The sequence below is a fragment of the Carassius gibelio genome, chromosome A4, assembly GCF_023724105.1.
Source record: "Carassius gibelio isolate Cgi1373 ecotype wild population from Czech Republic chromosome A4, carGib1.2-hapl.c, whole genome shotgun sequence".
Taxonomy (NCBI): Eukaryota; Metazoa; Chordata; class Actinopteri; order Cypriniformes; family Cyprinidae; genus Carassius; species Carassius gibelio.
The window spans coordinates 7810054-7954232 of NC_068374.1; the positions used below are offsets into that span (position 1 = coordinate 7810054).

At 37.9% G+C, this 144179-nt stretch overlaps 4 protein-coding genes and 1 pseudogene across 4 annotated transcripts in view; 4 read left to right on the forward strand and 1 right to left on the reverse strand.

The window, feature by feature from the left end:
• Nucleotides 1–38029: 38029 nt before the first annotated feature.
• Nucleotides 38030–38602, forward strand: LOC127981536 (4-galactosyl-N-acetylglucosaminide 3-alpha-L-fucosyltransferase 9-like; annotated as a pseudogene).
• Nucleotides 38603–50527: 11925 nt separating this feature from the next.
• Nucleotides 50528–66269, forward strand: LOC127968359 (C-type lectin domain family 10 member A-like). The gene is made up of 4 exons (XM_052569528.1): nt 50528–50823; nt 54192–54319; nt 65552–65664; nt 65773–66269. The coding sequence occupies exons 1-4, from the start codon at nt 50568–50570 to the stop codon at nt 65912–65914; spliced, it is 639 nt and encodes a 212-aa protein (XP_052425488.1). The 5' UTR covers nt 50528–50567; the 3' UTR covers nt 65915–66269.
• A 12076-nt stretch (nt 66270–78345) lies between these two features.
• Nucleotides 78346–81585, reverse strand: LOC127968042 (uncharacterized). The gene is made up of 4 exons (XM_052568909.1): nt 81431–81585; nt 81105–81260; nt 78981–79990; nt 78346–78864 (listed from the first exon to the last, which is right to left on the reverse strand). The coding sequence occupies exons 3-4, from the start codon at nt 79903–79905 to the stop codon at nt 78617–78619; spliced, it is 1173 nt and encodes a 390-aa protein (XP_052424869.1). The 5' UTR covers nt 79906–79990; nt 81105–81260; nt 81431–81585; the 3' UTR covers nt 78346–78616.
• Nucleotides 81586–86970: 5385 nt separating this feature from the next.
• Nucleotides 86971–114059, forward strand: LOC127967986 (oocyte zinc finger protein XlCOF20-like). The gene is made up of 2 exons (XM_052568769.1): nt 86971–87291; nt 107879–114059. The coding sequence occupies exons 1-2, from the start codon at nt 87207–87209 to the stop codon at nt 109141–109143; spliced, it is 1350 nt and encodes a 449-aa protein (XP_052424729.1). The 5' UTR covers nt 86971–87206; the 3' UTR covers nt 109144–114059.
• Nucleotides 114060–143263: 29204 nt separating this feature from the next.
• The window catches only part of LOC127981552 (uncharacterized), a 5248-nt gene continuing 4332 nt past the window's right edge, over nt 143264–144179 (forward strand). Inside the window, exons 1-2 of the mRNA XM_052585505.1 lie at nt 143264–143651; nt 144038–144139. Coding sequence (XP_052441465.1) covers nt 143546–143651; nt 144038–144139 — 208 coding nt within the window. The 5' untranslated portion in view covers nt 143264–143545. The remainder of the gene's footprint in view (nt 143652–144037; nt 144140–144179) is intronic.

Consider the following 144179-nt stretch of genomic DNA (forward strand, 5'->3'; position numbering starts at 1 on the left):
GTCTCCCTCTATGTCTCCTACAGCCGCAGCAGCGCGCCAAGCGCCGCGTGCAGGCACTCTTCTGGTGTGTAAAGACACAGAAAACGCGAAGCAGCCACCACGTTTCTGGCACGCAGCAGAGACGCCACGCAGCCAGTGTGTCACCGGCCTTAAGTTACCCTCCTGCCATCCGCCTGTAGTGATCCCGCTTTCCAGAAAGCCACATTGCTACATTATTTCTCTCAACTGTGTTATTTTTACAAAGAAGGACAAAATGGTCACAGAAAAAAAAACAAATATTGTTTAATCAAATTATATAATGAATACAGACACAGACTGACTGTCTCAACATTAAACACCCCCCCCCCCCCCCAAAAAAAAAAATGTCTGACAGAATGCATTCAACTTATATGGCATTTCAACCAGCTTTCTTCCCCTGGCACATACACACTTTTGGATGAAATTTTCCTGGACAGTCAGTCGGCTCTTGTGTGTATGCCGTCCTTAACTAAAAAAAACTTCGACTAGTATGTATTTTACCCTGCATTAAAACGCACCATCCAGGGAAATTAGCATTAGATTATCCGTTGCTGTTACAGAAAGTGATGAAATGGTAACTTTTGTCAGTCCCCACTTCCTCTGCACAATTAGAGAGTGTTTTTAGTCGGGGTGGATTGATCATGAGACCACATCGTGCTTGGTTGGGTAGCTGGATGGTCTCCTCACTTATTTAAAAAAAAAAAAGTAATTATGCCCATCTGTAATCTTCACAACATCTAAAGTGCACATATTCCAAGACATTGTAAGGATATTAGCAGTCATTAGTTAAGCTTCAAGGTTAAAAGTTATGTAAAAGCTGTTACAGTTGAACATTTACAGGTATAGTGGTACAGTAATGTTACTTGTACTAGAAGTGTTATGTAGAATTACAATATAGAGTCGTACAGTAATGTTATGTGTACTAGAAAGGTTATATGGATGTGTATAGTGGTACAACGATGTTATGTGAAAATGAGCACTTAATATTGACAAGTAATAATTCATAATACTAATAAAATTACCTTTACACCACATACTATGTGGCCCTTTTAACCTTTATTGTTTCCACCAAACATTTGACATACTCTTGAAGATTTCTTTAGGTCTTGTCTCAGACCCAATCTCTCTGGTCTCCGTCTTGACTCGGACTCGACCCTTTCTGAACTCGGTCTTGACTCGGACTCGACCCTCTCTGGACTCGATCTGGACTCGGACTCGAATGAGCTGGTCTCGACTACAACACTGCCAAATGGATTCGATGTGATATGTAATAGAGCCACATGTCTTGATGTTGTGAGCGTTCCTTTCTCCAGAAGCGCACCTCCAAGCAGTACAAGGCTGAGTGTAGCCGATGTTAAAGCTCTGGGGCCCAGACAAAATGTAAATAGCCTATACTATATCTTGTTTTAAATTAATATAGGCTGTTGACAAAAAGACCTATGTTATGTTATGTGACAAATACGCATTCACCCAACGATCTGGAGTCCATTGAGGAACATTTCCTTAATTGTTCTGATTTCTAAATGACCATCAACGACGTCTCCCTGGTGACTTGCATAATCCACCTGACTACAGCTCAGCAGAATGAAGATTGGGAAGATGATCTTGCGTTGATTGAAATGGATGGTGAAGGTGGCGTGGTTGTTGAGGGTGTTGCTGACGCTGGTGCTGAAGGTAGCGTGGATGATGAGGTCACTGGTGGCAGTGCTGAAGGTGGCTTGGCGTGTTCAGGACTCAAGCTAATTAAGTCGAGTATCTAATGTAAAAAAAAAAATACGGCTAGTTAAAATGCACATTTATAGTAAAATTACATTGTTATGGTGATTGTATTTTTTATATTGCTACTCACCCTAGTGCATGTAGCCTATGTTCACTGCACTTGATTGTTCTGTGTTCTTTTTTTTGTTCTATGGTTTATCCCTGTATTTTAATGTGGTTCTAAAATTTAAAACAAGGTTAGTGATTGTGATTCACTTTGTCATTAGTTGGCTAGGCATATTTTTATTATAATTATTATTTTTAATAATTATTATTGCCAATTAGTTGTTTGGTCTTGTTAATAAATGACTTTCTGTGTAATGAATTGTTTTTCTATTATTATTCTGTAGCAGGCTAGCCTTTCAGTTTAATTTCACAGATTTGATACTTTAAATTTGCTACCTATTAATTTACCACAAATGTTTTAAGTCAATTAAAAAAACAGTGGTTTTATCCAAATTATTTCAATTATTAGCCTATTTTAAATGTATATAAAGTTTACCTAAAGCAGTGATCCTCAAATCTGGCTCGCGAGATCCACTTTCCTGCGAAGTTTAGCTCTAACCCTAATCAAACACGCATGAGTTTGCTAATCAGTGTCTTCACGATCATTAGAAAATCACAGGCAGGTGTGTTTAATTTGAGTCGGAGCTAAACTCTGCAGGAAACTTGATCTCGTGAGCCAGATTTGAGGATCACTGACCTAAAGTATTGCTGAGCAATTAAAGTAGCCTAGCCTTAATTGAAAATATGAATAAATATTAACTTGGTAAATGTAGGCTACAATAAACATTTTTTCCAAAAGATATCAAGGTTGGCCACATGGCTATAGTAGGCTAAAATAGGGTTTTAGGCCTACAGCCTACATTATGCTTTTTAACGTTATCCATTCAACTTATTTTATTTGTTTTATCAACCAAAGAAAACATTATGGAGGTTATTATATTTTTCTGAATGGGTCTTACTGTTTTGTGTCGAGGAAATCTTGCTGCATATACAAGTGTCCTGCTTCATCAAGTGATGTCACTCCAAATTGACAGCTGCAATGTCTGACCTGTGACGTCACTTGCAATGGCCCCTAAAGCGGATCAACTGTAGGGTCGATAATGTAATTAATGATTAATGTAATATGAGATTACTTGGCTTCTAACTGATAGACACAGCAGGGTCGATAACTTAATGTAATATGAGATTACTTGGCTTCGAACTGATAGACACCAAACAAAACAGGTAACGTTAATTTACAAGAGCTGTGTCACAACAATTATCAAGAGCTCCCTTATCGGTTCTGCTTTCAGTACCTGAGAATTAGGGCTGCAACAAACGATTATTTTGATAGTCAATTATTCTAACGATTACTAGAACGATTAATCGACTAATAGCTGATTATTTCACTGATTAATCAATAGAATTTGATCGATTATTCAGCTCTTGCAATTAATTATAATACTGTTTTACATAACAAATAAATAAAAGATAGTCTAATCACTTCAGCTTTGGGAAATAATATTATGTAATTACAATTATTATACAATTCATTTATGCAAATAAATATAAATATAACCTTCTTATTTACCATGTAATTACTATATTAAAATTAACTGAAGGACACATTCTGCATAACATCTCCTTTCGTAAGTGTGTAACATGGATAAGAGACAAAATCAAGTTGAGTGATTAGATGTTTTCATAAACCATTTTATTCACAATATACACTACCACTTTTTTAACAGTAACATTGTTTTTAAAGAAGTATCTTCTGCTCTTCAAGCATGTATTTGATCGAAAGTACAGCAATAACAGTAACATTTTGAAAGATTTTTTACTATTTATTTAAAACAACTGTTTTTTATTTTAATATATTTTAAAATGTAATTTATTCCTGTGATTTCAAGGCTAAATTTTTAGCATCATTACTCTAGTCACATGATCCTTCAGAAATCATTTCATTCTAATATAGTGATTTGCTGTTTCAAAAAACATAATTATCATTATTATTATTATATAAAAAATTTTAGGTGTCTGATGTTCCAATCACCAAAGACAACTGAAAAAATTATATTCAGCTGTTTCAATAATAATAATGATAATTATGTTTTTTGGGGCAGTAAATCAGTTCAGAAGATCAGCATTTATCTGAAATATAGCATTATAAATGTCTGTCAATTTAAAGCATCCATGCTTTAAATAACTCCCCACCCCAATAAATTAAAAAAAAAAAAATTATATTGACTCCAAGCTTTTGAATGGTATTGCATATGTTACAAAAGCTTTTATTTCTGATAAATTCTGATATCTGGATCTTTATATTCAAAGAATCCTGAAAAAAAAAAACTCAACTGTTCTGAATATTGATAATGGAATAATAATAAATATAGCTGCAAGCAGCGAAACCGGGGCTGTAGCCCAGAGCAATGCGGGAAGAAAAAAAGCAGAAATGGAACATACATCAGGACAACAGATCAACTTTACCCACAAATCGGGATCAGTGCCTTAGCCAAGTGCACCACATTAGTAGACACACAATTGGAAGGCCACAGAAGTGAGGTTAAGGTGTGAGATTGATCTCTCAAAAGAATTAGCATGCTACGCAAAAAAATGCTAACGTTGCTCAAAGTTAACCAGATAGCTCAAGAGACCCATTAGAGTGAATAGAAACTTGTTAGCATTTTAGCTGATTACCATGCTAAGTTAATTAGCATAAATCAGCTAGCACAGGCACGGTCAACTTCCAAGAGGTACGTGTCAGGAATGGGAGTGAATATCAAAAATCTGGTCTGAAGATCTGATAAAATTTTACTAAATTGAACAAGATTTCAAAAAACAGTTTATTCAATTCAATATGGTGGACAGACGTCATGTTGGAAAATGACGAGTGAGACCGAGCCGGCATAACCTACAGAGTCCATAACTCCTGAACAGTCAGTCAGAAAATTATGTTCTTGGTGTCTAAGCAAATGTGCATTTTTGATATCTCAACACCCATAGGTGCATTGTTCCCATTGGACCCTCAGATAATGGTGTAGATGAAGTGTACCAAGTTTGGTTCCAATTGATCAAAGTTTGGACTATACAGCCTCTGAACCATTTGAGGTCGACGTTGTTAAGTTCACAATTTAATAACTTTTGGTTAATGGTCATGCATTTTGCAATTAACGTGAAGTCAAACATAGGCATGCTCAAATCCAGCAGTTATTTATTAGAAATTAAAGGGGTTTCAAATAGGTCAACTTCTGCAATAAACTTGAAAAGTGTCAAACTATAGAGGGCATAGTATGTAGTCTTTCAGGACATGCTCTTGTTGACATGTGCCTCTTGTTCAGCCATGTTAAGTTTAAAAGATATTGGAATGGACTTCCAAATATAGTGTAAAAGTGGCTTTAACAAGTCTGACAAAATTCTTATCTTTGTCTCAAGAAGTCGAGACACATGAACAGATTAAAGGTTAAACAAAATGAAATTTCTCCCATTGTGTAAAGACATCTAAAACCAATTTTGTAGCAATTTAATAAAGCAAACAAGAGTAAAGCATTGAAGTGAGGGTTCTTTAACAGTCAGAAATAACACGTCCCCATAGTCAAAGATAGAAAAAAAAACCTGGAAATGCATACAACATCTTGCATCTTCAATATTTACAGAGTCAATTTAAATCAGGGAGGATAAAAAAGAGCTACTTCAAGTGCTCACTGGACTGAAATTTAAACAAAAGCACATTTCCATAAAAAAAAAAAAAAAAAAAAAAAACCCAAGTTGCAATTTAAAACTAACAATACATTACTTATTTGGGGGTATCTGCAATAGAAGTGGGAGATTGGGAAGTTGGCTGGTTTACTTTCGGCTGACTGTCTATTGGAGATTTCACCATAAAAAGGTCAAGTTCGGCTGGGTCATCACTTGGAGCTGCAGATTGTGTAGGTGGTGAGAAGTGCATGGGTGGACTGCTGGGTTGTGGGGTGTCTGTATGTGATTTTTCCGGATATGCCAGGTGGGTGATGTAGTTGTGTATTGTCATATTCATAGTGGGGAGGTCTAAAAGAGAGTCCATTGTGTCGGTTGTGGAGTTTTTTGTAACTTGGATTGTGGATCGGAGAATGTGGTTCTCTATGTTAACGGATTTGATGTCATCAGAGGTCGTGGTTGTTATTTTAAGTCTGGCGTGTGTGTAGTGTAATGTAGTGGCGTCGGCTCTGTAAAAGATATCGCATTTGTCACAGAGGACTCTTGTGCAGGAAAGTGCCATGTGATTTAACTTGTGCTTAAGTGGACAAATGTAGATGATGTTGACTTTGGCGCCAATGATGTTTCCAGTTACGTGTTCAGATGTGCTGGGCTGTAGTGGAAATGTGGGGTCAGTGCATGTGGTGGGTGTAAATTTTGTCTTTTGTCGTGGACAGGAATTTTGTACCTCTGAACATCGGTAACGAAACATTGGTTATGTAAAACCAGGAGTCCAGCTGAAGGTTTTGTTGTACGCCCCAGACAGTAAGCTCCATGATGCCATGATGCCATGATGCATGTCCTTCACTTTCCATCTGGATTATCTTTGCAGTGATGTTAACCTGCAGAACATTAACAATACGAATTAGTGTCTTATGGTTTATTTCTAGTTTCATTACCTTCATATCCCACTTTATGTAGTCTACTGTAGTAACAGTAACTTTGCAACAAAATGTCAACCAACTCTTAGAGAAGGAGACTTGATCAGGGATAGAGTAACACGTTGACTTGTAAAGTTACCTGAAGGAGCATAAACAGGATATTGGGTCAACAGTCTAATACGGTTACTAGTACCTGATATTTAATAATGAATTCAGTTCCTGGATCTGTGGAATGAGCAGAGGTGTAAAGGGCATAGTAAACCTGCATTTGTTAACCAAGCTACCAACATTTTCTTGAAGGGTTTAGAATAGATTGAATGATAAAACTGTTTTACCCTACATTCAAACCTACATTGTTTTAGAAGATATTGCTTGCAGACAAGAGGTTGTATCAAGCTTTCTTTTTTTTTTTTTTTACTTCAGTGTCATTTTAAGTCTGCATTATGGTATCACAATTGTAAAATTCTCTAGACAGTACCTTTTTCTAGTACAGGTTCAAAATATTAGAAGTAGAGACAAAAACCCCACAGGTATTTGTAAGAATGAAACTAAAGTTTACCGGTCTTTCTCAATCTTCAGAAACTTAGAATGGAGCTCCACCTTGAACACCACAAGCTTACAGACTTTCTGGCGTTGTTGTAGGACTCCTTCGAAGTACTGTCGTTTAACCCCATGACGCAGAGGTGTGATGTTGTGATTGTAGCCAGTAACTGACTGGTTAAGACTGGCAGTTGAAGTATTTGCCATATCTAGAAAAAAACTTAAGATAGGATATAGAATTAGTACATGTAGTGTTTAAGAAACTGAAAACATTTTACACACATAAAAACAAATTTTTACCGTTTTCTCTTCTTCAGCCGATTTTACTACGGTTGATGCACAATGTGGTCAAGCTTGAACCAGATAAAATAGCTTATTTAAATGTTTTTTTGTAATTGGGCAGCTTAATTGAGTAATGAGAAAATTGTTAAACACAAACACATATCTACATCAGTGAAGTGAAACATGTGTTGGTGGTTATGATATCAAATGTAACAAAACAATACAGTACAGCAAATATAATGGCTTTCAATAACTATGAATATATAAAGAATATAAAATAGCTGCAACCAGCAATATGGGTAGGACGTGTAATGCAGAGCAGAGCATATCCATGTCGATAATAAAAAAGATGCATTGGGATCAGCATTTATAGACATTCTGAACTCTATTGGTATTAGACAACACTTTTCAGGACCTACTCATTGTCTAAATCATACTCTAGATTTAATACTGTCACATGGAATTGATGTTGATAGTGTTGAAATTTATTCAGCCAAGTGATGATATCTCAGATCATTATTTAGTTCTGTGCAAACTTCATATAGCCAAAATTGTAAATTCTACTTCTTGTTGCAACCCAGCAAACATTCGGATGTCTTTTGACCGTTGAAAAGACGTCCATCCGAGACATCCCGTCATGGTTGAAAATTACAAATAAAAATTACATCAATAAAAGTAACTTTTAGCCTTCTAACGTTAACTAATTTTATCCACTCAGTGAATTTCAGTTGACAATGTAGGCATCATTTCTCTTGGTTCCTTTGTGTCAAACAAGTAAAACCCAAGCACGTTAATCAAATAATACAAAATGTACTTAGACAACAGTAGATTTTAAATAATTTTTATCTATACATTTCAGTCCTCTTCGAGTCCTCTCCTCCTCGTGGTTGCCTGCTCAATATACCGGAACGAAAGCGAGATCTCGCGAGATAATCTATCCTATCACGGGATTTTGTAATATCACGAAATATATTAGTATGTTTTGTGTCTGCATCTTGGCAGCACCATTTTGCAATTACATCCAACTCAGACCGAAATTGTGACCGGGTATATATCTGTTTTACATGTATATGCATAGATTCAATAAAAAATAATAACAAATACATAAAAGGTTGAAATAATGACTAAATTGCAGCTTTGCTTTGCAATCACTTAACCACACTGTGCTCTTTATGATTATAATTTTTTTAACAGGATAAAGTATATAAATATATATGTAAATATATTTTCTAGTCTTGCTTGGACATCTTTTCACAAACCATGACGAGACGTATAAAAGACGTCAGTGGACGTCTATTCACAACCTCTTTAAAACCTCTTAAAAACTACTTGGTGCACTTAAATTAATTATTGTAGTATTAATCAAGGTGTACGTACAGCTTTTGCATATTCCACAAGGATTTCACAGAGGGTCATGATGGACGTGTAACGCACGTGTTAATGATGTCACTAGGAGACGTCCTCTCACAACCGATTCACAACGCGCGTAAATATTGAACTACACGTATCTAAAAGTCAAAGAAACAATTATACATGAAACCCCATAGAACTATAAACGTGTACAAACATATCTGAATGCATTTTTAGGAAATGTTCTGTGTTACATATTTCTACCGATTTATGCCGTCCTACCTTATTACGTCGCCGTCGGACCAATGTTTGCTGGGAAATTATCTGCTCTTATCATCTGATTGTGGGTGTATCTCTCTATTAGTTTTTTTGGATCATAGTGCCGCGTTTGACACAATTGACCACAGCATTCTTTTGCATAGACTTGAACACTTTGTTGGCATCAGTGGAAGTGCATTAGCATGGTTTAAATCGTACTTATATGACCGCCATCAGTTCGTAGCAGTGAATGAAGATGTCACAGTGTCTGGGTTGTGTTCCCTGGGTTTCCACTAGGTTTCCTCCTTTCCCACGGTGTCTGTCACCTTATCACTTCCTGTTCCCTTATTTGGTCACCTTCCTCCTTGTTTGAGTTAATTGATTGTTCCCCACCTGTCTCCAGTTCCCTCATCATCCTTCTGTGTATTTATACCCGGTCTGTCTGAGTCTGTTTCACGGAGTCCTTGTCTTATGTGTGATGCTAATCTGTAGTCTTGATCCTGCCGTGTGTTTTGTCTATTCATGTTTATTGGATATTCTGGTTTTGACCCTGCCTGGACTGTTTACCCCTTTTGGATTACCCCTGAATAAATACCATACCTGCAATTGGTTCTCTCTCTGTGTTTCCTGTATCACCGTACGTGACAGAAGATGTATCATATCGATCACAAGTGCAGTATGGAGTACCTCAAGGCTCAGTACTAGGGCCGCTACTCTTCTCGCTTTATATGTTACCCTTGGGAGATATCATCAGGAAACATGGTGTTAGCTTTCACTGTTATGCTGATGATACTCAGCTCTATATTTCTTCACGGCTCGGTAAACACACCAATTTGAGGAAATAATGGAATGCATAGTTGATATGAAAAACTGGATGACGAGTAATTTCTTACTGCTAAATTCAGAAAAAACAGAGGTTATAGGACCTAAAAACTCTGCTTGTAATAACCTAAAACACTGTCTAAGACTTGGTTGCTCTGTCAATTCTTCGTCATCAGTTAGGAACCTAGGTGTGCTATTTGATCGCAATCTTTCCTTAGAAAGCCACGTTTCAAGCATTTGTAAAACTGCATTTTTCCATCTCAAAAATATACCTAAATTACGGCCTATGCTCTCAATGTGAAATGCAGAAATGTTAATCCATGCATTTATGACCTCAAGGTTAGATTATTGTAATGCTTTATTGGGTGGTTGTTCTGCACGCTTGGTAAACAAACTACAGCTAGTCCAAAATGCAGCAGCAAGAGCTCTTACTAGAACCAGGAAGTATGACCATATTAGCCCGGTCCTGTCCACACTGCACTGGCTCCCTATCAAACATCGTATAGATTTTAAAATATTGCTTAATACTTATAAAGCCCTGAAAGGTTTAGCACTTCAGTATTTGAATGAGCTCCTTTTACATTATACTCCTCTACGTCCGCTACGTTCTCAAAACTCAGGCAATTTGATAATACCTAGAATATCAAAATCAACTGCGAGCGGCAGATCCTTTTCCTATTTGGCGCCTTAACTCTGGAATAACCTACCTAACATTGTTCGGGAGGCAGACACACTCTTGCAGTTGTAATCTAAATCTAGATTAAAGACCCATCTCTTTAACCTGGCATACACATAACATACTAATATGCTTTTAATATCCAAATCCGTTAAAGGATTTTTAGGCTGCATTAATTAGGTAAACCGGAACCGGAAACACTTCACATAACACCCTATGTACTTGCTACATCATTAGAAGAATGGCATCTACGCTAATATTTGTCTGTTTCTCTCTTGTTCCGAGGTCACCGTGGCCACCAGATCCAGTCTGAACCCCAGATACAGATCCCCCAGATTCAACTAGAGCCCCAGATACAGATCCCCTGTAAAGACCTTGTCTCAGAGGACCACCAGGACAAGACCACAGGAAACAGATGATTCTTCTGCACAATCTGACTTTGCTGCAGCCTGGAATTGAACTACTGGTTTTGTCTGGTCAGAGGAGAACTGGCCCCCCAACTGAGCCTGGTTTCTCCCAAGGTTTTTTTCTCCATTCTGTCACCGATGGAGTTTCGGTTCCTTGCCGCTGTCGCCTCTGGCTTGCTTAGTTGGGGTCACTTCATCAACAGCGATATCATTGACTTGATTGCAAATAAAAACAGACACTATTTAAACTGAACAGAGATGGCATAACTGAATTCAGTGATGAACTGCCTTTAACTATCATTTTGCATATTGACACTGTTTTCAAAATGAATGTTGTTCAGTTGCTTTGACGCAATGTATTTTGTTTAAAGCGCTATATAAATAAAGGTGACTTTTTCCACGTTTCCACCTAAATTACCCAGAACATTTGTACCAGGAACTTTTTTTCCCAGTAAAGTACAGGGTAGATTAGGCAAATAGACTGGTGACGTAGGTCTGCACATTTCTCAATACAATGTACCGCTGATTTAAAAAAAAAATAAAATAAAAAAAAAAGGGTACGCTGATTTTGGACGTGCATCATCGGTAGTTAGTTCTGACTTTGTGCATTCGACTGGGGAGTGTGATGTCAGCGACGATGTGAATCCTGTAATTTTCCTCTCTGTATATTTACAATAAAACCAAATAGGATATAAAATACCACTGCCTCCTTTGGTTTTCATTTAAGCATAATAACAGCTGCAGAAATGTACTTAGTTCAGGGATATGTGTATATGCAGCCATTACAATGAAACAAAATATTATATAAATTTGCCTATTTTATTTTCATTTTAACATATAGATAAATTGAATACAGACCAAAGAAAACCTGTTAGATTTACCCCGCAGCTGAATTATGTTATGTTTAACCACTGAAGAGACATCAGAGCGGCACATATCAGAAGATCTATCCGAGATGAGGCTGCTCTCTGTGGATACATGAGGACTGAGCTCCTGCTGATCGAGTGGAGCTCACCGTCTCCGAGATCGGCGAAACACTTTTTTAAATAGGCGCTGTCTTTATAAATAAACCACAGATTTGAGTTTTAAACAACTACATTCTCACCTGAAATACTTTTAAAATTACATTTCATGACACAATAACAGTAATATTTTGAAAATGTTGATCCAAATAAATGGTGGTTGAACTCAACCAATGCTGCGTGAACTCAACCAATCAGAATGTTTAGTGCCAAATTCCCGTTCCCCGAAAGTTCCGGAACTCTGTTAAAAGTACCACCTCGCCAGCAGGGACTTTCTGAGGTGCATTTTTTTTTTACCCAGAACTTTATTTAGTTCCTGGTTCCTGCGGTGGAAACACACCAAGTACCAGGCCAAAGTCCCTAGTTCCTGGGTAAAGTTCCTGCGGTGGAAACGCGGCTTTTGACTTTTGACAAGTTAAAAAATGAACAGCAATTCAGATGAGATTGACCAAAAAACAAATTTATGCTACAATACACACAGAAAATCCAATATCTGGAGCGGAAGCAACATTCACTTCAGTCCACAAGAGCAATTTGGTGCATGTCCACCATGGATTCAAATGGACAACCTTAAAGTTCCAGAACCAGCAGCTCAGCAGATTGTGCCACTCAGTCGATGCATATTCAAAGGGCTTCAGAGGAGAGGTTGACCCCTGTGCTGCTCACGCTCAATTAAAGTGAAAGCACACTTTTGATGGACAAAGCATGTCAAGAGTTTTAACAACAACGACAATGTCTAGTGTTTTAACAATTATGCCAGAAAAGAAAATGAAGTATAACAAATATGTATTTACCCATTTAAACTTTTTAATTAATCGGTTTGGGTGAAAGTATGGTGTATTGTTATAAAAACAAATGTTGAAAGAATTATACCCACTGCTGTGAGCCCTGTTTCACACCGCAAGCGTGAGCAGCGCGAGTATTCACACTGGAAGCGTATAAGTACAGCATCACAGCAGCAGCTGCAAAGCGTGTTCGGCAGACAGTATAACCATTTCAAACAATTGATATAATTCTTTCAACATTTGAAAAACTTGAAGAACAGTGCTGCTTTTTCTTCTGTGTCGGCGTATTCAAGCCGGATTTTTTTCGGCGTCCATGTTAATCAATGAGTGCATTCACACCGGGACCAGGAGCAGCGCGTGAGCATCAATCAGGAGCGTCGCGTCAACAGCAGTGCAGCAGGGGTTTCAGCGTCCAGTCTATTTTTGCTGTGCTGCTCACACTCAAATAAAGTGAAAGCACACTTTTGATGGAAAAATAAATATGATTTTACACAAAACTTGTTCAAAATGCACAGAATAAGCATGTCAAGAGTTTTAACATGTATTGCTCTTATCTGTACGATTAAAACTGAAAGTGTAATTTAAGTTCTTTTTGGGGTTATGAGGAGAAAATTTACTCAAAACGCGTATCCGCATTAATCGACTCCAGAGGGTTAATTAGGTAAACCGGAACTGGGAACACTTCCCATAACACCCAATGTACTTGCTACATCATTAGAATAATGCCTCTACACTAATATTAGTCTGTTTCCTTTCAAGGGAAATTCGGACTGCATCCTCAAAGGGTCGCTATGGGGAACACCTCGTCGTGACCCGTGTCTGAAGCAGCCCTATGACGTCACTGACGGCACGACTATAAACAGGCAACGGGAGAACACGTCATTCTCTTATTCATCTTCACTGACTGTTTTGTTTGAAGTGTGCATCTGAAAGAACTGGTAAGAGTGATTTTCAGAAAACCACATTCTATCAAATGCTCTTCCATGTCTTGAGCTCATGCAGCAGATGAGTGAGGTCACAGTTCAGGAAATACCTGTGCAGCACAGAATTGTTAATACACACATTAAGTTCTCCAGAATTACAGAGTACAGTCACATTAGCGATGGCACTGGCCGTGTACATTCCCTTCTTCTGTAACATGTTGTACTTCATGCATCTATGAAACTTCTTCCTCGGATCAAACTCCATTTGAGTACACCTGCAGATCCCACACGTACGGGACACCTCCTCTCTGGTTATTTTAGCATACACAGAAATAACTGGATCTTCTCAGACGTCACTGGGAACAATTGCACCAAGACCTGACAAAGGTCTAACCTCCTCAATACTTGTTTAACGTGTGGTGGCTACAAAAAACCCATCATGAAACTCCTGGGTCTTTCCAAATAAACCACACCAACTTGAGATTCCCACATTTGCAGCCGAATTGTTCCACTAGCGTCCTCGAATATCACCCTCTGTGTCTCCAGCTGTCTGCTCTGGAACTCCACATTGTCCCAGCCCTAAAATCACCAAGTGACTTCACCAATCTGACAAAATATTAACAAAAACTAGACAAAAAGGTTCGTCAAGACAAACTTTAGGATTCATCTGTTAACAAATCCAAATTAAGCAAGCTACTTAAACTATGGTGAGCTACAAATTATTATTTACTTATTTGTAGTAATGTATTTTATGTTACACTCAATTACCCTGCTCCCTCCAAAATCATCAGAAATGCATATTCAAGACAAGGGGGTAAGACACAATCTTAATAAATCTAATACGACTGTTACTTTTGAAGTGAAATATGAAAATAAATAAAACATGTTGAGGCAGTTGCTCACGTGGCGTATAAGATTACTTTATTAATTTATTCTCAACGTTGAGCTTTACAACGAATCACACACGTCTCTGTTGAGGTAATGATGACATAACCAATCAGATGAGTTTAAAATAGTTACTGGTGAAGGAAACAATCGGCTGAAATCAGACGAGTTTAAAATAGTTACTGGTGAAGGAAACAATCGGCTGAAATCAGACGAGTTTAAAATAGTTACTGGTGAAGGAAACAATCGGCTGAAATCAGACGAGTTTAAAATAGTTACTGGTGAAGGAAACAATCAGCTGAAATCAGACGAGTTTAAAATAGTTACTGGTGAAGGAAACAATCGGCTGAAATCAGACGAGTTTAAAATAGTTACTGGTGAAGGAAACAATCAGCTGAAATCAGACGAGTTTAAAATAGTTACTGGTGAAGGAAACGATCGGCTGAGATCAGACGAGTTTAAAATAGTTACTGGTGAAGGAAACGATCGGCTGACATCAGACGAGTTTAAAATAGTTACTGGTGAAGGAAACGATCGGCTGAAATCAGACGAGTTTAAAATAGTTACTGGTGAAGGAAACAATCGGCTGAAATCAGACGAGTTTAAAATAGTTACTGGTGAAGGAAACAATCGGCTGAAATCAGACGAGTTTAAAATAGTTACTGGTGAAGGAAACAATCGGCTGACATCAGACGAGTTTAAAATAGTTACCGGTGAAGGAAACAATCGGCTGAAATCAGACGAGTTTAAAATAGTTACTGGTGAAGGAAACAATCGGCTGACATCAGACGAGTTTAAAATAGTTACTGGTGAAGGAAACAATCAGCTGAAATCGAGGGTGTTTTTTTTCTGAATCCACACCATGTGCTCGGGCACACTGTCTCTCTCTCAGACTGAATACAGTTAAGTTCTCGAGGAAACCTGAAGATATGATGCAAGTAAGATTCATATATAATTGTTTTTTGTTTTCCATGCTACTAAAATAACAATGTTTTGATCTTCTAATGCAATAAAAAGCAATACATTAATTCATAAACGGCTTTCTGTGGTATACAAGAATGCCCCCCCCCCCCCCCACATACACAAAAATGGAAGCTTTAGCCTAAGTTCTGCCAGGAAGATTCAATCACTTCGTCACTAATTACCTTCATCATTATCCAATCACGTCTTTATACTCCTGTATAAAAGATCGTACTTACACATGTTTGAGTTCGCAGATGCCGACGTGACAACAGCTGCCGACTCGATTGTTCCTTGCTCAAGCTGTTGCGTTTATTCATTTACTTGCTATAGTTAAGTTCGTGTCCCACAAACTATCTAGAGTTTGACGTTCCTCTAAGATGCACACGGGATCGTTGGCTTAGCTCCGTGTCGCGGTGATTATCTGCAGTCGTTCGTGTTAGATGATATTCAAGCTTTTCTCGGCAGAGGATGTGAAACATTGGCGGAGTTCCGTGTGCTTTCCAGGGTTGCCAGGTTTTCTCAAAACCGCCAGTTACTACTAAAAAATAGCCCAATCGCGTTCAAAAAAGGTATTCTATCAGTAGAATTCACATTCTAGGGGCTATATATTGTAGCGGTGGCGGGCCTCCAGTTAGACCTAACTAGGTTCCCCCCCAGTTAGTTAAAATTAAATATCATTTTTTCGGGCGCCAGACAAGACCAAAATTTGTCAAGTCAATCTATAACTATTTTCGTTTTTAGGTTCCCAGATAGCTCAAGATAGAGCCCAAACTAAAACCCACCAGATACACAATGTACCTGCCACACAAAAACACATACTTACATACATACTTAAATAACACTCACAACCAGATTCAGTTTTTTCTCAAGTCAAAAGATGTTATTCAAAATAAAAAACACAAAACAAAATTACAATGTTTCACTTCCCTTCAGTTTGACACTTTTTGTTTAGAAGGAAAATAACGAAAAAAGAAAAAAGTACAATAAAGGAAAATAAGGAAATAACAGTCCTTCAATTCTTAAACCAAACAAAAAACAAAGAAAAGACAAAAAAAAATGTCTCAGTCCAAGTTTACACAAAACCCATATTAATCCCGTTGATTGAGCGGGTGGGTGTGTGTGTGTGCGTGCGTCTGCGAGCATGCGCGTGAAATCAGCGGCACGAATCAGTCTGCGTTAGGGGCGTCCAGCCAGCTGCTGAATAAACAATGTTACGGGGAAGCAAAAGTTAGGACGTTTGAATGTCCGATGTGACTTTACGTAAGGTGCTAAAATCTTAAAGTACCTGCAGCAAGTGAACTGGGTTCATCTGTCGCGCCGATATGCAGATAGGTTGCGACCGGCCGTCATGCAAAACCAATCTTCTTCGGATCGCACCCGGTCTATGCTTACCCACAAATCCCGCACAATAAGCTGCAGCAACCGCAGTCATGGAGCCGTCAGGTAATACTCAGATTTCCTTTTTGTTTTTTCACACGCCCCCTGCTTCCGTTTTGTCCTCCTTATATATCCGTTTTTCCATACCTCCTCCTAATTAAGGGTAGGGTAAAAGACTTTTTCCATATTGCCACAATATGACACTATTGGGGTCACCTCAAACCCCGGACAGAAATAGCAACCCTCAGAAAAGAAGAAAAAAAAAAAACTGTCTTGGCAACGCCGGTGTTACAGTTTAACTGGTTACCGTGTTATCTGGTGACCAACTTCCTGTTTAGGTCTCCGCTGCAGATGTGCTGGAACGACGGCAGCAGATTCGCCGATTCTGAAAGCACAAACTGACATGATGTTAAGTGTCTAATAAACGCAGACTTGCTCATTGCATGATTCTGATGTTCTTGCAGAGATAACAAGGTATAGGTATGATCGCCCGTAGCGGCTGAAGCAAGTAGGATAAACAAAAAAATAAAATAAAGTAAATCTGTGTTGGCACGGGTTTCGAACACGCGCTAAAAGACGACGCGCCGCGAGACGACACTCACGAACCACCGAGCCACCGATCTTTACATTAGCTGCTCCAGATCTCTGGATTCAACACAGGACTCTCGGCGTCACATTTTGAAACGGGCTGAATCAAGGAACTGTGACCGTGTTAACTTGTGACCTCTGTTTGCAAGCCAAATTCCAATTTTACTGTTGCTATAAGTTAATAATTCAATCCAAAACGCTTCTAATGCTGGTAAATGATTTGATACGATTTGAAAATTACTCATTGTCAAAAATTACGAATCCCATTAATGTAAACATGCATAACAACAGCCCAACGTTTAAGTAGCTTAGTTCCATTGGTTCAATGGCAAAACACATTCTTACAGTGGCAGGCTGCCCACATACACTTCTTATTTTACAACATAAAAAAAGATATATATCACCTGTCATCTATCCAAGACAACATTTAAAGTGTTACTAAATGGCAACAACTTTTATAGAGTGTCAAAAACACTAGTAAAAATCAGGATTTTGAAATGGATCCATATCTGATGCAACCTTTCAGCCACAATGTCAAAATATGTAAATGACACATCACAATCCCTTTTATTGTAAGATACAATGGATTTACAGGTACAAGGAATTTATCTTGGTGTACTAGACATTTGTCAAAAATACAAAGAAAACAAAATGAATCAAAGAAATGTTAATGCTCAAATCAATCATGCTACAAAAGACGGTGTACACAGAAGTGGTTAATTTCACTGGTTCACAATCACTAAGCTCATTGGTTTGACGATGCCATCACTAAATCAATGAACTGACTTTAGCTGGAAAATGACGGTTGTTCTCCGTTTTCCTGTTGACTCTGTAAAGCTGCTTTGACACGATCAGTTATGTATAAAGCACTATAAACAAAGGTAAAAAACAAATTGATATAACACTTTTCACTGCTTTACCACACACACACTTAAACACAAGCAGGACAAATCAAATCTTCCTCAATAGGAGGCTGACCAACACAGTTCCAGTGAAACCATAGGTCACATGTGATATTAATCTGTGAAGAATGCATGTTGCACTTTAAAGACAATGTGCCTGTGTTAACTTGTTTATCATCTATTTTGTTTAATAAAGATTATGTGAAATATTATCTATTATAGTATCTAAATGCTGCTGAAAAACCTGAATAAAAACAACACAGAACATTTTCACGAGCTTTAATGGTTGTAACGGAAATGGCCATTTGGGTTCAATCAAAACTTTGATGGTCTTTGCATGAAGAAATAAAATACACGTAAACATGGCTATTTTGTCACGTTCTTATAACCCTATGTATAGAAGCCATAGAGCGATAAATGCCTGCTTTTGAAGCTGCGGGGAAATGGACTGGACAGTCAGGACTCACGTGACCTGACTGAACTAACGCGATGCTTGATTTTCACAATATTGAAATTTAGTATAAAAAAATGGTTATAATGCAGTATAACAGGTTTAATAACTTTTTTCATTAAAAAAAAAAAACAAAACAGAATATTTAAATAAAAATACAATAAGGGTTCAAAATGAGGGGGGTCTGGGGGGGTCCAGGACCCTCCATAAGTCATTAGGGACCCCCCATAAGAATTCATTTTTGGATTTTGGGGGGCCCCAACAAATATATTTTAACATTAAAATTATTGTGAAAATTATGTTTTAGTGACGTTTTGTATTTCTAATGATAATTAATTTATTTCCTAGCGTGAGGCAGCAATTAGGGCAGCTATTAGCGGAGTGAGTTCCTATACAGCGTCACAGATAGTTGTGGTGTTCCCGCAGACACATACTAGATGAACACGGCAAAACGAGACATCACAAAGAGTGAAATCCTGAATGAAAATCCTATAAGTCCTTCGATTGTGTTTATATCTCCATAATTGCTTATAGTAAAATATTAGGAGTTCGAGTTCCTATATCAAAAGTTGCATTAACTACAGTGCTGGGAGTAACGCATTACAAAAGTAATGCATTACAGTAACATATTACTTTTTGCTGTAACGCAGTAGGGCAAGGCATTACTAATCAATTTTCAGTAATATTTTACTCGGTACATGTTCAGTAATGTTTGCGTTACAATGCACTTTTAGCCCAAAATTTAATTTTTCAAAGAAAAGAAGAAAAAAAAACTAAAGACCGCAAGACACTCGCAGCTCGCGCTCACCCCGTTAGAAGCTCTGACAGAAAGGCTGCGTGTGAGGATGACAGAGACTGAGAGACTTGTTTGAGATGTGCTGTTTTCCTTAATGCATAACTTACATTGCACAGGTATATTCTCCATCTGTAAATGTTAAAAAACCAATGGAAATATTTCCATTTTGCTTTCAGAAGTGCATGAGCTTTTGCTTCAGCGATTCTCCGGTAGTCGAGCACCGCCGCGCATGCGCTCCAAACAGATGAGCTCAATGAAACAGGAGCGCAATAATTCTAATTTTGCTGAAATATTTAAATGTGACATAAAGAATTATTTTCTACATGTATTTGTATGATCGCACTAACTGTACAGTGTAATGGGGTAATCAAAATAGCCTTTTACTCAGTCTGTGCTTTTTAATAATTTTCATTTTTAACATCTGCTTATACACACACACATTAGATTGCAATGTTATGTTACAATGTAATGAGATTTTAACCCTAATATATGCCTATATGCTTACATTCACTTTATTTGTTTAATCCAAATCCAAAATACCAAGATATAGACTACCTTATACCGCAAATCAGACAAAAAATAGAGCGATATAAATTTTTCCTCAGTTCGCCCAGCACTATACAGAAGTGTGGAGTTTTATTTCAAGTATATCTTTTTCCCTTTTTTAAAATAGCATAAAAACAAATAAATAGCAAAAATAAATAAATAATTAAATAAATAGGTACAGTAAACTGCAAACCGTTAACTTTTTACTCCAAACACCCCATGAGACATGAGAGCTTAATTGGTAAAGAAGGTAATATTATTTTTCTTAATTTGGAATCCTGCACATGGAGAGAAAAAGAGGAAAAGGAAAGATTACCGATTTTTTACAAATATAAATTGTGCTTATGTGATAACACGGCTGTTGTTGGGGGAAATTGGAGATATCAGAGATGCAAAAACAGCGTGCTTTTCGGCGCCTCCCGCCTAGTGTTTATTTTAATCTCTATGGTTTCTGCAACTGCATCAAATTCTCATCAAATTCTGCTTAACCCCTTTGCGTGCAAACATCGCTGACGGCCCCAGTTTATTATTGTTTCACTTTCACAGCACATTAAACATCACTGTCTTACTTCATCTGGACAAACTGTGCATCAATGGAAAGTTTAAAGACTCAAGCTTCGATATTTGACCAATATTTTGATAAAACATTGTTGCAGTGACAGATATTTAGTGATTTATGTCAGGAGTGCAAAATAATAAATCCGTATTATGCCACATTTTGAATAGAAATTCACCTCTCATTAATATTCAGTCACGTCAGCAGCGGTTTATTTGTGTTCACATAGACTCACTGAACAGCGTCAATAAGGATTTACAGACCAAAGATGCATATCTGCGGAGATATATGGATATATTTACTGATGTTTACTTCATATTTCTTCAGACAGAATCGTCATTTCTATTCATTTTCCACGGATTTACGCGATCAGATGATAAACAGCCTCTCCCAGCGATCTGTGTGTGCGTGCAGTAGTCACAGCTCGTGCGGTGTGTGACTCAGACTCTGATTGGGTCTTTCAAACGTCAATCTTAGAGTTTCATATCTGGACACCGCCCCATCGTGTCACATGCTTCCTGCACACTTCCTGGTAGTTATCTGGCCAAAACAACACTGAAACACCTCTGTACACAAAAAATATCCGAATAATAAACCCGCGATTACGATAGTAAAGCTTGGTATGAGAATTTCTTGAGATCTGGGGCGTTTTTATAAAAAAAATCGAAAATGTACATCGGAAATGCTAACTTGTGCAGCGATGAAAAAGGCTACAAATAACATATTTTTACAACAGTAAACGACCAAATTCCACCCCTGATCGCTAAAGGAAGTTATTATAAACACTCGATCGGGGTTTAAAGTGAGTTTTGAGTAAAAGTGTACTAATAATTTCATAAATTGTCAGATGTAGCTTGATGCTAACGTTAGCACCAATGCTACTAATAGCAGGTGCTTTTCTTCTTCATAATGCATTTTTGTCTCAATTCACGTAAGGTCGTAAGAAAATGTTTTGTTGTATTTTTATAGTAAGACTTTTGATAAATAAGGGCTAAATGCAAAGAGAGACTGAAGTGAGATCGCTGCTTTGTTGCTTTGTAAAGCCTGAAAAACCACAATCAAGGCTAATAAAGGTGGAATAAAAACAAAAGAATAATGATAAAAGAATAATGCGGATAATGTGTCATACCTGGCGGAGGTGTGAAAGACTCGTTTGGTGAGAACAATACAATCATGAAACGGGCAGTTTTCACAGCCAAACACACATATAAAACACACATCAGTGTTTACATGTGAGATCTTACAGAGATGACAAGGGCCATAAATCAATCTGATTAGCCTTCTCTAAAAACACACATGACATGGCCTTAGAAAATATTTCATAAAATTCACAGTTTTACAGATTCGATTATGAAATTTTTTATGAAGTCTTGGAAGACTTGTGGCCTTAGCTACACTGTGTTTTCAAACTCATTTCCTACATCAAATTTTTTTAAATACATTTAAAACATATGTTTTTAATATTTTTATTTTTGTTTTTATGTTTGAGCTTATATATCTCTATTATCATAACAGTCTGAGTGATTCTGATTCCTGAACAGTAAACTTTAAAGTGTCAGCTTTGTGAACAAAGGTTGATTATGTATCTAGTCAGAAAGAATCATGAGCAGAAACCTTCTTATTTTTGGGTATGTAATTTCGGTCTCCATGCCAAAAAAGGGGGGTTACTAGTAAGGGGTTAAATAAACTCCGTCAATACAGAACAAAATATGCTGTAGCCTATTTTGCCGTCAATACTGCCGACGTTGTCTTTACTGTATCAGTAGGCTATATGTTAAACATCCAAATGTAGACTGGTCTGTCGGCACACAGAGCCACACAGTCGCAGACAGAAGTTCGTGAATACCGAATTCCCTTGTCTTTTTCATCGGTGTTTGAACGAAAAAAAATAACGATGTGCTCTAAAAAATAAGTCAGTGTCCGTTTCAACAAGTTTCCCCGTAAATGCAGTCAGAGAAAGAAAACAGATGCGTGCCATTACCAGTGTATGCATTCATCTCAAAGGGACAGCAACCCAATATACCTGCAACTGTTTGGGTCACCAAAGTTAATCAAAAAACAAAAGAGAAAGAGAAAGAGAAAAAACATTTTTGTAGCTAAAGGTAAACTGTATTAATGTATTAATACAGTGAAGGCAGTGTTATTTTACATTTGATTATTCAATGTCTGTAACTTAATACAGTTAATTTACCTGAGGAACCAAAAGCACTGCTTTATTTCACATGTATTTTTGTTCTATTGCTTTTATAAATGCTTGTACTTTGTTTATTATTTTCTACGCAGAGGCACTAGGCCTACCCTACAAAATTACCCCAATCATCCTAGAACTTTACAAAAAGAGCTACTCAAATCATCAGGTGAAATTGTTTTCAGAAAGAAGAGTAAGTCATAGGTTTTCAGAATTTCATTTTACTCTATGTGCCTATAGGGGTGGGATGGCAGGGGTTGTTGGCAATGTAAGTATATTTGCAGCGGGGCAAGGGAAAACATCCCAAGACCATTATCCCACCTCAACACTGGTCCATATCATTTTGCCTACAGTATATTGTGTAGAAAGGTAGTCTTCAGAACGTTTAATAATTACATTTTAGGGGACCCCCCCAAGAGTCCTAAGTCATTTCGAACCCTGAATAAAGCAATACAGAAAAATATATAAAGTTAAGGTTTTACACAGATTAAAGTGCAAAAGAACTATAAAGACCAATAGGTATAACGGTTGCACTTATTTTACAGTACGTGTGCTAACATGTACTTATAGTGTACTTACAGTGTGTTTATCTAAGAAAGTTCTGGTAATACAAGGTAACTACATGGGGTAGGGTTAGGTTTAGGGGTAGGTTCAGGATTAGTACCTAGTTATTACATAGTTATTGTAATTACTATAATAAGTACATAGTATTTACATGAGGAACAGGACTGTAAAATAAAGTGCTACCGGTATTACTTTACAATAAGACCTCATTAGTTAACCTTAGTTACTGCATTAACATTCACAATAAGCAATAGCTACATTTGCTACAAGTTATTAATCTTTGTTAAAAAGTACAAGTCTTAGTTCATGTTAGCTCATTAAATAACACAGTTGTTTTACCTTTAGATTTTAACAGTGTGTTATTAAATATTGGAATACCTAAGATCAATGAATGTTCAGAAGAAATTTTCATTGGCAGTTTGTTAACTAATGTAGCCTTAATGTAAAGTGTAAACAAACAACAAAGAATCAAAACACTTTCAAACAATATCTAGGGCATGTTGCAGTCCAGATTAAAATGTAAAAAAAAGTTTTAAAATGAATGGCCTATTAAAGGGACAATAAGTAACTTTTTAGGTATTTCATTATCTAAAATCAATATTTTTATTCATAAATATGCCCTCAATGGTGTACAAATACCTATGCCAATGTTTAAACTAATCCTTGTAAATGAAGAATTTATTATCTTTATATACATGGGACGGGTAGGTCGACGGAGGCTTCCATGTAGTTCCGCCATCTTGCAAAACTATAATAGCAGAGAGGGACAAAAAGTACTAAGCCAACGCGTTTCCACAGCGCGTTTTCGGTCAGAGCCAGAAACGCAGGTGCAGAGCAGTGAGAGACGCTTGAAACTGCACCGGCAAGTTTAAAAGTCTGGATTGCATTCTTATTATGGACCATACATATGCCGCGCCACAGGAGAAGAAAACATCGTCGCCAAAACAGTCAAAAATAGAACGTAAAAGGAAACGTGACCGTAGATTACAGAAAACAAGAGTTAATGTCGGGGAAGCTTTTTCTAGGTGGAAAGAGCTAATGCTTGATAAAGATTTCAAAAGAGACGCTGAAGTGGCCAGTTTTCTTCTCGACAGGTAAGTCAGTGTTACAATCTATATTATAATATTTTTTTTATATCTAACAATGCATATAATTCAGAAAATATAACGAATAAATTAGACATAACTACTAATTACAATATTTCATGTTTTCCACAGTCAGTAATTCATACTGTAACATTCGTTTGTTAGTTGTCATGTTGCAGTTTGTTTGAAATAACACACCTGTTCACCTGAAGGAAAACTCGACGAAGTGCTATTAGAAGACATCCTGTCAAAGCTTTTTGGTACATATCGCCTACCGTAGATGCAACGCGCATTTGAAAAAGCGAGGCGCTGGAGAGCAAAATTAGTTTGAATGCAAAATACAATTTCACCACTAGATGGGAGTAATTCCTACTCAGTGTCCCTTTAAGTCTAAATATTTAAGTATTTGGTGCTGTGTTGAGCACCACAGCGAATACACAAATATAAATAGTTACTGAAATCAACTTAAATAGTAGTGCTGCCGCTTTATTTTTGGGGTTTCCAGGGTGTAAGTGCTGCATTTTCTGCAGTTTAGCGCTATCTGCTGTCAGAATGAATGTGCTTTCATTCAGCGCATCTCTCGAGTGTTCCTCATGTGCTTCTCATGTGTGCTTGTTTACATCAGAGCACACACATACAGTGGTGGTGTGCATTTAAGCAGTTGATGGGAAAAGTATTCTTAAAATGCATCCCAAATTCTGAGTAATTTGTAATATAATTATTAACAGTATTAAGAAGTGCCCATGATAACAATATTGTGCATATTAATTACCGTGATATATCGCATTACCGAATACTGGCACATGTCTAGTCATGAGACAGTGAGTGTCATCGGAACAAATTTTTAAGATTGACCCAGAATAATAGTATATAATCTTTTATAGTTATTTATATACAAAATTGTTTTTGCTACCAAGATATGATGGTTTAAGTGGTGGAGTTTGAATCCAGTGGTGCCTTGTTCATTTGTTTTTCTTTAATCATCCAAAGGACTTATAACAATAAATAGAAACAGGATAAAAACTACTTTAAAACAATTAACAAATATTTGTAAAAAAAAATCTAGCCATAATATATTTGTATCATTGACTAAAAAAATAAAGGAGGGGCCGTTTCGGTCCATGAATGTTCTTTCTCCATCTATTGCCTAAACTGACTATAAAAAGATGATTATGGGAAAAGCAGATCTCATTCATATTAATCAACTCAATAGCATACCTCCTCTTAGTTAAAATACTATTTAAAATACCAGTAATTCTATTTTCACTAGTTGCATGGGCAATTCCTGATATCAACTTCAATGCAACTGTAATGTTCCCAGGTCCAGAAACGTAGTAAGGACAACAATAAAACAGTCCATGTGACATCAGTGGCTCAACTTCAGTTTTACAAAGGTACGAGAATACTTTTTGAGCACAAAGAAAACAAAAATAACAATTTATTTCAGCTGCTATTCTTCCCGAGTTACATCTTCTGTCATTTTGGAGAGTACCCAAAAACGTAATCGATGTAATCAGCACATGAACACTCACAATGCACGCAGATCGCCCCCTCAAGGACATCGTGCTTGTGCTCTTCACGCAAAGATTGTGTGTGTCATCAGGTGTCAAATAATGCCGACACGGATGTACGCACTGTTTAAATGCCTTGCTAGTGGATGCCATGATAAACAAAGAAAGATCGCTCTTACCGTGGTCATTTCTCAGATGCACGACGAAGAAGATGAAGAAGATAAATGACGTGCTCTCCGGGCACTTATTTATAGTCCCAACGGTAGTAAGATTGTTATGTGAACTTGCAAGCACGATGTCAGACACTGTAATATGCCCTGGTCCCCTCCCTGCTTACCGTGGTGACGAGATGCATAGCAGATTGTCATCACTCAATGGCTGGATGTCGAAGTGGTGCCCACAGAATAACATAGGTTTCATAGACAATTTGGACAAGTTTTAATATAAAGACTGTCACTTTAAGAGAATGCACTGATCCAGTGTTCGTATTAGTATTGAACAAGAGTGAATAGACCCCTTAAAAGTTTGTAAACATTGCAACGTCTCCGGGTGGGCGGGGCTTAGCTGGAGGCAAAAAGAGGCGTGGACGCAATGTTGACAAGCGTGAGCTAGCACGTTTTAGGAGGGATTTATTAAACATGGATGCAGAAGAAGTTTCGGAACTGTCCGAATATGTACAGTCCCTGACTGGCCCATGACAGCTATTTTTTTAAAAGGAATGTCTGCCGGGATGCGGTAAAACTTTAGTTTTGAAACAAAAGTGCTGTTCCTTCTATTCTGGCAGCCAAAAACACAACAAGAAGACATTTTAAAGTCAAAACCTCAAACTTTTAGTGCACCTGCTATGAGTTCTGCCTTATGTTTTGCCTCCAGCTAGAGCGGTGACGTCACAGTGACGTAGGTGATTAAGGGGTGTATAGGTTGTCCACTGTTTTTTTTCATCGCTGTTTTTGTAATGTCTGGGAACCCAGAATGCTCATCCATCAACAGAAACAAATATTACCTGAACCCCATTTGTTTTACGTGTTATTTATAGTAAACCATATTACAGATGCTTTGTCAGATTTAAGCTGAACAGCGGTCCCAGCGCGTGCCGAACCGTGTGTGGTGAACCGAAGGCTTCAGCTTTTTCAATTGATCGTCCCACCCCTGGTAAATATAATGTAAATGTAATTCTGACCTACCTGTCCCTACTGGCGAACATGGCTGGGATTTTGCAGCAACTTGCTGCGTCTGTGGCCAGGACTTTTCTCCTTTTATAAGTTCCCTCTCTGCTCTTGCTTTGCGTTTATGCTCCATTTTGTTGCACGAATTTCTGAGATAAAGCCTGCCAATTAGGCAGTACTTTGCTAATGTTGGGCATGTGGTGGTTTCATTTTCACCCGCGATCGCCTGATTCTATATTCATAAATCCATCAATTAGTTTGCAGTTGCATACCAGCGGCAGCCGGCAGGCCAAAATGACCATCAGGCCACCGGGAAATGTCCCGGTGCTCCCGATGGCCAATACGCCCCTGCTCAGTGCTGCACGAGACACACAATTGGGCTTACTTTGGCCTTGTTAAAAACTTTTCCTTGGCGAAACCGAAATAGACAGCATTGTGACTAATGTAACACACTTAATACTAGCATCTTTTTAGTTGAGCTATTTTATGAAAGCGATCGTGCTGACATTCAGGAAAGAAACACTCTTGATATAGTTAGACAATACTTAACGATCATGACCTAAATATTAAAAATAATACAGGGCATTTTTGACTCATAACTTGAATTATATTGTAATCTGATAGCCTTCATCCGACACTGGAAAGACTCTCACAATGTTTTTTTTTTTTTTTTGCAAAGTTACAAAATGTCAGTTCGCACATGATTAAAACAACAGTTAGAATATTAGTACACGTACATATTAGGCGTTGAGATAATAATACCTTTTTTCCATTTCTCCTTAAATAACCTGTCCGTCGTTCCAGGCCAAATGTCTTCTTTTGGACATGTTTAAAATCACAAGAAAATCTTGTGTTAAGTGTCCAGACTCTCGAGTCGTAATATCAACATAAATAAATTCATAATTTGTTCCTCTTTAAATTAAAAATAAAATGTTATAGCGAACACATTTTATTTAATATTCAAACTGATGTTTAATTTATTTTATATTATTGTTTAAATCCTCCTGCGGGCCGGATTGGCCATATGTTTGACACCCCCGTTTTATAGTATCTGAAGACCTTGATTGCATGTAAGCATAAAACTAACAATAATATTTGACATTTAAAAAAAAAAAAAGAACAATTCCTGTATAAAATGTGACCGCAACCTGTATATCAAACATTTTCAAATCATCCACAGCTGAGCAGCGCATGCGGAGTGAATGTGATTGTGTTAACCCACAATAACACATTTTAACTGATTAATCGCCTATTTTTGTTTGCTGGTAGGTTTATTTTTTTTTTAACACAAAAAAATAAATTAAGTTCGTGAGAGTTGCATTTTATTACATTCAGAATTAATAACAGCAGACCTAATAATACTATAGGCTAATGTACCAACCAGATATTTTTAGTTCCCTTCACTTTACAGAAAATGCTTTACATTTAACAAATTTATCAGAACAGAACAAGAATTAAAAATATATAATTCTAATGGATAAATATAATTGCAGTATATAATAATAATATAGGCTTATAAACAACAAAAATTATAATTAAAATAATTTAAAGCGATACATAAGGTAAGGTTGGGCTCATCTCTCTCATTCGGGCCAAATCCAAACATGTTGCTCATTTGAAGCTAAACTCTTATTCATTAAGTAAAATTGGCTTTGTATTTCACTCGTGTTTCAGTATCGAGGGAAAAAAAAATCATAAGGAGCAAAACTATGCCTGTGGACCGCTGCTTACGTGAATGACATGGTGAACTATTGCTGTTTCCAGGTAATATGTGCGCGTGAGGCATCAGCGCGATCAAAGTCAGTGTCAAAGTGTTTTTGATTTGGGCATGTCAAACATGCTACATGCTTATTGGCTCACTGATGATGACAAGATTAAACCCTTAGGTATCGAAATTTGGTACCGAATGGAAAGACATTTTTTCGATACTCAATAGTATCAAGGCAATTTGGTCGGTGCCTAAAAAGTATCGAACTCGATACCCAGCCCAACTCAAACTTATCTTAAATAACAAAAGGGCCATTTGGAATTCCTAAAGGTACAGAAGTGCCGAGTAACGTCTTTTCCACTTTCGGGCAAATGTGTGCCAGGGCTAACAACGAGCCGTGGGCCCATAGCCTCGACCCAAGACACGGGCCCAAAATCAAGCTGTATTTTCACTGTTGGCCCAGCGCTACTTTTAAGAGCCACACAGATGGGAAATCAAAAATTACCTGTATTACAGTGTATGATGTAGCTGTCCATCAGTGTAAACAATGTGCAAAGTAATTAAACCAAAAGGTACACGATTTATAAAGTTATTGGCTAAGTAAGGAGTCGACTCTGAATCGCTGAAACGAGTCGTTACAGATTACAAATCTTTTGCCCATCTCTATGTACGTCACTAGGAACAGTTTGCATAATAATCTCCGCCTACCGTCTTGGGAGAAACAAAACTCTGACCTACCCCACCCCCACACAGACTCAACAAGCATCTCCGAATCACAACCTTTAAGTATGATTATGAAGTTATGTGTTTGTTTTCTCCCGAGCGTCTTATCAGTATGTCGCGCTGGCACTGGAGTCGATTAACGCGTATACGTATTATGAGTCATTTTCCCCTGATAACCCCGAAAAAGAACTTAAATTACACTTTCAGTTTTAATCGTAGAGATAAGAGCAATACATCAATTGAATCTGTAAAGGGTCTATTTTTTTTTTAGATAAAGACATAATAACAACAAAACTTTGTGCACTTATAAAATAAAGATAACAAACAAGGTGCGCTGTTTACAGCCTTTGTGTGCTCTGATCTTCATTTACAAACAAGTCATTAAAATGAAGTTTAACTCCGTGAATACTCAACGAAGAGACATGAGAGAGATATCTATAGAAAGCTTGACATGTCTATTTTAAAACTAAACAAGTGCTGCTGAAAACAGATATTCTGTGATAAAGTAATCCATATGAAAACAACACGATGTCTGTTTTTCATGTCTCCCTTCATTATATCTAATGTGACCACGCCCCCGTGCTGAACGCGCTATTCAGATTCAAACTGAAGCGCGCGAAGCAGCGAGACTGTTCTTTAAGTTTTTTTATTTTACTGTTTGCTTCGCGATGAGAGGAATAAGACATAATTCACCCCAAAAAACGCATTGTTTACCGTGAAGTTGTGTGCAGAACAACCAATCAAACCTGACTATGTTAGTTGACCAAACAGAACACAGTATGCTACCGAAAGGTGGGGTTTAAGGAAACTGAATCTTTTGAACAGCTTCGCGCGAACCGTTTAGAGATCTCTGAGAATTGAGGTAATTTTAAAATGATATTTTGACAAAATGACAATGTTTTTTAACCTTGCATGGATTTAAACCTAATGTACAGGACTTATAAACAGTGATAGGAAGCTTAGAATTTTCATCTTACTGGCTCTTTAAAACCTTCCCTTAATACTCCTCTTTGAAGCAAACGTCACACAACCACAGCATGTCACTTGTGAGGGTAAAATTTATGAAAACTATACCGTAAAACAAACTTAACAGCAACTGATGTTTGTTTCCTTACATAAAAACTTAAGTCTTAAACAGATATTTTATATGATTTACGATTAAAATAAATATGTTTACATAAATGTATTAATTTGTGTGAGCATGCTAAATCAAACTATCATAATTTCACATTAAAAGAGAAAACACATACTTGCTCAGTCACAGCTGCTCGGTTTGTTTGTCAAGTCAAGTCACCTTTATGTGGAGACAGTGGCAAGGAACCAAAACTCCATCGGTGACAGAATGGAGAAAAAAAACCTTGGGAGAAACCAGGCTCAGTTGGGGGGCCAGTTCTCCTCTGACCAGACGAAACCAGTAGTTCAATTCCAGGCTGCAGCAAAGTCAGATTGTGCAGAAGAATCATCTGTTTCCTATGGTCTTGTCCTGGTGGTCCTCTGAGACGAGGTCTTTACAGGGGATCTGTATCTGGGGCTCCAGTTGTCCTGGTCTCCGCTGTCTTTCAGGGCAGTAGAGGTCCTTTCTAGGTGCTGATCCACCATCTGGTCTGGATACGTACTGGATCCGGGTGACTGCAGTGACCCTCTGATCTGGACACAGACTGGATCTAATTAATGCAGCCTAAAAATCCTTTAACGGATTTGGATATTAAAAGCATATTAGTATGTTATGTGTAAGCCAGGTTAAAGAGATGGCTCTTTTAATCTAGATTTAGGCGCCAAATAGGAAAAGGATCTGCTGCCCGCAGTTGATTTTGATATTCTAGGTATTATTTGTGACTACAGGAATCAGATTTTTTCTGTCGCTTGTGTGGTTTTTCTGGAGTTTGTGGTGCTTGTCTAATTGGACATCAGTGGGATTTGAAGTGGATGGCATGAAAACCATAGTTGGGACAAAGCTTAAAAGATATTTTAATATAGTATTGGAAGGGTATAGAGATGATTTTCAGCTTGCTCAAGCTTTCAATTAATTTTTTGTAAGGTTTGATACTCATGATTTTGAGAATATTTTCTGTGAGCAAAAACATAAATTAATTGGTAATAGACCTATCCCATTTGAAAAACAGGATGGTATTAACACGTTTAAACATCTAAAAGCTAGGAAAAGCTCTGGCCCTAATAATATTGAAGGTCAGTTGCTTATTTCTTGTGCAGAGCAATTGGGATCTATTTTTTATTATACTCAACAGAAGGTGCCGAGATTATGGAAATCCTCTACAGTTATCCCAGTGGCTAAAAAGAATCATCCAGCAGAGCTAAATTTTGCTTACAGGGCCAGTTTGCTTACAGGGCCAGGCGTGGGGTTGAGGATGCTACGGCCACCTTGTTGAATTTGGTACTTTAACATTTAGAGGGAACTAATATATGTATACTAGAATGAAGAATGTTATGGTTTATTACCTCATTTGAGCCATCTTCAGTCTCTTCCTCTTCAGACTTCTTTGTGAAACTAAAGAGCAAAAGAAATGATAAATATTCCTTATTTGTTTTCTTAATGCTGATTTAAGGTATTAAGCTGGACAGAGAGGTGCACTTTCCTCAGTTTCATCACGATACAAATGGCTAAACTCTTCATATCAGACATTGCATTTTTATCATTTGTCTTTAGTTAAATTATAACTTTAGATTGTATAGCCTACATTTCTGTCAATAAGAGATAAAGTCTGTACAGGTAATACAAAAAATTGTTTATGTGAATAAAAGTCACTTTTAAATTAGCCTATATATGTTGCTATACCTCATTATAAACTCCTCCACTGAAACTGTCCCCCAGAACTATCAAATAGACTCTGCTTAGTACAGAAGAGGTTTTCAGCCAACTCAGTGACCCCAAATTAAAAACAAACAAAACAGAACCCTAGATTTTCTTGGTTACTCTTTAAAGTATCTTTCAATAAAAACAAAGAAAATGAGATATTATATGTTAAAGAAGGTCTACAGCTCTCAATTTTATTCAGAAAAATGTTAACAAATGTACCCATGTTAATCCTTGTTTATTCCAGTTGTGTCTTGTCTGTCTGGGCGCAGTAGTGATGTGTCGTGTAGTGATTTTGAACGAATCTTTAATGTGACTCAGGAAGAACGAGTCGTCTCAGGGGTGTGATTCGTTAAGTCGCGCTTGCGCAATATTCTATAGGTTCTGTTCTGCTAGTGTAATTCACCTGTGTCAGTCAATGCAGTCTGAGCCGGAAAGAGAATTGATTAGTTCATCGTTCTGGTCTATCGGGGGGTGGGGGGGGGGGCAGGGTTTCATAATTTATTGAAGCTTCCCCGGGCTAATACATTGTTTAGCGGACCCCCACCTGCTGTTAGCGCTCCATTGATTCCCATTCATTTTGACGTCAGCGAATAACTTTAGCGAATAACTTTACATCTGAGGCGTTTAAAGACTCCATTTCATTCATTATTTCTAAAGAAACATGAAAATGTATAAAAGGCCCCATTACCTTGTATCTTATGTTATGGCCCTGTAGAAGCAGTTTTTGTAAAAGTAGGCTAATGATTGCGTCATAACCTGCGACTCTCTGTTGCACAGTAGAGAAATTACCGTATGGACAGGAGGAGAAGCTCGCAGACAATCTTTTACTGTCTATGAGGCTATCAGGGGGACGTGGAGGCATAAAGTCAATGGAGAAGCCCATAGAGAGTCCATAAAAGACACGGGACAAAATTGTTCAACAAGGTTTTGAGGAATTGGAAATAATTCGCTATGTGGGCAGTATGAAGTATTCACTACATATGAAGTAACATTGTACCATGAACTTTAAATAATTATTTACTTCATTAAATAATGAAGTATGGGTAACGGGCAATCTATATTAATGGGGGATGAGGAAATTATCATGAAATTATACATGCAATGGAAGAAAAAAAAACTCATCTCAATGTCAATCACGGTTAACGTTATTCCTTTATTTATTTACAGATATAGGATACGCGTGAAGATGAATGTGATCCCTTTCATCCTGGTCCTATACTACATAGATCCTGACCTATACTACATAATCTAATGTGAAACAAAGAAAACCATTTCTATTCAAGTGTTTTTGACTATGATTTATAAGCCCAAACTACATGATTTAACACCTAGCTCATAATTCTTTATACATTGGAATATTATATGGTTAAATGTTTTACGTGAAAAGATGAAATCATGTAGAACATTGAGCAATTTTAAAAGACTATATAAAATGAATATATTGAATGGATACGAAAATGACTCGAGGGGATATATTATATTGTATACTTACAGTATGGTTCCTTGGCTTATATATTAGGTCTGTTGAATGGGTTATTATTCGGTTTGATGTAGATAGAAGGAAACGAAGAAGATAGATGGAAAAAAAATGGTAAATGTGCGTTAATGCATATGTGTGTATCTGTGCCTATTTGAATCACTTTTAATAATTTTTGAAGATTGTGCTGAGATGTAGACCTACAAGTACTTATTTATCTGTTATTTTTCATTTTATATGGTTGTTTTATTATAATTTTAACTAACTAAAATTACTTAGAACAGGCTACTCAGACGATTACAATCCAAAAGTAGGCTTTATTTTAATGTCGATTTTAGCCACTTCTTTTGTCAGGCCTATAATGTTTTAATGTAAGATGTCATATTGTAATTGCATAGCGTAAGATGTTATATTAATATTATGGTAATTAATATACATTACATTATGTTTTAACTATACTATACGATTTGATTTCCAAAACAAACAAACACACACACACACACACATTAAAGGCCATGTTGCAGGTTAAACACCACTTTCGATTAATGGGTACATAAATCACTCAAGATATGTATATCATTTTTAAAATGTCTCAAAAATGGTCTTAAAGACCTATTTTTTAAGTTTTTGGTATTAACGGTTTTTTTACGCAACTCGGTGATGACGTCATGTTGGGGAGAAGTCGAGGAAAGGTAGCCTCAGTCTAGTATGATGCAGCGTTCCAGGCAACCCGTAAACCGTGTTTTTCCAACCTTAAACCCTTGAAAGTCCACTGGAATGGCAATCAAATCCGTGACTTCCCACCTGTGAACTCGTGTCTCATACTAGATCGATGTTCTCCGAGTTCTGAGGTCACACAGCACGCGAAACAACGATGACAGCCCATATGAATAATACTGCCTGCAGATGCAGTGTTTATGCAATTAGTACACGTTGAAAAAACGATTTTAGGTCAATGCAACGTTGCAATAAAATAAATAATCTAGTTACAATTCCTTGCGCTCAGAAAGTTTGGCGTAACTTGCCTGTAAAGGTACAAAGTCGTTAGTAGTGATATGAAATAGTGATTACGAGCTCAAAAACCTGCCTGGAACACGCGCAGCATCAGAACTATAGCGACTGACTGGGATGAGGAAGAGGTGGCAAGAGCCAACATGTATGATGGCCCGCAGCTGTGTAAAATGGGGAATTGCCAAGAACTGATGTCCGTCAAAGCCTATGCTTGGTCCGAGGAGAATGAGTTGGTGAAGTGTCCTGGTGAGTTGCTATCATTTGGCATCGCAGCAATGAGGACTGGAGCTAGCTTACGAGCAGCATTGCTCAATTACGACACACACACACACACACACACATATATATATATAATTTTATTTATTTATTACTGTCATTGAAAAATAAATGTTTTCTTTATATCTAGTGGCAGTGATCATGACGTTAGTTCAGAGAAGTACCTGTAACCTTTGTCATAGTGTCGTAGAACTGGTAAATTTTGTCTTTGTCATCTAGAAATAAAAGGCATCATGCTAGATATATGGACGTTTCTAAGCGTTTATCTCGTCCTCCGATGAAAATGTTGTTGCAAACGTAGCCGCGTGTGTGTCGCTGTGTTTGACAGGAGCTTGTGTGGGTGCCATCCCATGTAAACTGCGTTAGAAAGCTTGTGCTGTAGGGAAGTGAGTGCGTTTGGGTAGCTATCTCTCTATCTATTTGTCTGTCTATCTATCTACATACTGTATCTAGTCTACCTATCTATCTATATATATGTATTTATCTATAATCTGCATTCTGCGCTATCTGAATACTCACGTCTCTCTAGTCACTCTCAATGCTCTCAAGGCGGCTTTGGTAAATTCTCTCCCCAACGTGACGTGATGCAATGCATTGTGGGGGAAAGGAGACCGCTGTAAGATAGTACCTACTTTTTCGTATTATATTCCGTTTTGTGATACCCAACAACATAAAATACAATGGATAACAGTTTAAATGTTTATTACCAACAAGCAAATTGCACATATTCGTTAAAAAATTAACCTTGCAACACGGCAATATCATTGACTTGATTGCAAATGAATGCACAGTCCCTATTTAAACTGAACAGAGATGACATAACTGAATTCAATGATGAACTGCCTTTAACTATCATTTTGCATTATTGCGACACTGTTTTCCAAATTAATGTTGTTCAGTTGCTTTGACGCAATGTATTTTGTTTAAAGCGCTATATAAATAAAGGTGACTTTGACTTTGACTTTTGACTTGTTAAAAGATGAACAGCAATTCAGATGAGATTGACCAAAAAACAAATTTATGCTACAATACACACAGAACATCCAATATCTGGAGCAGAAGCAACATTCACTTCAGTCCACAAGAGCTATTAGGTGCATGTCCACCATGGATTCAAATGGACAACCTTAAAGTTCTAGAACCAGCAGCTTAGCAGATTGTGCCACTCAGTCGATGCATATTCAACGGGCTTCAGAGGAGAGGTTGACCCCTGTGCAGTTTTTAATGCTTTTTTGTAGGATAGGTTACTTTCCCGCCAAGCAATACGCAATACCTCTAGTTTTGTTTTCTTCCAGCTGCACTCCATTTTTGGGTGCGAGTATGCTCATTATACCATGGTGTCAAACTGTTTTCCTTAGTTCATGTATAGTAAATGAACATACTTTATGGAAGGCCAACAATTCACAAAAAATTCACAAAATTTTTTCAAAGAAAATAAAAATATATCTAACACTAAAAGATTAATACAATGAACCCCCCCCCCCCCCCCCCCAAAAAAAAAACAACAACAACAACTTATATTTTCATACATAGTCCCTCAAGCATGAAATACACATGTGAGTGATGGTGAATATATTTCCTCCTTATAAAGTTACACTGAGTAAAACTGCCAGGAATGGCCTAGTTGGCATGTAAAATTAACAGACCAAACAATAGTCATGAGCCAACAGCCAAAGTGAACAAAAACTAAATAAAATTTCAAGGCAGGCAAAACAGTGATCAATTGAGCTGGAACGAAACAACTCTTTGAGACTTTAGCAGGTCACACACACCATTAAAGGGCTACAATCATCACAATGCGACTCGTTCAGCGTCTGCCTCTCTCATCCAGCCCAAGGGTTTTTCACTATGTGGTTGAAGTCTGTGTGTTATGCATCAGCACTGATTGTTCTTGTGGGCGTCTCCACTAATTGTCATCAGCAACAGCTGTCACTCATAGCAACAGCTGTCTAGCATCTTGTGTTTGTGAGAGCATTGTTTCAGGTACCTCGTCTGATGTTTGCTTTCTTGTGTGTTTCTGCGTTGGATGTCCGTGTCTACCTGGAACCCCGTTCACTCTTCGCAAATCACCACCAGCATCTTCACTTACCTTCGGCTCGCTTCCCCGCAGTTCCTGTGTCACCTTCTCCTGCTGTCAACTCATCTCCGCCATTCGGATCCCTCACTCACCTGAAATCTTCCTGGACTGTGTATTCTGACCAAGTATCATCCGTGTCTCATCTATATGTACTGTGTCATTTATTCTATTAAATATTCATTACTCGCACTTGCTTCCTGCCACTCCTTTCACCCAGTAGTTACAGATAACCAACATGAGAATTACAGAAATCAGAGATTTTTCTTCCAGCAACAGAGAAGCACCTGAATGCCAAACAATTGAAACGCACTCATCAACTTATTGGATGTGCGTATTTAAAGGTAGTCTTGCATACTATTATAGGTACATCAATCAGAATCTGACCCAAGGTTGTGCTCCTTTCAGCAGAGACACAGAGGGTTAAGTGTAAAGTATCTTTGTAACTTTGACAGACTGTTCTGCTTTTCTGAAATCCTCATCAGAATCTCTCTGCTGTCTGAAAAATATCATCAGTTTCATTAGCTGGGCAATGGTTCAGACTGAAAATGCTGAAAATGGTAAAAGCTAATCACAAGCTTTACCAGCTTTACCTGTCCTCCATGTAACGTTACATAGACGCCACGCACAGAAAGAAATGTTACAGAGATAGTTCTCCCAAAAATGAAAATTTGCTCATTATCTACTCACCTTCAAGCCATCCTAGACATATAATACTACTTCTTTCAGATGAATCCAGTCTGAGTTATATTAAAAATTGTTCTGACCTTTCAAGCTGTTTAATGTTGCTGTGCTTCAGTCCAGAAGAAGTGAAATAAAGCGCATCCATCCATAATAAAAAGTGCCTCACCTGCTCCAGGGGAGGGTGAACAAAGGTGTCCTGTAGCGAATCGGTGAGTTTTGTAAGAAATATATCCATATTCAAAATGTAATAATGACTTTAGCTGTACACGTAAGTAGCTCTGGACGGATGATGTATGAGGTCAGTTTTGAGCGGTGCATGCAGAAGTGGATTTGGTTTCATGTAGAATCTCTGACCAACACTATAAAGATAGCAGGACTGGAAAACCTGTTCAATCTCACTCTCAGCTACAGACACGGTGCAGATATTCTTGTATGGTGTCACTTGACTGTCAGGAAGAAACCAGCTGAGAAGTTTGTAATTCCCAACAAGGACAAACTGGTGTGTTGGTTAAGTAACAACAATCCCTCAACTAGTGTCAGCACAACAAACAAGTTTTACCAGGAATTCAGAAAATACACCCAAGTGACTTTGGGAAGACTTACACAAAGTTTCTGGATTATAAGGACTACTATCCAACATGGCTAGCTGCAAATGTTATCTTGCCTCTGAGAACTTCATCCACAAGAACTACATCACTGAGAAGTTAAATGGACCGTCCCTGTGGTGTTGGGTCCTCCGAGAAGTAACTATGAAAAATGTGCTCACGCCGAGTCCTTCATTCATGTCAATGACTTCTCAGATGCCAGATGTCACTAGCCTGACACTCATAGAAAAGAGAAAACAAATTAAACCAAATAAAGCAAAAATACAGGCTGTAATGCCATGAATTTATACTTCCAAAGGGACAATGTATCCTGGGTAGAGTTCATTTTGTCAGCTAATTTAATTTTAGTTTTAGACCCGTGTTAAAATGTCCTTGTTAGTTATTATTATATTAAGTCAACCTGAAGGAGCGGTCACACTGCACTTTTCGTTCCATTGACTTCCATTCATACGCATGCGAATGCGTCAGACCGAAAACGCATGCTCATGCGAAAAATTTCGTATTTCACTGTGTTCGAAAGTTTAAGTTTGGTGAACTCTGACCTGCGAATTCGCATCACGTGAAGTCGTGTGACCAGTAGATGATCTATACGTCACTGCGTGACCTCTCTGTACAGAAATAAAAAAACGAAGGAAGTGCTAATTTTAGCCTATTTTATATAATACATATTTAAAAGATAATTAAAAAAAGAAGCTGCATGGTTCCCAGTGTCAATGGAAACGGGAACGATAGTACACTTGAATGAGGACAAGTTCTATAATTTTTGTATTGTTTAGTGAGTATATATTTATAGAGAGAGAGAGAGAGAGAGAGAGAGAGTACAACATAATAAGATGCTTTCGACACCGTGGCAAAAGACACAGTAAAAGCACAGAATAATCCATGTTGTAATAACTGAGGGGAAACCGTTATATCTTGCTTCCGCCCATATTCGGAGCGGCGTCTGAAATAATTTTGCATGTTCAAAGGCTAGTGTGACCGCTTCTTTATACGGTTTAGTTTTAGTCGACTAAAAGTCTCAACATTTTAGTCTAGTTTTAGTCCAAGACGCCCCTTATAATCTCCCTCTAGTTGACATCTTCAGAACACAAAACATATAAGAATAAGCATGCGTTAACAACATAACTAGTTTAATGTGAGTTAAACTTGATCAGTTACTGTTAACCTTAAAGCATTTTTAGCATAGATTTAGCCAGCTATCTATAACCATCCAAACATGGTTATAGATAGATGTTACATATGTAACATTACATAGACATCATGCACAGAAAGAAATGTTAAAGGGATAGTTTACCTAAAAATGAAAATTAGCTCATTATTTTCTCACCCTCCAGCCATCCTAGGGGTATATGACTTCCTTCTTTTAGACGAATCCAGTCTGAGTTATATTAAAGGGGTCCTATGATTTTGCTAAAAAGAATTTGGTGTAATGCGATGTGTTTATGTGGTTAAAGGTTAAAAAAAACACATTCTTTTCCACATAATGTACATTATTGTTTCTTTGTGGGAGTGAAAGGTGAACTGATGTAGCTGGTCTCAAGGTCACGGATGTCAATCCCCTTGGGGCAAGAGGTCAAAGGTCAAACAGGAAATCATCAATCAAAAAAGTTGATGCTTCTATTGTAATTAAAAAGAAGGTTAGTTACACTTTACCCCAAATGTGTGGTTTCACCCACTCTGCCCTAATACCATATAAAATATCTTCATATAGATGGGGTAGTGTTGGCGCAGTGGATAAGACATGCCTTTGGTGTGAGAGACCCGGGTTCAAATCCACTCACTATGAGACACCAATGTGTCCCTGAGCAAGACATTAAACCCTTAATTGCTCCAGAGGTGTGCGACCTCTGACATATATAACAATTCTAAGTTGGTAAATGTAATATAGATATTGTCATCACATATACAAATTATACGTGTTGCAAAATGACATATTTACACACAATAACATTAGTAATTCAGCTCAATATAACAGTATTATTCTACATTCACTCTTCCTCCTGCACATGATATGTGAAAAGTGTCATGTCTTAAGTAACTGATAAGAGGAAGTGTGCTGAAGAAGTGTCAAAACAGACTGTTGCATGATGATTAAACTGCTTTTCCAGCTATTCCTGCACAGTTTGACTTGATTTCTTTTGCATGTCTACAAAAGTTCATATTGAGAATGAACAGAGGTTTAACTCTAGTCAATGCTGAACTCTACTGCAGTCAGTCAGAAGAGGGACACAGTCTTGTCTCTCAACGTCTGTCTCAGTGTCACATACACAGAGTATGTTTTCAGTAATATTTCTGAATAACTTTTGTTAATCGATAAACAAGATTTTACCAGTACATCCTCCACAGCAGGTGTATGCAGTGGTGAATCTATGTAATGAAATAAAGGAGTTTGAATCAGTGTCTCAGACATGCAGCATTATTACAGTGGAGAATATTAGTGTATCTCCAGAAATGAACATTAAGAGAATTACTCTGGTGTCATGTGTGAGTTAATGAGGCATGTAATTAAACACTTGTGTCTTTACAGATACAGAGTTTGGTTTATTTCTTTTATTTCAGCAGTCAGATGTGTTTCATTTGCTGAAGCTGTTGGAGCTTCAGCTGCTCAGATTACTGTAGATCTGGTGACTCTTAACTGCAGTTTTACTTCACATTAAAAGCCCTTGATCTCGAGGTGTGTCACTGAATCATGGGTAACATCTCCTCCATCACCACAGCAGTTCAGATGGAAATGGACTTCAGATCAATTTGTTCCAGTAGAAGAATAGGGCAAGTTTTATACATTACACAGTTTAAGTGTTTTGATTAACTATCTTTATGTTGACAGTCACATGAAGAGGATGAAAAGGGGATCTGCTGTAAAAGAGAGTTTTCTCTCGAAATGTGAAGTGAACCACCAACAGCAGGTTTTTGTCAGACCACATCTGCAGTTTCTTCATCACACAACCAGAACCAGACACTCAGTGGTTTCTCAGCTCACTTCCTTTAGTCGCAGTCTCTTCTGAGGAAAACTCTCTTCAGTAAAGTCTTCTTGTCCAGTACACAGTGTCTTTGTCTTAATTTACAAATATATCACAAATGTACACAATTATTCACTTAAATTAACAAATGTAATTCACATGAATGTTACACATAAAATAATTCTGAAAATAAAATTAACTTTTAGCCTGTGATTGTATAGTTATTTTTGTTTGGGTCACTTTTATGCTCATTTACAGATTCATGATTTTGTTAAGGGGGTCAACTAGAAAAGGTTTACATGATTTAATGTTGACTAAATGAATTATTTTTTTCTAATATTCATGAGTTCACACTTACATACAATAAGCTGAAGTATTATAATGCATTTTTGTAGTTTGTAGTAGTTGTCTAGCCAGGAGGCTTTCACCAACATCCGACGGGAGCTCAATACGAAACGGGTATCCTCACTGATGTAAGACAGAAAGGTAGGGTTGTGTAGCTGGGAAGCTCTTGTCGCCATCAGATGGGAGCTCAATATTCACGGCATGAACAGGCTTCTCTGGTAAAAGGATGGAAAGGCCAAGATTGCTTTTAACCGGGAGGGCTCTTGCAGCATTCAACAGGAGTTCAATACTAAGAACAGTTTGGTTGTCTAAAAGGGTTGACGCTATGAAGATTACTTGCATAATTGTTTAACAAATCCAATGAGCTGCTTCTGATAACATGTCAGAAAATCTTGTTGCACTCATTGGATTTGAAAATTAAGCGTACAAAAAATAAATTGAATTTCCTGTGCCAGTGTACCCCAAATAAGTGCCATGAATCAGCGATCTGGTCATTTGTCAAATCATCATATTGTCAGCACGTGAGAACGACGATATTATGGTGCATGGGTGGAGTAAAAGAGAGACTCTTTATTCTTGTCATAGCGTAACTACTTGGCGTTTTAAACCGTGCAGGTGCACGAGAGAGAGCCTATGGAATCATTTATAATAAAAAATAAATAAATTTTATATATATAAACTACTATACTATATAAATACTATTTAAAACAGTGTTGTGGAAATTCTAACTCAATAACACTTTGTAGAGCCGGAAAATGAAAAACCAAACAGAGTTTTGTCTTTGTATTGCTTTAATTCTCTGCAGAAAATGATCTAGTTTACGCACAGCTTGAGTCTGTGTGCAAAGATAACACGCAGACTCACAACCCTTCTTTTATAGCATGTAAAAAGATACATTGAAGGACAGATTAGGACCTTTGTGCTAATCATGTTGCTCAGTCCACATCACCCCATTACACATGCACATCTCATGCACATTACATCGTAGATGCCTGGTTATTCTCAAAAACTGTCCGTCCCTAGTACACAGTTTCCCCTTAAATGTTGTTTTTCAACCTGAAGCAGTTACAGTAGGTAGACATCCAAAATGGCCCTTCTACCGCCGTGTGTACCTGTAAACTGCTAACACTTAGCATTTTTGAATTATGCCTTATGTGTGACCAATTTTTTTTGATTCAGCTGTTTATTCGTGCTGGTGCCTCACGCACATATTCACTGGAAACAACAGCAGTTCACCGTGACATTCGGCTCGAGCAGCAGTCCACTTTGGCATATTGCTCATTATGATTTTTTTTACATCGATACTGAAACACGCGTGAACTACAAAGCCTATTTTACCTCATGAATAATAGTTAAGCTTCAAATGGGCAACATCACGAATATGGAAACTGATTTCTCCTGAGTGAAAGAATGAAAAAGCCCAACATTACCTTCTTTTAATTATTATAATTTTTAAGCCTAAATTATTATATACTGCAATTAAAATTTGTTACTAATTAGTATATACTGAGGAACAGAGCCTGGGCCTAATCTAGGCTATCTAGTTTTTTTTTTTTTCTCATTGCATTTTGCATGACTTTGTGCATCACATTCACTACGCGTGCTCTCTGGCGCAGATCCACCTCCTGAGTTGCTCAGCTGTGGACGATTTAAAAATGTTTTATATAAAGGTTGCTGCCCCATTTTATACAGGAATTGTTCATTTAAAAAAAACGAATTATATTGTTAGTTCTAATTAACACAAGTTCATTTAGGCTATATAACATGCACTGTGACATTTTGACCTTTTTAACTCCTTGAGAATTTAAAGTTAGTTTATTAGTATTTAAATTCAAATTTAAAAAAGGTTTTTAATTGCTTAAATGTTATCTTTTAATTAATAATATGTCATATTGAAGGAAGCTTGTGGAAGTGTACATAAAACTATAAGCGTAAATTAAATTTGCATGCGCAAGATAAGTTTGTGAAGGTGTAAATCGCGTTTCAAGCATAAGAAAAAATTATTTCCAGCATTTTACTGTTACGCATATCTTCTCATTCAAAGAGTTTTCTTTATTTTCATGAATATGAAAATTGTAGATTCACACTGAAGGCATCAAAACTATGAATTAACAGATGTGGAATTATATATGGTATTACATACATAACAAAAAAGTGTGAAACAACTGAAAATATGTCATATTGTAGGTTCTTCAAAGTAGCCACCTTTTGCTTTGATTACTGCTTTGCACACTCTTGGCATTCTCTTGATGAGCTTCAAGAGGTAGTCACCTGAAATGGTCTTCAACAGTCTTGAAGGAGTTCCCCGAGAGATGCTTAGCACTTGTTGGCCCTTTTGCCTTCTGTCTGCGGTCCAGCTCACCCCTAAACCATCTGGATTGGGTTCAGGTCCGGTGACTGTGGAGGCCAGGTCATCTGGCGCAGCACCCCATCACTCTCCTTCTTGGTCAAATAGCCCTTGATGCCTTCAGTGTGACTCTACAATTTTCAGTCATGAAAATAAAGAAAACTCTTTGAATGAGAAGTTGTGTTCAATCTTTTGGTCTGTACTGTACATAAATAGTAATATCTTTTCACACATTGCACATTATACCAGACAAAGAGAAATTAATTCAGACTTTTCATCATAAAAAAGCAACATATATGCTTGATTCTCCTCATCCCCCCTCTCCATATTCTCGCTGGTCTCACTTGAGGGGACGAAGGGTCGAGGAAAGACAGGACCGCCAGGTAAATCCACTTTTTCCCTGACCCTGCTGCTGACCCACTCCTCTTCTCGGTCTCCTTTATCCTCTCTTTTAAATATGTGTCCCTCAGACTTTTCCACTTCTTTCTGCACACTTCCTCTGAATAAACACATCAACTCAATGTGTATATATAGCTCAAATTGAGTAAAGAGCGTTTTTTACAATTTACCAGATTGTCCGACCTCCTCACTCACTTTCTTCCAAGCAAGATCCTTTTTATTTCTGTTTTTATGGAAGTATGAAGGAGTATCATACAGCTCTGGGTATCCACATACAGTGATTACAAGTTTGTACTCCATTGTTGTTTTGGATCTTCCCTCCGCTCGCTACGTCGTAATCACGTCACTACCAGAGCAAGCTCCTGATTGGTTAACGCGGTTAGTTCAGATTTTTCAACTCGCAAGAATCGTGCGTCAAAACGCTCAATTCGTGCCGCAGGTTGTCTACTCGTGTCTTTGCATTGACTTAATATTGAAATCACTCGCGCCAGATGCTCTATTTGCATCTGGTGTGAACGCAGCTTAAGAAATGCACATAACTTCATAAGTACCAAACTTTCATCTGTGAATATTAAATATTTTAAATATTTAAACTATAGTGTTTTTCTTTCATTTTCCTTGACTGAAGCCATCAAATCTAACACATCAGCGAGGCAAAACTGACGTCTATTTGCAAAAATATGCTTTGATGTGCTTGTTTGATAACTTGTGGTTAAAGAGCCACTCAGCGGTCAAAAGCTGCAAATGCACTTTACAGACGCGGTGGTGGTAGAAAGGGCGTTTTGGATGTCTACCTACTGTATCTGTATAAAGCTGCAGAAGTAGTTCCCCATAATCAGATTTTAGTCTCTTTCAATATTGTGTGGAAGTGGAATGGCACACAGTTTGTCTTTAGACCTAATAACTACACATTTCCATTTGAGTGATTGAGGATGGACAGCAAATACATTATTAGACACTATATAAATGTTGAGGATATACTGTATTTAGCTGAACATCTCTAAATGAAAAGTGCACCTCCTGAGATTCAGCCTTTAAATTGTCCGTCTACTTGGTTCTCTAGTTTTAAAACGGTCACCATTGATTACATTTCCAAATTAATTATGACTATGAGTTCCTCTACTTGTACCTTGGATCCTATTCCAACTCATGTTCTCAAAGAGTGTCTGCCAGCTATCAGTCCTCTCATTTTGAACATTGTTAATACTTCCATTACCACTGGACTTGTTCCTCAAGCCCTTAAGGTTGCCTCCATCACACCAGTTCTCAAAAAGGCTGGGTGTGATGTGTCTGATCTGTCTAATTACAGGCCAATATCTAATCTTCCTTTTTTGGGGAAGGTTTTGGAACGTGTTGTTGTGTCACAACTTCATTCACACTTGTCCATGAACGAGCTTTTAGAACCTTTTTAATCTGGGTTTCGTTCTGGACATAGTACTGAGACTGCCTTGGTCCGAGTTATGAACGATCGCCTCGTCTCTGCTGACTCTGGTGCCCTTACTATCTTGGTGCTCTTAGATTTGAGTGCAGCCTTCGACACGGTGTGTCACTCTATACTGCTTGAGAGACTCGAGACCTGGCTTGGTATTTCTGGAACAGTGTTGGAGTGGTTTAAATCTTACCTGACTGATCGTACCCAGTTTGTTATTTTAGAAAATAATAAATCTAACGTTGGACAGGTGTGTCATGGTGTTCCTCAGAGGTCTGTCCTTGGCCCGATACTTTTTAATATTTACATGCTTCCTATAGGGCAGATTATCAGAAAGTATGATCTCGGGTACCACTTCTATGCTGATGATACACAGATTTATATTAGCACAAAAACTATCACAGGTGTATCAGAAACCCTTTCTGACTGTCTCCAGGAAATTAAATTATGGATGTACCAAAATTTTCTTAAATTAAATGGTACAAAGTCCGAGGTTCTTTTAGTTGGTACCCCTGCAGCTACCTGTAATGGTAAAAATTTTAATTTGGAGATTGAAAACAATCTACTGTCTACATCACCACAAGTACGTAACCTTGGAGTAATTTTTGATTCTCACTTGACACTTGAAGCACATATCAAGAGCATTTCAAAATCTGCATTTTTCCATCTAAGGAATATTGCTAGGATCAGGTCCTTTCTTTCATTACCTGATGCTGAAAGGCTTGTCCATGCACTTGTGACCTCTAGGCTTGATTATTGTAATGCCCTTTATCTTGGGCTACCAGCAAAATCTATTAAGCGCCTGCAACATATACAGAATTCAGCTGCTCGTGTTCTTACACATACTCCTTTTCGTCAGCATATCTCTGGGGTGCTTAGGAACCTGCACTGGCTCCCGGTCCATGACCGTATTGATTTTAAAACTCTTATCTTAACGTATAAAGCTGTACATGGAATTGCACCATCATATATGTGTGATTTAATTACATTATATATGCCCTCTCGATCTCTCCGTTCTCTTCTACTTAAACAGCCTTCTTGTAGACTGAAAACAATGGGTGAAAGAGCCTTGTCTGTGTCCGCCCCCAGGTTGTGGAATGCACTTCCTTCAACTGTTTGGAATGCACCAACACTAACAAGTTTCAAGAAACAGTTAAAAACCCATCTTTTTAAGATGTCTGTGTCCTAATTGGTGACACTCAATGTATATTCTATTATACTTCTTGTTGTTTTCTTTTTTAATGTATTTTTAATGTATTTATTTTTGCACTGTACTTGTAGCGCTTTGGGTATAAGAAAAGCGCAATATAAATAAAATGTATTATTATTATTATTAAATGAATTTCTTTTTAACTAAAACAGAATCTCTTTGTGGTGGATGCAGAAATTCCCCAATTCTCACTCTTGAAAGACACCAGGGTCATAATTTAAAAGAATGATCCATCAATTCTTATATATTTACCAAGTGCAGTATGTCTTGTTTGATACCACATAATAGCACATTTTTTCTTGGTGCTACACATTTACCATTGATGTGTCATTAGTATGGACAGTAATGTGTCTTATTAGTCATCATATACGGATACTGTAAGGATGTGCTTGTTTGTTCCCACTTGTATGTAAGTACTATATATTTACCATGTTTGTACATAAGTACAGTACAGGAAATTAGTTTCCATTTATGGACACTACCTGTAAGTGACTGTTATTACCCACGTTTGTCTGTATGTATTATCATACATGTACGACTGTTAAGATCAGCTGTGTTTCTTATTTGTTACCATGTTCATACACTTCAGGTAAGTACCTTGTGTTACCACTCATTTCCTGTAGGTACAAGATATGTACCAGAGAAGTACATGTACTGTAAAAGGAAGTTACATTAAATTGAAACGAAGTTAAATGATTTCATTACATGTATGTAATATGTGTGTGAAAAATAAAGAAACTTGAGCCAATTTGTGTGGAACAGATCAACATTTATGCACCTGTCAAATCTCATTCAGTGTTATCTCATTATTTTTCCTAATGTCTCCATTAGTTCGTTAACACACCTGATTCATCAGCTCTATGATGGAAACTGTGATTAAACTCAACTGGATGTGAATGTCTGTTAATGCTTTTCTTACTCACAATATAAAGGTTAACCAGTTATAAATGAAGCTGGTTGAAGCCCTCTGCATAACTGTGACACAAATACACATGTATTGATTATTTACTCATGTGTCGTTTTTTTTTTTGTTCAAATTTGATTCATAAACATTTATCTGTTGAAACTGCCATTCAATATGAAATATCTTTAAAGGTCCAAAACACTGGTTTCAAGCATGTTTGTATACTGGAAATAATAATTTCAGAAGAATAAATCAAAGTTTTGATTTGTCAGGTAAAATGTTTCATGGATGAAGATGATCAGTTAAAGCAGTCCATGATGCTGCACACATGAACACAAACACATGAAATATCCCTCACACTGCCAGCAAACGGAGAGATTCGGTCTGACTGCGGTGACTCTTGTAGCGATTCAAGAGGATTCATGTTTTCTGACACCTATAAAAAAAAAAACTCCACGAGAACGACCACAAAACACGCTAAGCATCTCAGAACAAAATCTCCAGATGCTCTCCTGAGAACCAGACTGAAAAACCTGATCAGCTGTCTGGACTATTTTCAGTGTCCTTCTGCAGTGAGTTGAAGTTCCTTTTTACACGAATACTTGAAGTATTTGACAGGGTTCTCAAGTCTCACACTTTGGCTGTAAGACTCCTAAGACTTCACACGCTCACACACCACACCGTGTATTTCTCAAGCTGAAAAGGCAATGCCGACCAAGTTGTTCTGCAACATAGATGCGCGATCACACAGAAGTTGATGGATCATTCTCGGTCACTGTACGTTCGTTACTAGGTAACCAACAACATCACACAAACACACGTCGTGATGGAGAGGGTAAGTCGGAAGAAAGCTCGTATAACATTTTTAAGCTAGAACATTTAACATACAGCCCATCGTACACATTATTATTGATGCAGCAAAAACTCTGCAACTACTTTGTAGCCAGACCAGAATCTTTGGCTCAGTTTAACTAGCTAAAGTTATCTGAAACTAAGGGAAATGTTAGTGGGTATGGGAAGGAATTAAGATGTATCTCTTCATTTTATTTTAAATGATATATTATACTGTATTAATAATATTTCTAGTTACATTAAGACTACATGTATTAAAGCAAAGTGCTCTGGGTAATATTTTATATCCTGTCAAAATATACATTGATTAATCATTGCCATTGCATTTGTATTTTTCAAAGATGTCATCAAAATGTGCAACAAACACTTACAACACAAAACACATTTCATAAACTGGAGTGTGTACTCTTGTGCACACACAAACACACACACACACCTTAATATGGTAATATGTACATTTGTTCCCAATGTCCCACCACACAATAAATCATTATACCATTTCGACTAGACACATTCAAAATGAAAAAATATTTGTTTTTCCAAACTATTTAGAGCAATGTTATGTTTTTGTAATTTTTGTATGTGTAATTTTGAAATATAACGTTAAAGTTAATATAGTTAGCAATTAATATATTTAACTATAGTTGTAAATTCAATTTGTGCTGGTAAATTATGAACAATGAGTCAAATTGGGGGGCGGGGCTCCATTAAGCTCCTCCCCTAACTTCATGCGATCTCACTCTAAGCTTTTGAAAAAACTTGAGAACCCTGATTTCCAAAAAAAACACTTCCTTTCTGCATAAATACTGGCCACACAAACAGATGAGGAACACAACACAGTCCACTACAGAGAGAGAAACTAGTGTTAGTTTACTGAATCTGGAAATGAAAATATAGAAAAGGGTAAAACTCAGAGAAGAAGATAGTTGATGTCTAAAAATATATGGACGTCGTACGAGGTAAAGTCAGAACAGATATCACAGATTCAACATCACGAGAATCCAGTCATATATATATATTACTGTAAACTTTTGAACTGCACCATAAATGTCTGGAAGTGTGAATGATAGCATGTATAAAGGTTCAATAATGGACTCCGAAGACCGAATAGAAAGGATTGTTGATATCTACGTCAGTGCAGAGGCTGTAAGAGACATGAAACATAAGAAAGAGACAGAAGACTTCAACACAGAAGAACCCCGAACACCTCGACACACAGGTAACTGAGATTAAAGGACATTTTCTGATTATTCTCTCTCTTCCAGGTCCTCCAGTATGATCTGACATGCTCCATTTGTTGATGGTGGTTAATGCTTTATTTTTTTCCTGAAAGTGACTGATCGTTTTGCTAGAGAAGACTAAATATGGATTTTTGACCTTTAGAAAAGGTTTATTTTGAGACTTGTTCACGTTTTCCTCCAAAACCAAAAATGTATCATCGGCTGAAAAAAGTCAAATACATTGAAACTCGGATGAGTAAATAACCAGGAAACCATTTTTGAGTGAACTGTTCCTCTGCATTTACTCACAAAACACAAAAACAAAAACCACACTAATAAACGTCTGACAAGCGTTAAAGTTAGTCTACAGTTCACATGTTTTCAGAAGATGTGAGTCGTATGATATGAGGAAGTGAAGAGACTAACATCATATCTATCCTCTTCAGGAAGTGATGGTGTGACGATCTCCAGAGCAGCTGCAGTAGTGTTTGTGCTGCTGTGTGTTCTTCTGATGACTGCAGTCATAGTGCTGTGTTTCACCTTCATTCAAGAGAGACAACAGCTGAAGACTAAGATCACCAACCTCACAGAAGAGAGAGAACAGCTGAAGACTAAGATCACCAACCTCACAGAAGAGAGAGACCAGCTACTAACCAACAATATGAGCCTCACAGAAGAGAGAAACCAGCTACTAACCAACAATATGAGCCTCACAGAAGAGAGAGACCAGTTAAAATTAGAAAGAAATGATCTTCAGAAGTTTGTGGGTTAGTTTCTTCAGTCTTAACTTGATCTAAAGCAGACTTTCCTGGATCTGTTGTGTAGCTAATGCTTGTAAATTGACCTTTCTTTAGCTCTTTATGTTAATAATGATTAATGATAATTTAGAGATGTCAGTGGAGTATAAATAATAATTTAAGACATATCTTAGATTGACTTTATAAGTCAGTATTCATTTATTTGAGCATAAGAATTTTTTCTTTACGGTTTTTCTTGATTGCTAACACAATTCATGAAAAAAAATTCATAATTTTCTCACAACTATAAACACAATCTCAAAACTACACACCAACTTGAACAAACTACCAAGTTAAAATCAGATATTTACGGTTTTCTTCAATTGTTTAAGCACCATTTTGAAAACAGGGCTCGGTTATTCAAACCCCTTCACACAATTAGCACAACACTACACCAAAGTAGCACAACACCTCAGATCATTTGCAAAATTAAACACTTTTGTCAAAACTATACAATGTCTTATAAAAGAATCTGTGGGAAGAATCTTCTCGAGTGACGAATCCACCCTTGTATGGATGCTGGTTCAATTTGATCACATAGCTTGGAGGAAGCATGTGATAGCAATGATTTGCATCTGGTCCCTTTGGTTTGCTGCTGTGATGATATGGTGTAATCTGTCTAAAAATGTAAGAATGAGTTCAGTGTTGTAAGGACCCAAGTTGGCACGGCGGTGGAGGACCCCATTCTGTGTAATGGCAGCACAAAGGGTAATGTTACCCCCACGTTGCCCTGGCACATTGACAATAGCCCCGTGGCCGATGTTTCTTCCCCTTCTTCGTCCTGTTGTCAGGTTAAATCCAGCCTCAATGTAAATAAACTCATGCGGGACTTCCTCCGCATCCATTTGCAAAACTCTCTGAAATACAGCAGAAGATCACATTGTGTAGATCAGTATACTGTAGGTCTGCTATACAAATTACTGCTATAAAATTACATGTACAGTAAAAAGGTTATGTGTGCAGTACATAATACTACAGTCAGTGAACAAAACGTACCACCAGAGATTCACGCCGCAGGACTTTCACCTGAATTTCTTTCAAATGGCGCTTTATACAGTCGTTTCATCAGAACTTGATGTTTTTTAAGGATACGGCTATTGTTGACAGAGACCTGTTGGATATTATTGCAAATTAGGTGATCATTGGCGATATGGGCTTGATTTTCTGGAAGTCTGATTGCATTATTGGCCAAAACAAGGTTTATGATCTCTCGCTCTTGCTCCGGTGTGAATATGGGGCTCCTCCCTCCTTGGTGTTCACAACGTTCAATCCTATGTTGGCCAAACAAAATACACAGCTTACTGCAAAATGATACAAACAGGAATATATACAGTACCAAAATATAGAGTACATATACAGTACTGTTGATATAGTACATGCAGTAAGCAATGGATTTTCTGTTGACTGAAGAGAAGTTTCTCACCTGTGCTCTTGACGAAATGTCCGAACTATTGATGCCACCGTTTACCTGCTTAGGTTAGGCTGTACTCTCAATCCAGCCTCCCTCAGTGTTAGTCCGTGGTTTATTACATGGTCCACAATGGTACGAATTTCGTTACACAGTTTTGGTTGTCTTCTTCTTTGTGCATGTCCTACCCCTCCTCCAGGTCTTCCTCTCCCTCTTCCTCTTCCTGGTACTCTCTGGATTCCCCCTCTCATCCACACTCTTCCTCTTCCTATCCCTATTCCTCTTCCTCTGCCTCTTCCTCTTCCTCTCCCTCTTCCTTCACCTGGTACTCTCTGGATTCCCCCTCTCATCCGCACTCTCCCTCTTCCTCTCCCTCTTCCTGGTACTCTCTGGATTCACCCTCTCATCTGCACTCTCCCTCTTCCTCTTCCTCTCCCTCTTCCTTCACCTGGTACTCTCTGGATTCACCCTCTCATCTGCACTCTCCCTCTTCCTCTTCCTCTCCCTCTTCCTCCACCTGGTACTCTCTGGATTCCCCCTCTCATCCGCACTCTCACTCTTCCTCTCTCTCTTCCTCTCCCTCTCCCTCTCTCTCTTCCTCTCCCTCTTCCTCTCCCTCTTCCTGGTACTCTCTGGATTCCCCCTCTCATCCGCACTCTCCCTCTTCCTCTCCCTCTTCCTGGTACTCTCTGGATTCCCCCTCTCATCCGCACTCTCCCTCTTCCTCTCCCTCTTCCTTCACCTGGTACTCTCTGGATTCCCCCTCTCATCCACACTCTCCCTCTTCCTCTGACACCATCCATTTTTGTTGAAGACAGGTGAACTTACCTGTTGCCTTTTTATAGTGCTTTAACCTGATGTGTGCACACCTGGTGCCTGTGTTTAACCAATTGGTTCATGGGTGTGCTCATTTGAAAGCCTTTGCTTTGAAATTGCAAGGAAATTACATCATGATAAATCATGATTCTGTGTAAAATGCATACAAGTGTGTTTAGTGTTTTGCAAATCACTGATTTAGATTTGCAGCTGTGCAAATCTAGACCGGTGTTTTGCTCCTTGAGGGTAAGGTTTTGCTAATTGTGGGAAAGTTCTAATGTTAGTGTGTGAGCAATTGAACAAAACTGTAAGTCAAAAACATTATCTTTTTTGATAATCAGTCGTTGGCCTCAGATGAGACACAAACCTGTCAAATACACAAAGTACTTCAGTGTCTAGAGAGCACTAATGAGATCAGTTTAAAACACTGTTACAGAAACCTTCCTTTGAGAAACAGGTTTCCTTCTGAAAGTCATTGTCTGTTACAGTATACAACATAAACAGAGTGAACAGATACAGTGAAATTAAGAGATAAACTGTAAAGAGATCTTGCAGTAGTTTAAAAGCACTCACAACTATAATAAAATATACACTACTAGTACAAGTAATATAAATAACCTTTTTAATTGGGTTTAGATTCAAATTTGGTTCAAGTCCTAGTAAAAAAAATATATTTATTATAACATTTATATTTCAGCTTTATTTGTAGTGCTACTTCTGCACAGTGCACATCTCTCAATATTAAGCCTACAGTGTGTTTAAATGTCACTGTTGATGAGGATTGTATGATCTCTGAATAATATTTAATGTCTTTAAATGCAAGATATTTCAAGTGTAGCTGAAGTATAATTGCTATAGTCCCACTTTAACACAATCAAATAAACTTCAGTGTATCTTTAGTTGCATTTCAGCACTACTTCTGCACAATTTAAATGAATAAAGTACAAAGTTAGTTGTTCCAGTTTAGCAGACTTTAAGTTTACCAGTTTAATATACCACAAGTACAATTGCAGTGTATTTTTATTAAGTACATACATATTTAAATGTATTTGTAGTATACTTATCATTTTAGTGTATTTATATTTCACTAGGGATGTCTTATCTGTGTTTATAGATGGACTGAAGTGTCATCAATCAACTCTTTACTTCTTTTCCTCTGAGACAAAGAACTGGGATGAGAGCAGAAGATACTGTAGAGAGAGAGGAACAGATCTGATCATCATCAACAACAGAGAGGAACAAGTGAGTGTGTGTGTGTGTGTGTGTGAGAGAGAGAGAGAGAGAGAGAGAGAGAGAGAGAGTGTGTGTGTGTGTGTGTGTGTGTGTGTGAGAGAGAGAGAGTGTGTGTGTGTGTGTGTGTCTGTGTGTGTTTACCCGTGTGTAATTGTGTGTGATCGTGTGTGTGTGAGAGAGAGAGAGAGACTTGACTTTTAACATCTCTTTAATTACAATCTATTCCAGAAATGTATACACCTTCAACACCTTAATACATAAATAGCAAAACCTTATAAAACTCTTTAAAAGAAAAAAAAAATTAAAAAAGCATCTTTTACAGCAATACATCACATCCTCCCTCTTCATTGGGTTTACATAGAACATTTTCAACACCCCATAAATAGAAAAAAGAATCAGTATCATTCACCAGTTCATAATACTTATACTCCATTACTAGCCTACTCTTTACCAGAGCTTTGAACATGTCCAAAGGATCATTTTCACTATTGGACTGCATTTTTCTCTTTCTTGTCAGCCACATTGCCATTTTTGCCATACCAAATAAAACATTTATCAGGACAATTTTTCTTTTATTTGAGGTGCTATATTTTGGACCAAAAATAAAAAAACTATTTGTAAAAAATAAAACCAAAATCATGATTCAGGTTATTTAACACACCCATAATTCCTGCTAGCCTGGGACATCCAATAAATATATGAAACACCGTTTCTGGTAGCCCACAAAACAAACACTCTTCTCTTTGCAAAGGATTGAGATGAACTTTATAACGGTTTGTTGCTAAAATCCAATGAGAGATCCTCCATTGCAAATCTCCACTTCTTTTCTCAATTGGTTTCTTATACAACGTCCTCCAACATCCTTTTGGAGAGGCCTCTGATTCAAGTAAATTAGTCCATTTGGTCTCTAGAATATCTTGCAATGCTCTTAAATTTAAGTATTTCACGCATACCAGATAAAAAGCCTTCTTTGATATTGTGTCAAAATGACCAGTTTCAGGTATTTTAAAAGACATTAATCTTCCATCATCCTCCTGCCAATCTCCTACATTTACACCCACCCTGATGCTGGGGAAAACAGTTTCAACCATTTCTGCTTGCACAGGTACAGTAAAACACTCCTGCAATTCAGCTAATAATTTTTCAACAATCCTAACAGAATGAACAGCAATCCTCGAGGCCAGTTTTTCCGCAGCAATCCATTTGCCCCCCGACTGAAGCTGCCCGATTTTACATATTCCTGCTTTAACTAAGCTTGAACATACACCATTAGATTTTAACATCCCACTAGATAAAAGAGGATTAAAAATCAAAGGTTCTTCCAGCACCCACTCATGGGTTACTTCGGACAGCTCTCTTTTAACAATGAATATTTGCCACACATTTAAGACTGATTCATAAATCAATCAATCAATCAATCACCTTTATTTATATAGTGCTTTAAACAAAATACATTGCGTCAAAGCACTGAACAACATTCATTTGGAAAACAGTGTCTCAATAATGCAAAATGATAGTTAAAGGCAGTTCATCATTGAATTCAGTTATGTCATCTCTGTTCAGTTTAAATAGTGTCTGTTTTTATTTGCTATCAAGTCAATGATATCGCTGTAGATGAAGTGACCCCAACTAAGCAAGCCAGAGGCGACAGCGGCAAGGAACCGAAACTCCATCGGTGACAGAATGGAGAAAAAAACCTTGGGAGAAACCAGGCTCAGTTGGGGGCCAGTTCTCCTCTGACCAGACGAAACCAGTAGTTCAATTCCAGGCTGCAGCAAAGTCAGATTGTGCAGAAGAATCATCTGTTTCCTGTGGTCTTGTCCTGGTGCTCCTCTGAGACAAGGTCTTTACAGGGGATCTGTATCTGGGGCTCTAGTTGTCCTGGTCTCCGCTGTCTTTCAGGGCAGTAGAGGTCCTTTCTAGGTGCTGATCCACCATTTGGTCTGGATACGTACTGGATCCGGGTGACTGCAGTGACCCTCTGATCTGGACACAGACTGGATCTGTTGGCCACGGTGACCTCGAAACAAGAGAGAAACAGACAAATATTAGCGTAGATGCCATTCTTCTAATGTTGTAGAAAGTACGGTGTTATGGGAAGTGTTTCCGGTTCCGGTTTACCTAATTAATGCAGCCTAAAAATCCTTTAACGGATTTGGATATCAAAAGCATATTAGTATGTTATGTGTAAGCCAGGTTAAAGAGATGGGTCTTTAATCTAGATTTAAACTGCAAGAGTGTGTCTGCCTCCCGAACAATGTTAGGTAGGTTATTCCAGAGTTTAGGCGCCAAATAGGAAAAGGATCTGCCGCCCGCAGTTGATTTTGATATTCTAGGTATTATCAAATTGCCTGAGTTTTGAGAACGTAGCGGACGTAGAGGAGTATAATGTAAAAGGAGCTCATTCAAATACTGAGGTGCTAAACCATTCAGGGCTTTATAAGTAATAAGCAATATTTTAAAATCTATACGATGTTTGATAGGGAGCCAGTGCAGTGTGGACAGGACCGGGCTAATATGGTCATACTTCCTGGTTCTAGTAAGAACTCTTGCTGCTGCATTTTGGACTAGCTGTAGTTTGTTTACCAAGCGTGCAGAACAACCACCCAATAAAGCATTACAATAGTCTAACCTTGAAGTCATAAATGCATGGATTAACATTTCTGCATTTGACATTGAGAGCATAGGCCGTAATTTAGATATATTTTTGAGATGGAAAAATGCAGTTTTACAAATGCTAGAAACGTGGCTTTCTAAGGAAAGATTGCGATCAAGTAGCACACCTAGGTTCCTAACTGATGACGAAGAATTGACAGAGCAACCATCAAGTCTTAGACCGTGTTCTAGGTTATTACAAGCAGAGTTTTTAGGCCCTATGATTAACACCTCTGTTTTTTCTGAATTTAGCAGTAAGAAATTACTCGTCATCCAATTTTTTATATCGACTATGCATTCCATTAGTTTTTCAAATTGGTGTGTTTCACCGGGCTGCGAGGAAATATAGAGCTGCGTATCATCAGCATAACAGTGAAAGCTAACACCATGTTTCCTGATGATATCTCCCAAGGGTAACATATAAAACGTGAAGAGTAGCGGCCCTAGTACTGAGCCTTGAGGTACTCCATACTGCACTTGTGATCGATATGATACATCTTCATTCACTGCTACGAACTGATGGCGGTCATATAAGTACGATTTAAACCATGCTAATGCACTTCCACTGATGCCAACAAAGTGTTCAAGTCTATGCAAAAGAATGTTGTGGTCAATTGTGTCAAACGCAGCACTAAGATCCAATAAAACTAATAGAGAGATACACCCACGATCAGATGATAAGAGCAGATCATTTGTAACTCAAAGGAGAGCAGTTTCAGTACTATGATACAGTCTAAATCCTGACTGGAAATCCTCACATATACCATTTTTCTCTAAGAGGGAATAGAATTGTGAGGATACCACCTTTTCTAGTATCTTGGACAGAAAAGGGAGATTCGAGATTGGTCTATAGTTAACAAGTTCTCTGGGGTCAAATTGTGTTTTTTTATGAGAGGCTTAACAACCAGATTGAAGGTTTTGGGGCCATATCCTAATGACAATGAGGAATTAATAATAGTCAGAAGAGGACCTATGACTTCTGGAAGCACCTCTTTCAGGAGCTTAGATGGTATAGGGTCTAACATACATGTTGTTGGTTTAGATGATTTAACAAGTTTATACAATTCTTCCTCTCCTATAGTAGAGAATTAGTGGAACTGTTCCTCAGGGGGTCTATAGTGCACTGTCTGATGTGATACTGTAGTTGACGGCTGAATGGTTGCAATTTCATCTCTAATAGTATCGATTTTAGAAGTAAAGTAGTTCATAAAGTCATTACTGTCGTGGTGTTGGGAAATGTCAACTGTAAGGGAAACAGGTCAATTTAGCTCAAAGGGAATCATTTAAGATTTTAAAGGGAATTTGAACAGAATCACTGTTTCACGGCTGTTCACGGAGACGCGCCTGCGGTTCAGTGAACGAGCCGTTTAACATAAAATCTGCGCTGGATACTAATATCCAAACTATAGTGAAAACACTATCAATTAGCACAGTAACAAGATCGGCAGTTTAAGACATTAACTTGTAAGCACAAAACACAAGATACTTCTCTTTTCAATATGAATAAGGCTTTATTAGATAAATCTAAGACATATAAACTAATCTAACATATAAACATACGCACACACACATTCACACAAGTTGCAGGAAGGTCGAAAGTTAGGGAAAGATGAGTTTAAGAGAATGGAAATATGGAATCCCAAGTTAACAGCAATACGTTAAATTGCATAGACATGAACAACCATCAATCACGTAATTAGCGCTCGCATTGAGTTCCTCAGTGGGGTTAAAATTATATTAGATACACCAGCACAACAAATATCTGGGAATACGTTGCCTTCGTTTGCTGTGAAAGGGACTCCAGTTGAAAGGGGTATCCCGGTGTCGCTGATTGGCTGGAAGTTCAGTTGGCTGAAGTGACGTCTTGGGGAGCCCGTGCTTGGGCGTTGGCTGAAGCTGGAGTTGTGTGCGCTGGTCGAAGTTCAAACGCGCAGACGAGGTCGACGTTACAAAACTTAACTCAGAACACGAAACTCTCAAACGGAAAAGAAAAGAAATAAAGTTTGACGAGACTAGGTTGTGTTCCTTCTCATTGTGGCATAAGTAGCAGCAGGCAGGCACGCTGGAACCGCGCTCAAAGAACAATGATGACTAACCGCATGGCTAGATGCTACAAGCTAACGCTAGGTAGCAAAGCTACAAGCTAAGAGCAGACATGACTGATAGCACGAGCAAGGCTGGAACTAAAAGCAGACTAAAAGCCGACATGGCTAATAGCAGCAGCTAGGGACTAAAAGCTTGGCATGACTGATAGCGCAAGCAATGCTAGAACTAAAAGCCGACATGGCTAATAGCAGCAGCTAGACTAGAACTAAAAGCAAAAATTTAATCGTATCCAAAGTATTTAAACTTTCCTGTTGGCCACCCCTCAAATGTTGCCTTGACCAATCAGATATGTTCTTGGGGTGGGTATCATAAATCATTTGTTTATCTTACCAAGCATGTGGTTCTTGCCTCACAGGGTCTAATTTTGGACATGATTCCTATAACATGATTATGATATATTTTACAAATAAATGATTGTCAGGACAATATCAAGCAAGAAAATGCGATTATTTCAATACTAGACATGACTATGTATCCTATAGTTATCAAAAGACATACACAATAAGTGATTATACATGATAGTCAAATGTGTGGGTTACACGTAAATGAATATGGAGTTAAGCAATGGAATGATTCATTCATAAGTCTTTTTTGAGTTCATTCTGGTCCATATATAATGTATAAAAAGGGTTTCTTTGCCATTCTCTGGCAAAGGACTTTTCTGTGAAGACAAAGGTTTAAAGCCCTTCCCCCTTAGGAATTTCAGTCTGGTTTCACTGGCTGGGGGGGGAAGTCAATGCAAGTATTTAACTTGATCTCCTGGGTTTACATGTGATGTCCAGCGTTGCATTCCAATCACGAACAATAAATTTGACAATCTCTTCTTCGAATTAAAATTGTCAATAATTGTTCTATTGGTGTTAATGTTGAAAGCTGTTGTGTGAACAAGTTGGTTGGTTGGTTATCTTGCTTGGTTCTTGTGGCACTAGAACTGATTTATGACTTCCTGAGGAATTCAGCTCATGTTTCAATGCACACAGCTCTGATAGACTCTTTGATTTGTCTGATTTGACTCATTTCTGCTACACAACACTTGTTGAGGCTTTATTTTTCGTTAATTTAGCCACTGTATTGAATAAATACCTGGGGTTATGTTTGTTTTCTTCTAAAAGAGAAGAAAATTAATCAGATCTAGCAGTTTTTAATGCTTTTCTATAGGATATGCTACTTTCCCGCCAAGCAATAGGAAATACCTCTAGTTTTGTTTTCCTCCAGCTGCACTCCATTTTTCAGGCTGCTCTCTTTAGGGTGCGAGTATGCTCATTATACCATGGTGTCAAACTGTTTTCCTTAACCTTCCTTACGCGTAAAGGAGCAACTGTATTTAAAATGCTAGAAAAGAGAGAGTCCATAGTTTCTGTTACATCATCAAGTTGTTCTGAGGTTTTGGATATGCTAAGGAATTCGGATACATCAGGAAGATAACTTAAAAAGCAGTCTTTTGTGGTAGAAGTGATGGTTCTTCGATACTTGTAACAAGAAGTAGAATTTACAATTTTGGCTATATGAAGTTTACACAGAACTAAATATTGATCTGAGATATCATCACTTGGCTGAATAATTTCAACACTATCAACATCAATTCCATGTAACAGTATTAAATCTAGAGTATGATTTCGACAATGAGTAGGTCCTGAAACATGTTGTCTAACACCAAATTGAGTTCAGAATGTCAATAAATGCTGATCCCAATGCATCTTTTTCATTATCGACATGGATATTAAAATCACCAACTATTAAAACTTTATGTGCAGCCAGAACTAACTCGGATGTAAAATCACCAAACTCTTTAATAAAGTCTGTATGGTGCCCTGGTGGCCTGTATACAGTAGCCAGTACAAACATAACGGGGGATTTATCATTAACATTGGTTTCTCTGGATAATGTTATATGAAGCACCATTACTTCAAACGAGTTATACTTGAAGCCTGCCCTCTGAGAAATCCTGAAAACGTTGTCATAAATTGAAGCAACTCCTCCCCCTTTGCCTTTTAGACGTGGTTCATGTTTATAACAGTAATCTTGGGGAGTGGACTCATTTAAAATAATGTAATCATCAGGTTTTAGCCAGGTTTCTGTCAAACAGAGCACATCTATATTATGATCAGTGATCATATTATTTACAAAAAGTGTTTTCGTAGAAATGGATCTGATATTCAATAAGCCAAGCTTTATCATTTGTTTATCCATATTGCATTTGTTTTTTATTTGTTGAACCTCAATTAAATTGTTAACCTTAACTTGGTTTGGACGTTTTTTGTATTTTCTAGTTTGGGGAACAGACACAGTCTCTATAGTGTGATATCTAGGTGAAAGAGTCTCTATGTGGTGAGAATTAACTGACCTCTGTGACGCGAGGCAGCTAGCAGACGGTCGGTTTAGCCAGTCTGTCTGCTTCCTGACCTGGGCCCCAGTTAGTCAAGTATAAACACTAAGACTATTTGCCATATTTCTAGACAGAAGAGCAGCACCACCCCAGGAGGGATGAAGACCATCTCTTTTAAACAGGTCAGGTCTGCCCCAAAAGCTCGTCCAATTGTCTATGAAACCTATGTTATTCTGTGGGCACCACTTAGACATCCAGCCATTGAGTGATGACAATCTGCTATGCATCTCATCACCACGGTAAGCAGGGAGGGGACCAGAGCATATTACAGTGTCTGACTTCATCCTTGCAAGTTCACACACCTCTTTAATGTTATTTTTAGTGATCTCCGACTGGCGAAGTCGAACATCATTAGCGCCGGCATGAATAACAATCTTACTGTATTTACATTTAGCATTTGCCAGCACTTTTAAACTTGCCAAGATGTCAGGCGCTCTGGCTCCCGGTAAACATTTGACTATGGTGGCTGGTGTCTCTATATTCACGTTCCGTACAATAGAATCACCAATAACTAGAGCACTTTCATCAGGTTTCTCAGTGGGTGCATCACTGAGTGGGGAGAACCTGTTTAATGTTTTGATCGGAACAGAAGAGCGGTGTTTTGACCCACGACTACGCTGCCTCACCGTCACCCAGTTGCCCTGATGCAGGGGCTCTGCTGGAACCGAACAATGTAAAGGAGTCCCTGAGCTAGACGCATCCAAAGCCGTATCTAGAGCCCTCACATTCTTACTGTCCTCAATTAAAGTTTGGATGCGTGTCTCTAATTCTGAAATCTTCTCTGTCAGCCTAACTATTTCCCTACATTTATCACATGTGAATCCCTCATCTGCGACAGAGATAGATAAACTGTACATGTGGCAAGAGGTGCAAATAACGATAGTAGGAGAAGCCATTACTCACCGTGCTTGATGAAATATTCTTACTGCGGTTGTTTAATGAACTTGTGGAAAACTGCAGCGTGAGAGAGGAGAGGAGAGGAGAAAAGAAAACGATAATGACAAGCTAACGAGTGCTAACGCTTTGCAGGTGTGCTGCAGTCACGGAAGAGTGAACGATCAAAGTTAATCTGATAAGATTGATCGATAATATCAGAAATATGGTGTGAATTAAGTTATATTTTACAACTTAAAAAACAAACAGACAGTGACAGTAAGAAAGATTATAGAGAAAAAATATAAAATAAAAACAGCTACACAGAGCTATGATTAGCTACAGAAGGCCAACAGGAAGTAGAGAAAAAACCTAAAAAGAAGGGAGTCCATTAAAATCTACTTCTTTCAAATTAATTAAGAATAGGTGTCTATCCAGGTTCATCCTTCCAACTCTTCTTAATAAAGCACAAGCTATTTCAGTCCAGTTCTGCGGCTGATTATATAGGAGTCTTTTCACAATCTGCAGTCTGAACACAGCGACCTTGGACTTAATGTCCATGAGGCCTTGACCTCCTTCACTTAACTGCAGGTACAGTACTGATTCTCTTAGCCAGTGTTGTCCATTCCAAAAAAAATTTACCAACACTCTCTGAATTTCTTTAATAAAACCATCTGGTGGAATTAAAACAATTAATTTATGCCATAAAATACAGGCCGCAAGATTATTAATGACCAGTACTCTCCCTCTATATGATAATTGAGGTACAATCCAATGCCATTTTGATAACCTCTTACAAATTTTATCATTAACGCCTTCCCAATTTTTCCTTTGGTATTCTTCTGAACCTAAAAAGATACCTAAAAACTTGAATCCATTTTTTTCCCACCTTACATTTCCAAAATATTTTTATTTGTGTCTTTCCTATTTCCCACCATTGTATCAAATTATCAAAATCCTTTTTTTTAGAAACCCATTCCTTCCAAAACATTTCAAATTTCTCAATGAACTCTTTTTCTTTCAACAATGCAGTATTAAATTTCCAATATGGACTTTTAATTTTAGCTTGATTCAAAACAATATTCACTGTGATAAGATTGTGATCTGATAGACAACATGGAACAATATCACACCCCATTATTCTATTTTTTTCAGCACCCTTGACATAAAACCTGTCCAGTCTGGCAACACTTATCCTTCCCTGCGAAACTTTGGTCCATGTAAAGTGCTTCACCTCTTTATTCCTGTCTCTCCATACATCTACCAAATCATTCTGAACTATAAAACTTTTTAAAACAGCAGCTGATACAGGATGTGGTTCTTCATTATTCCTATCTAAAAGAAAGTTAAGAGAACAATTCCAATCCCCACCAATGATTAACATACCATCTAAAGTGTAGCTTTTTAAAAACTCTCCTAATTTTCTAAACATGATTATTTTATCTGCCCCTTTATTTGGAGCATAAATATTTATAAAAACGAATATCTGATTTTCAACTTTTGCTTTCACCATCAAAATACGTCCTCTCTCTATTTCTGTTTCTGATAAAATTTCAACATTAAGATGAGTTGCAAATAAAATAGCAACACCTGCACTAACATTTGTGCCATGGCTTGAACAGAACTTTCCTTCCCACCACAAATCTAAATTGGATTCATTTTTTATATCACTGTGGGTTTCTTGTAAAAATATTACTTCTGAGTCTTTAAGCCTAAGAAACTCAGAGACTAAAACTCTTTTTCCTCCATCCCTTGACCCATTAAGGTTCAAGGATCCTAATCTAAGAATCTGAATGGCAGGGAAGATGGAAAAAATCAGATGACAGAAAAGAAAAACAACAATTAGGTTATATCCCACACCCATGTGCTTTATTTTTTCCATTTTGACAATTTTGCATTTTCTTTTCCCCATTTTGAGTTTTACGTACATTTGTTAGAAACTTTTTCAGTCAAAGTCGTTTCCGTTTTGAAATGACCTCGTAGCCCGTCGACTTATGTGCTTTCACCATGGATTTTATAAACTTATTAACATCTGGGAAATATTTTGCAACATCAACTTTTTTTTCCCTTTAGTTAAATCCAGAATAGCATTTCATTCTTCGACAGAGTACACGCCTGACTACAATCAATCTCAGAGAAAACCGAACAATTGTCACTATCCTCCAAGTCTTCATCACTATTTTCACCCTCCATAACCACATTATTCTGTAGCACGCTAACACTCGCAGCCTCTTCAGCATATTCCTTTTCCTTAACAACATCCACTACATCCCCCAAAACAATCGCGCCCACAGCCTTATCACCAGCTCGCATAGATGAAATAAACTCACTCACCTCTGACTTTGAGCTTGGATTTAAAGCAGTCTTCTTTCATTTTCTGATTGTATCTTATGTGGGCACGTGAACTTTTTATGTCCTAAATCCCCGCATTCGTAACACCTCAAGCTATCCGTTGTTGCAAAAATCATATAGGAACTGTCCCCATGTTGAATACGAAACGAGATGTCCAGTTCCTTAGATTGCGCATTTAACAACATGAAAACTTGTCTTCGAAAAGACAGCACATGTTTTAAAGCTGCGTTCTTGCACCCGAGCGGCAACATTTTAATGGATCCAGCAAACTTTCCAAAGCGACTCAGTTCTTTCATAATTTGCTCGTTGGAAATGAATGGCGGAGCATTTGAAATAGTAACCCTGGTAGCAAGTGCGCGTAAAGGCGTTACTTGCAACAGTGAATCGGCAACAACAATTCCCTTTTCAACAAGGCTGTTTACGAATTTTTCATCTTTTAAAAACACCACTACCACCTTGTTCATTCTGGATGCTGATGCTATATTTTCGTGCCCCACAATCTCGCCTATTGCTAACAGTACATCTTCTATGGAAAAACCTTGATCCGAGAACACTTTACACCCATTTTTGATTGATAACCCCGGCGTTCTCTCGCCTAGGAGAGACGCCATGGCCTTAATTAAATCAATAAATTACCCCAGTTTTTTGTATTTTTCCCCCTTTTTCAAAACCATAAAATAAAAAGTGATAAACCAAAAAAAGAAAAAACACAGAAAAAGATGTTTAAACTTGAAAACAACTTCAAACCGTGCCGCTCTCACCCCCCACACCACACTTCCGAGAGTGGTGTTTCGTTTTTAAATTATAGAGAATGTGCTGAAATCAGTCTGTGCTCGTGTTATAAATCATGTTATTGTTTCTCTTCTCAGGATTTTGTGAAGAATATTTGTGGTTCTGATCATTTCTGGATTGGTTTGACTGATGTTGAAGAGGAGGGCAGATGGAAATGGGTTGATGGCAGCAACATCAACATCACCTCTGGGTGAGAAATCACTGAACTGAACTGATTATTATTTAATAACTGATTGTCTCAGTCAGTATCATATCACACAGAAAGCAGCTCTGATCTAACTCTGATCTGTTGATGCAGGTTCTGGAAGTCTGGAGAACATAACCAGCCAGACGACTATCAGGGAAACGAAGACTGTGCTAACACTCATTCATCAGGATGCTTTGATACTAAATGTGATAGTAGTCTTAAATGGATCTGTGAGAAGAGTATCCTAAAATGATACATTATAATAAAAATGTACATATATGCATTATGAACAAATAAATATGTCAGTAATTTTACTTTTTTTAATGGCACATTAATTAGGTTATTCTGTAAAAACAAATAAAAAATAAATAGAAAAAAAAACATTGTAATATTAAAATTCTCATATAAAACTTTTTAAAATAATTTTGTTTTGAATTTTTATATCTGAACTAAAATCTGAATGGGAAAAACAACAGCAATGTTTCTACAGACTGAAATAAAATCAGAAATACACTGATATAATAGAAATATTCATAAAAACAGCATTGATCCAATATTGTTAACCAAAATGATCATGATTTTAGGAGTATTACTCAGTACATCAGTAAAGTTTGTTTTGAAATGTGACTCCTGCAGCTTTTTTGTAATTACAGTACGACAATAAACCTACTTGATGATGATTTACTTGTTTTCATGCTAGTGAAAGAAAAAATTGCTTACACAGCAAGCCCAGATTTTACCCCAAAATGCCTGACAGTTCCTTTGAAGTCCAGCCTCATTAAAGTGAGTGAATAATGGACTGAAGGAAGAGCATCAGATGCAGTCGCTGCTAAAAACTGTTCATCCGTCTGAACTTCTGATGAAACGACCTGAAGCTCATCAAACATCGAAGGATTTCAACACCAGATCAACAAGCCCCTGACGTCTTTACACACAAACAGACAAACTGTGCTAATGATTGTGATTTCACATGTTTATTAATGGTCATTGTGTTTTTGAGGAATACCTGAGGGAAGGGAAGGAGTTATTGTGATATAATATATTCATTTGAACCTTGTTTACCACACCAAGCGTTGTTGAAGATCAAGTTCCTTTCTGCATAAATACAGTGTGTGTGAAGGGGAGGATTTTCTGAAGGTATTTTTGAGTCAAATCGACTGAACACCTGTGACAGTGTGTTTGTAGTTGTAGAGAAAAGCCACACGTGTGTATCAGTAAGATTAAAGTCAGAGAGAAATGTTTTAAGAGTTGCAAACCTGTAGACTTTCTTTCTCTCCCACAAACACAACACAACAGTTACACCTTCTCAAATTCTTCATTGCAGATGCACAAATCCTATTCTACAATATTCAATATACAACAGAGTTCCTCAGTGCACGGTGAAGCTCCGATCTTCTACTGCAGGCTTGTATGTAATTCACATGGTGAACTTCGTCCATGAAGCTTTGGAAGATGGAGGGGCGTTTACTAGGCCATACGGCATCATCAAATATTCGTAGTGTCCAGCAGGGGTGATGAAAGCCATTTTCCACTCATCTCCCTCTCTTATTCTGACCAGGTTGTATGCGCTCCGTAAGTCCAGTTTTGTGAAGATACGGGCATCCCAGAGCTGTTTGAGGGAAGATGGGATTAATGGAAGAGGATAGCTAAACTTTACTGTTATTTTATTCATATTTTATTCTGTAGTCGATGCATGGTCTCTATCCTCCATCCTTCTTAGGAACAAAGAAGAAACTGGCCACTGCTGGAGAGGTGGATGGCCGGATGTAACCTTGTTTTAGGGCTTCCTCCACGTATTCTTTCATAGCCTCTTGTTCAGGGATGGATAGGGAATAAATTGACCCCTTCCGTAATCCCATGGGCCGTGTGGCAGAAGCTTGGAGGAATTGGTGGAATTAACTGGCATCGTGACAGACTGATTATCAGCATTGGACATGGGACGACTTGGGCGTTTTGACCGTATATATTCATAGAGAGTTGACTGGAAGTAAAAGGTGTGGTAGAAAAAGGTGCACAAGCAACAGATGGTCAGGGAAGACTGATTCAAGAACTTGGGAGAGCTTCACAAGGAGTGGACTAAAGAGAGTGACCACACTCAGACGTCTTCAGGAAAAGAGCTACAGCTCTCACATTCCTAGAACCAAGCCACTCCTGAACCAGAGAATAACGTCTGAAGCATCTCACCTGGGGTAAGGAGAACAAGAACCGGACTGTTGCTCAGTGGTCCACAGTCCTCTTTTCAGATGAAAGTTAATTTAGCATTTCATTAGGAAATCAACATCTGGAGTCTGGAGGAAGACTGGAGAGACACAGAATCCTTTATGGAGATGCTGATTTCCTCTTCCAGCAGGACGTTAACACCTGCCCACAGTGACACAACCACTTCCAAGTGATTTGCTGACCATGATATTACTGTGCTTGATTGGCCAGCCAGCTCACCTGACCTGGACCTCACAGAGGATCTATGGGGTATTGTGAAGAGGAAGAGAAGGAACACCGACCCGAATCTTTAGCACCAAAACAAACACACCCATACCCCAACAGGACCTGCTACGGTGGCCGAGAGAGAAAACATGCTGCAAATGACAAAAATCCCTGTAAATTATGAAAACATCTTCATCAGTTTGACAACACGTGCTGCAAATACTCACAATACAAACAAATAAAGACATTTAATATTTAAATATGGCTGGGACATTATTTATCAATGTTTGCTCTGTGTAACTGTGAAAGGTTATCTAAGCTGGCTAACTTACTTTTACAACTTACCTTACAAAAACTAAACATAGCCTGTGGTTTTACTAGTGAAATGAATTAAAGGGTTAGTTCAACCAAAAATCTAAATTATGTCATTAATAACTCGCCCTCATGTCATTCCAAAACCGTGAGACCTCCGTTCATCTTCAGAACACAGTTGAAGATATTTTGCAGAATGTGATTTCTCCCGAAGGGGACTCTAAAATGTGAGACCCAACAGCCTCGTGCATAATAGTGTAGTTGTACTTCAGGTGATCCTTGAAAGAGTCCCAGCTCCAGGTCCTTTCTGACGCCGTCCCCTCCACTCTCTCCCACCTGTGCACTTTCTGAAACAAAAACATCAAAAATAAATCCTTATAAAATATCAACTTTGATATAGTAAAATACATTTAACTGAAAACTGAATGCAAAATAAATCACAAAATATTTTAACTTTACAGTTCAGCAACATTAAACACTTATTTAATGTATTCAGATGAAAGTTTACAATATTAATAAATTATTCACAAGCAGTGTTTTCAGAGCCCCCAGTTACAGTTTTAATCAGAACACGAGCAATACAGTGTAGTAAAACAAGTACAATCTAATTCAGTAATTTTTTTTATTAAACTAAGAACAATCAAAATCTATCACAAAAGATCAATGTATCTTTAGCAGAAGTGACAGTGCAGTGTAGCAGATGGACAATTTCTTACCAATGTTTCAAGAATAATCTGCATCCTGTCATGCTGTCTGGTGTCTGTTTCCCTGGGTGTCCACTAGTGGTCTCACTTCCCCATAGGCACCTCACCGTAGGCACTACAATTCCCACTAGCCTTGTCCCTTCATCACAGTTATTGCACTCCTGTTAATTGCACTCAGGTTTATTCACTTGTTAGTCATTATCCTCCCTATATTAACCGGTCCTTTTCTGTTTGTCTGCATGGAGTCCTCACTTTCTGTCACCAAGTTTCCTTGTGTTCCTAGTCTTCAAGTTCCTGTTTGTTTTCTGTTTTGGATTGATGTTTGGTTACGACCCTGGCTTATTTTGGATAACCCTATTAAACTCACACTGCACTTGGATCTCTCGTCTCCTGTGTTCCCGTACGTGACAGATCCTTGATGAATCTACAAGGGGAAAGAAGAAATGGTTTACTGAAAAGTTCTTAAAAAGCAGGATTTCATTTATAGCATTTCTTTAAACCAGTGGTTCCCAAACTTTTTATACCAAGTACCACTTCAGGAAATATTTGTTATTAAATATTAAGTTCCACCATAATGACCAACATTTAATTTCAGCAGCGTAGTAGGCCAAACTATTCAGCTTCAGGTCTACAGTAAAAAAACGAGGCAGTTTTATTCTAATAAGAATATTTATTGTTGTCAGACACTTTACCATGGGAAATACAGTTTGAACATTAACACTACTGTCACAGGTCGGAGCGGACCACAGATGTTGCAAGTCACGCCCCTTCCTAGTTTCCACCTCGAGGAGGTCCCAAAGCAACCCCAATGACCAGACAGACCAAGCCTAAGTAATATTAAAACAACTTTATTTAAATTAATTAAAATAATTCAGGGAGGGGGATGTAAATCTTAAAATTGGTCCGCTCCGACCTGTGACAGTAGTGTTAATGTTCAAACTGTATTTCCCATGGTAAAGTGTCTGACAACAATAAATATTCTTATTAGAATAAAACTGCCTCGTTTTTTTACTGTAGACCTGACAAAGGTAAGTATTCCACAGGCAACTGGGGCTCTATTCTCACTTTAGTGATTTGTAGCAATGGACAAAGGTAGGTATTTCACAGGCAACTGGTGCTCTATTCTCTCTTTAGTGATTCGTAGCAATGGACAAAGGTAGGTATTCCACAGGCAACTGGTGCTCTATTCTCCCTTTAGTGATTCGTAGCAATGGACAAAGGTAAGTATTCCACAGGCAACTGGGGCTCTATTCTCCTAGAATACTTCTCCTGGGCGGTGGGCTTACGGTGAAATACTGCAATACAGTAAGTAGATGAACTGTCAGACCTGGAGTAGTAAATCGTCATAGCGCAGGCCTCCACAGGGATTTCCTGTGCGTCGGGGAAAGTTAAACACTGTCGCACCGGCCCGAACGCTTCCCTCTCCTCTCTTCTATTTGCAGTTTAAGGGATCTGGACCGGGGTGAACCTTTGAAGAGGCTCCACAACAGGTAAAGTAAATCCACACAGCTAATTTGCAACAGTAAAACTTCCTCCTTGCATATAGGTATAATTTTTGGCTTTTACTCACACCAGTCTTGCTTACGTGTATTCTTCACCACCGCTTCCACAGAGCCAGGGTATTCTGAAAGGGTCTAGATAGGACGTTACATTTGGGTCTCCATGCAGGGGTCGCAAAATGGCATTTAGATGAAAATGGCGCTTCACCAGCCTCAACGGTCACTGGTCTCCCCCACGACTCATCCAGTCTAGGGTGGCTACTGACAACACAACCACAGCATGACACTGCAAGATTTCAAGTGTACACACTCACAGCAAAGACAAGGACTCACCCACTGCACTCCACACACTCTACGTGAAATAAGGTCAGAACCACGGTTTACTAGGACTTATCCTGGGGTTTCGTTGGGCGTTGTTGATAGATGAAGGGCCGGAGGAATAACGTTGCCGTCACGACTGCTTGCGGCTTCCTGTACTCGTACTTCCCGGCTCACCCAAAACTCTGCTCCGTAATGGGGCCGCTGGCCTATTTACCAGATGCTCACAACATACGCTGGATAATGCACTCTCCCCAATGATGTACAATGCACTGTCCAAAAGTACTCACAAATGAACGATAACACTCTTCCTTTGTCTCCTTCTCCTTCTAGCTGTCCAATCCTCTTCACACCATCGGTTTTGCGTTGCTGGAGATCACCCTTGACGTTACTTCCAGTGAGTACTTCCTATGACTGACTCCAACACATCAGTAGTTTATATACAGATGGTCTCTTCAAACATCAATAAATGTCGTATACTCAGCCCAGTTACTAGTGTCCTTGTCTCCTTCACCCCGTGAAGTTCCTCTGCCTTCACCAATGCTGACTCTGCCCAAACCTCTACACTGCCCGCCGGATCGGCCTGAAACGATTCAACTCCAACTCCTGTTTGAATTTCTGAGACTCTTTTTATACCCTTCCTGTTCTCTCCATTGTCCAATCCACGATCGCCGCGTTTATTGTCCTCACCTGTGCCTCGTACAGCCCAATTTCCCTCCCGGAGTTTCGGTGTTTGTAATATACGGGCCGGGCGGAAACCATCTTCGGGCGGAACCAACCTTCGCCACTTTTGGTTCCGCCCCCAAAAAGTCACAGTGTGACATCCTCCCCCGCCAATCTGTTCTAGTCCCTAGAACACCTTCTCACAGCCTATTCACCATAACGTATAAGGGGCCGACCTCGGTTCTCTCGCTGGGACCGCCGAGGGGGCGAGGCAGGGTCGACTCTGGCTGGCATGTTCTCAGGTCCTCTTGGAGCGGCCAAAGCGGGTGCATCCACTGGGCCTCTCGGGACCACAGCCCATCCTCCGATCCAGGGGGCTACTGGTGCTGGCTCCTTTGGAGCCTCTTCCACGGGGCTAGGATAGTTCGGACAGGGGCGGATCATATTACGATGGACCACGCGGTCCGGCCCGGGCTTCCCTTCCAGCCGGATCGTGTACACAGGTTGCCCAGGTCGCTGCTGGCTTTGGACTACGTACGGGGTGGTTTCCCATCGAGCGCTCAACTTCCCTTTTCCTTGCCGCCGGTTATCTCGTACGAGGACCCTTTCTCCGGGGAGTAGAGGAGCATCTCGGGCCGTCCGATCATATAGCCTCTTGTTCCTAACCCCTGCCGACTACGCCAAAATCTGTCACAGGTCGGAGCGGACCACAAATGTTGCAAGTCACGCCCCTTCCTAGTTTCCACCTCGAGGAGGTCCCAAAGCAACCCCAATGACCAGACAGACCAAGCCTAAGTAATATTAAAACAACTTTATTTAAATTAATTAAAATAATTCAGGGAGGGGGATGTAAATCTTAAAATTATCGTCTCTGTTCAGCAAGAGGAGAAAGGGGCCGGAGAGGACTATGCGTCGAGGGTTAGTATGTCCACAGAGGGAAGAGGGGGACGAAGCTCCGCTGTCCCTTTCGAAAACCCTTAGTCCTCCTCTTTGGGCTTTTGTTGACTCGTGGCGCCCTTCTTTTCTCCTGAAGGCAGAGTGAAACACACGATGAATAATCGATCCGGTGAGAGTGGCTACCTGTTACTTGGGTCCATACGACTGGCTGATAAATGACTTGTTCCTCCGATCTCTTCGTACAGGGTGCTCGGGCGGCGCCTTCCCTTCTGCACACTCCGAGGTGAGCGCCAACCCGCGACACAGAACTCCAATGGCACTGCAAGAGAGAGGTCACTCAAACTGCGGGGGACAACACAGGTAGGTACTTCACAGGCAACTGGGCTCTATTCTCACTTTAGTGATTCGTAGCAATGGACAAAGGTAAGTATTCCACAGGCAACTGGGGCTCTATTCTCACTTTAGTGATTCGCAGCAATGGACAAAGGTAAGTATTCCACAGGCAACTGGGGCTCTATTCTCACTTTAGTGATTCGTAGCAATGGACAAAGTTAAGTATTCCACAGGCAACTGGGGCTCTATTCTCACTTTAGTGATTCGTAGCAATGGACAAAGGTAGGTATTTCACAGGCAACTGGTGCTCTATTCTCCCTTTAGTGATTCGTAGCAATGGACAAAGGGAAGTATTCCACAGGCAACTGGGGCTCTATTCTCACTTTAGTGATTCGTAGCAATGGACAAAGGTAGGTATTCCACAGGCAACTGGTGCTCTATTCTCCCTTTAGTGATTCGTAGCAATGGACAAAGGAAAGTATTCCACAGGCAACTGGGGCTCTATTCTCCTAGAATACTTCTCCTGGGCGGTGGGCTTACGGTGAAATACTGCAATACAGTAAGTAGATGAACTGTCAGACCTGGAGTAGTAAATCGTCGTAGCGCAGGCCTCCACAGGGATTTCCTGTGCGTCGGGGAAAGTTAAACACTGTCGCACCGGCCCGAACGCTTCCCTCTCCTCTCTTCTATTTGCAGTTTAAGGGATCTGGACCTGGGTGAACCTTTGAAGAGGCTCCACAACAGGTAAAGTAAATCCACACAGCTAATTTGCAACAGTAAAACTTCCTCCTTGCATATAGGTATAATTTTTGGCTTTTACTCACACCAGTCTTGCTTACGTGTATTCTTCACCACCGCTTCCACAGAGCCAGGGTATTCTGAAAGGGTCTAGACAGGACGTTACATTTGGGTCTCCATGCAGGGGTCGCAAAATGGCATTTAGATGAAAATGGCGTTTCACCAGCCTCAACGGTCACTGGTCTCCCCCACGACTCATCCAGTCTAGGGTGGCTACTGACAACACAACCACAGCATGACACTGCAAGATTTCAAGTGTACACACTCACAGCAAAGACAAGGACTCACCCACTGCACTCCACACACTCTACGTGAAATAGGGTCAGAACCACGGTTTACTAGGACTTATCCTGGGGTTTCGTTGGGCGTTGTTGATAGATGAAGGGCCGGAGGAATAACGTTGCCGTCACGACTGCTTGCGGCTTCCTGTACTCATACTTCCCGGCTCACCCAAAACTCTGCTCCGTAATGGGGCCGCTGGCCTATTTACCAGATGCTCACAACATACGCTGGATAATGCACTCTCCCCAATGATGTACAATGCACTGTCCAAAAGTACTCACAAATGAACGATAACACTCTTCCTTTGTCTCCTTCTCCTTCTAGCTGTCCAATCCTCTTCACACCATCGGTTTTCCGTTGCTGGAGATCACCCTTGACGTTACTTCCAGTGAGTACTTCCTATGACTGTGACTCCAACACATCAGTAGTTTATATACAGATGGTCTCTTCAAACATCAATAAATGTCGTATACTCAGCCCAGTTACTAGTGTCCTTGTCTCCTTCTTCACCCCGTGAAGTTCCTCTGCCTTCACCAATGCTGACTCTGCCCAAACCTCTACACTGCCCGCCGGATCGGCCTGAAACGATTCAACTCCAACTCCTGTTTGAATTTCTGAGACTCTTTTTATACCCTTCCTGTTCTCTCCATTGTCCAATCCACGATCGCCGCGTTTATTGTCCTCACCTGTGCCTCGTACAGCCCAATTTCCCTCCCGGAGTTTCCCGGAAGTTCCGGTGTTTGTAATATACGGGCCGGGCGGAAACCATCTTCGGGCGGAACCAACCTTCGCCACTTTTGGTTCCGCCCCCAAAAAGTCACAGTGTGACACTACATTGCGCTTACAGGTAAATTAAAACTTAAAGTTTAAATTAAGTTACATAACTGTATTGTACTTAAATGTAAAAAAAAAACCTTACTCAAAGATTAAATTAAAATGTATTAACATTAATATTTAATTTATTGATTCACCTGCGTAACCACTAGAGAGGGGCCTGACACTGAGAACCACTGCTGTAAACAATCCTATTCATTTTTTTAATTCATTTTCATTAATTCATTTAAATTGTACTGAAATTTGCAAATATATTTTTCAGAAAACACTTTGAAACTATAAGAATAAAATAATAAAAACATATATATAACACACCTAATGCATGGGATTCATATCAGGAAAATGTGGAAAAATCTCTAAAAGACAGACATTAACATAATTAACCATGTTTAATTATCATAAGTGTTTCCATTTTCTCTTGTTTTAGGACTCTTCTGGAGAAAGTGAGTCTGCTGGGTAAAGACTTAAAAAATACCAAGTTAATAGACACATTTTTTCTGAAATTAATTGTGCTGTTGTTAACCGGCATGGTTTATTTGCTAAGTATCCTGGGACAGGTGAGGGGGCCTTTAAAAAATGGTTACATTACAGTTTTTCAAGTGCGGTGACAGTGGAACGAGGAACATGTCAAACACTCGACTCTGTATGATGTACCACTGACAGACTGAAGAGAAACACCAGGGTCTGGATTGTGCCACTTCTCAGAAGATCCAGCAGCTCTGTCAGGGCCTCACTGCCCAACACCATTAAACACCCGTCCAGCGCTGACACATTCAGCTCTATCCTGCAGTACAGGGGTCTGCTCTGATTTAGAGAAAGAAGGAAAAGTGAAATTGTTTAGAGCTATGACAACGTAATTAGTACAAGAAATATTGAGATACTTTAGTAAACTACATTTAGTAACTACTAATAACACATTGGGGAAAAACTACTGGTTGTCATATTTAAAACCTTTGCTTAAGGCACAGTTCACCCAAAAATGGAACATGGAACAATTTAAGGGTGATTAAATGATCACAGAATTTTATTTTTGGCTGAACTGTCCTTCAAGTAAAAGTATCATCTTACATAATCTAATATACTTAAGGTATTGAGAGTAAAAGTAAAGGTTTGTACAGTATTTTCCTGAAAAATAATTTGTCAGGATGGTTTTGCATTAATATTACTTCTGCATTACTTTGTATGTTGCAGTTTACTTCTAATTATGTTCAAGGTTATTAAATCTAAAGTTGTTTACTAAATATACTGTTGAGTAGTCTACAATTATTATCTACAATAATGCATCTTGTTGTAAAAGACCATATTTTTGTAGTGCTGCTTTCCTGTGAAGAAAAAAAACCCTTAGGTCTTTATATTAGTACGAGTGTACTCAACGAATGTACTTCATTACAGTCCACCTCTGATAATTTAGAAAATGAAAGTAACAACATTTATTGTCAGAATATTGATAAGTTATTGCTAACTATATGAAAGACTGCATCTGCAGGACTCGGACTGGTCAAAGACTGATTATTCTGTTTTATTTTTTTGTTTAACTGCCTATAAAATCTGTGTTGCAAACCTGTCTACATATGATCCCCATGGTCAAGACTATAAACTTTATAAAATCACACCTAAAAAATTCGGGACAGTCACAAAATCTAAACTGTTGTCCCGAATCCCGAATTTGGCCCTAGTTGTCCCGAAAATTATACTAAAGCAAAATCTTGAGTAGTTATTGTCTGATAAACATTAAAAAACCCCACCGGCTGCTCATTGGCTGCAGCATCTTTTTTCTAAGTTCTAAAAAAATACCGTAGGCACGAATTTAGATATTTATTTATCTAATTAATCTATCTGCACAAAGACAATACAACCTTTTTGTCCCCTTTTTGTTTTAAATCTTGATGAAGAGAGCACAAGTCTCTGCAGCTGTGAGGAGGACCGTGATGCAGGAGTGATTGACAGTTGAGGCACTGTGTACAAAAAATACGTTTTAGCTCATTAGCGTTAGCGTTACAGAAAGGTCTGATTTACTGTGACAACAGTCATTGTTTGTGGGTTGTTTTTTTTGTTTTGTTTTTTACAATGACATTTGAGTTCATGATTTTAATGTTGTTTCTTGTGTCAGACTAAAGAGTAATGACAGATGGTTGATCTTTGAACAAAAATGTGTTTAGTTAAGGTTTGAAATTCATGATCTTTTATTCCAGGCTACGAAGTTTAATATCATAAGCCCCCCTCCCGAATTTCAGCAAATCTCATCTGGTCACCCTAATCAGTTAGCATTTGTACTGCTGTGTGTGTGTGTGTGTGTGTGTGTATTTTGTAGTGTTTCATATGTATCATCACATTATTCAAGTAATCTCCAAGCCAGAAAGATGTAATCTGACAAAGGACGCAGCAAACCCGTGTAATTTACCTGGCTTCGGTCTTGGCTGAGTCTGAGGTACATCACCTTCTCCACTTTGATGTAAAACATAAAAACAAAAACGAGCCGTTCTGGCTCCTCCTATCCTGGCAGGATTTTCCTCTCGTCAGCTCTCGTACTGTTGCTATGTGACAGAGCGCTAATCAGAAACACCTGGTGGTGGAATTAGGAAATCCTGTGAAGGGTGAGGATCTCATACACTTTGGAGGACCCTTCGTACACTTCGGAGACCTGGTCTTTGAAGTCCATGGCCTTCTCAGTGTGCACAAAAAAAGTGGAAAAGTTCTCATTAATAAAACACTCTGTAGATTTCATCCTAAAAGTGTACATAGGCACAAAACAAGATTTTTTGTACCAAAAAAAGGTTTCAGATTTATAAAATTCATTTGCCAGAACCTGCACAAAACTCCTTTTTTTTTCAAATCCCAGTCATGGGAAAATTGTGCGTCCGTACATCTCCATCTCGTCTCCTCCCCGAAATAACCATATAGGGACGAATGGAATTCACTGGAAAACTGTGTGTTTTTTTATTACATTTTATTTTTTATTTTTATTATGTACAAAATGTGAGACGGCATATGGTGAGAGTCATTGCAGAAGCAATAAGACAGGTTTTCTTAACATTATGGCAGTCAAGCAGATTCAACCTCTCCTTCCATCCCTCCATTTTTAGGGTCCGGGTGATGAAGGTGTGGTTTCATGAAAATGAAATGAGGGCTTGAGACGAAGAACCATATAAGTCCATATTTTCAATTTTTGAATAATACATTTTTTTTTAATTTGGACTGAATATTATATTACTTTTTTTTTTTTTTTACTTGAAGATAGACAACAAAAGCTTCCCAATTCTAATGAGACTGGATTTTTTAGTATCAATCTTAAAAATAAAAAGTTAGAGTAATTTACATTTCTGGAATGTGGAAGAACAGTATATGTCCAGTTAATGTGGAATAACAGTATAAGTCCAATTAATCATATCAATTTAAACCACTGGAGATTTGATTCCTTTATCTTAGTTTTAATACAGTAACAGAACCTTAAAGAAAATATTAAGCATTTCTTTCTTTCAATTTTTTTTATTTTTTGCCAACGTAAATCACAGAACAAAAACGCGGACAATACGGTACAAACAATGAACAATACATAGGCCTACTTATAGTACAGAAAATAAACGTCAGTACAAACAAACCGTACATACACTAAACAATAAATACAAACAATAAACAGTAATAATGGTAAACAATACATATTTACAATAGAGACATACATCATCTTCATTCCATGCTGGTTCTATATGCTAGTTTACCATATACGTCTTCCTTTTTTTGGTTCTAAATAAAATAAAATAAATACCTATATATTCCTATTATACAACATAAGATAAGGCATACAAGATAAGCTACAACTACTTTTATGATTAATTTCACACAACATACACAATATATCCCACCTTTCCCTGCACATGACCTACACATACCAGGCTACTCTTCACATTCTAATGTCCCATAAAATGCTTGGGCCTCCGCTGGCATGTAGGCTAGCATTTTCATAAGGTCACGGTGCTTCTCCTTCTTGATGGGCAAAGGGTCCTCGTAAGCACGAGCATACGTGGTGGAGAACAAGGGAGCTGGAGGTGGTTGATTCTTCCTCTGTTTGGTGATCAGCCAATGCTTCCATCCCTCGTAGAGGCTGTGGCTCCCTTTTGTGTGGACACACCATGGATCAGTAGCTGAAATCATGATTCAACAAGAAATTCAATAATGATTCTTCCTTCACACACATATCCCCAACACTGTTAATCTCAGAAAACCAGTTTAGTTTTAGTCTAGTTCTTTAGTTCTTTACCTGTCACTTTCAACCACATCATGGATGTGATTAGGAAGCCAGGTGGATACTTTAATGTTGCATCAGGGAGCTGCCTGAAGTCCGCACATTTCATCTCAATTACTTTAAATGGATGCAGCTGCCTGGCTCCACGGATCATCTCGGCGACATCGCTGGGGGTGTGGAGTGTGGACACCTTACGCCTCTTGTCCAGCGTGGCAAATGAACGGTCACAGGGAAGGAAGGAGTGACCAGACACCATGAACTTCTGCTCTATCTGACTGAAGTACCCTCTAGATACGAGTAGGGCCATGAGGTTTAGGACTCGCCAGTTGTTGTTCTGCCCACAGCATCGGTCACTATAGATGATGAGCTTCCGTTCCTTTGCCTGGACTAGGGGAGCGAAAGATGTTTCTGCCCACTTCAAAAGACAGCTTGCCACCTCGATGGAACCTCTGTGAGCGATGCCCTCATGCCAGAGGCACATTGTAGGAGGTTTGTCAGTGCCCATCTCCTGGATACAGAGGTTGTAGTTGGCCAGCTGCCGTTGATAGTACACGTTGGAGTGTGTCAGGTTTGGCGTGTACACTACCCCCTGCATGTCGATACAAATGACATGGCAGTCATCATTGGCTTTGGCCCACTCTGTGTCAGCCTGCAACTGGGTGTATGCTTTTTCGGCTTTCCGGTGGTGAAGCTCACTCTTGGCTGTGATCTTCAACCTTTCTCCATCTGTTGTAGTAGCTACTAATTTTGAGAACAGGGCGTCACATTTTGCACAAGTATCACTTCTTGGCTGCCCAAAACTGAGGTTTTGCTGCTTGAAGATGTCCCTATAGAGCCAGAACTTTGCAGTGGATGCTGGATTGTTTTCCTTGTACAGGCGGAACATGCGGAGCAGGTTTAAATCAGGGCTCAGGTACTCCCTCTCCACATCTCCCTTCATCCGTGAGTAGTGGTTCGGTTGGCGTGGGAAGCTCAGGATGTGCTCTCTTATCCCCTCTCTCACTGCAGGATGAATGCTATGAGGCCTAAAAAATAAACAACACAACTCATGAACAAGGGAAATATAATAAACTATGCTGGTCTGTTTTGCACAATTGTTTCTGTGACAATAAAATTTAATATAATTGTAAACTTTTCTCTAAACTATAGGATTTTGTTTTTCACAAACAATCATTAATGGGATTCTCAGGATTTAGCATTAAGCTTTGTATTAGTAGAAAACCAGTAGTATTTTCGAATTACCATGCTTTCCTCCCTCATATCCCCCTGAGATGAGAGATTTATGTATTTTTTGTCTGGAAAAAATCCTCATATGACGCAAAAAATTGTCATTGTTTACATGCACACATTTTGTTTCAATCTAACTGAATTCATTCTGATTGGTGAATCTGAATGTAGTGTTTACATGAACGCTAAACATGTGATCGATTGATGTGTGCGTTTTAGCATTGCTAAGAAAATTCCTGCTCCTCCGTGAGAGATACGAGACCGGTGCGTCTCACAGGTGTCGCTCATCAGTAATCACGCCACCGGCCTTGCGCCGTTCTCCCGCGGCCCTCAGTCTCGTCCTGCTTGCCACAATGAATGGCAACTGTAGAATGCAAAAGCCTAATCCCGGACATTTTGGCCGATCTCGAAATCCCGGGATCATACATTACATTTGCATAGCACTTTACCTCTGATATCGATCTCAAAGTGCAAAAATATGTTTCCTGACTGGGCAACAACAGTGAGCTGAATCCTAACCATTACAGTTTGTGCATGCTGGCGTTATAGGGTGGCAAGGCACCCGACGCCCTATAATGCCAGCGTCAAGTGCACCATTAGATCAGGGAATGTTGTAGGGCAACTGATGCTGACATTGGTGCAGCTTTAAAAACTAATAGGACGAGAGCATGAGGTCCTTCCAGGATTTTTTTTTTTTTTTTTTTACCTGTTCTTATGTTTTCCTCTGAAGTCCTCTAATGGAGACCTGACTACCTGCTCTGTTCCCTCAGACTGACTGCCTAACTTTTCTTGAATAACCTTTTCAAAGAGAAGTAACTTTAAATAAATATGTTATGGACAATGTATCTAATTAAAATCATGCATGTAATAAAAAGTTAACAAACGGAAAAAGCTAGGCTGTTTAAAACTTGCCTGTAGGCGACTGTTGGTCAGTTGAAAGACTGACATAAATGTGAGCTTACAAACAGCAAGTCTTTGACCTCCTTGTTGCACATGGTACTTGAAGGTGTACTTCCTCTTAGTATTCTCAGTGTTGGGCCCACGTGGTCGTCTGCGACTCACCTTGTGCTAGAAGTAAAAAGACATATTGGGATGATCAGTGATCAGGCACATGTGCAGTCTTAGTGAATTGAAGGCATACAGTAGTATTCAATTCACTGGTTATTTTATGGGCCTACATTGTAATGCATTGCATACTGTTGACATGATATGGTCATGAATTGCTTAAGTTAGCATACCTGCTCCAAACCAGAGAGAATGATAGCCTGCTGCCTCTCATAAGAGACAGCATAAAACTCTGTGAAGAGCTGGAGTTTTCTTTGGTCTGTTAGGCTTGAACACTGCCTGGGACATGTCTCCTTGCACGCCTTTCCCTTAACAGAAACAGTCACATTAGCGTTTTTGTTTTTTTGAGCTATAAAACACTAGAGCTATTAGCAGCTATTAAGGTTACTAGCTAGAATGTATAACAGCTTACACAATCAATGCATATTTTTTTTTATTATTACCTTTTTTTTCATTTATTTTTATTATTTATTAAATAACAAGTAACAAACATAGCATAGCATACAATATTACAAAAACAAAGTGTTACATTAAATGGTAACAGGGATCCAAAAATTATATCAAAATATTTTAAACACGTCAATGACTTTTTTTTCTATCTTTTTTTTTTTTTTTTAACCAATTTCAGTGAAGACATAAAGCAGTCAAATTCTACTCTAAACATCTTAAAGATTGGGGATGAATTTACATATGTTTGTTTATGTATATAAAATTCTGCCAGCAGTGCTTATAACAAAATCAATGAATGGTATAAAAAAAAAAAAGCCTAACATTACTGTAGACGCAGCTGGTGTTTATGGTGTCCGTGATTATGAGGAGTAGAGAGACACGTTTAAAACGTCCCCTGAATCCTAATTTATTTATGTATATTTAAATGTCTTTAACTTAAAATATGCATTATGTGGTTAGTAATACTGCATAGCTGTGATAATATGACAAGAGCAGTGCACGTCTCTCTCTGGCTCAGCTCCAGATAACGCGTGAGAACACAGTTTGGATTTGACAGTTGTGTGACGTCACCGAACGTTGTAAATCTCGTCTGTGGGACAAGACTCCGAGGGGCACGGACATAAGAATCACATATCTGGGACCGTACCGCTCAAAAGGTTAAAACAATTGTCTATACTTTAATTTAATCCAAACTGTGTACATATTTAATTTTAAAAGCCAAGAATAACAACTAAGTTAGGTAAAAAGCCCAGAACTGCTTTTCTGACTGATATGACACAAACAATGATAACCATTTGTACATGCTCTAACATGCATATTTTAGATTCACAATTCATTTAAAAGCCTCTGGTCTGTAAAAATGGTAAATATCAATACATCCTCCTGTTTTTACACTGTATTGCGCTCTATTTGTAGCAGCATGTATATGTAAATTCATTCTCTGCAGTAGGAGGGGCTTAGAACGGGAGTTAGAAAGGATTCCCCGGTAACGGATCTCACAAACACTGCTCAGGCGTTACAGGCAAGATGAAATGAAAATTTAATCCAGAACTTTCTGTAGACAGTCAGAAATACAGTGATATAAAAACACCCGCGCCGGGTTTCGACTTCAACACGTGCAGTTCTCATGTTTATTCAACGAAGTCAAAGTCTTTTGGGAAATCTGTTTGTGTTTTGATAATGTGGCGGGTACCACAAATAAATAAATAAATGGGAAACACAATGAACATTTGGTCTGGGTGTCTGTCTTTAAAGTGTTTTGTTAGTTTGGCGTGTTTCCTCTTTTTGATGTGGCCACGTCTCAGTGCTTTTATGTAAAAAAGCTCATCTGCACAGCTTTCGGAGAGATCAAGAACCGGGTTGACCGGGTACTCGGTACCACAGGTACTTAAAGAAACCTGCTACCATAACATTTTTCTGAGATGAACAGCTTGTCTGCGTACTGTAATGAACACGTGGTTGTCAGTAGATGGGTGAAACTGTGTTTTAAGAGGAATCAAGAGGAAGTACACATTTCTAAGAAACAGAAGAACAGAGAGTGAAGCCTCAGAATTATATCAACAGTTTTCACTATTTAAAAAAAATCTTGATTGTTTGTTTGTTAGTTTGTTTATTTGTTTGATGACATTTGTATTAAAATCAGACAAAAACGGTAAATAAGTATTATTATAATAATAGTAACATATAGTAATACAGGGAACCTATTACAATTAAAACAAAAACTAAAAATTACAAAATAAATAAAACTAATGTTTTGTCCCCATTAAAAAAAATAATAATAATATTAATACTTTTTAAAATTATTTATAATCTGACCTGAAATATAAAAGGTTTCAATTTCAGAAATCTAATCACCTTACCATATTAAAAAAAAAAATAATATATATATATATATATATATATATATATATATATATGTATATATAATTCATTCAGTATCTTTAAAAAAATCATAATCATGTTAATTAGAGGTGTTGCTATATACCAGTATTGGTAATAACTGTAATATTTAAAATTTAATGGTACACATGTGATTATTTAATGTATTGCTCAGCGGTTGCATTTCCTTAACTCAAGAGACTTCAGTGAGATTCTCGAATATCTCTCATATTAGTATACACACCATTTCTGATGTTTCTCCTAAAAGTCCTTAGAAGTGGAAGTAGACACAAATGAGACGTGAAGTATTTGAGAAAATGTGGTTGCTCTTAACCTCAGGAGACGTAGTTGTGATTCTCATGTATTTCTCTTTTTAGTCTCAATAGTGTCTCAGATGTTTCTTCTAAAAATCCTTAGGAGAAATAAAAGTAGACACAACAGAGACATGAGAAAGATCAGAAAGAAAGGAATCCACAATGACAATGGGCGAGAAACATGGGAGCTCTCTTTATTGCAAGACTCTGAGACACGTTTTACTGCAAAACAGAGCTTGCTGTTTTTACTGCAGTGGGGTTTTACTGTTTTTACTGCAATGTGTTTTTCACCTTTAATGGTGAGGACAGCAGGAGAAGAGACAGGACACAACTGAACAGGTGAGAACTGAACAGGGGCAGAAAGTACCTTCAGCAGGGATTCGAACCCTTGTTGTCTGAGGTTCAGTTGTGCTTCACGTGGATGTGCTGCTCAAGACTATAGCTCTGACAGAGTTTACTCTACGCTCAGGATACACAACCTGATTCTCTTATGTGTCTCATCCAGATCTTTGTCTTAAGAGGTCTTCAGTTTTATTTTAGGAGAAACCTTAACTTTTACTAATATTGTTAATATTAAAACTATCATTTAAATAGCATTAACCATTTCAGAATGTCAAGGGATACTAGTTTGTATTTATCTTCAGTGTCCAGCAATGTATACAACACATTTTACAAACACATTAGTACAAGTGTGAGATGTTTCGTATAAGAGCAATACCTTTTTTATAACAAATGCATGTAACAGTCTACCAGTGGGGGTTTTTTTTTGTACGGCACATTTTTGCATGTCTGTTAATATAGGTGATTATTTCCTCTTTTAAATCAATGCCAATACCTCCTCCAATGTGAAGTCATCCATATGCTGAAAGATCTCATATCCCAATTCATCTCTCCCAGGAGTAGTGTGCCTCCCTCGTCTTATTGCCCTTCTTAATTCATGTAAAGAAAAGAACAAATTACATCACTATTGTCATTATTTTTGTTAAGTTTACACCCTTCCTGCTTAAGCATTAGCTCCCTCCTAATCAAACCATCACTTCCAACATTATGATCACTGTGCACTCGCTGGAAACTCCTAACCAACAGATCAGCCTTATCCTTGTTACTAACCACTTCTCTACACCCTTCTACCTAAACAGGAATAGAAAAACCTCTATTAATTCCCGCCATACGATGAATCATATTCCAAACCTGTTTAACAGTAGTCTCAGAACCAAGAGTGCCACAGAACTTCTGCCAACTCTCTCTCGTCACACACTTTATAAGCTTCCTAGCCTCAGCTCGCCGTTCCTTATATTCAACAACAAAGCTCTCAACACGACGTCTGCCACAACACAACTGATCGTCCCAACCCCATTTATAAGGGAAGAAATCACACTTATTAAACCTGACAGGGCACACCTGTGAAGTGAAGACCATTTCAGGTGACTACCTCTTGAAGCTCATCAAGAGAAGCCAAGAGTGTGCAAAGCAGTAATCAAAGCAAAAGAAGAACCTACAATATGACATATTTTCAGTTGTTTCACACTTTTTTGTTATGTATATAATTCCACATGTGTCAATTCATAGTTTTGATGCCTTCAGTGTGAATCTACAATTTTCATAGTCATGAAAATAAAGAAAACTCTTTGAATTCGAAGGTGTGTCCAATCTTTTGGTCTATATATATAAAATAGAAAACATGTATTTTAAATTACACTATAACTGTAAATTACTATTACACTGTATTTTGATCAAATAAATGCAAACTTTGTGAGCATTAGAACTATAATCCCTCTCTCTCTCTCTCTCTATATATATATATTGATGAGTAGTATACAGATCTTGATTGAAGATTGAAGATTGAAGATAGAAGAAGCACAAAATCACTTTTACAGACTTCTAAATTAAATGTTCCCTCCTGGTGGAATGAACTCCCCAACTCAATCAGAGCAGCTCAGTCCTTAGCCATCTTCTGTCTTTAACACTAACTATTCTAATTATATTCTTTAATAAAGTGCCCCATTTAGACTTAAACGCTATTAATTTACTTGTTTTCCCAAACTAAATAAATAACACTAACTGTTCTATTCTTTTTGCATTCTATCTATTTTCCTTTTATTTATTATATAATTAACAAAAGCAAAAAGGCATCTAACACTAGCTTTCTCTATTCTACCTGTTTTCTTTTTATTATATAATTATTAAAAAAACTTGCTACGTGAACTGCGTTTAAGCTAACTGAGACTTGTTATAGCACTTATATATCATTGCTGTTTTGTTAGATTTGATTGCTTCCATTGTCCTCATTTGTGAGTCGCTTTGGATAAAAGTGTCTGCTAAACAACTAAATGTAAATGGATATAAATACAAACACATGCATGTATATATTTAAGAAATAACCTTTTAATATAATGCACTTTAACTAAATAAAGATTACATTTGATTTATTGCCTGTTATATTCTGAGGAGAAACTGAGATTGAACAAGATGATATTGACATGATAATTCAGTTGATTAAACAGTTAAATATTTTTGCTGTCTTTTCGATTGCTCCAGTACTGTATTACATTTGTTTTTAAATGTAAAATTATATGTTTTTAGAGATAAAAAAGACTTTTATTTTGCTCTGGCGGTGTGACGTCATAAGGCTGCGCGCTCTCATGCGTCTGTGATTCGGCTGAAGAAAGGTTTGTGATGTTAATAGTTTAAAGTGTTTCAATCGACTAAACTCATTTAGAGTCGTATATTATTACACTGTGAAAACAAGTCTGAACCCGTGTCACATTGTAATGCTTTAACTAGTGTTATTAATGATGGTTAATGCTTGTAAAGTGCTCCCGAACAGAAGTAAGAGTGCGTCTCATTTCGCTCCCTATATAGTGAATCAGTTCATTTTAAACAAGACCTCGGTTACTGGTTAGTAGTGTTGGAGAAAACCGTAATGAATCAATTGAATCGCAAAATGATTCAGTGTTCTGACGTCATCTGCTGTTTAAAACAGAGTAAATGCGACGAAAACAAACCCAAACCTGTTTAATGATAACTTTTACTAACCAACTGCAAATGTTTTCCTGAAAGAGAAATCTATTACATATAATCTACACATCATTCAATACTAAATATACATCTTAATACACATGTAAACCAAATTCTGTCCTTTTATTAATTTGATTGCTAATGTTGTTTTTAATGTCATACATTTTAAGTCCATGAACTCTGACTCCCTTAGCAGTGTGCTGACTACTGAACTAGAGCTGATTATTTCTGTTAATTATTCTCATCTTAATCACAGATAAACTGAGGTCCATGTGAAACTTTTATAAAGATGGAGTTTATTAAAGAGGAGAGTGAAGAAATGAAGATTGAAGACACATTCAGAGTCAAACATGAAGAGATTGAGGAACAAACAGGTTAGTTTTTATTCTCAAAGCTGAACTCAGTTGATCATTATTAAAATGTCCAGCTCTACAGAACGCATTAAACTCTAGTGTTGATATTTCCAGTTATTAATAAAAGTAGTCTTAATAGAAGGCTATTATATTATTAACCGAAAAACTATTTCTGTGAAAGCAACAGTTAGTTTCCTAATTGTGAAAAATGATGAGATGGTGAATCGCTCCATCAAGATCAAGATGGATGGAGATTTGTTGTTGTTTTTTGGCTTGTGACTTGATCTTTTGAATTTAATACAAAACTGCTATTACAAAACTGAACCTAGTTGAGAGGACACTGTGTTTCTAATGTTTTAGACCTAAATGTCTGTAAGAAACCAGTTCTGCTGGGTCGAAGTCTTGTGGTCCTCTAACATGATTTTTGATGAGATGTTTGATAACTGCCAGCTTAAAGATACAACTGCAATCAAAATTATTAGAGACTAATATTGTAGAAATGCAAGCTTTTCTAAGGATCTAGAATTTCATAAAATTGCATCTATAACAGTTTACTTGCATATAGGGCTGTGCGATATGCAAAAAAAAAAAAACCTATCATAATTTAATTTATCAATTTTGCGATTTCAATTTTAATCACTATTTTGACACACACAGACATGCTTTACAGTCATAAATACAATCAGTAGAAATTTGAAACATATTTCCAAAAGAAAACCAATGAGAGCTTTATCAAAAAGTTGTAACATGTCTCTAGAACAGACTCGAGTCAAAATAATCACTAAGTAAAGATGTCAAACAAAATCTAGACATATGACAAAATATTATAATAAAAAAATAAAATTAAACCTGTGTTCAGGGAGATGTTTTTTTTTTTTTTTTTTTGCCATGCATCGGTCATAAAGCTCACTGTAGCGGTGCCTCAGGTGTTATATCTTTTGAACAATATATAGATAGGGCTGTGCAAAAAATGAATGCGATTTTCATGCACATCTCATCAGTAAAGACACTCCTGTAATTAGAAGTATATCTCCAGCACTTGCAATAAGCAATACCAATAACGTGATATTTAGCCCCTAAAATGCTAATTTTACCAAGGCAACCCTGCTAAAAAACTTATATTTTAACAGGACAGGATTTGTTGTGAGAACCTGGCAACCCTGATCTGAACGCACGTGCTGGAGATATTACAGGAGCGTCTTAACTAATGAGATTTTTGCACAGCCCTACCAATATATTTATTGCCCAAGGTTCACACGTACTCCATCTGCAGTGCTTTTACAGTAAGTTATGTGTACGCGGTTCAGAAGCAGCAACGAGAGCGCATTATTGTAACGTGAAAGCACATAAAATAATGCACGAGCCCGAATCTATCCACTCGCACACAGATTTCCTTTGTTAACAAAACCAGACACGCGTGCTCAGACAATAGACTGTGTAAGGATCAGATACACACTGCCTCACAACGTGTCTCCTCTCGCTCAACCTGTGTCCTGTGCACTCACAACTCTCTCTGTGCTCATGCGCAAGATATTACATCTTTTCGCACCTTTCTATCTATAACCTTTTCTGTTCTCATCTTTTTACTGCGTGCAGTGTGACCGCTCTGATCCATTAACATGGGCTCAAAAAAATGGCTACGCATCACAGTGTGTGTGAACCTGGAGTTAGGCATATGCCCAGTCTGCTCTGTTCTCGCGCTAGGAGCGCTGCATCCTGATTGGTTCAGATAACATACTGCGGGAGGTCAGGGCCGCGGAAAATCGTGCTATAAAGCGATTTAGAAATTGTGCACACTCAAATTTTGTTGCATTAAATTTCATCTGGGCAGAATGAAAGAAAGATATCGGAAAAAACTATTTTCCATGCTAACGTAATTTCACCAGCGCACGTCCCTGTCTAAAGACAGCAAAAAGTAAGTAGCGTGTGCCTATAGCACAGGCATCATACTTCATTTAGGGGGCAGTGTTTTCCCCGTAGGCCTGTCATAGAAACAGACGAAGAAGTGTTTCAGCTATGAGAGTGACAGACGCAAGCCAAGATGGGGAAGTGTAGGTTTAATGATAACTGGCTCGATGATGAGAAATATCGCGGCTGGTTACAAAAAATGTTGGAATACGAAGTGCGGTGCAGACTTTGCAAAAAGACGATACAATTGGGAACAATGGGCTGCAGAGCCCTTGGTGCACATATGAAAGGGGAGAAGCACAAGCGCTATGCCGACAGTCAGGCAACAACTGTCCCCATTCAGTTGTTTGCAGCATCGGTATCTACTTCAAAGGCTAACGTTACACCCGCGTTGGTGTCTTTGGGTCCCAGTACAAGTAATGCCTTCGGTACATTCTCCCCAACCACTACACTGAAGGCGGAAATGCTGTGGGTTTTGCACACAATTAGCCGACATCACTCCTATACGTCCAATGAAGACGTGAGCACCGTCTTCAGGGCAATGTTCCCTGACTCGGAATGTGCAAAAACATTTAGTTGTGGCAAGGACAAATATGCACTGATTATTTGCACTGTTGCTCAAATGCAAATGTGCTTTGTTAACCTGAACAGCTTTGTCGAGTGTCCTTTTATATATATATATTTGCCGTGGAAATGGTCTTAATTTTAATTCTTGAAGGTCTTAAAAAGGTCTTAAAAGTCATTAAATTTGTTGATCAAAAATGTGCAGATACCCTGATTAATCGCACAGCCCTACTTGCATATTAAATGTGATAATGTCAATATATAATGTCATATTTTTAGTTATAGGTATTTTTAATTACACAGCTATGTAATAATTTTTCTACCCCTGATCATCGGCACTTATTTTTATGATAGGCAATAGGGATGCACCGGTTAACCGGCCATAAATCGGAACCGTTTTTTGGTCTTTTTTCCGGCCGATTTTTCCGGAAGTGCGCTCGTGTGCATTGACTACATTGTAATCGTTCGCTATGTCATTTGTGTGGAAGTATTTCGAAATCCGTTCACAGGACACGGGCAGCCGATCAGTACTGGAAGTGCAGAGCTACATGTCTGAGGCGCAGATAACAGGAAGCGAACAGCCGTTGGTGTACTGGCGCACAAATAAGAGCCCTTTCCTGCGCACTGAAGCTGCGCGAGCGTATACTGTACCGGTCCGCGCCCTGAACACGAGTAGACCATGAAGAGATGTTCAGATCAACATCTCACGTGTTGGATGAGAAACGAAACGGACTAAACTGACAAAACTGAAATGTTTTTTTTTTTTTTTTTTTTTTTTTTTTTTAGAACTTGCATACACGTTTGAAAAGCCAGAAATAAACGTCAGTTCTGCATTAGGATGATTATTTTAATTTTACCTTAAAATTACATAGACTTTGTTTGATTTAAAAATCACCTGCTGTAGCACACTGACAAAAAGTGTTTCATTCATCCAATTAAAACATATTAGGGTAAAGATACACATCTATTTTTTTTTTTACTTGAGACAATAAGTTATTTATTTTTCATTGGCTCAAGTAAAGAAATATAGATGTGAATCATTACCCCAATTTTTTTTTTTTAATTGGATGAATGAAACACTTTGCATCTTTGTTTTATTCGCACAAACATTATTTGATTTTAACATTTTGGAAAATCTATTTATATAGCATACTTTTATTTAGTCTCACTGGTAAAGACCTTTTTTTTTTGTTTAAAAGCAAATTTAAAAACTAAAATACTGAATGCTGATTAAGAAACATGTTATTGAATGTGTGTTGATTGTGTTGTAGAACTATGCAGTTATTGCCTTTAATGTCACATGGTTACACTTAATCTTTTAATTTAAGGCCAGTTCTTTGTAGTTTCAACCCAATTCAAAAACAAAAGCTAAATGTTGATGTCTGTACCATCTGTGTTTGTATTGAATGTAGGCTACTATACTGTGCAGTTACTGCTGTTAATTTCAGATGATTACAGTTATTGTTTTCAATAGCCAAAAGCAAGTTTGGCCTATTAAATACCAAATATCTTGTTTATGCACACTTTCCTTCTTTCTTGTTTGTTGCTTAAAAGATTAAAAAAAAAAATCGGAAATCGGTATCGGAATTGGCCAGTTTGCTTGTAAAAAAATCGGTATCAGAATCGGCCATGAAAAATCATGATCGGTGCATCCCTAATAGGGAACAGATTTTAGAAACTATTAAAAACAGAATTAGCTCTTTTAATAGGGCCCTATTGTAACAATTTAAATGCAAAGTGTAAAGTGCACGGCACAGGTGCACTCAGGGCGTTTCCAAATCCACTTTTGCTATTTTAACGACGGAAAAATGGTTTGTGCGCTGGGGTGCATTTTTGGAATGGGTTTTCTCTATTTTCTATAAATAAGTAATGGTCGTAATGTTTACATGGTGGAAAAGCTGAATGCTTCTAATCTAAGAAACCTATCTGCTTGTTTGCTAAATTAAAGCGTGTGAGCAGATCATCTACAGGACAAGCAGGAATCCACCAAAGCTCCCCGTGATGAGTCTTTTAATTTGTGTGTGTGTTGGCACAATTGTTCAATTAATTTGCCAATTTCATTCATCTTATAAGTAGTAATAGGTTGAATTGAAAAACAGGGTCTGACTGTATTGTATATTGTTATTGAAATTTTATAATGTTTCACTTGATTATACATTTAGTCAGGATTTAAAGTTTGGAAAAAGTCTAACTAGTAAAATGTTTTACACGTTATGTGAAAACTAATACAAGTATATAAATAAATAAAGAGACTTACTCATGTTTATGATCTCTGCTGAATAAAGTGCTTCATTCTTTTTTTCTGAGGAAATCCAAATCCTCAACCACATCACATCTTTTTTGGGGTGATTTATGTCTTATTCCTCTCATCCCGAAACAAACAGTAAAATAAAAAAACTTGAACAGTCTGGCTGCTTTTTCTTCTGTATGGGCGTATTCAAGCCGCGCGTTTCAGTTTGAATCTGAATAGCGCGGGGGCGTGGTCACATTAGAAGATAATGAAGGGAGACGTGAAAAACAGACATCGCGTTGTTTTCCTATGGATTACTTTAACACAGGATATTTGTTTTCGGTGGCACTTGTTTAGTTTAAAAGTAGACATCTCTCATGTCTCTTCGTTGAGTATTCACTGAGTTACAGTTCATTTTAATGACGCGTGTCTAAATGAAGCTCAGCGCAGACTAAGGCTGCAGACAGCACACCTTGTTTGTTATCTTTATTTTATAAATGCACAAAGTTCTGTTGTTATTATGTCTGTATCCAAAAAAAAATTAGACCCTTTACAGATTTAATTGATCTAAAGTCCCGGCCCTAAAAAAAAATTGTGTAATTTAAGTTCTTTTCGTGGTTATCAGGAGAAAATGACTCATAACGCGTATCCGCGCTAATCGACTCGGGGTTAAGAGGGTTAAACTCAACCTTGTGAAGACAGAATGAGTTGTGGTCTTTGCCAACCCAGCACTTCATCACAACTTCTCTATACACAGGGTTCCCACCCTTCTTGAAAGTATTTGAAAGTGCTTGAATTTCAGACATATGGATTCAAGCCCCTTGAAAGTACTTTAAAACTAACATAGGTCCTTGAAAGTGCTTGAATTAAATTTGAAATCAGTTTTGTTTGTGCTATTTTTTAAATTGTCCAATATGTGCTTCTGTCAAAAACAGAACTAAACAGGGGAGGTTATCTGTTTAATCTCTGACGCGATCGTGCGCAGCACCACAAAGTTGATTCTGTGCTTGCTTGATCTAATATTATATTATTATTTTTTTTAGGGCCGGGACTTTAACGCGTTAATTGAGATTAATTAATTAGACAAAAAATAACGCATTAACTAAGATTAATTAATTACAGAAAAAAATTCCCGCATTTTTAATAACTTATTTTTGCACCGCGGAACGTTTCTCACTGGATGAGTTTCGGCGGACCGACATAGTTGCCATGTCCGCTTATAATACGCGACTTTGTGCTTTTTTTTTTTTTTTTTTGTAAGTCGCGTTAAAACAGCTGGGCTCATTAAAGAATATATGGTTGCTTGTTAGGAAAATCTGACAAGCAACTTCGTTTTCTTTACATCTATGGTGTACATTGATACTGATACATTGATTAACACTGTCTGCTTACAGATATAGCCAAATCAGTGCAATCATATAAGTGCTGTGGCGTAACATTCGTCAAAACATTCCGCTGAATCCGCCCCCTTATCCCCCTCATTGGAGTAAAATCACTTTCAACGTGCAGGCGGCGCGCTCTATGATCTACAGAAATACACGTATTTCAGTTTCTACAAACAATGCCTCCAACGAAGTGGAGAATTTTATTTTATTAAGCTAAATATGTTACAGCTCCTCTTAATGCTCTTGTTTTTCCCTTCTTGTCTTTTTGTCCTTTTCCTTCTCTCCAATCCGATTCAGCCTCACAGGTGATCGGAGATGAGGAAAGTGCGTTCTCTCCGCTTTGTTGCAGTTCCCTGATTTTTTTTTATTTATCCTTTTTTTCCTAATCAGTTTTTCCTTTTCTAATAAAGCAGTGGTTTTAGTTTAAAATGTTGCAGGCTCATTTATTGTTAATAAATTATGATGCAGAAAATAAATAATCAAATAATATTGGGCTTGTTTTTGAAGATCCATTTGCTTTGCTTATTTGTCTCGCGAGAGTTGGCAACTGTGCGGACCGATTATACTGGAGCACCAACTAGCGTTCGCATATCACCGCAGCACATGGAGCCTCAAGTATCACCTCAACGCAAAACATATAGCAGCTAGCGTGGACTTTACACTTTATGTTGAACTGTGTATTATTTTGTTGGTGCAACAGTTTATGTTGAACTCTTTATTGTTTTGGCCAAGGTTATTGAGAGTTGGACTTAGTATGTTATGGCCTCTGAAGCAACAGAGAGATGTTTTCTAATAGTCAGGGTTTCCAATGTTCTGAATGTAATTGACAGTATTGTGTTTTAGTTAAAAAAAAACACTTTACAGAAGGTTCCAGCACCTATAAGCTTCCTGAATTTCTGAAATTTACTATTTCTAAATATGCTATTGCTACACTTCATGGCAAAAATTGCACTGGTCTGCTAGACTTGGTTGAACAAAAATAAACAATATTTTGTTGCTTATGTATTCAGTCATTATTCAATGGTATACTATAAATACATGTGAACAAAAAAATACTTCTCACTGTTCTCAGGTCAAATATTTATATGCGATTAAAATGCGATTAATTTAGATTAATTAATTACAAAGCCTCTAATTAATTAGATTATTTTTTTTAATCGAGTCCCGGCCCTAGTTTTTTTAAATGTTGTAAATTTAAGTAGCAAATGAGAATAGCTAAAAAAAATCAATGCATATATTTTGAGACAATAGGTCTTCTTTATGATTTTCATATGATAATTAAAGCAACGGTTTTTAAATAACGAAAGAATATGTCAATTTATGGTATTTGGTGTAAAATGCGCCCCCGCTGTAGCGACTAAAGGCTCCATGATTAACGTGATAATTAATAGACTGCTGATTTTTCCATTTGCTGACATGAGATGGTTAGATTCAGTTGCTTAATACCATATTATGTTGGGTGTCCTTGGAGATAATCACCATGTTTAGAATGAAACCATCATATTTAAAAACATGATATTAATAATGTGTACGCGCCGCGCGCTTCACATGGATGATTATATATCTATAGCATGTGGGCGTGGTCGCGTAAGAGTTGGTGAAGGGAGACGTAAAAGACTGGAGATCGTGTTGGTTTCATATGGATTACTTTATTACTTAATATTTGTTGTCAATAAGACTTGCTTAGTTTAAAAGTATTTCTCTAGAAATATCTCTCATATCTCCTTGTGGAGTATTTGTTGAGTTTCAGTTCATTTTAATGATGCATTTCTAAATGAAGATCACGCAGACCAAGGCTGCAGACAGCACACTATGTTTGTTTTCTTTATTTTATAAATGCACAAAGTTTTCTTATGTGTGTATACAAATAAAAGTAGACCCTTTACAGATTCCATTGATGTATTGCTCTTACCTGTACGATCAAAACTGAAAGTGCAATTTAAGTTATTTTTGGCGATATGCCACAAAACGCTTAAATGCATAGACTGAACAAAAAAATATTTTTATTTTTAAAATGTGCAGAAAATAGTACAAACTCTGCTAAAGTGATTGTTTTGAACAAGTATTAACTTAAACATTAAATAAATAAATAAATAAATGAATTTTTAGGGTTAGTTCTCCCAAAAATTATTTGTGACATTGACATTACATTTAGCTGACGCTTTTATCCAAAGCGACTTACAATTGCTGTATATATGTCAGAGGTCACACGCCTCTGGAGCCCGGGTCTCTCACACCAAAGGCATGTGTCTTATCCACTGTGCCAACACCACCCCATTATGTCATTAATAACTCACCCTCATGTCGTTCCAAACCCGTAAGACCTCCTTTTATCTTGGGAACACAGTTTAAGATATTTTAGATTTAGTCCGAGAGCTCTCAGTCCCTCCATTAAAGCTGTGTGTACGGTCTACTGTCCATGTCCAGAAGGTAAGAAAAACATCATCAAAGTAGTCCATGTGACATCAGAGGGTCCGTTAGAATATTCTGAAGCATCGAAAATACATTTTGGTCCAAAAATAGCACAAACTATGACTTTATTCAGCATTGTCTTCTCTTCCGTGTCTGTTGTGAGAGAGTTCAAAACAAAGCAGTTTGTGATATCCGGTTCGCGAACGAATCATTCGATGTAACCGGATCTTCTTGAAACAGTTCACCAAATCGAACTGAATCGTTTTAAACAGTTTGCGTCTCCAATACGCATTAATCCACAAATGACTTAAGCTGTTAACTTTTTTAATGTGGCTGATACTCCCTCTGAGTTAAAGCAAACCAATATCCCGGAGTAATGAAGAGAGTGAAGAGAGAACTGAAGATGAACACCGAGCCGAGCCAGATAATGAACGAAAGATTGATTCGTTCTCTAGTCAAAATCCGGTTGCATCGGGTTTCAGATCACCAGTATTGATTGGAAGTTCGGTTCTTTTCCGCGAACTGGTTCTTCCGGACAGTTCGATTCAATAAACCGGTTGAAGAAAACGGTTCACCGTTTCTTTTGCGCTCGAAGTAATGACGTCATTTGCGATGATTGCCCTTGATTCAAACCTTCGGTTTACCTGGGCTCATAACATTAGCACAGAATCAGTTCAGAATCAATCACCAAAAGAATCAGTTCAGTTCAGACGCTCTGTGTGTCGGTTTGCTTCACGCTAAATGACACATGCGCAGTATCATCAGCTCTTCGGTTCACGAATCGGACGCGCCTGACAGAAACGGTTCTTGACTCGACAACGAGTCAGTCTATTGTTCGTTATCTGGCTCGGCTCGGTGTTCATCTTCAGTTCTCTCTTCACAGCAGTTCAGTCAGTGTACTGTTTTAGTACATGAATTACTCCGGGATATTGGTTTGTTTTAACTCAGGGGGAGTGTCAGCCACATTAAAAAAGTTAACAGCTAAAGTCATTTGTGGATTAATACTTATTGGAGACGTGAACCGGTTTAAACGATTAAATTTGATTTGGTGAACTGGTTCAATCTAATCATTAGTTCACGAACCGGACATCACTGGACAGTAAACACAGTTTCAACGGAGGGACTGAGAGTTCTCGGACTAAATCTAAAATATCTTAAACTGTGCAGAAGATGAACGGAGGTGTCACGGGTTTGGAATGACATGAGGGTGAGTCATTAATGACATAATTTTCATTTTTGGGTGAACTAAACCTTTAAGTATTACCTATGGGGCTGTGTGGGCCTTTTACCCCATGCTGGGGTGCCTCTTCCCCCATGTGTGGGGTAAAAGGCCCCTCTTGCCACCACATTCATTTATAGGATTTTTAAACAAAACAAATAACTTGAATTAATAATTTTTTACACTAAATCAGTTGCTCCGATAATAGTCAATACAAAAATATTTTTGTATGTATTATTTTGTATGTATTATTTTGTAATATAACATATTTTAGGTGCAGTGAATAGCGCAGTTTTTCTTAAGGTGTGTCTTTAGCCCCGTTGTACCCTACCTCCTGCGTTCCTGTAATGTGTGTCCTGCTCCTGTATATGTCATATAATTTTCATTTCTATCCACGAGATTTGCGTCCAGCGGGAACCCAGTTCCAAAGTCTAGTGCATTAACCTATGGAGAAGCAGTGATAATCAGGCTATCAGTCTCAATGCCGGGAAAGTGCAAATTCAATGGGATTTACAATAAAAAGTAATTTTATTACAATTAAAAAATAATTTTAACACGTCTCCAGAGGCATAGATTATGCAGGGGACATGTCCCCCCACTTTATATCACAGAAATTTGTCTCCTGCACTTTTTCGGTCAAGTGTGTTCGAATAGAGGTTTTCAAGAGCTGGTGTGAATAAATATAGATTTAAACTCAGAGACAGGACCGTCTGCGCATGACATGATATTTCATTCGGACCCAGAAGGCGAGATGAACATCAAGGAGCGCTAAACTCTCATGAAGTGTGTGTTTCATTCACACTCGAAGACGGAGGGTGCTCTTGCTCAGAAAGTCATACCAGGAAACTCCTAATATGGACAAAAGCATCCAGCTATTGCTGTATGAAAACAGTTGTTTTCACAGAAAAACAGACACTTTTGGAAACACGAACACAATTGCCACAATATATGTTTTTTCAAGTCATCTCCAGCAGGTGATAAATAAAGTATATGAACAATGCAGTACTAATTGCATTTATTACAGTATATAATCTCTTCTGTTCACCAGGCCTGCATTTATTTGATCCAAAGTACAGTAAAACTACAATTTAGAAAAATTTTACTAGCCTATTTAAAATAACTTTTCTATTTGAATATATTTCTAAATGTAATTTGAGATTTTAAAGTTGAATTTTTAGCATCAGTACTCCAGTCACATGATCCTTCAGAAATAATTCTGATATTCTGATTTGCTGCTAAAAACATAAATGCTGAATTTTGGATCCTTCTATTCATCAAAGAATACTGAAAAATGTACTCATCTGTTTTAAAATATTGATCATCAGCAAATCATCATATTAGACTGATTTCTGAAGGATGAGACACTGAAGACTGGAGTAATGATGCTGAAAATTCAGCTTTGATCACAGGAATAAATTACAATTTACAATAAGTTCAAATAAAAAAAAGTTATTTTAAATAGTAAAAATATTTCACAATTGCTTTTGCTGTACTTTGATCAAATAAATGCAGCCTTGTTGAGCAGAAGAGACTTCTTTCAAAACATTAAAAATGTTATTAAAAAACTGTAGACTGGTAGGCTATATTGATTACAGAAATGTTACATTGTAATGTTTTATATTATATTGCAATGTTATGTGTGTGTGTGTGTGTGTGTGTATATATATATATATATATATATATATATATATAAATATATATAAATATATATATATATATGTTTGTGTATAAATGTATATATGTGTGTGTGTGTGTGTGTGTGTGTGTGATTTCTGTCCCCCTCACTTCTGAAAAGATGGCTATGCCCCTGCACGTCTCTATTGATGAATGTGCAAATGTGCAAATGTTAACAGGTTTTACTGTTATTAAAACATTTAACAACTTTTTATTTAAAAAAAGCTGAGACAAATTATTTCTTAATTTAAAAACTCTTTAAAAACCAGTGTAATGCATTTTTTTTATCAATATTTCAGAAACTGCATTTGAATATTACAAGTATTGAATTTAATGGATTTCAAGTCCTTTAAACACGACTGTCTAAAACGGTTTAATTTTATAAAACCTACACATTCAAAACATCATTATTACTCTGACATTTCTTTATGTAAATATTAAGTTCAAGTGAAATGGTAAGTACAGTAAGGACTTTCTTGATGTGCTGGGGTTGTGAATTTCAAAGGTGATTGATTTAAAAAAAAATGGTGCTTTAAAAAGTCCTTGAAAGTCCTTGAATCTGGTATTCATGAAAGAGTGGGAACCCTGTATACAGCTAGGATCGTCCACCATTGCTCCTTCTAGGACAGACAGGAACCTTAGAGTTGTGACTGATCATCAACTAAGCTTCACAGATCATATTACTACAACGGCTGGGTCCTGCAGATTTGCTTTATACAACATTAGGAAGATTAGACCCTTCCTATCAGAGCAGCCCACACAGCTCGTGTTTTCTCCAGACTGGACTATTGTATTTCTCTCTTAGCAGGCCTTCCGGCATGTACTATTGAGACTCTGCAACTGATCCAGGATGCTGCGGCAAAAGTAGTCTTCAATGAGCTTTTTTAAGGCTTGTTACAGCACTTGAATACTGTTACCCTTATATAGGTCTGAATTGCTTCTATTTGCTATTTTCATTTGTATGTTTTTTTTAAATGTAATGTAAATGTAACTATCTTCTAAACTAAAAAGAAAAATGTGTGATCTTTGGCGTATGCGACGCCATGAACTAAATTACTCTAATTTAAAAACAAAATTACTAGGGTTGTGAAATACTCCAAAACTAATCTAACAACAAGAACACCAATCTAATCCAAAATCAAAGCAAACAGCAATGTAATAAATCAGATCAGAATTTATCTGAAATAAAAATCTTTTGTAACATTATATGCAATACCATTAAAAGGCTTGTCAATATAATTTTTATTTTAATTTTTTTATTGGGGTCGGGGGTTATTGTAGAAATTAATACTTCTATTTAGCAAGGATGCTTTAAATTGACAGACATTTATAATGCTGCAAGAGATTTAGATTTCAGATAAATTCTGATCTTCTGAACTGATTTGCTGCTTATGATTATTATCATTATTATTATAATTGAAACAGCTGAATATATTTTTTTCAGGTGTCTTTGATGAATAGAACATCAAAGACACCTGAACAAATTATATTCAGCTGTTTCAATAATAATTATAATGATAATAATTATGTTTTTTGGAGCAGCAAATCACTATATTAGAATGAAATGATTTCTGAAAGATCATGTGACTGGAGTAATGATGCTAAAAATTCAGCCTTCACAGGAATAAATTACATTTTAAAATATATTAAAATAAAAAAGTTTTTTAAAATAAATAGTTACTGTTTTTTTGCTGTACTTTGGATCAAATACATGCAGGCTTGATGAGCAGAAGATACTTTTTTAAAGACAATGTTACTGTTCAAACATGTTTGAGTGGCAGTGTATATTGTGAATAAAATGGTTTATGAAAACATCTAATCACTTAACTTGATTTTGTCTCTTATCCTTGTTACACACTTACGAAAGGAGATGTTATGCAGAATGATGTGTCCTTCCGTTGATTTTCATGTAGTAATTTAATGGTTTCTCTGTCATCTCATTTTGTCAAATATATCTATTTGTATAAATTAATTATATAATAATTGTATTTACATAATATTATTTCCCAAAGCTGAAATGATTAGACTATCTTTTATTTATTTATGTAAAACAGTATTTTAACTGTCTAAGATAAATCTAAGACATATAAACTAGGGCCGGGACTTTAACGCATTAATTGAGATTAATTAATTACACAAAAAATAACGCGTTAACTAAGATTAATTAATTACAGAAAAAAAATTCCCGCATTTTTAATAACTTATTTTTGCACCGGGAACGTTTCTCACTGGATGAGTTTCGGCGGACCGATTATACTGGAGCACCAACTAGCGTTCGCATATGACTGCAGCACATCGAGCCTCAAGTATCACCTCAACTCAAAACATATAGCAGCTAGCGTGGACTTTACACTTTATGTTGAACTGTGTATTATTTTGTTGGTGCAACTGGCACTTTATGTTGAACTCTTTATTGTTTTGGCCAAGGTTATTGAGAGTTGGACTTAGTATGTTATGGCCTTTGAAGCAACAGAGAGATGTTTTCTAATAGTCAGGGTTTCCAATGTTCTGAATGTAATTGACAGTATTGTGTTTTACTTAAAAAAACACTTTAAAGAAGGTTCCAGCACCTATTTCACGAGTTTCTGAAATGTACTATTTCTAAATTGTTTCTAAATATGCTATTGCTACACTTAATGGCAAAAATTGCACTGGTCTGCTAGACTTTGTTGAACAAAAATAAACAATATTTTGTTGCTTAAGCTTATGTATTCAGTCATTATTCAATGGTATACTATAAATCCATGTGAAAAAAATTACTTCTCACTGTTCTCAGGTCAAATATTTATATGCGATTAATTTCGATTAATTAATTACAAAGCCTCTTATTAATTAGATTAATTTTTTTTAATCGAGTCCCGGCCCTAATATAAACTAATCTAACACATAAGCACACACACACTCACACATTCACACAAGTTGCAGGTAGATCGAAAGTTAGGGAAAGATGAGTTTAAGAGAATGGAAATGTGGAATCCCAAGTTAACAGCAATACGTTAAATTGCATAGACATGAACAGCCATCAATCACTTAATTAACACTCGCATTGAGTTCCTCAATGAGGTAAAAATTATATTAGATACACCAGTACAAATGTCTGAAAGTACATTGCCTGTGCAAAGGTGTCCCTTTGTTGTCGTTGAAAGGGGGTTTACGATGTCGCTGATTGGCTGGAAGTTCAGTAGTCGCTGAAGTGACGTCTTGGGAAGACCGTGGTTGGGTGTTGGCTGAAGATGCAGAGTTGTGTGGCTGGTTGAAGTTGAACTCGGTTACAAAACTTAACTCAGAACACAAAACTCTCAAATGGAAAAGAAAAGAAGTAAAGTTTGACGAGACTAGGTGGTGTTTCTTCGCATTGTGGCTAAGTAGCAGCAGGCGTGCAGGCCGAAGCACGCTGGAACCGCGCTCAAAGAACAGTGATGACAAACATCATGGCTAAAAGCTAGAGCTAAGAAGCAAAAGCTAAAAGCAAACTAAAAGCAGGCATGACTAATAGCAGAAGCTAAACGCATAGCTAAAAACTAAATGCAAGATTTTATGGTGTCCTAAGTATTTAAACTGGCCTGTTGGCCACACCTCAAATGTTGTCTTGACCAATCAGATATTGTCTTGGCTCGGGGGTATCATAAATCATATGTTATCTTATCAAGCACATGGTCCGAATTTTCCCGCTCTTGCAGGGTCTAATTTTGGACATGATTCCTAACAAGAATATGATACATTTGACAAATAACTGATGGTCATGACTGTTTCAAGCAAGCAGATTCAATCACACACCTACCAAACAGGATTATGAATCTTTAAGCTATCCCATAGTTATTAAAAGACATACACAATAAGTGATTATAACATGATCGTCAAATGTGTGGATTACATATAAATGAATATGGAGTGAAGCGATAGACTGATATTCATTTATAAGTCCATATATATGTAGAAAAGACAGTTTCTGTGTCATTATCTTTTGACCAAGATTTCTGTGGAGACCAGAGGTTCAAAGGCCCTCCCCTAGAAATTTCAGTCTGGTTCTGCTAGGTGGGGGAAGTCAAAGGATCTTGTCTAGTACTCTCATGGGTTTGCACGTGATGTCCTGCGTTGCCTATCAATTGCGAACAACAAATTTGACAATCTCTTCTCTGAATTAAAATTGTCAATAATTGTTCTAGTGGTGTTAATGTTGAAAGCTGTTCTGTGAAAGCGTTGGTTGGTTATCTTGCTTGGGACTTTTGGCACAGAATGTTTTATGACTTCCTGTTGCCTTACTGAGGAATTTGGCTCATGTTTCAACCACAGCCCTGATCGACTCTTTAATCGTCTGGTTCGAGTCAGATCGGCTACAATCGTTAGAATAATTGTTTGTTGCAGCCCTAATTTTTAAGTACTTAAAGCAGAACCAATAAGTGAGCTCTTGATAATTGTTGTGACACAGCTCTCGGTAAATTAACATTACTTTTTGTTTGGTGTCTATCTGTTAGAAGCCAAGTAATCTCATATTACATTAAGTTATCGACCTTGCAGATGCCATAATCACACACAAACACTCACTCTCTTTTTTTTATGGTGGGCGTTTACACAGTTGGTTAGAGCAGAGCTGATTGGGGAGAACGGAGGTGCATTCACTCACTCTATTGGTTAGTAAGACTGTCACTCAAGGGTGACAGCTCTGGAACAGAGTAATATCATGTCGCAGGCTTAACGATTAGCAAAATCACAATGTCTCAGATCGCGACTGTGATTTGATTAATTGGTGAAGTGAGGATCATCATAAGACCTTTGTGATGTTAAATTGTGAAGATTTTGAGTTTTTCATCAAGGGGTGTCTCTCTGGCGGCCTCACAAATTTTGTTGTTTTGTTGTGAAACAGGAAGTTGCTGTAACTCAGGCAAGCAATGTTTAATCTGCCCCAAACTTCACATGTTTGACAAGAGTCATGTCCTGAACACATCAACATAACCCGTATTCGGTTATAGCTATAGTGCCACCTACTGGCAACAAGAAGTGACATGGTTAACACTGTTTTGGACTCCTAGGAACATATTAAAAAGTGTCAGCAAGTGCTAAATAGGCTGGCAACATGCTAGAAACATAATAAAACATGCTAGCAACACTTAGCTAAGTGCTAAAGCATGCTACTAATGCAGTGATAAAGAAAGTTGCTGTATCTAAGGCAAGCAATGTCCAATCTGCCCTAAGCTTCACATATTTGACAAGAGTCCTGTCCTGAACACATCATCATGCCCAAATTCAGTTATAGTCATAGCGCCACCTGCTGGTAACAGGAAGTGACATGGTTTACATTTATGGACTTCTAGCAACATAATAAAAAGCATCAACAAGTGTGTAATAGGCTGGCAACATTTTAGAAGTATGCTAAAAGCTAGCAACACTTAACTAAGTGTTAAAACATGCTATTAATGCAGTGAAACTAGAACATTACTATAACTTGTCCATACAATGTCCAATCTGCCTCAAACGTTTGATTAGAGTCCTGGCCTGAAAACATCTAAAGGCTAATATTAAATTATAGCGCCACCTGCTGGCAACAGGAAATGTTGTTATTTTAAATAACCTAATCCTCAGGTCATTTGACTTAATGCTTGGTGATTAAATATGCTTTAAGGATTCAAGTGTGCAGACAGTTTATTATTTGAGATTTTCAGTCTTGTTTGTCTGGCACCTTGGTGATCGTGAGTGCGGTGTAACTCCTCCTATATAACTTAAAATTATAACATAAACTTATAACATGTATAACATAAAATTTCTGATCTGCCCTAAACTTCACGTTTGATAAGATTCCTGGGCCTGTACTCATAAAGATTCTAAGAATCCTCTCAGAAAACTCTTAATTTAGTTTAAAACCTTTTACGTTGGAGTCTTAGCTTAAGAGCGATTAGGGATCGATCTGAGAGCAACTCTGAGTAAGGAGAAGACAAAAACTTTCATCTTAGTGAGAACGCGGGGTTGACCCCGTTGCTATGTATGATACAATCTTTTGAAGACTGTGATTGGTTGGTTGTCCAACCAATGAAAAAAATTTATTTTAAGTATAGTGTCTATTCTAATTCTCACTTTGAATTTACATGCGTAATTTATCCTATTTGACCGTTCTCTCTCTCTCACACACACACACACATTATATGTGTGTATATCCTTTTTTTATTTACCATGCTTTTAATTTCCTATAAGATATTTGATTGGCTTAGAATGATAAAAATTGCTCGACTCTTTCCAATTACAGTGATTGCTGTCCTATTTAAGTGGCGGTTTGAATGTTGGTTTTAATGTATCAAACATGGAATCAAAACCAAGAAGGGCGAGAAAACCAAACTGGACAGAGGAACAGTGTTTACTGTTAGCCCAGTTAGTGGATGAACACAAGGCCATTCGTAAAGGAAAATTCGGACCAGGTGTCACAGCAAGGGACAAGAAGCAGACATGGGAGCGTATAGCACAAACTATTAACGGTTCATTCCCTCTGCTTGTGCGCACCTATAAATTTGCTATAGTGTTGCACGGTGCACCGATGCTTCAAAAGTATCGTCATACGTCACGATACCTAAATTTATTAGTATTGATACTTCAAAGAATGACTGAGTTCCAGATTTGAAAGAGACGTATTTCATGTTGGTGAAATGCACGCTTCCAGTGCCTCCCTATGGACGTCTGTGTTTTCTTTTCACGCAAGCAGCAAAAAAGCACTACAGCGAGATGTCTGCATTAATGGCTTTACAAAACTGATTTGACTTTACTAAAATGTGTGCATAATCACATTAAATAGTTTAGATAAGTTGTTCAGATGAACAAAGCACGAGATTTTTTTGCATAATTAACATTTTAATTGTTTGGTCAGACAGTTCATATATAATATTCACATTAATCGGGGATTAAACATGGAGTTATGTTCTGTATGCTAAATATGAAAATGAAAAAAGCGTATCTGCACAGCACCTATAACTTGCTTTGTATCTGCTGATTGCTGATCGAGATTTACATGCTTGGCTCACTCATTTCATTCATAAACGAGATGTATCAGATCATTCAGCTCGTTCACGAATGAGAAGGTCCCTCGATCTCGTTCAGTGAAGGGCAGATTCGTTCACTACATTCAACAAATCACATGCTCCGTCACATCTTGAGTAACTCTTTGACAGTATGAAGCAGTTCACAGAGCTGTCCACGAGCTGCGCATGCGCTGCTAATAGCGCCGAGCTCGCGCGCTGCTGTGGAGGGAGGAACTTTTACTGTCTATGGGAACTTCAGTGAACAAGAGTCTAGTAGCAACGTATCTTCCGTGATGTCCCCGATGCGCGGGTCCGGGTGGGTAAAGAAATGTTACTTTATTTGTGGGCTGGGGCGGGCCAAATAATTTCATAAAAGCGGGACCCGCATCACTAGACTGCATCTGCGAGCACAAGTGATACTGTGGCCGCCGGTCCACGACTGGTAGAAAAAGATGACGCTCACTAAAGATGACGCTCATTAAAGCTCACTGGCTTTAGTTTTCTCCTCTGAAAGAAAAGGTTGCACAACTGACAGAATACGTTACAATATCTGAGATATTGCTGCTACATTTGATTAGCTTTTTTTTTTTTTTACTTGAATGCCATTGCTTAAATTGATATTATTTATCTTTTGACATTTAATCTTCTGAGTTCAGAATCATTGTTTAATATAATCGCTGTTCATATTTTTATTCAAAGTTCAGAATCAAGATAAATGCATTACTCTACTGTTTCTTATGATAACTGAGATAATGCTGCTAAATTTATTCTTTCTTTACCTTGAATTTCATTGCTCTATTTTATTTTTTACATTTTTATATTTCATATTTTGTTCAAATGTTTAATATATCTGCTGTTCATATGTTCATTTATTAGTGTGTTATATGATTAGAATGTTGTCCCGGTTTTAAAATAAAGCACATCAATGATATTTGAGAGTGTATTTTCCCTTTTCAGGAAAAGTATCGAAAAAGTATTGAAATCGCAATTCTTGACTAGGTATCGGTATCGAAACAATAATTTTGGTATCCTGACAACACTAGTCTGCTATATTCATAAATGCAGTTTTTGGGCCTGCAAGGTGGGAATGTCCAGTGGAAACTAAATGAACTGCGACACAATAAGATTGTGCTTTACAGAAGGTTGTGACAGACCTAAATCATCACTATTGAATTGTTGCATTTTCCCAGTTGCCAAATATTGTAATGTAGTGATTAATTTCTGGCGCTATGGCATTTCTGCGCTGTGTCGGAGATGTTAGCACGTCTCTAATAAGATCAGTCACAAACATGATCCCTGCACGATCTAATCTATAGCGTCTTATTAACTCACTGTCATCCATTGTCTGCAACACATTTCTTCTGCCTCTTCTTCTTTCTGCCATTTTCTCCTCTGCTAAAGAAACTCTTAAGCTTCTTAAAAGTCCTCTTCTGTGCTCCTAACAAGTTTGACCTTAAGATCCCTTCTGAATTACTTTTCTCTTTACTAGGATTTTTTCTTTAATTTTAAGAGTAAACGCCCACATTTCTAAGAATTTTCTTAGAATTTTTTCACTAGGAGCTAATTTTTGCATTAAGATTCTTTATGAATACGGGCCCTGGTCTCAACTGATTTTTAGGCCAATATTTATTTAGTCTTAGCATCACCTGTTGGCAACAGGAATTTACTTCTTTTACACTAACTTAAACATGCAATGTCTAATCTGACCAAAACTTTGCATGTTTGGAAAGAGTCCTGGCCTGAACACATGTACATTTACTGTTGGCAACAGGAAACGTGGCTCAAATATTTACCATTTTATAAGCATATGGCCCAATGTTCGCTGTTCTCCTATGGCAACCGGGTGGTGCTGAGCCCGGGTGCGAGGGCCCTTTCATCGCTTCTTGCAGCTTTAATTTATATTTTATCTGTATTTAATGTTCTACTGTTAGTGTTACCTGTTTACACCGAGCGTCTGATAGTAATGCAATTTAAATTCTCTGTATGTATGTACTGTACATGTGGAAGAATTGACAATAAAGCAGACTTGACATGACTTACGTTGTCTCTACATTAATTTGGAGATTCAATGTGAAGTTGTGACAATATATACAATAATTTATTTTCTGAAAATATGCAATCAATATTTTTTTTATCGATTGACAGCATTAGTCTAAATGTTTAGATGTCTGTTGTTTTGTGTAATTAAACTAGTATTTGTCTCTTTTTACCTCAGACCTGATGGCACTGAAAGAGGAGAGTCAAGGACTGAATGAAACGGAAGAGAAAGATAAAAATGAGGAACATCATGATTTCAAAACTGAAGAAAAATCAATTAGTTGTTCACAGACTGAAAAGACTCAGAAAATACAAACTAAAACCCTTAATTCCAACATAATTCATATTGGAGAGAAACCTTACACTTGCAAAATGTGTGGAAAGTGTTTTACACGGAAATATCACCTTAATGTCCACATGAGAATTCACACTGGAGAGAAACCTTACACCTGCAAAATGTGTGGAAAGTGTTTTACTCTGAAAAGTCAGCTTAATGTCCACAAGAGAATTCACAGTGAAGAGAAACCATTCATATGCCCTCAGTGTGGAAAGAGATTTAAACAGATAAATGGCCTTAATGTCCACATGAGTATTCACACTGGAGAGAAACCTTACACCTGCAAATTGTGTGGAAAGTGTTTTACACTGAAAAATAACCTTAATGTCCACATGAATATTCACACGGGAAAGAAACCTTACACCTGTGAGCTGTGTGGAAAGTGTTTTACACGAAAAGAGCACCTTAATGTTCACAAGAGAATTCACAGTGAAGAGAAACCATTCATATGCCCTCAGTGTGGAAAGAGATTTACAAAGATATATGGCCTTAATGTCCACATGAGTATTCACACTGGAGAGAAACCTTTTACCTGCAAATTGTGTGGAAAGTGTTTTACACATAAAAATAACCTTAATGTCCACATGAATATTCACACTGGAAAGAAACCTTACACCTGTGAGCTGTGTGAGAAGAGTTTCACACGAAAGGAAGATCTTGAGATTCACATGAGAATTCACAGTGAAGAGAAACCATTCATATGCCCTCAGTGTGGAAAGAGATTTACACAGAAAAATAGCCTTAAGGTCCACATGAGAATTCACACTGGAGAGAAACCTTACACTTGCAAAGTGTGTGGAAAGTGTTTTACACATAAAAATAGCCTTAATGGCCACATGAGAATTCACACTGGAGAGAAACCTTACACCTGTGAGCTGTGTGGAAAGTGTTTTACACGGAAAGATCACCTTAATGTCCACATGAGTATTCACACTGGAGAGAAACCTTACACCTGCAAATTGTGTGGAAAGTGTTTTACACAGAAAATTCACCTTAATGTCCACATGAGTATTCACACTGGAGAGAAACCTTTTATCTGCAAACTCTGTGGAAAGAATTTCTCACATAACATATACCTGAAGAATCACATGAGGATTCACAACTAGAGAGAATCCGTTCGCATGTGGTCAGTGTGGATAGAGTTTCAGATATAAAGAAAGCCTTAATAATCACATTAAGTTTCATTCAAGAGAGAACAGTTTTAAATGTCATCAGTGTGAAATGAGTTTCACAGAGAGGAAACATCTTAAGAATCATGTTAAAATTCACGTCTGAGATAAGCCTTTACTGTGCCATCTCTGTGGAAAGAGAACTTTGCTCAACAGGAGGACGCCTCGAGAAACACTTGAGAATTCGGCTGGTCTCCATGTTTGGAAACCCAGAGTCTCAGTCAAACGCAGTCAGTCCAGTATGGGATGACAACAGCAAAGAAAATACTATTTTGAAGAAAGTTTGTACACAAATTTGAGATGTGGCTAACGGAGTTTAGCAGTGTGCTACAAATGGAGAAATTCTGATGTGAAATTGTAAACCGAAGAGATTCTTACAGATATGGAAACTCTTTTAAATATCTTGAAGGTGATAACTGATTATTAATTTCAACACTCTAGACAAGGGATAGGCAATGATGGTTCTGGGTACCACTGTCCTGCAGATTTTAGGTCCAACCCTAATCAAACACACCTGAACAAGCTAATTAAAGTCTCCAAAGTTACAAGGGCTACAGGCAGGTATTGGTTTTTTCAAGGTTTGAGCTAAACTCTGTAGGACATCGTCACTCCAGGACCACGTTGCCTATCCCTGATCTGGACATATTCTCTGTGTGGTGTGAAAGACTATGTCTAGTAAGGTTATCATGCAGCTATTGAATAATTGGATAATATTTTGTACTGAAATTTTATTTTATATAGCCCCCCTCCCAATTTTAGAAAACTTTTGGGGCATCATAAAGAGGAAGATGCGACAAAGAAGACCTAAGACAGTTGACATCCAAAGCAGTTTGACCAATAACATGTAGGTATTGTTCATAATTGACCAATTGTGGGGCTGCGCGTGAGAGGGTGAGAACTACAAGGAACGATCAAAGCTGTGCCAACATGTGTTTGTTCGGTCGATTGACTTGAATCATTGCTGCACACCAATCAAAAAAAGACACCAAAGTAGGTTCGAGAGAGCAAATCGAAAGCATTAGGAGCGGTCTGCTCTGCTTTCTATAGCTCACGAATGTCACACAACTTGGATATTTTAGGCACATGTGGCGCATCTGGCCACTTTATTGAGTATAAACTGCTTACCTGTGCGCCCACTTTCCAGTGATCACTCCGGTGTATTCTCCAAGTTCCTGTTTTCCTTATCATCCAGTTGTCATCGTGTGTATAAGTGCTCCATGTGTGGTTGTAGCTCCATGTAGCTTTGCTTTTCTGTTGAATCTCCATCTTACTATCACTCTCTGTTGTCAAAAGTGATCAAATATAAACTTAATTCCAACCATATATTCGAAATTATCTATCAAACTAATCTGACCATTCGCTTTGTAGCCGATCTGACTCGAACCAGACAAATTAAAGAGTCGATCAGGACTGTGGTTGAAACACGAGCCGAATACCTCAGGAAGTCCTAAAACATTCTGTGCCACAAGTCCCAAACAAGATAACCAACCAACCAACTCTGCATCTTCAGCCAACGCCCAACCACGGGCTTCCCAAGACGTCACTTCAGCGACTACTGAACTTCCAGCCAATCAGCGACATCGGAAACCCCCTTTCAACGACAACAAAGGGACACCTTTACACAGGCTGTCTGTACTGGTGTATCTAATATAATTTTAACCTCATTGAGGAACTCAATGCGATGGTTAATTAAGTGATTGATGGTTGTTCATGTCTATGCAATTTAACGTATTGCTGTAAACTTGGGATTCCACATTTCCATTCTCTTAAACTCATCTTTCCCTAACTTTCGATTTTCCTGCAACTTGTGTGAATGTATGAGTGCGTGCGTTTATGTGTTAGATTAGTTTATGTCTTAGATTTATCTAATAAAGCCTTATTCATATTGAAAAGAGAAGTATCTTGTGTTTTGTGCTTACAAGTTAATGTCTTAAATTGCCGATCTTGTTACTGTGCTAATTGATATTGTTTTCACTATAGTTTGGATATTAATATCCAGTGCAGATTTGATGTTAAACGGCTCGTTCAGTGAATCGCAGGGCGTCTCAGTGATCAGCCATGAAACAGTGATTCTGTTCAAATTCCCTTTAAAATCTTAGCTAAATTGACCTGTTTCCCTTACAGCTTTAAATTTTACATTGCAAATGCTTTGCGCATACACCGCGTTAGCATTCGTTAGCTTGTCATTCACATTTCCACTCGCGCTTCTATTCGCATCTACTACAGTTTTCTTTTCTCTTGCCTCATTTCTTTTATCTCACACGCCATTTTTCAGAAGTTTATCAAAAAACATTGGTAAGTCAGAATCATTCTTCTTTCTCTGTTGGCAACGAGGGATTTACATGTGATAAATGCAGAGAAATAGCAAGGCTTACAGGGAAGATTTCAGAATTAGAGACATGCATCCAAACTTTAATTGAGGACAGTAAGAATGTTAGGGCTGTAGATACGGCTTTGGATGCGTCTAGCTCAGGGAGTCCTGTACATTGTTTGGTTACGAAATCAGAGCCTCTGCAGCAGGGCAACTGGGTGACAGTGAGGCAGCATAATCGTGGGTCAAAACACCACTCTTCTGTTCCGATCAAAACATTAAACAAGTTCCCTCCACTCAGTGATGCACCCACTGAGAAACCTGATGAAAGTGCTCTAGTTATTGGTGATTCTATTGTACAGAACGTGAATATAGAGACACCAGCCACCATAGTCAAATGTTTACCAGGAGCCAGAGCGCCTGACATCTTGGCAAATTTAAAAGTGCTGGCTAATGCTAAACATTAATACAGTAAGTTATTCACTAATGATGTTCGACTTTTCACCAGTCGGAGATCACTAAAAATAACATTAAACTGTTAACCTGCACCCCGACGCGGGCGTCCTCAATGCCCCTCAACTCGCAGGTGTCAGTGTTTACGAATAGATTAAATGAAATGGAACAAATTTAATCTTGACAAACTATTTATCATTATAAAGATCTAAGCCTCAAGCATCGATGACAGATCGCTGTTTTTGAATGGAAAGCTTATAAAGACTGTATTTTACTAGATTTGTGTAAGCAGTACACATCAAAACATGCACAATGGAAATGCAGTACATACCAGATTTGTCGTAATAACGAGTCAGAAACACATCCACAGCTGTAAATCCCAGTTTAGTTAGAAAGGTAAGGGTCCACTGAACGACATCTCATGGAGCACGTTTAGTCCAACGAAGCAATAACATTGTAATATGGATCATAATTCCTTTGTTTACATTTCATTTCTTCAGTGACAGAATTGTTTGCATCCGTTATGGAATAACTCATGGTCAGAAACTGCATCTTGGTAGTAAAAAAAACGGCATGGTTTTGCAGCGTACAGTGTCACAAACAGAATGAGACAATCCACTGGAAAAAAGAATGAATGAAAGATTGGCGAAATGTAGTTTATTTGAATTTTGGCGCTCCCTCGTGACGCGCTCTGACGCACCTGTCAGCTGATGGATGCAGAACTTATAGCAATCGCCTTTTTCTTTGTTTCTTTTCATTTTTAACAGTTTTTATATATGTGAAAGTGTGTTTTATGTTGAATGTGAATGTATCTGCATGATTACCATTCTTTGAGTGCAAATTAGCCCAAATCAGCTCGCTATTACTGTATGATTATGGCTATCAAAGTGAACGCGTCTATATGAATAGAGAGAGTGGATTATTTACTTTATGGCACATTTGTGTTATTACCATCTGTATAAGTGGCCATCAGCACATCAGCCCTTATTTTCATTGTAATTCATTGTAAATGCTGAATTTCTAGCAATCTCAGGATGTTCTGTAATTGGCAAATAAAGTTAAATCTTTTTTTTATTATTATTATTATTATTATTATTACTCAAATGATTCTTATTGTATTTTCTAGTGATCAAATAAATCACTTATGATTTATGATGTCTAAGTTTCTGTCTAGTGTTTTATAATTGAAAAAAACAACTATGCATTGGTATGTTTAATGACTAAATAGTTTGTAGAAGCCTTCAATACTACTGGTAAATATTTTTATATTTGGGGGGTGGGGGGTCTAGACATAGTCTCATAAAAAATATCTCATTTTTCATGCTATCTTATTCAGATTTGAAATCTAAACTCATGAGACATGTGACTTTCAACCCATTAATTTTCTAGATTGCTCCAGGTATCATTTAATTGTAACCCAGGTTAAAATCTTTTCAAAATATATATTAAATGTTTGTATATTGGTTCTGCTGTCCCCGTCCCTTTAAATTGCCTGTGTGGAGTACGTGCTCTGCGACTTCACGTAACCCCAGTCAATTGACTGAGCTTAGCCAATTACGCAATTGAGCACAGGTGTTTAATCAGACTGTGGCGTCTTCCTCATTCAGAGGCGTGGGGAAGCCGATCGACAGTTGTGGACAGAACAACTTAACTGGCTGCAGGGAATTCGTCACCGCCATCAGGTTATGTTTACATAGAGGAACTGGCCAGGCTCTCTCTCTCTCTCTCTGTCTAGAGATGAATGATGGCGAGCTGAATTACTATGGCTAGGAGCCTAACATCTGAGCAGCATCTACTGATACAGGTTGTCTGCAGCCTGTCTCCAACACACGTCTCCATAGACTAGAGCTTCAGTCCCACATGCACATCCTTTCCCTGGACAATAACCAATGGACTTATTAATATACATTCTCATAAAACTCTTGTGGGTTTGTCGTGTTAGTCTTCAAGAAACCAAACATCGCTGGGACAGTTTTATCCTTTTTTTCTTTTTGCTCTTGTGTGTGGTATTTGCTGTAATTTCTGTTGGTATATCTTGAACAATAACCTCAAAGTGCACTTGATTATAATCGGTTGAACTGCAGTCTGTAAATATTTTGTGTTTTTCCTATGTTTTTTTCTTTCATTATTTTTGGTTGTAAATATTGTTTAATCACTTTAATACATGGTACCTACACCAAATTTAAAATCATGTTTCTGTGTTACTGACCACCAGCTCCTAAAGCCGAATTTAGACTTCTGTGATTTAACTAGCCTATATTGTTTATTTTCATAGCTACCTATTCAATTTATTATAGCTAATATTAATTACATAATATTGGCTAGCAGGTCCCAAAGACCCGTTACATCTTGGCGAGCCAGCCAGGAGCTGGTTTGTACAGTAACTAGCATTTTTATAACAAACCGTTCATTCAGACTCACCAGTCAGTTTTTTTTCGATGGAAGTTTTTGAAGGACTTGGGATAAAAATTCCTAATGCCGTCTTAGTGGATGGGCCGGTTGAAGGGAGTTCTTCTGAAGTTATAGATTTTCTTGATCAATATGGCGACATTAATCGCGATAACATTATTAATGATAGCGAATCTGAATTTAATCATATGCTCGTTGTTGAATTCGCATCGGGAGCGTCATTAGCAAAACTGTCTTCATGACTGCCGTATACATTTATTTCTGATAAAAATAATGAATTTCATTTTAAGAAATTATCCCAAATTTACACTTCAAAGTTGGGTGGTTCAAAGACTGATACTTATTTATCTGACCTGAAAGAAATTGCTAAAATGTCTGGAAAAGATTATTCGATGGTTCTTGGTGAAATGATGTCTCAGATACAACAAGCTATAGCACAGCTTCATCCCATTGGTGTAAATGTCCCTAAAATGGAACAAAAGATAGCTGACCAACCAAAAAGACCTCCAGAGCCATCTGTACCTCCTCCTGTACCAAGTCGAACTTTTGGTCCAGTGTATGCTCCCTTACAAACATCTTTCACTCCACCTGCTTCTGCCTCTCACAGTGCTGGTATGAACAGCACCGGGGGACGACCAATTGCACCTGGTGACCTTAACTCTCCTGAGGTGCAGCGCTATGTTGTGGAGCATGTGGTCCGGAGCAGTGATACATCTATGTATGCTACCCATCGGCTGAGACCGTTCTCTGGTAAAGTGCCCAGGTCAACCCATGAAATGGACTACGGCACCTGGCGGTCTGGTGTTGAATTAGTGCTGCGTGATCCAGCCATCTCTGATCTCCAACGCACCAAACTAATTTGTGATAGCCTGCTGCCTCCTGCCTGTGACATGGTGAAACATCTAAGTCATGATGCGCTACCTGATGAGTATCTGCAGCAGCTGGATTCGGCGTATGGCATTGTCCAGGATGGTGAGGAACTTTACGCCAAGTTCATGGACACTTATCAAAATCATGGAGAGAAGCCGTCTGAGTATCTGCAGAGACTCCAGGTGGCACTGCAATGTGCTGTGAGGAGAGGAGGAGTATCTGAGAGAGATATGGATAAACGCTTATTGGCTCAATTCTGCAGAGGGTGTTGGGACAATGGACTGATTTCAGAACTTCAACTTAAACAAAGGAAATCAAGTCCACCATCTTTTGCTGAACTTGTATTACTCCTGCGAACAGAGGAGGACAGAGAAGCAACAAAGGAGCAAAGAATGAAACAGCACCTTGGAGGAAGCAAACAAAAGGTGACCACTCATGCTCAATTTGTAAATAGGCCGGATGAAGAACTAAATTTGTGCACTGCAATAACAAATTTCACCAAGGAGCTTTCACAACAGATGACAGTCATTCAACAACAGCTTGCCGCTCTCAACGCCAGTCAGGCCAACAGATATCAGCCAGTAGCTACATATTCTGCCTCAAAGCAGTCTGAAACCGGGAAGACGGGGAGAAATGACAAATTAGCTTCTTCCAATCCAAAACCTGGGTTTTGCTTTCATTGTGGGGAGGATGGCCACATTAAGCCTCAGTGTGATTCTGATCCGAACCCAATACTGGTTAGTGCCAAGAAAAAGCAGTTTCAAGACAGGCAGCAGAAGTGGTAGAGACAAAATTCATCTGAAAAGAATCAGTTAAACTAGCTCAAGTTCCTGGTGTGGGACACCCAGGGGCTGAGCAGGACCAAACTTGTCCCGCCAAGAGTAAGCTTCCTGTGAACTGTTTTGAATTGCAATCTACATCAAGGAGAGTACCAAAAGGACTTATAGGATCCATATGTACTGCTGATGTCCAAGTCGCCGGTCACCAAGGTTCCTGTCTTCTGGATACTGGGTCCCAAGTTACGACCATTCCGGTTTCCTTTTATAATGAATATCTCTCTGGTCCCATCAACCAGTTCAAGCCCTGCACGCACTACTCCATATCGAAGGAGCAGCAGGCCAAAATGTTCCATATCTTGGCTACATTGAAACTACAGTGACTTTTCCTAAAGACTTTGTGGGAAGCATTATTACTGTTCCCACTCTTGCACTTATTGTTCCTGATGTCAGACTAGGATTTCCCACCTCAATCCTAATTGGCATGAACACTCTTGAAATGCTCTACGACCAGTTTCGGCAAAGTGACAATTCTTCCTTCCAACTAAATGCATCCAGTTATTAGAAACTCTCCAAGTGACCCATCAACAAAGCTGTAGTGGCCATCTTGGATTTGTAACTCTGCTCAGTAAATCCTCTGAGCTCATTCCTGTTGGCCATACTGTATTGCTGAAAGGCTGCGCTAAAGTCTCTGCCCTAGCAAGTCAGTATGCTGTCGTCCAACATCCAGATTCAGGCCTGCCGGGTGGTTTGTGCGTTAGCAGCTGTCTTGTCGCCATGCCACTGCGTTTCCCTTACCAAGTACCTGTCATGGTGAGAAACGAATTGGAGCAAGACATCTACATACAACCTTCGACCATCATAGCAGAGCTGGGAGCGTATGAGTGCATTGTTTCAGAGCAGCATGTGACTAGTTCCTCAGCGCCTGGGACCAACAGTTCTCCATTAGTCTTTAACTTTGGGGAATCATCATTACCTCTGGAATGGAAGGAAAGGATCACCACCAAGTTGAATGCAATGTCCAATGTCTTTTCCCAGCATGACATGGACGTTGGCTGCTCTAGTCATGTGAAACACCATATTAATCTCCATGACAACACTCCATTCAAGCACCGAGCAAGACCAATTCATCCTCAGGATATAGAAGCTGTTCGTAAACATCTGAGAGAGCTTCTAGATGCCGGTGTTATTAGAGAATCCAAGTCACCATTCTCATCACCTATAGTTGTTGTCAAGAAGAAAAATGGAGATATTAGACTATGTATTGACTACTGCAAGCTCAATTTGCAGACTGTAAAGGACGCATATGCATTGCCTAACTTGGAGGAATCATTTTCTGCACTCACAGGATCCAAGTGGTTTTCGGTACTAGACCTCAAGTCGGGTTATTACCAAATAGAAGTGGATGAAGCAGATAAATCAAAAACAGCCCTTGTTACGCCTCTCGGATTCTGGGAATTTAACAGAATGCCGCAGGGAGTAACCAATGCACCTTCAACCTTCCAAAGGTTAATGGAAAAGTGTATGGGTGATCTCCATTTGGAAGAGGTTATTGTGTTTTTGGATGATTTGATCATCTTTTCCAACACGCTTGAGGAGCACGAGAGCCGTCTGCTTAGAGTGCTGAGCCGTCTACAAGAGTACGTATTGTAACTATCGCCTGAAAAGTGTAAATTCTTTCAGACATCAGTCAAATATCTAGAACACATTGTTTCTGAAAATGCTGTTGAGACCGACCCAGAGAAGGTTTCTGCACTAAAATCCTGGCCAGTTCCCACTAATCTTAAGACCTTAAGATCCTTCCTGGGATTTGCAGGCTATTACCACCGTTTCATTAAGGGGTATTCAGCCATTGCAAAGCCTCTCAACGACCTGACCCGTGGATATTCTTCCACAAGAAAGAACTTAAAACCCCTTGATTTAAAAGTCCACCAGTTTGATCCAAAGCAACCCTTTGGTTCTCGGTGGAGCCCTCCCTGTCAACTTGCTTTTACTACCTTGATTGAGAAACTTACCAGTGCACCAGTCCTGGGGTTCGCTGATCCAAAACGCCCTTACATTCTCCATACGGATGCGAGCACCATTGGATTGGGTGCAGCGCTCTATCAAGAGCAAGACTCCAATCTTAGGGCTATTGCTTTTGCAAGCCGAGGACTTTCATTAAGCGAAAGCCGTTATCCAGCTCATAAACTTGAGTTTTTAGCATTAAAGTGGAGCGTGACAGAAAAATTTCAGGACTATTTGTATGGTGCCAATTTTACTGTGGTTACCGACAGTAACTCTCTTACCTACATCCTGACATCAGCCAAGCTGGATGCAACAAGTCATCGGTGGTTGGCTGCCCTCTCCACATTTTCCTTCAAATTGCAATATAGAGCTGGACGACAGAATCTGGATGCGGATGCCCTTTCCCGTCGCCCACAGGAAGACTCGCCCTGCGGCGAATCCGATCAAGAACTCCTCAATCAGTTCACCAGACAACATCTTTCAGATCCTGGCGACCCCTCAATTCCATCTGAGGTTGTCAATGCCATTTGCCAGAGTTGCCTCATCCGAACGGAAGCCGCAAGCGAGTCCCTGTCCATCATGCCTGACGTTCTTCCTGAGAGCTATACAGAAGATCCTGGCCTGTCTGTAGTTACTACTTTGTCCCATCTTGACCTCCGGGACAAACAGAGGTCTGACCCAAATCTCCGGGAAGTCATATACCAGATGGAAACAGGTGAGAAAGTTCCTCCTACTGCCAGGGTGGGCTGCCTGAGATTTCTTTGTTGCTGAGAGAGATCAACAAGCTCAAACTGGTCGAAGGTATTCTCTACAGAAAACGACAAGACAATGAACAGACTTCATATCAACTTGTCCTGCCTGAAGAACTTCGTTCCACTGTTTTGCAGAGTCTTCATGATGATATGGGTCACATGGGGATAGAGCGCACATTAGACCTTGCTCGCACCCGGTTCTATTGGCCCAAGATGTCTGCTGACGTAGAGCACAAGATAAAGACTTGTGGACGGTGAGTTTGTCGTAAAGCTCTTCCTGAGAGAGCCGCTCCTCTCATCAGTATTCAAACTTCTAGACCACTTGAACTCATCTGCATGGATTTTCTCAGCCTTGAGCCAGACGCTAGCAACACTAAAGACATCCTTGTGTTAACAGACCACTTCACCAAATTTGCCTTGGCCTTTCCAACTCCAAATCAGAAGGCTAGGACAGTGGCCAAATGTTTGTGGGACAACTTTATAGTCTATTATGGGATACCAGAACGACTTCATACAGACCAAGGGCGGGACTTCGAGTCCAAACTGATCAAGGAATTATGTGATGTGGCTGGAATCAAGAAGTGTCGGACTACACCATACCATCCGCAAGGAAATCCGGTAGAAAGATTCAACCGTACTTTGCTCAACATGATGGGGACTCTGGAAGCAAAACAGAAAACAAAATGGAAAGACTTTGTCAAACCCTTGGTACACGCTTACAACTGTACAAGGAATGAGACCACAGGCTAAACACCATATGAACTGATGTTTGGATGTTCTCCCCGTCTTCCGGTCGACTTGGCTTTTGGTTTACCGCTGAGTGGGAAAAAACATCAATCTCATTCACAGTATGTCCAAAATCTAAAGTCCCGGTTGAAAGAAAGCTACGATATTGCCTCAAAGAACGCCGCCAAAGCATCTGAAAAGAACAAGGTCCGCTTTGATCAAAGAGTCATCCCTTCAAAGTTAGAGCCTGGAGACCGAGTGCTTGCGCGCAGTGTTCGATTGAGAGGTAAACACAAGCTGAGTGATAAGTGGAAGCAGGACATCTACGTTGTGGTGGATCAAGCTGGAGACCTACCAGTCTATACAGTGAAGCCAGAGTGTCGTGATGGTCCTAAACGTACGCTTCACAGAGATTTTTTCTTACCATGTGGTTTTCTCCCTGCTGTAGAAGAGCCATCCATTGAGGCCAGTCCAGTCTCAAGGCCAAGAACGCGGCAGCAGCGTGAGACGACTCCTGATTCTGAGGTCTCTGAAGAGGAAGACTCCTCACCTGAACCAACAGTTCTCAGCCTGGACCCAAATCCAATGAAGTTTTACAAAAGAGCTTCATCCCCAAGTGTTGCCAATGACTATCTTCCTCCATCAATGACATCTGTGAGTGAACCAGCCGTTGTTGATGAAGGGTCCGAGAGTGAGCACTTACCTGAAGAAGAGATGTTACCTGTGACCCCTGACCACTTACCTGAAGCTGAAGAATCTGTAGTACCTGTTGAAACTGACTTATCTGAACATCCACTTCAGTCTGAACTCGAGGAAGAAGAGTCTGTCGACCTTGAGACGTCAGTCCCTAGTGTCTCTGAGCCCTTACACTTTGATTTAACCCTTGATTCTGTAGAACCAGAACCCAGTCCAAGACGTTCGGTGCGTCAACGATTACTGCCTGAAAGGTTGCAATACAGTTCACTTGGTAATCCCCTGATATCTGTGGTTCAATCTCTTTTACACAATATATCAGATGCTTTAAAACCCACGTCTACCACTAGTTCAGTTATTCACGTGGTTTAACATGCAACGGGACGTGCATGGGTTTAAGGGGGGAGGGTGTAACCCAGGTTAAAATCTTTCAAAATATATATTAAATGTTTGTATGTTGGTTCTGCTGTCCCCGTCCCTTTAAATTGCCTGTGTGGAGTACGTGCTCTGCGACTTCACGTAACCCCAGTCAATTGACTGAGCTTAGCCAATTACGCAATTGAGCACAGGTGTTTAATCCGACTGTGGCGCCTTCCTCATTCAGAGGTGTGGGGAAGCCGATCGACAGTTGTGGACAGAACAACTTAACTGGCTGCAGGGAATTCGTCACCGCCATCAGGTTATGTTTACATAGAGGAACTGGCCAGGCTCTCTCTCTCTCTCTCTCTCTCTCTCTCTCTCTCTCTCTCTCTGTCTAGAGATTAATGATGGCGAGCTGAATTACTATGGCTAGGAGCCTAACATCTGAGCAGCATCTACTGATACAGGTTGTCTGCAGCCTGTCTCCAACACACGTCTCCATAGACTAGCGCTTCAGTCCCACATGCACATCCTTTCCCTGGACAATAACCAATGGACTTATTAATATACATCCTCATAAAACTCTTGTGGGTTTGTCGTGTTAGTCTTCAAGAAACCAAACATCGCTGGGACAGTTTTTTCCTTTTTTTCTTTTTGCTCTTGTGTGTGGTATTTGCTGTAATTTCTGTTGGTATATCTCGAACAATAACCTCAAAGTGCACTTGATTATAATCGGTTGAACTGCAGTCTGTAAATATTTTGTGTTTTTCCTATGTTTTTCTCTTTCATTATTTTTGGTTGTAAATATTGTTTAATCACTTTAATACATGGTACCTACACCAAATTTAAAATCATGTTTCTGTGTTACTGACCACCAGCTCCTATAGCCGAATTTAGACTTCTGTGATTTAACTAGCCTATATTGTTTATTTCCATAGCTACCTATTCAATTTATTATAGCTAATATTAATTACATAATACTGGCTAGCAGGTCCCAAAGACCCGTTACATCATGTATTTTCATATCAAAATAAAAAAATTTATAACAGTGGTAAAAAAGAAAAAAAAATTCAAGGCACTTCAGTGTCTATAAATTTTTATATTTTTGAGCATTATCAAATCTGGTTGATAAAAAGTAAAGCCCAGAGGGTTTTCTTTCCAAAGACACCAAAATTATGTGTGTAACACACTGAATTAGGAAACTTACAATTCTAAGTTAGGTAGAGAACTTTCAGCCCATAATGGAGGGTTAAAGGGGTGTCTGAACTTGCAAGCACGATGTCAGACACTGTAATATGCTTTGGTCCCCTCCCTGCTTACCGTGGTGATGAGATACACAGCAGTGTAACGCAAAATTCCCAGTAGTGAGAGAAAAAAGTCAAAGCAACATTTTATATATATATATATATATATATATATATATATATATATATATATATATATATATAAATATATATATATATATATATATATATATATATATATATATATATACACCGTATTTTTCGGACTATAAATCGCACCTGAGTAAGTCGCATCCGTCCAAAAATATGTCATGATGAGGAAAAAAACATATATAAGTCGCACTGGACCATAAGTCGCATTTATTAAGAACCAAGAACCAAGAGAAAACATTACCATCTACAGCCGCGAGAGGGCGCTCTATGTTCTCAGTGTACAGTCGTGGCCAAAAGTTTTGAGAATTACATAAATATTGGAAATTGGAAAAGTTGCTGCTTAAGTTTTTATAATAGCAATTTGCATATACTCCAGAATGTTATGAAGAGTGATCAGATGAATTGCATAGTCCTTCTTTGCCATGAAAATTAACTTAATCCCAAAAAAACCTTTCCACTGCATTGCATTGCTGTCATTAAAGGACCTGCTGAGATCATTTCAGTAATTATCTTGTTAACTCAGGTGAGAATGTTGACGAGCACAAGGCTGGAGATCATTATGTCAGGCTGATTGGGTTAGAATGGCAGACTTGACATGTTAAAAGGAGGGTGATGCTTGAAATCATTGTTCTCCCATTGTTAACTATGGTGACCTGCAAAGAAACGCGTGCAGCCATCATTGCATTGCATAAAAATGGCTTCACAGGCAAGGATATTGTGGCTACTAAGATTGCACCTAAATCAACAATTTATAGGATCATAAAGAACTTCAAGGAAAAAGGTTCAATTCTTGTAAAGAAGGCTTCAGGGCGTCCAAGAAAGTCCAGCAAGCGCCAGGATGGTCTCCTAAAGAGGATTCAGCTGCGGGATCAGAGTGCCACCAGTGCAGAGCTTGCTCAGGAATGGCAGCAGGCAGGAGTGAGCGCATCTGCACGCACAGTGAGGCCAAGACTTTGGAAGATGGCCTGGTGTCAAGAAGGGCAGCAAAGAAGCCACTTCTCTCCAAAAAAAACTTCAGGGACAGATTGATCTTCTGCAGAAAGTATAGTGAATGGACTGCTGAGGACTGGGGCAAAGTCATATTCTCCGATGAAGCCCCTTTCATCTGGAAAAAGGCTTGTCCGGAGAAGAAAAGGTGAGCGCTACCATCAGTCCTGTCATGCTAACAGTAAAGCATCCTGACACCATTCTTGTGTGGGGTTGCTTCTCATCCAAGGGAGTGGGCTCACTCACAATTCTGCCCAAAAACACAGCCATGAATAAAGAATGGTACCAAAACACCCTCCAACAGCAACTTCTTCCAACAATCCAACAACAGTTTGGTGAAGAACAATGCATTTTCCAGCTCGATGGAGCACCGTGCCATAAGGCAAAAGTGATAACTAAGTGGCTCAGGGACCAGAATGTTGAAATTTTGGGTCTATGGCCTGGAAACTCCCCAGATCTTAATCCCATTGAGAACTTGTGGTCAATCCTCAAGAGGCAGGTGGACAAACAAAAACCCACTAATTCTGACAAACTCCAAGAAGTGATTATGAAAGAATGGGTTGCTATCAGTCAGGATTTGGCCGAGAAGTTGATTGAAAGCATGCCCAGTCGAATTGCAGAGGTCCTGAAAAAGAAGGTTCAACACTGCAAATACTGACTCTTTGCATAAATGGCATGTAATTGTCGATAAAAGCCTTTGAAACGTATGAAGTGCTTGAAATTATATTTCAGTACATCACAGAAACAACTGAAACAATGATCTAAAAGCAGTTTAACAGCAAACTTTTTGAAAACTAATATTTATGTAATTCTCAAAACGTTTGGCCACGACTGTATGCTAAATATCAGATTGATTATCCAGGTAACAAACACCAGGCATTTTAATACCTCCGATATCATACCACATATTCTCATCCTCTCATTTATTCAAGTATGAAAAGTACCTTATACACAGCAAAATAAATCTGCATCGGTGCCCTAATCACGCTTTTGGGGTTTATTTAGCTCAAATGACCAGCAGACTGCATTATATAGATTAAAGGGAACCCTGGGTATTAGGACTTGTGTGCTACATGATGTCTCTTACTGAAATATGTAGTAGAAAACATAAAAAAAAAAAAAATAATAATCCACATTGTTTTAACCACTCAATGTCATTATTTTTGGAACACTGTGTCGATGACAAATGGTTGCACTAGTGAGCTACTGGTGCCTAGATGTCTGTTATTGGCATTACCTGTAGCCATTTCTAATCAGAGCATGACTCGGAAAATAAAATACTGATACAATGTCAACAAAACAATGGGAAGATGCCTACGAATAAATAAAACTTCCTAAAAACCTGTTAGCTCTGATGCTGAAGCTCTGATGCCGTTGACCACAGCTATTGAAAGCAATAGGGTCTAACTGCAGTCATGCACTTGAATTTTCAGGCTTGAACTCTTAGACACCTACACTTCCACAAGTGATGTCACTTGCGGCCTGTTTTATTTTCTTTGATTGCATTTATTATTTTTTAATTGATTTTCTCATTTCACAAACGAAATTACAATAACCAAGTTTCCATCCAGTTTTTTGCAATATTTTGTTATCGATAAAGAATATGCATATAAAAAAACTCAATTTGCGGTTTCCATCTAACTGGCTTTTTAATTGTTGCACAAGTTTTTTTTTCCCGGTGCATCGTAAAAAAAAGTTGCCCTTGAAACGTTTCCATTCATAATTTCACATATTGTGCAAATTACATATGTTGTATTATTTTTTTCCGATTAACCTTTATTTAAAAAAAAAAGAAAAGAAACACCATTATAGTGGTCAGTGTTTACCCTAGTTGGGCTCTTGAGCCTGACAAGCAAAGAGCAAAAAAACATCCAGTGGTGATGATCATGTTTGACCTAATCATTGTGTAGTGACCTGAATAACTGAGTTTTCTTTGTTGGTTATATAAATACTGTGGACAAAAGTTCTGACATTTTCAGTGTTTTTTTTTTTTTTTTTACTTTAATCAAACACACATCCTTCCAAAATTAATAGAAAATACAGAATTGTTCACGGTGGAATCACAAGGCTATTGTAATCAATAAAGGCAATATAACTATGAGACTAGACTGAATGATTTCAGTTGGTGACTCAGGACAAATAATAATTGTTAAAATAATCATCACCACCTGATGACTTTTTTGCAAAAGTCTAGCTGCTATAATTAAGTAAAAACAAAAAAAAATATGTTATATAAAATCAATAATAAATATCAAGGTTCAAGAGCCCAACTAAAGTAAACACTGACTGCTATAATGGTGACTTAAAAATGTTGATTTTCTACTTTGGTGATGAAAATTGCAGGACCCTTCGTTTTTTTTTTTTTTTTTTTTTTTTTTTTTCTTTGCCACCTGGCTACTGTTGTAAAATGTTAAGAGATTTAATTTTAAAAAATTATAAATTAAGAAAAAAAAAAAGAAAAAAAGACTGTTAGTGATACCACTTGTGGAATTGCAGGTCTGAGAATGTGAATGTCTGCAGTCAAACCCTTCTCACTGAAATAGTTCACAGGTGGCAATGGATAGAAGCATTTTCCATCTAGTCTAACGCCACCTGGAATCATGTGAAATCTGTGCAATGAAACAGCAGATCCACAATGTGGATTTTTTTTTAAATAATAAATCATTCATGGGTTTTTTACTATATAATTCAGTAAGAGAGAATTCATATAATGCCACACAAGTCTTAATACCCAGGGTTCCCTTTAAGGGAATGTTTTATGCGAGTGGTTACATGAAAAAGATGGTTGTTCTTTTAATCTACATATTGTACATGTCTGTGTGATGCCCAAGTGATTACATGCCTCTGCACACACAGCACTTGAACGAGGTTCTTAGAACCTCACTCTGCTGTTCAGTAAGGCCCTCGCTACACTTGCACAGCTCTCTCAGCTTGGCTGAAACAGACGGTAAACCCTCCGATGCTAGAAGGACCTCCTCGATTTTGTCTTTTATGTCACAGAGCCCAGAGTCCTCATGTCTTGAAGTTTGCCTTAAACCCCACCTTTCGGTAACATACTGTGTTCTGATTGGTCAACTAACATAGTCAGGTTTGATTGGTTGTTCCGCACACACCTCCACGGTAAACTATGCGTTAGCATCTGTTTGGGGTGAATTATGTCTTATTCTTCTCACCGCGAAGCAAACAGTAAAATAAAAAACTTGAACAGTCTTGCTGCTTTTTCTTCTGTGTGGGTGTATTCAAGCCGCGCGCTTCAGTTTGAATCTGAATAGCGCGTTAAGCGAGAGGGCGTGGTCACATTAGATATAATCAAGGGAGAGGTGAAAAACGGACATCACGTTGTTGTCATATGGATTACTTAATCACAGAATATTTTCGGCAGCACTTGTTTAGTTTTAAAGTAGACATGTCAAGCTTTCTATAGATATCTCTCTGCAGACAGGCTGCAGACAAACACATAAGTTCATAATCATACTTCACGTTGTGATTCGGAGATGCTCGTTGTTCTAAATAAAGTTGGTAATGAACCCTCTTTTATGGCCAAATGCTTTGAAAATCCCGCCTTGAACTCACCAAGATTAGAAAAGCAGTCATCAGTGAAATGTTGTGAACACAACAAGGATTTGTTGTACTGCTCTGGTATTGTGGTAAAAATGAATTTTAGCCATTGGTTCTTCTGATCTTCATTCTTTGGCAGTGAAAATAAAACAAACTTGCCTTTACAATTAAAAACACACTGTCTCCTCGACATGATGATCTCACAGCAAACAGAGCGTCTGTGTGGGGGTGGGGCAGGTCAGAGGTCAGTTTCTCTTAAGACGGTAGGCGGAGATTATTATGCAAAGTGTTCTCGTTACAATACATAGAGATGGGCAAAAGATTTGAAATCTATAACGACTCGTTTCAGCGATTCAACTCCTTAATTTAGAAGCCAATAACTTTATAAATCGTGTACTTTTTGGTTTAATTATTTGCACATTGTTTACACAGATGGACAGCTACATCATAAACTGTAATACAGGTAATTTTTGATTTCCCATCTGTGTGGCTCTTTAAAGGGATATTTCACACACACAAAAAAAACATTCTGTCTACATTTATTTCAAACCTGTATGGGTTTGTATGTCACTAAAATATCTTATTTTGTGTTTTGCAAAAGAAATTCGCTCACAGGTTTAAAATAACACGGCTGAGTAAATAATGACAATTTTCATTTTGGGGAGAACTATCATTTTAAGAGAGCAAATATCTGCTATACATGCAAGTACATTTCCATCATCATCTTAACAATACACTGCCATTCTATATTCCATGGCCCTGCTATGCCTCGACGTTGCTTAATTTTAGGTTGTATGCTGTTTGTTTTTGATCACATGAAAGTTAAGGTAATGTCTGAATCTCAAAGTTTTCAATAACTTCACAGGACAATGTTGTGAACTTGTGATGCTTACTGAATATGAGCCACCAAACCTAGTCCTAGTAAATACTGAGAATAGTAATAAACTATGATTATTTAAACCATTTTATTTCCAGACACAGTGTTGGTTTTGAATAGAAAAGACAGCATATCTTTTGACAAAAGATAAATCTAGTAAAACTGCTAACATGGTGGTGGGGTCAATTAAAATCATTTGAATGTAAATGGAGTGCAATTTTAAAGGGATAATTCACCCAAAAATGAAAATATGATGTTTATCTGCTTACCCCCAGGGCATCCCAGATGCCATGAATGTAAACATCATATTTTCATTTTTGGGTAAACTATCCCTTTAAATCCACTGTAGATTTTCAATTATTTGCATGAATTTAAATAAAAAGTTCAAAGATAAGAAGCTATTCTGATGAGAGCACTCATGAACCTACCCTAGTTTCCTACGTTTCCTCCTCCCCATCTCTGCAAATACATCCTCTGCTATTGCAAAAATACGTCTGGAGCTCTGTTTCCAATACGCAGACCCTGTGGCAGTGGGGATAAAAATAAATAAAAACATTGTGTGAAGTTCAGAATGATACCATCATTGATGAGCTGGGGCAAACTTCAGAATGAATTTGTTCCAATACTCCAGCCCACAACACAGACCTTTAATTCCAGGGGTATCGATAAACAAATTTCCTTGACTATTAGTTAAGACTATGCTTGTTTCAGGACCCAAAGCAAGGGCTTCTTTAACTTTTGTTTTCATTGTTGACAAACAGGCCTCACTCTCCTGGAAAGGAATAACTAATGCCTTGTCCTGAACTAGTTTGTCACCCTCAAGTTGTCCAAGGAAAATGGTTCTGTGGGAACACACACAAACACACTGTACCTATCAGAAGTGGTTACTTTAAACCCTTATATCTGCATTACTTTGAAATTACATTTCACTGCACCAGCATTTTGTCAATACTGACCAATTTTTTTATCTGCTAAAAAGTACGTTTTTACACTTACCTTTGATACATTTTGGGGCTAACTGCAGGACTAACTGCACGTGTAACTGTTGCAGTGGCAGATCGGGAAAAGCTGAAACGAGGTCGACTTTGTCCAGGGTTTGGGTGAAATGGGACTGGGATAGGGAGTGTCCCACATGCATCATCACCCATCACCTGGAAGGTACTCCCACCATTCATGAGGTCCAAACAACTGAAGAATCCAGATGAACCTGGGAAAACTGCAATTCCCATGTCATTGGTCAAGTAAACACTTGACTGTGTAATCTAGACAAAGGAGACAAGAGAACAGCACAAGATCAGAATACAAATTAGTAAGAATATTACGCTATACTTTGGACTAACAAATTGTCATTAGCTTTCCAGGATTGGAAACTCTGGTGTCTTGAAGAAGGCATCTTAATATGCAAGTGAAAAGTCGTTACGTATTTTCAAGATTGGTGACCCATACTCAAAATTGGTGTTCTGCATTTAACCCATCCAAGTACACACAAACAGCAGTGAGAAGTGAACACACACACGTGCACACACTGTGAACACACACCGGAGCAGTGTACAGTAATCTTGATTTTGTTCTTTTTTTTTTTTTTTTAGAATGACTGACCAAAATTAGTATATTTTTTAAAATGTTTAACTAGTCAACTTAAAAACTAAAAGTTAGTTTTAGTTAAATTATCTTTTATTTGTTCTATTCACTCCAGGAATGCGTGACACCAGAGGCGTTGATCAGCTGCGCCACCGCGCGGTCGGCATCATTCGTCTCTTAACAGTTGCTAATGTTTTACTGAAAAACGCTCAATTTTCTTGATTAATTATAAAAACCTGCCAAAACAATAAATTCTAATTAATAAAAAAAAAATCGGCCAGCCTTAATTTTTCAGGTTTATATGACTGCAGGTTTGGTTTCTGACATGGACCATGAGGCAGGTTTTGCTTTTGCGTTGTTAATGTAACTTTATATTTTATATTTTATACTTTATATTTATATTTAGGCGATATGTAACAACATTCAGGCTAAATGTATATTTAACACTTACAAAACATTACCAATTGTAAAATGAAGCTTAATCGGAAGAATCTGAAGAGTTTTTATACTGAATTTAGTCTAAAAAAAAAAAGTATTTGTACGTTCTAGGATTAAATAATTTTTACGAGAGCAAACCTTGAAAATCATGGCCAAGTTGTCCACTGTAACATCGTCCTCCCTGAGAACTGTGGCCAGAGAGCCTCTTTTTAAAGGGGGGGTGAAATGCTATTTCATGCATACTGAGTTTTTTACACTGTTAAAGAGTTGGATTCCCATGCTAAACATGGACAAAGTTTCAAAAATTAAGTTGTACGTTTGAAGGAGTATTTTTGTTCCAAAAAAACCTCTTCTGGTTTGTCACAAGTTTGGGAAAGTTTTTTTCGAGTATGGCTCTGTGTGACGTTAGATGGAGCGGAATTTCCTTATATGGGTCCTGAGTGCGCGCTCTTCTGCCGGAAGAGCGCGCGCTCCCGTATAGCAGAGCACTGAGAAGCTGAGCACAGCCTGATCAGAGCGAGAGCGTCGCGAAAAATCACAAAAGAAGTGTGTTTTTGGTTGCCAGGGCAAGACAACCCTGCACAGATTACCAAAAGAGAAACAGCATTAAGGGACCAGTGGATGGAGTTTATTTTTACAGAGCATCAACGGAGTTGTGCAAGTGTTTTTGTTTGTTCCCTGCATTTCGGATTGCACATCGTTTATTTCTTAAGGATAATGCAGTCCCAACGGAAAAGGGTCACGATTGTGTGTTGGAACCACATGCAGTGAGTAAAACTGCTTCAAATATCTCTGTGTTGTTAACTTAGCTATCGGCGTGTAAGCACATCAAGTAAACAACATGCGATGTTGTCATCAAACTGCGCTTTCCACATGTACACCTTAAAAAAAAAAAAAAAGACGACATAAAGTGGAACTTTCCAAAACCGCTAAGCAAATATATACAGTTTCAGTACATACCACATAGAGACGCCTATGCTGATGCTGCTCTTGTTAAATTTCAGCCTCTGGATCTGTCACAGCTTCCACATGCTCTCAACTCAAAAGCCTACTGGCGCTCGTGATTCTTTAGCTCCGCCCACACGTCACGCCTCTAGGCACTCGTGTTTTTCCGGGAAAAATCGGTACAGACTATCTTTCTCTTATAAATATAATAAAAATAAAGACTTTTTGGAGTTATGAAGGATGCAGTACTACTCTATAGGTACTCAAGATTAACAGGATATTGAGTGAAAACGAGCATTTCACCCCCCCTTTAACGTGTATGTGCCAGTGGTAGACATCGTGCTAGACTTTGCAGGAACATTAAACGGCGCAAATTTGGCCACCTGCACAATCTGCTGAATCTACGTCACATCCGTTTAGAACCAGCAGCCACACTTGTTTTTTTTTATCTCAATATTATTTGTTCTATTTTATATCCTGTATGTTGTAATTTTATAATCAACAGCATCAGATTGTAAAGTAAAAATTTTTTTATAGAACATGTTACAGTTAGGAAGCACACTTTAGTTTAGTGATTGGGGGGCAAAACTAGATTAAACCCAGAATAATTTGAGAACAAAGTAAAATTTACATTCAAAAATTAACCTAGGATTTAGCAATAAAGATATCTTTGGACTTTTGCACATCAGCAAGGAATGATAATTTGCATCACTGAAACAGCGATGTAGAAAACTGTAAACATTTTTAAAGTAAATGAATTAATTTGTTGCACTTGGAGAGTTCGAAAATAAGAGCTTCAATCCATGTTCAGTGGGCAAATTGAACAAACAAAAAAAAAAATCTAAAAAGGGTCTAGAACCGCCCCTGGTCAGAATGTGTTCTTCCTCATGCTACACCCCTCCACTAAATTTTCTGGCCTCCCACGAGCGGGATAGGTCAATGTCTAGTATTAAACCGATCATGATTTACAGCTCAGATAATGTTAATCAAAATAACATCTGTAAAAAATTTAACAGCCTAATTTTTATATGGTGAAATTTCGACTGTTTGATTTATTGAAATTAACCCTTGCTCTTCCACAGTAGCATACATATTGATAACAACAGTAAACACACATACACCTATATATATAGCACCTCAATCCCACTGAATAACAATTAACTAACAGTGCTTTTAGTGTAAATGCACAAAAGCTAGATTTATCAGGAAATACTGTAATTATATTACATTTATCCTACATTGAATATACATGTCTCCATTAATAATATAATACAGTTAGATATATCGTACATTTCTGTCGCAATACCAAGCAGTTTGAGTTACAGTAAAATAAATCTATGGAAAATGATTCTGACTGTATCGTTGCGCAGTGTTTCTCCTGATTGTCAGCGTTGTTTCATCTGTTTAAATCTAATAGTCACTTGTGCTCTTTATTGAATTAATTGTAGACCAAGACGAAAGAAAAAAAAAGGAAAAATTTACAACACCTTCAGAAAAAAAAAAAAGAATTCTACCCTCCCAACGAGACGGCGATATAGTCAAGTCCCTACTACAAAGAGAGGCGTTCTGGATTTTCACTCTTAACACAGTGGAACCTAATGGTCTGAATGAGGAACTGGGCCTCCCATGTTTTTTATAATTCACACTGTGAGGCACTTTTTTTTCTTTCGTCTTGGTCTACACCTGAGTGCTTAATTATGATTAATTAATTGATGTACCACACCCATCTAGGCTTGTGGCAAATGATTTGAACTTTAATGCTATAAAATCTGTATGTTGCCATTCATTGTTTGACTCTGAAGAAGACGCATGAGCGTCGAAGCGTTAGTCGTTATTTATTAATAAATTATTAAAAACGTTGTGTGCTCCGGTTCTGTTTCCTTGGTCCTAGCTAGACCTTGGGTTTCTTCTCTTGAACATTGTGTCCTGTTCCGTGAACACCAACCAGGCTGAAGCGCAAGTGACTCCCTTCTATATATTTAGGCGATATCTAGCTTATAGTGACTTGTACACCTAAATAATTTCTCAATATAGGCTAAACACCTAATTTAGATGCTCTTTCTGCCATTATTCATAAAACGGAGTGTACAGTTAAGAGATGGGATCGAGACGAGTATGTGTCGGTGTGCAACACAAGAGGCTATTGTTTAGAAATAGTTAAATATAAATTGTAAAAGCAATCATTTATTAGAATGCATTTCATCAATCTCATTTTTACTTTTTTATCATCTGCTTACATTTTAAAAACTTTGCCTCTTTATTTCCAAACTTTATACACAATTGAAGAATTGCATGCACAAAATGCTAAATGCCTCACATCTATTCAAAATAACAAACACATCTCAAAAACAAACATTTGTCTTGTGTTGCAAACACCTTTGCCATAATATTGTTTTTTTGGACATATCACACAGTTATTTAAATGTTTAGCTCTTCTTTTATGACACATCTCTTATGTACAGTTTTTGAACAGTAGTGGAGAGCAGGGGCGAAATTACCAGTTTTCAGAAAACATAATTTTAAAAGATAATGTTGTAGACAGAGATATATTTCTGCTGTGGTCAGTAACTCAGAAGTGTGGTCTATCAATACCAGGTGGTATTTTGTAGAAATGTAGAAAGAGTTATATTTCTGCTGTGGTCAGTAACTCAGAAGTGTGGTCTATCAATACCAGGTGGTATTTTGTAGAAATGTAGAAAGACTTCAGTATAATTTCACTTTGAACATAAGTTGCACATTGCTACTTTCGACCCCATCGGTTGGGACGAAAGTAACACACAGGTGGGTCAAAAGTAACACAACAATATAAGCTAGATTTTTTCTGTTACTCTTATTTTTATTAAGTATACCGGACTATGACCTTGTTAATATTTAACTGCAAACATATTCTGCCTTTTATTTTTGCAAAAAAATTATTAAATTACATTTTCATATTTCAAGTTGGGACATTGTGAATAAAAACAGAATGCAATGTGGAAGTTTAAAATTTTATTCAGAATACAACATAGATGACATATCAAATGTTTGAACTGAGAAAATGTATCATTTTAAAGGAAAGTGGATTTTAAATTTCATGGCTTCAACACATCTCAAAAAAGTTGGGACAAGGCAATGTTTACCACTGTGTGACATCTCCTCTTCTTTTTATAACAGTCTGCAAACGTCTGGGGAGTGAGGAGACAAGCTGCTCAAGTTTAGGAATAGGAATGCTGTCCCATTCTTGTCTAATACAGGTTTTTAGTTGCTCAATTAGGTCTTCCTCTTTATGATGCGACAAAAAAGATCTGGACTGCAGGCTGGCCATTTCAGTGCCCGGATCCTTCTTCTACGCAGCCATGATGTTGTAATTGATGCAGTTTGTGGTCTGGCATTGTCATGTTGGAAAATGCAAGGTCTTCCCTGAAAGAGACACGTCTGGATGGGAGCATATGTCGTTCTAGAACTTGGATATACCTTTCAGCATTGATGGCCTTTCCAGATGTGTAAGCTGCCCATGACACATGCACTCATGCAACCCCATACCATCAGAGATGCAGGCTTCTGAACTGAGCGCTGATAACAACTTGGGTTGTCCTTGTCCTCTTTAGTCCAGATGACATGGCGTCCCAGTTTTCCAAAAAGAACTTTAAATTAAAAAACTTTAAAATAGATATGGCTTTTCATGACCCATAGAGTTTTAGCCGGCAACAGTGAATGGCACGGTGGATTGTGTTCAAAGACAATGTTTTCTGAAAGTATTCCTGAGCCCATGTACTGATTTCCATTCCAGTATCATTCCTGTATGTGATGCAGTGCCGTCTAAGAGCTGAAGATCATGGGCATCCAGTCTGGTTTTCCGGCCTTGACCCTTACGCACAGAGATTGTGCTAGATTCTCTGAATCTTTGGATGATATTATGCACTGTAGATGATGATAACCTCAAACTCTTTGCAATTTTTCTCTGAGAAACTCCTTTCTGATATTGGTATAGAAACACTGCCACCCTGGGAGGGATCTTTTTATACCCAATCATGTTGCCATTTGATCCTCCAGCAGTTCCTTATATGTACATTTAACTTTTCCGGCCTCTTATTGCTACCTGTCCCAACTTTTTTGGAATGTGTAGCTCTCATGAAATCCAAAATGAGCCAATATTCGGTATTCAGTATTAATTAAGCCTTCAGAGATAGAAGCTGTGTCTGAAGCTGCTTTCAGATGTAGTATACCTGTTTACAGTTTAATGCTGATCAGACATTCCTTTTACCTAGCAATTACAACTGTATAATGAAATTAGATTAATGTTTAATACAACATTTTTAACACAGAAATATGTATTGACAAAATGAAATGATAGGCCTACTTTATGATACTTATGAAAGTAATATCGCCACTAGGTGTCGGTAAGTCACTGTGTTAATAAAGAAGCCTTTTATTCAATCTATTCGTTCAAGATTCAGATTCTTTCAGGAATAAATTCAAGTGTCTGTTTAATAATTTGTCACTGAACTGTCTATAATAATAAGTCTTTCAAAGACTGATTCATATCAGGATTCAGGAATGATACATCACTCTATAGTCTATACGCTTACTGTGACTTTGGTTTGATGACGTCAAGAAAATACCCCCCACCCATTCACATCTAAAACTACTACTTACCTATGTCACACAATGTAACTGTAAAAATAATGTAAATATGTAACTTCACATAATTCTGTACATATTTGTTTACATGTTTGCATTTAAACAAAGAAAACACTTCACCCTCTTCCTGCTCTCTGTTCGTTTTCTATCTAGGCTACTTGTTTTTCATAAAAAAACCAACAAAAAAAAACACTTTCTTTGTATATTCTAAATATTTATATTCTAACTAATTGTTTTCTTTGTGTGTGTGTGTGTGTGTGTGTGTGTTTATACAGTGGTCAACGTTTGAAGTGGATCAAATCCTTTAATCAAAGCTGTCCCAAAACCTAAATTCAAAATACGATATTGTAATTTATATATATATATATCTTGCTAATTAAACTGCATTGGGCTAACCGAGACTTGTCATAGCATTTCCATTGTATTGCTCTTTTTTTAGTTTTGACTGCTTTTATTATATCGTGTTATATTGTTATTGCACATACTGTAACTATGCATGTGATCGTAAAAAAACAAACGTGTTCTTTATGCCCGCGATGGATACGCGGAAGTGAGTGTCTGTGTTTTGTTATAGACATAAACCATAAATATTTGACTGAAACTTGTCTGTTAAAATCTGTTTGCATGAACTTTAACTTTGAAATATTTTAACAGTTGCCCCGCCTTCTACTTCTCATACCTCGTATTTTCTATGATAAAGTGCTGAGGAAACACGGAGGTACATTATGCTTCGCGAATTACCCATCGCGTGTTGGTAGAGGCGTGTGCCACAGATTGCTTTGCCGATTGAGAAACGTGATTGGTAAACGGTTTGCCAGAATATACCCTGACCATCCAAGAGGATAAGAACGGCTAAAATCCTTAACGTTCAACAGGATGATACGAGGAACGAGACGGCAGCTGAAAAAGAGAAAGGAGCGCTGAAGAAGGAAAACGTAACGCTGTTTGTTAAAAGCTTATTTTGATTCTCTTAACCTGTTGACTTACCTCAAGGATGGACGCTTCCCCTCTTGCTCTCACCGTATAGTGCCGGTTCGCAAATGAATCTCTCTTGAATGAATTGATTTGAATCCAACTCATGGCAGTCTATTTGAATCACTGCAGGTTTTTTTTTTTAAAACCACACTCGAAATGATTCACGTTGTGGTGTTAGTTGGTTAAGAGTCATATCGTAAATCGTTTCTTTAGAACCCTTCAGTGAACCGGGATTATATACAGTATGCACATCAAAGTTTGTTTTTAATTAATGGACTGTATATATAATTTATTCTTAATATTTTAAATAATTGTAATACATTCGTAATTAATTTTAACAACAATTATGGCAACACCTACACAGTATTTCAGAGTTTTAGGCCTACTTTAGTGTTATATAACTTTAAATATAAAAAAAAAATATTAAAACACTATTAACATTGTAACTTTTGATAAAAGAATGAGAATATATAATGCATTGTATTAAAAAAATAAATAAATAAATAAAAAAGGCCTTCTAATGGATATTATAGTTTGTAAAGTTGTCAAGAAAAGTCTTTAAAAGGGCATTTCTAAAATACCTGTAATCATTTACTCACTGGTTCCAAACCTGTATAAATGTATTCCTTTCAGTCTCAGTCACAATCTTGTTTTCCATTAAATGAAAGCAAATAGTGACTAAGTCCATCAGTCTTTAACATTTAAATATAAAATAGCTGTATTTTTTGGTGACCTCTGCCTTTAAATATTTGACAATGTAAAATTTATCGAAAGCTGATGATTTATCACAAATTTGTACAACATATGTATTAATTTTTTTTTATCAATAATCATGCTTTACAGAAAACACTAAAGACTGTTGAAGCATCTGAAAAAAGAAAAACCCTTCTGAAAATTCTTGAAGAAAGAAAGGCAAGGAAGAGAGAAGCCCTTCCTTGGTGATGGAGGAGTTGTACCTCAAAAAACATTTGAGGATTTACAAAGAAAATACAGATACGTAAAGAAACAAAAGCAAGACTTACAGGAAGAGCTGGAAGAATTCAAACATAAATACGAGTTTATGAATAATTAACAATTTCCATGTGTTTACAAACATAGCCTATAATAAAAAAAAAATATTAATTGTGAAAATTTCGGAATCTTAGTATGAAAATCTGAAACTTTTTTCTGTTTCTTGTTCTCTACAACACTAAAGATTAGCTGAATTAGAAAAGGAGAAAGTGGATCTACTTGCAGAGCTGGCTACATACAAAAGCCTTAACATTACACTGCAGCAGAACCTAAATGAAGTGCTACAAAGAGCCTTCTCAAAAACAGTTATTGTTTCAAATCTTGATGGATGACCATTTTAAGTTCTCTCCAGTGATGTTAGATTGGGTTCTGACTGGGATATCTATGGGCATTCACAGAGTTGTCCCTATACACTTGTGTTGTTTTGGTTATTTGAATTATCTAAACTCTGGTTTTTGCTTTGTCATTATGGAGTATCTAGTGTGTGGAACTTGAAGACATTTTAGAATATGACTGAAGCATAACAATATGTATTATTGTAAGTAAAAACAGTAATAAAGGGATACTACACTCAATTAGAATATGACTTCACCCTTTTATTTTTATATATGAACATATTTGTCCCTACCATTGTTTGGTTGGTTGCAGGTCCATCTCTTCTTAACAGACCTTCTGCATCTTTTGAGAGCAAACCTGACGGAGGACCAGACGAGCTGCCCAATAGTTCAGAGGGGAAACAACCCACCTCTGAATAAAAAAACTTCTCAATCAACTCTGAGCCTTTATGAAATAAAGGATGGCACGGTACACAATTGTCAAGCCTTTTTACCCCATTTGTTTTCACACATCAAAAAGTCCACTTTGACCCCAATAATGGTAACAATATACTTATTAATGTTATATATTAATATACTTATAATGTTATATAATATAATAGTATTATAATAAGTACATTACCATTATTATTATTATATTATCTAATATATAGTAAATATATATTTTAAACTTTTTAAATGTAATATTTTTTTTATTAAAAACTTGTCATAACACTTGCATATGATTGCTTTTTTTGATGTTTTTGATTGCTTCCATTGTCCTCATTTGTAAGTCGCTTTGGATAAAAGCATCTGCTAAATGACTAAATGTAAATATATATATATATATATATAATCAAATTAAGAAGCATGTGATAATCTAGAACATTTATATGGTATAACCTTTTAAACGGACTGTATGCCTATCCCACACAGCGTAATTTTTAATCGCAATTGCAAATATGGCATCTACTCTGACTAAGCCCATTTTACTCTTACTGAAAGGTTCCACTTTAACTGTTAAGATCCAATGACTAGAGATCTTGGTATAGTAAAATTATATCACCTTGTTTTTAATATTAAATCTTTCAAAAACAAATGCAGGTCTTATGTGGTAGGCATAATACTTCAGTCAAGGAATAGCACAACATTTAAAGCTATCAACAGGAATAATAATATCTTCTTCCTCTGGTCCTTAGGAATAATGATATTTATACTATAATGGGACCCTTGCTACTGGTGTGAAGGGTGGTAATTCTATGGGCGAACAAAAGCTAGATCAATATTTGAAGGAAAACGTGTAGAATTTGGCTCTCTTTGTTGCATCATATGCCAATGGTGGCCATTCAAAAATGGGAAAAATCACTTTGTGTGTGTTTTTTTTTTTTGTTTTGTTATTTATTTATTTCTGAGGTTTTGCATTCCTATAACTCAGGAAGTATTAAAGATGTCTCAACATCCTTCTACTTGATAATTTGGCACACAGACATATGTTTTTGCAATTGTTTTAACAGAGGGAAACAAACTGCAATTCTAGTTTCAACATTATTCTTCAGACATTTCTATTTAAATCTTAATCTTGGATAAAAACTTGAACAGTGCAACTGTGAACTGCCACCATTTAATGCAACAAAGATTGCTAGGAATAGCAATCTTTGCTTAGCGATTCCCCCCCGAACTAAAGAGGGGAGCGTGTGCGGCCACTGGACTCCGCCACTTACCCGTACCCTTCCTTTCTGAACACTGCCCTACCTCCACGAATATATATATATCAACTAAATACAAAAATGTCGGTGGAGAAGTTGCTAAAATGTAATTGTTTTGACACGGAATGACCCATGAGAGGTTTTATTCATACAATTTACTGTAAGTCAATGGAAATCAAGAATTGACTAAATATCTTGTCTTTTAAGATGCCTTTAATTTAAGATGTGCCTAAAGTAAATACTCATTCATTTTCTGTTTTGAAGATCCACATAGGAGAAAATATTTGGATTAGAGAAGAGGTGTGGAGGAAAATGACATCCACCACGAAGGATTCTCTCTTTGTAAAAGAGATGGCTGTGGCATTGTGGGGGACAGCCGCTTTACAAAGAAGAAGTGTGTCAGGAAAGGAGTGTCCCACAAACAGACATTCTCAAAACCTCCCCTGACACCCTCCAAGTTGCATGTTTTGAGAGGTAATCTAATGTCTCTATTACTCCATGCATGCACTGTATGTAACCATTAGCACCACCAATTTTGTTAAAAACAGTTGGAAAATGTTCTTGCTCAAGATATTCTCATTCATATTCACCCTTCATCCTCTCATTCATACTTATACATATAAATATATACTTATTTATCAGTCAATAAAAATAAATAGAACATAATTAAACGCCTACATAATTTCATTACTATGTCTGAAAAAAGCAAAATGTGAAACAAAAACATGATAATTGCCTTTTTAAGTAGTTTTACAAATTGAAAATTCACAAATAAATTGTCTAAATCATTTCTCTTTCAAGTCTGTTTCAGTGACTGGCTGAAACAAAAGGAGCCTGAAAGAGGAGAGAGAGAGAAGAGGGAGAAACAAGTGGGGCATTACATATCCCAAAAAATACAAGATATCATAAAAAAAGAAAGAAAAAATGAAAATGTATAATATGTTATTGTTCACCTTCAGTTAATTGTTGATATAGTTTTCATATAATCATTTTAATCATTCCAATAATTTTGTAAATATGTGTTAGAACAGCAGTGTTTTGTCACAGTGTCTGGGTTGTGTTCCCTGGGGTTCCACTAGATGTCCTCCTTTCTCACGGTGTCTGTCACCAGATCACTTCCTGTTCCCTTATTTGGTCACCTTCCTCCTTGTTGTGTAATTGATTGTTCCCTACCTGTCTCCTCTTCCACTCACTGAAAGGGACAACACGTTCTCACTCCCAACTCGTCACATATTGAAGCTTGGTCAGGATCCCTTTGGCGTCAATATTTAACTTACTGGGCACCCCTTAGGCGTCATATTTCAACGTGCAGGGAATCCCATAGACTTCTGACCGGAGCCCGTGACGTTGACATTTGACGTGCAGGTAACCAGACCGTTGTCTGCAGCGCGTACGGGTCGAGACTACGATAATTAGGCATAAAAAAGAAAAGGCTACAATAATTTAGTTATGGCAGGGCAAGTCAATTGGCGCCCCGCGTCATATTTAACAGTTTTTTTTTATTTTATTGTAAAAATGACGTTGGTGTCTGATATTAAAGAGCCGCATGTGAAACAGCATGCAACGGTGACTTTAACAACGCTCCACCGAGTTTTGCTAGGTAATAGGGCTGCACAATTAATCGATTTTCTAATCGCAATTACAATTACAGATGCCGCAATTATGTAATGTTCAAAGTGAATTAATCGTTTATAGTCCACTTATGTTATTCTGCATGCTGAAGAAGTTTTTTCTTTCTTTCTACAGGTTATCTTAAGGGTTTTTTCATTGTTTTAATTTTAGTATAACATTATAGTAGCCTACCATTTTTTTAAGTATAAACCAATCGAATGTATAATTGAGATTTATAGATGCTATAGAAAAGCAATAAAGGTTTTTCAGTTAGAGTGTTTTTTATCTTGTTTATGTAAAAATATGGCATGCAGGTTCTTCAGACAATGGTATAATCATTCAGCGTAAATTACTGTGATAATCGTAATTAACAATCGCAATTACAATTTTATGAGAATAATCAACAATTATGATCTTTGTCATAATCTTGCAGCCCTGCTAGGTAATACTGGTATTTGTTTGTTTGTTTTTGTTTTGTTTTGTTTTTTTTATCGGAGGCTTGTTGATGATAAAAACGTATTTAATGTGCTGTGATTGTTTGTTTAATGATTAATCACTGCAGTGCGATGCAATCAACCTGTTCATTCATTCATTAAATTTATTTATTTATTTATTTATTTATGCATTTAATTGTTTGTTTGGTTGTTTGTTTGATTGTTTATCTATTTATTTATTTGTATGTATTAATAAATCAATCAGTGGCGCTGACGTCATCGTAAGGCGCGATCCCAAGGTCCAGTGCGATTTTCCACTTGGTAAGTAGAGCAGTTAATTAATACAGATGGGAACAATCCATATATTTATGGAACAAAAACCGTTTAATTGGGTCAAGACGTTGTGTTTAGAACCTTTAGAGTTGCAAGGTATCAGTTTATGCAGTAAATGACAGCAGTCATTACAAAATATAACTTGCTGCACCACGTGTGCAATAGCCTAACGTTAGCTGAGTTAGCTAATTAAATTCAAGCTTGTGTATTTTTTCACATACAATCATGCAAGGCAAGGTAATATAGGAGATCGTATGGTTTTTCGTTATTATATGTGATCGGTTACCCATATTAAGTTAGCTCGATCACAACACTTTAGCCATTTATAAATGTTCAGATCAAGTTGCCAGATTGGTATATTTCCAAAGCTTTTCCAGTAATTGTTCAAAATCCACAATCCAAAATTATAAACACACACATCTACTACAGTATTGTGGCTCATCAAATGGCATGTAATAAAGGAAATTAAGTGCTCTCTAAAGAAGGCTACATTGTAAGGCTACGTGTCTGTCATTTGCCTTAAAGAAATAAAAGGGAACAACAGAAATATCAAAATGCCACCTGTCTAAAGCTATTTTATTCCACCTAGTACAAACTAATATCTAATTGAAAACTGACCAATCTGCCAACACCGATGGAAAAAAAATACTGGTAAAAATGTAAGGAGTTCATTTGTTCTCTCTCTCTATCTCTTTCTTTTTTTATCAGGTCCTTCAAATTCTCCCCTCCTTTATTTTAACCTCCCTCAACACAAACATACACACACACACACACACACACAAACCAAAGGCACTTTTAAGAGCCACGTCCGTCTTGTTACCCTGCACTTGTCTGTCTGTAGCTCGCTCTCTCTCTCTCTCTCTCTCTGTTTATATTTCTATTTGTTGTCTCTGTCCATCTTTTTTGTAAGTCTTTCTGTCTGTTTTTGTTTCTGCCCATCACCATGAGTGATTCAGAACTCCAAGAACAGTTAATGGAGCTGGATAAACTGGTTGATGATCAAGAACTCAATGATGAGCTCCAAAGTCTTGATGACTTGATTGGTGAGCTGCAGGAAGAGAAGGAAGTGGCACCAGTAAAGACACCTGAACTGAGGGTGCGTTGGAGAAAGAGAGACATTGATGGAAACATTGTCTATGCAAGGCCAAGATCAAGCAGGAATCAGTCAAATAAGGGTCAGTATAGTTTTTCATTCAAGATCTATTGAATAACTGCGTTGATTAGGCATTTATGATGTATCAAACAAGGAATATGTCAATCAAATCAGAAGCACTCATTTTATTTTTGACATGAAAATAAATTTGATTACGTACAGTATTTGTGTAAAGCAGTATAAACTAAATGATTGGTCTTGGTAAGGCTGTGTTGAAGCTGTGTTTATTCTGAGTGTGTTGTCAGTGGCCAACCAGCTTGCTTCTACAGCAAGCATTCTTTTTTGCTTTCATCTTCTACATGATATATAGATAACTAAGTAACTGTACTGTCCACATTTGTGTTTGAGAAAAAAAAAATCTGCTAGTCCTTCTCTGTAGCTAAACATTAAACAATGAGCTTTGGTCATTTCAGGCTGGTAATAAGGGAGGTAAAATTGTGCCACACGCCTTGGGACAAGTTGAAAATGTTGTAAATGTTGTTTTTCTTTTCTTTTTTTTCTTTTCTTTTCTTTTTTTATCTGGTGCAGCTGATCCCATTCGGAAATCTGATCCTCCCATCAATGCATCTGCCACTAACTGTGAGGTGACCTTTGCTCCAGAGGCTGTTGGTGTGTACTTCATTGTGTAAATAACAAATAACATTTTTAAAATTTTCCGGAATACTGGCCTTTTCACAGTCAAATGCACTTGATGCAGAACACTTTCATGTATATATTAAAGTATTGCTTTTAAATATTCCATACTATTTTAACAGAGTCTTTTCTGCAAGATCTCCAGCACTCACTGAGCAATACCTCAGATGATGAGGCATCATCTCTTGAGACCTCAAGAGGTCCTCTCCTAGCTTCCTCAAACTGGAGCACAAGACAAAGTCTCTTTTCAGAGAGATGGAGGACAGAGAGACCACGTCTGGTGAACACCGCTGCGGCACATGAAAATGTAGCAACACGCATCTGCCAACAGTGTGGGAGCAATCCAGCTGCTGTCCGCTGCAGTGACTGTTGACCACAGCCCTTTTTCTGTGCTCAGTGTGATGTCAGTATGCACACCAGACATGTTCTCCATAACAGAGATGCCATGACGGCTGGATTCTACCAGCCATTGCCTCCAACAACTTTTGTTGTAGATAAGGCTCTTTCCCATTGTGGTAAGTGCTGGTTTGTGAGTGTACAACATACACATAATTCTGAGAGTTGTTAGGCCTCATATGTTTTACTATTTAAATAATGCCCTTTTTTTGTCTCTTGTTGTTTGATATTGAATTTAAGCTTTTTGAGCATCTCTTCTATATTTTTCAGCAATGTACTCCAATACCATTGAACCGTTTATTTATTTATTTAAAGTTTATTTAACAGGGACCATACAAGCAAACATAGTTACAATACAAAGCCTGTAACTGATGTGCAGCATATAGAGATTATAGCTAGTGCTAATTTTCAACTCCAATGTTACAATGTTATATCAGTCTATACAAATTGTCTTAATACTCAATCAATAAAAACGATCTTAATTCAAATGTTTGATCTTTTTCAGTACGGCTTGTACCTGTGGAGATCCCTTACAAAATCTGTGATTGTTCACGAGAGTCACTAAGGGTCAGTCCAGGGAAGACTGTTGCTGTAATCACAATGAATGGTAAGGGTGTGAAGATAAAAATCTGTACATGCTCTACTCC

Excerpts from the sequence above, each read along its gene's own strand:
- LOC127968359 (XM_052569528.1), top strand. The coding sequence starts at position 50,568 with ATGACTGCAGTCATAGTGCTGTGTTTCACCTTCATTCAAGAGAGACAA. Across the intron at positions 54,320-65,551 it reads TCAACAACAGAGAGGAACAA|GATTTTGTGAAGAATATTTG; the intron begins GTGAGTGTGTGT and ends TTCTCTTCTCAG. Across the intron at positions 65,665-65,772 it reads AACATCAACATCACCTCTGG|GTTCTGGAAGTCTGGAGAAC; the intron begins GTGAGAAATCAC and ends CTGTTGATGCAG.
- LOC127968042 (XM_052568909.1), bottom strand. The coding sequence starts at position 79,905 with ATGAAGGGAGATGTGGAGAGGGAGTACCTGAGCCCTGATTTAAACCTG. Across the intron at positions 78,865-78,980 it reads GATGTGGTTGAAAGTGACAG|CTACTGATCCATGGTGTGTC; the intron begins GTAAAGAACTAA and ends TCATGATTTCAG.
- LOC127967986 (XM_052568769.1), top strand. The coding sequence starts at position 87,207 with ATGGAGTTTATTAAAGAGGAGAGTGAAGAAATGAAGATTGAAGACACA. Across the intron at positions 87,292-107,878 it reads AGAGATTGAGGAACAAACAG|ACCTGATGGCACTGAAAGAG; the intron begins GTTAGTTTTTAT and ends TTTTTACCTCAG.